We start from the raw sequence: 144,179 nt of genomic DNA on the forward strand, positions 1-144,179 counted from the left end.
TCAAGTAAAAAAAAAAACAGTGACTAGTGCTCCTCTATGTCAATGGCTTACTTCAGTTCTTTGTAAAGCTTACGCAGCTATAGAGAGTGAAGTTCCTATCAGCATAAAGGATCACTCTACTAGGGCTGTGTCTACTGTAAGGGCAGCAGATGATACCTGGATGTTCGAGCTCATACAGGTTTATTCACTAAAGTGAGAAATCAAAGTGAAGTTTAAATTTAAGGGCAAATTAGCTAAACAGGACAGGAAGCACAGCTGAATTAGTTTTTTTTTTTTTTATCAGTTCAGCAATTTTCATTTGCAAGTTGAATCCACTTTGAATTGTCACTTTAGCAAATAACCCTGCAACTAATGGATACTTTGGCAGAAGAGCCTAGTCCATTTATAAGCATAAAATGTTTTGTAGACATGTATTCCTCCTTTTGTGCTGTGGTAGATCTCACATATAATGCTGCCATTGTTAATCCAGAAAATGTATTCCAGTTTGCTGCAATTTTTCTTTTAAATCACAGATTCCCTCCCTTCTGATTTGACAGTTTTTGGAGAATCTGTAATATTACATGTGTAATCTATTCGACTCCAGTCCTGATTGTTTAAGTCTGGGTTAATACCTCCATGTAATGCCCTCGTGGGAAAGACCATTGAAGACATTAGCAGACAGACTGTCAGTCTTTTTTAAAAATTCCACAGCTTTATTAGACATACAAATATGTGTGGATCCAAGATATCAGTGCCATATCAAAGTAGATAATCCTAGGACAGCATAAGCCGACATGTTTTGTATTAAAACCTCGTGTTATCGCGATATAGCCAGGAAAATATAATTATGCAAAGTTGGAATTAAAGGGACACTATAGTCACCAGAACAACTACAGCTTAATGTAGTTGTGAGTATAGTCTGTCCCAGCAGGCCCTTTAAGTCGACACCTCCTTTTCAGAAAAAGGCATTGTTTACATGGCTGCCTAGCGACACCTCCCGTGGCAGTCACTCAGACTGTGCAGCACGGATGTTCAGCGTCTCCACCCTCTGCATGGAGACGCTGTACTTTCCCTATAGAGTTGCAGTGATTCAATGCATCTCTATGGGGAGATTCTGATTGCCGTATCGCATGTGCGATTGCTTTCCTGACCCTTTTAGTGTTAGTTTAATTTCATGTAACAGGCATAATATTTGTCAGTTATTTTTTTTTTCCTGCTACAATAAAACATGGATTTTAGGGCAAGGTTGAGAGAAGAACAGAAAGGAGAAGAAAACCACTGAGCTCTTTTGCAGTGTGGCTGACTGCATGCCACGCTTAGGCATTGAGAATAGAGCTGGATATTGAATCTAGTCAGTAACTAGATAATCTACCGATGATAAAACTCTAAAAGCAACTCCTGCCTGTGTAAAATGCAAACCTCTGGCAACAATAAAAGTAAAATTATGAAGGACACATTTATTCTTTTTATTCTTTTTTTTTTTTTTTTTAATAATTTTCCCTAGAAACACATAATGAAGTCACTTCTAAACTGTTTATGTATCTATACAAAATATTTATGTCAAAACGTTAAATCTTACGAAATTGAGGACAGTTTTTCAAATTTACACAAACATTTCTTCAATCTAAAAGCACAGAGAAAGCTAGAATAAAGTTTTTAACAAAGTGCAAAACAGACAACTGCATTACTCCTATCACACCGCAATTTACCAGGTTTTTTTAATTCAGGTGTACAGTTTGCATCCTCATCTTCTGTGTATATAATGTAATGTATGCGTGTGAATAAAAGATAAATATATATATATCCATCTAAACAGATATATACATAGCTCTTTTATTTATTTATTTTAATAATAATAAAGCAATGTTTTTGCTGCAAATATTTCCAAAAGTAGTGCCCACTTGAATTTTTATAAGAGTGAGTTGAAATAGCACCTGGGTGTTTAGATTGTTGTCAGTAATACGTACATGCTGACTAAGGCATTTATCTAGAATCTCACCTCTTTAGGCGACACACTCCATTAATGAGAACTGTCACTTCTCTGGAAATTATACCATAGAATTAATGAAAATAAACCACCTATAAATTGTAATAACCTTTATTTCATGTAATGCTACGCTTACTTTTAAATCTATAGTAAAGATTCTGCAAAGTAAATGAACACTATAGAGTCAGGAATACAAACATGTGGCTCTTTAGGCGACCATCCCTGCTCCGATCGGCATGAAAAAAGTGATTGTATTTATTTTTTCCCCATACCACGCCGGTCTCACTTCGGTTGGACCCGCCCCCATTCTTGATAATCTCAGCCAATTCAATGCTTTCTCTGTTGAATGTCTGGACTAGGAAGCACCTTTAGTGGCCATCTGAGTGACTGCCACTAGAGGTGTTACTAGGGAGCAATGTAAATACTGCCTTTGAAAGTATCCCCTTAAATCACTATCCAGTTCAGACAAGGCAAAGCCAAGGCACGCATTGCAAATAAGGAGGAGAATAGAAACGATGTTTAACTTCTCCAATTCTCTATTAGGTACAAAGAACAGAGCTTGCAACAGTGATTGACATGGAGCTACGGTGGAGGTGCCCATTTGCAGAATAAAGTTGAGTGGATTTCTAAATTTTATTTTATTTTTAAGTATTAGGAACACATATATAGAATATTAGGAATCCTGGGAAATGACAGTTCCCCTTAGTTTGTTAACAGCTAAAATTGGAGTAATGGGCATAAATTGGCTCTTTGTCTCGCAAAGAAGGGCATTGTAAAGCAGTACATTACTGTAAGATCATGAAACATTTGTAGAACGGTGAACACAGCAAACATTGGTTTGAGAAGGCACTAGATTTGAAAGAGTCCAGCAAATGATTCTATTCCTGGATACACACTGGAGCAGCAGATCGATTATTGAAAAATTTAAAACATTGCACATTGTAAACAATTACAGCACTGTAAAACTGGTACAAACAAGTGACTAGAAGACTGAATGACACTATGCCTAAACCAACACATTGGAACATGGAACAAGGTTAACCTCTCATCGTTGTGCTATTATGAGTAATTATTGTTAGCTTGTGAAAGGAACAAACTGTGGTATACATATTATAGAGAAATATAGATACATATGTTTTACATTATACATAATTTCTGGTTGCATAACATGAAACTTTATCTACGACGAGCAAACTGGATTACAAGCTAATTACCCTTAGAGTTCATTGATCTAATAACACCTAGTTTATAGTATGTAGCCATGCTGAACATGCTAGATCACTGTACATAACACTAGATCAGTGGTTCCCAATTAAATACTTAAGTAATTAAGCACACCAACAGAACAGATTCTGCCTGTATACCCATGGATACAGAGGTGCCAAAATCCTAGACTGTTCATAGGCCTTAAGGTCAGAGTTGAGAACCACTGCTCTAGAACAGAACAGTAGGGATACTGAATAAAAAGGGTAATACGACATCTCAGATGTATTGATTAAGAAGTATAAATGGACAGAGTACACCGCACAGACTGCAGAAAAGATAACTAGGGGGGAAACAAATTACTTCCCTTTAAAGTTGTCAGATTCACTGCACTTACAGCCTATACAAAAAACGTGTTTTATTGCAGTTCGATTGACGAAATGTTTAATTCGTCAGCTAAATTATTAATGAAAAAAATCACTCCAATAATTACAAGGTAGAATGAGGTGATCCTATGAATATGTAAAAAAAATATTTAGAAATAAACACATTGTCAGACTGCACTCCTAAGGACGGAGTTTTTATTATGAGAATCCAGTAGACACTGCTTTGGACTTGAGAAAACAGATTTGTGATTAATGGAGTGTCAACAAAAATGCATAAAACCATTACATATATAACAAAATTGAAGTCATGTTTTTGTTTTTAAATAATTTGTTCTAAAAATACATTTTACTATAGAAATTTTCAGACTAGTTATTCAAAATGAAAAGTCAATATTGCTTTGTTTGTGTGAGAAATAGTATAATAAGAATGCGTGGAATTCCTCCACATGATAGGATTTTACATGAGAAGGCTAACTGGTAAAGGCAATGAGTGAACAGGGAATATGCTGCTATTTTGGACACAAAGATGGTAAAGTATTGGAAGTATTATAATTGACACTTTATACAATGAGAGAACTTCATTTACAATTGACCGGTGCTTCTCAGGACTTTGATAATTAACTGGTGCAGTGCAATTAGCAGTTTAAAATGAAAGAATGAAATGGTCCTCTTCGTAATCCATTATTGTATCCAAGTACAGTGATCATGCACACGTCTGAAGCTAGTTAACAACTAAAATTAAAGGACTCCCCACCTCAATTGATAGATGTTCTAAGTAACAAGGAAAGGTTCATAGTCCAGTTCTGCACAGGCTAACTGTAAACGAGGAGGCAGAATAGGACAGTATTAACCCGATAACTCTCCTATATCAGACTTAAACATTGATCTGATACAATTTTGGAAAAAGGCAATATTGGTGAATTAATATATACATTGACTGATAACCAATGCTGGACGGGAAACACAAAATAAATACCATTGTACCATCTATAATTTATAGAGCAAAAATCTACTACATATTTTTCTAATAATGCCATATGGAAAAGCCATGCATGTGGATTTAAAATATATTGCTTTCTAGATAAGGGACTAAACCTCCAGACCAGTAAGGTCCATCAATGGTCAAGCATACACATAGGGCATATCATGCAAAGTAAACAAATTACAAAATATCTGGTGCAAAATCAGCTTTGTTTAAAGGCTAAATCATGCCATTCCAATTATTGGTCACATAATTGTTTAGAAAGAATAATGTAATTTGACTGTGATATTTAGCAAAATTTTAACCAAGAAACAAAATAGAAATAATTATAAAAAAATGAACTTGCTCCTGGTGCCTTTCTCATTTTCTATAAAGATGATGTCTAACTGTATCTGGCGGATGGAGGACACCTAAACATTTTATTGAAAAGAGTGAAATGTTCTTTTTGCTTAAATCTCGCAATGGACACCAACCTGTTTAGAGAATAATGGCCAGATTCACTAAGGGTACATTTACTAAACCGTGAGCCGACGACTCAATCGCCAATATTAGGCAATGGATATGGGATAAAAACAGAGCAAAAATATCCAGTTCTTCTGAGCTTTAAATATTATTCCACTATGACTAACTGGCAAACTGGTTGTCAGATCGCCACAAATTAATGTTTAATTAGTAAACACCTAGGTCAGGGGGAGGCAAGCTTAAGCACTCCAGATGTTCAGCACTCCCATAATGCCCTTACAACCATAATCCTGTTAAAGTATCAGGAGTGATGTAATCCACAACAGAGTGCCTAAGGGTGCCTTCACCTGATCTAGGTAGTTAAATGTTAGCGAGTTAGGTTTTGTGGTTCACGCTTAACCAACTTATTATTCAAGAGAGCCAAAAATGACTACTTGCATCAAGATCATTTGAAGAGGTTACCAATGAAAATCAGTTGGCAGCAAAGCAAACATGAAAAGTACCAGGAACAAGGTCACATATTGAAATAATGGATTTATCTTAATCTTTTAACAAAAAAGCAAATTAAACAAATGCAAATAGTTTGTCACTCAGTTATTTAGACATATTACCCCAAAATGATGTAGTGGCTTGTAAGCAACAGTAATTTGAAGTTTGTGAATCTAAGAATAAAGAATGATTTATGTAGTGTATGTTAGTGGTGTGTTATGGTTAAGACAAGGAGCTCACAAGGCCCCCTTACATTATGTATGCCTGTGTAGGGCAGCAGTAGGTATATGCACAATTAAGTGTTTCAAAGACTTCAACCGTGCTGTGCGGCACTGGGAGTATAGAAATGGCCCAATGCTTGAAGTGAACTGCTGTTCATTTATAATGCAGGCAGTAATTATTTTAGATGGGCAATGCTATTCTTCTAAGATGAAGCAGAGCAGAGTTAAAATGTTTTATATATATATATATATATATATATATATATAATATCAAATTAATTGGTGCATTTTGTTGGATTGTATGTGTACAAGCAGCTTGTGGGACTGAAAATACACCTCTATGTGTTAATAAGAAATTATTTAAAATGCAGAACTTCATTAGCAAGGGACTGGAAGTGTCTTTGAATGTCTCACAGGGACCAGCAATAATAGCCCTCTGAGCTTATGTTAGGCTGCATGCCGTATGATTCTGCAGATAGCATGAACATCAATAGAGAGCCAACACAACAACTTCTACAGGACACACAGACAGCTACCTTCCAGATTCCAAAAATGCATGTTAGAGTAGGCTTTATGAGTCACTTGACATAACTAACGTAAAGATTCTGTTTAAAGAACACAATTTAAAGTAGACCTCTCAAAAGTCAGATTTTCTATTGCTTCCATCTGCAGCTGAGTAAAATAATCTGACATAAAAACAATCAGGAGCGCTTATGTGAATCCATTTTTTTACATCGCAACTTTAGAAAACATCGGAAGTGGTTATAGGACGCAAATGACAATAAGGCTTACAGAGACATAGTCCAAATGCTTAGTTGCAAATCACGGAACTGTCCTTTAAATTTGGTAACAAAGACCAGTCATTTGCTTTAAGTGCAAAAGCTTTAACATGTGCCGCATCCACAGCCGAGTCTTGGATATAATGGGTTACTGCAAAGAAGATTGTCAGACAAAATTATTGAGAGTCTTAAGGCTAAAAGAGTGCCTTTCGCACATCATTCCCAAGCGGGTCTATTAGGCAGCAGAGCTGCTTCCAGCAATTTTTCAGAAAAAAAGGGATGAGTATATTTTACAGCATAGTATTTAAATCTGTCATACAACAGATAGTCAAAGTGCTGCGGAGAAGGGCAGCAGAAAGCTTTCACCCGCAGCCGTTGGCAGTGTAAAAGTTTATCAGAATCAGGTTTACAGGTTTCTATTACCCATTGATGTATTCATTTTATTTTCATTTAGTATACAAATTCTAAGGCCACAAAATATACTGCTGATTCCCCAAAGGCACTTGAAGAAGATGGGTCTTGACATAACATACCACATACATTCTCGAATTTGCCCTGAAAGGAAATGTGCTCCTCACGGGTAGTGGGTATGAAATGCTGTTTCAGACAAATGGGGCTGCATCTCCAATCCTTCTCGAGGTATGAAACTCCTCTTGGTTTGAGCAATGATTCAAGCAGAGTTATTTAACATTTTTTGTTTTTGAGATGTTTTGAGTTTAAGGTAAAAAAAAAAAAAGTGACATATCTCCAAGGTATAAAGTTCTGTTCTGTGTGTGAGCGTGTTCACTTTTAAATAAGAGGTGCTCCAAATAAACTCCTACAGCACTCCACACTCTTGCTTGGAGGCACATCAACTTTCTGCATTTTGCAAAGTATTTCAGTTGGAAACTTTTCATACGCAACTCTGTATTCATTGTCGAAAGCCTCTATATAACGGAATGAGAGATTATGCAGTCAGTTAAATCTGTAATTCTAACACGAGTCATTGAAAAATTCATGGAAATGTTGGTGTCATGCAGATGTCCGTTTAAAACCTGAATATCAGTAACTATTTTATTCACACACACATTTCACCAGTTTGTAGTACACAAAAAAGAAAAGACAAAATTCTAAAAAATTAGACTGCTCCAATCTTAGAACTTTACCCAGCATCACTCTTTACATAAAGCCGCATACAGCTTAGAGTTGAGATAATAAAGTGGGACTATAATCTGCAATAATGAAGTGCAAAAATAAAATATTGATTAAAGTACAAAAAAAGTGCTGTTTTTGACTTGTCTTTTGCCCAAAAGATTTGCATAAACCGAGAAAAACCTGCTAGTAGATGATGCTTAATAGATGGGTTTTACACATTAGAAAGTTGAAAGAAAATACAAAATTTCAAAAGGCTGCAATTTATTTTTTGCACATTGGACAAAGGCAGCAAAAACAATTAAAATATTTAGTGCTGTAAAGAGTTGTAAAAAAATGTGTACTTTATCAACATTCGGACTAAACTGTTAAAGGAGCACTATAGGGTCAGGAACACAAACATGTAGTTGTTCTGGTGACTAAAGTGTCCCTTTAACTTAAGGACACATGACATGTGTGACATGTCATGATTCCCTTTTATTCCAGAAGTTTAGTCCTTAAGGGGTTAACTAATAATTAAGCCCAACCTACTTTCCTAAGCTTACCGATATCAATATTTTCTCTTCCGAGAGCAACCAATGAAAGGTATAAGATTTCTCTGTACAGACTCCTAAAGAAAGGAAAACAAAAAACACGCAATAATCAATAACAAATTACAAATTGAACAGTATAACTGAAAACCTAAGTATAGATAGAATATGTTTCTGTCCCTCACCGCTGCCGTTTGCTGGCCGTACTGTATTTCTGCAAGAGAAGGCTGATGGGCCTTACGACATCATTTTTCTGGATACGGAGAGAGATACTCTCCAACAAGGCATCGGTGGCCTGCAGGTCCGGAGGAACAGGGGAAGCCGCCTTTTTCATACTTTCTACACAGGAAATATCCAGAACAAAGGTAATTCGCTACTAGCCTTTTCGATTTGTTAACAAAAATAAAATAAAAAAGTACGATAAACACAAAATCAATTAAATACAGCTAGTCAATATAAAACAGAGTTACTCTAGGTAAGTGTATTCAACACCCTGAGTTTTTATTAGGAAAATACAATCAGGGTTATTCACTGAAGAGATAATTCAAATTGAATTCAAAGTGAATTTCAAATTTTAAGAGGACACTGTGGTCAACAGAACCACTACAGCAAGCATGTCAAATTCAAAGGCTAATACGGGCCAAGTAGACAAGGTTTAACTTTATGTGGGTCGCAAAAAAACAAAAACTTGAGTTTTCATAGAAACTTAGGTTTATTTAGAAAAGCACAATATAAAAATGTTGCCTGCCACTGGACGTCCTCACGCTCGTAGGGCTTCAAAGAAAACAAAAGAGCAAATTTATTTTAAAAGACATGCATGTGCATAGAACCAATGTTTCAGTTCAACTACCTTGACATATTAAGAAAAAAAAAAAAAGGTTTGGTAATGGGACTGAAATGGTGAATGTATGCTGTTGCACAGCTGTAAAAAAAAAAAAAAAAAATGACGTTATCTTGTTGATTCTGAAGTCCTATTAGTGTGTTCTTCACTTTGGCTGAGATCATCAAACTAGATGATCTCAGCCAATCCAATGGTTTCCCATAGGAAAGCATAGGGAGACTATTGTGCATGTGTGGCAAAAAGCTCCTCCCCCAAATCAAAATACTACCCCCTCTCCCCAATTTAATACAGTGCCCCTTCCCTAAAATTAATACAGTGCCCCTTCCTTACAATTAATACACTGCCCACTCCCTACCATGGGCGTCCACTTGCCGCCGCTGCCCCCCCAACCCCCAGATTTTTCAGCTTGTTCTGCTATTTTTTGTGTGAGATTGAAAATACAGTGCAATACCGGCACCGGCCAGTAGGTGTATGGAGAGAGATGGGAATGGGAAGCTACATCTTATCCCAGCTTCTCTCTCCTGACTGAATCCGCAGGGGAGCAGCACATGCAGCTAGACACAGCCTACTGATCAGGTAAGTGAGGCATTGGGGGGGGGGGGGAGAAGAGATAGAGCCTATAGATCAGGGAAGTGAGGCATGGGGGGGCAGTCTATTAATCAGGGAAGTGAGGCATGGGGAGGCAGCCTATAGATCAGGGAAGTGAGGCATGGGGAGGCAGCCTATAGATCAGGGAAGTGAGGCATGGGGGGGCAGCCTATAGATCAGGGAAGTGAGGCATGGGGGGGCAGCCTATAGATCAGGGAAGTGAGGCATGGGGGGGCAGCCTATAGATCAGGGAAGTGAGGCATGGGGGCAGCCTATAGATCAGGGAAGTGAGGCATGGGGGCAGCCTATAGATCAGGGAAGTGAGGCATGGGGGGCAGCCTGTAGATCACGAAAGTGAAAGATTGGGGGGATCCACCTACAGATCAGGGAAGTGGGGGGATGGGGGGAAGGCAGCCTACAGGAAGGGTCAGCAAGAAGCAGGAAGATAAAGTAAGAAAAGGAGCAGAAAGCAGAAAGGGACATCAATGAGCAGAAAGGGACATCAATGAGCAGAAAGGGACATCAATGAGCAGAAAGGGACATCAAGGAGCACAAAAGGTAAAGTAGGAGAAGGAACAGAAATGTGCAGGAAGGGTCTGAAAGGATCAGCAAAGAGAAGGAAGGGTCAGCAAAGAGAAGGAAGGGTCAGCAAAGAGAAGGAAGGGTCAGCAAAGAGAAGGAAGGGTCAGCAAAGAGAAGGAAGGGTCAGCAAAGAGAAAGAAGGGTCAGCAAAGATAAAGAAGGGTCAGCAAAGATAAAGAAGGGTCAGCAAGTAGCAGAAAGGATCAACAAGGAGCAGAAAGGGTCAACAAGGAGCTGGAAAGGGCAGCAAGGAGCAGGAAGGGACAGAAGGAGCACAAAGGTAAAGTAGGAGAAGGAACAGAAATGAGCAGGAAGGGTCTACAATGAGCAGGAAGGGTCTACAATGAGCAGGAAGGGTCTACAATGAGCAGGAAGGGTCTACAATGAGCAGGAAGGGTCTACAATGAGCAGGAAGGGTCTACAATGAGCAGGAAGGGTCTACAATGAGCAGGAAGGGTCTACAATGAGCAGGAAGGGTCTACAATGAGCAGGAAGGGTCTACAAAGAGCAGGAAGGGTCTACAAAGAGCAGGAAGGGTCTACAAAGAGCAGGAAGGGTCTACAAAGAGCAGGAAGGGTCTACAAAGAGCAGGAAGGGTCTACAAAGAGCAGGAAGGGTCTACAAAGAGCAGGAAGGGTCTACAAAGAGCAGGAAGGGTCTACAAAGAGCAGGATGGGTCTACAAAGAGCAGGAAGGGTCTACAAAGAGCAGGAAGGAACAGAAGGAGCACAGAGGTAAAGTAGGAGAAGTAGCAAAAAAGGGTAGCAAGGAGCAGAAAGGGTCTGCAAGGAGCAGAAAGGGATCAGATAGAGAAAGGAGCAGAAGGGGAGCAAAATAAGCAGAAAGTAGCAGAAAGGTAAAGGAGCAGAAGGAGCCAATGAGGAAATAAGACCGTGTCAGAAGAAAAAGAAGACTGTGTCAAATGAAGGAGAAGAAAAAGAGATTGGAGCAGGAAGGACAAGTGAAGTGAACCCTCCACTTTATTCTGGACACCACATCATAAGGCTTTGGTATCTGGGCCTGGCAGGGAAACTTTGGACCTTCTCATCTCCCCAGGTAAAAAAAAATAAAAAATAGTGTTAATGTTTTCACTTTTATTTACTGAGTGTCAGGAAGCATAGAGTGCCATTGGGTACGGGTGTCGCTGATTGGGTACGGGTGTCGCTGATTGGGTAGAGCGGTCAGCTGGCACTCTAAGCCAATCAGTAGCTCCCCATTCAAAAAAAAGTAAAACATTTTTATGAACCGGGAACTAGCGATTGGCTTAGAGCGTCAATTGACCACTCTAGCCAATCTGCAGCACTCATGCCGGACATCAATCTACACTTCCTGACACTACGTTTCAGAAGCTGAATACCACTGAGCGACCTGGAGATCTGGAGCTGGAGGAAGCCTTTGGGGTTAAACCATTTGAGAGCGGTTTAACCTCTTAAAGGAAAGAGAGCACCCAGGGGCTTCCTGGCATCATAGCATTATCATTTAGATGAAGTTGTTATGCTGACCATAATGTTGCTTTAATTTGCTTAAAGGAACACTATAGTGTCAGGAATACAAACGTGTATTCCTGACACCATAGTTGTGAAAACGCTATTCACCCAGGCTTTATGTGATAATGACTATGCCCCTTCCCTTTCAGGACACGGTCAAAAAGGGATCAAGCATGGATGTCATTACAATTATGCCCCCCCCCCCCCCCCCCGGGAAAAATTCCTGCGGACGCCCATGCTCCCTATCCCAATTCAATACACCACCCCCTCCCTCAAATCAATACACCGCCCCCTCTACCCAATTTAATACATTGGCCCCCTCCCTCCTACAAATGAATACACTGCCCCCTCCTTCAAATCAATACACTACCCCCTCCTTCAAATCAATACACTACCCCCTCTCCCCAATTTAATACATTGGCCCCATCCATACTACAATTTAATACCGTGCCCCTTCCCTAAATGTAATACACTGCCCCCTCCCTACCCCAAATCAATACACCGCCCCCTCCCTACCCCAAATCAATACACCGCCCCCTCCCTACCCCAAATCAATACACCGCCCCCTCCCTACCCCACTGTGGGCAGCAAATTTGACATGCTTGCACTACAGCTTAATGTAGTAGTTCTAGTGCCCCTGCAGACTTTGTACTGTAAACACTACTTTTCCATAGAAAATGCAGTGTTACATTGCTGGCCATTTACATCTCTAGTGAGCCATTTAGGGTGCTTCGTAGTCCAGTGCTGCACAGTGTGCAAAAGCTAGTTTCAGCGTCTCAACGCTCTGCATGGACAAGCTGAACGTAACAGGGACCTAATGTTTACTTCCAGCACTATAGTGTCAGGAATACATGTTTGCATATCTGACACAACTGGAAGCACAGCTAAGCTATATAATTTTTTTCAGTTTGGATATTTTGACCTTACATATTCACTTTGAATTCTCACTTTAGTGAATAGCTCTAAATGTTTTGCATTCAGTTTAAGCTGATAAAATGATTCCAGTCGATTTTACCTATATTTCCTTACCTAAATTCCTCCACATGATATAAAGTGCTTCTCCTGGATCTTGGTGCAGGTTGACATTATCCCACAACAACTGAACATAAACAAGCTTGCTGTCTTGCGACAGAGATGTCTGGGGAAGCTGTAGAGGTGAGAGATTGTTTTAGATTACATGGTAGTTAAAGCGGTAGAATTATTGAGCCATTCTAGAAAAAGGAGGGTTTCTAGAGAAAAAGAAACAGGATTTACTTCTAGCTGAAAAAGATCAATTTTAGCAGTGAGCCACATGGAATCTGGCCAGGGGTAACGCAGCTCCATCAGTAGATGTCAAAAACCTGCACCCCTTTTCTACTTTAATGGTCACTCCAAACCTTTGGAGGGGGATTTTTTTTTGGTGTAATATGCCCCACTGGGCACTATGAAAAAGGTCCCCCACTCCGTTTGTAGTCAAAGCTGGGGAAAAAAAAATATTTTACTTATCTGACTTCCAGTGCTTAGTTACACAGCCCCTCCGGACGTCACAGATGGCCTTGCGAGATCCATTCACAGGCTTCTCATAGAGAAGCCTGAAATTGGACTGGTTTGCTGACTCAGATAGTGCGCGAGGGGAGGGGAGAGGAAGAGGTGGAGGAAGAAGAGGAAGGAGAAAATTACTAATAATAAAAAAAGCCAATACAATTAGCAGAGGGAGCACCCACAGAGAGGGATGAGAAAGCAATCTTTCCTGTGTAGGTGCTCTGCACAGGGAAGATCAGCGCACTGATGACAGATGCAAACTATGCACAAAACTGATATTAGCTGGGCTGCCAATGTCACATGTGCTGGGGGTGCAACTACCCCCGGCACACAATAAAAAAATAAATTAAAAAAAGCTCAGTATGTGTAGTGTTTATGCACTTTATTACATCCGATGCCTGATGGTAAAGGTTAATAATGTATAATTAAAAAAAAAAATGTTTTCCTCTTTTACACAGCAGTAAGTCCTTACATTTATAATAGTTTTCCAAAGAATGATTCCACAAATCTGGTAGAAGAACAGCATATACCTGCACTCCACCATTGCAGTGCTCTGATGTGAGGATGAGACCCGGTAAATTGCTGGGCAAGTCCAAGCGCCTGAAGTACCACACCAAATTCCAGAAGATGATAGGATGCTGGTTGATAAACGTGGAAGTGTGAATGACCTGGTCACCTTCATTTTCAAGCAGAGACTCCAACTCCTTGCGAAGTACAAGGGGGCTAAGGTATGGGACGGAGACAGGAAGAGGGTTGTGCCTCTTTTCTAAAGAATCCTTAAGAAGAAAAAAAAAGAAAAAAAACTAGGTTAGGACTAGAAGCTCTACATGCATATATATTTATATCATGCAGTCTGGTGGAAATCTTAGTTCTTTAACAAGTAATGGCACAGAGTAATTGTTCTTACATAGCTATTTGTGTCACCGTACAATGGATTGCAGAAAATGCAGATAATAACACTAATGTAATCAGACAAAAGCCAAATTCAGATGCCATTTTAGAACTGCCTTTAATTGCTTGACCTATGTGTGTGCATTGCTGTGGCACTCTATGTCAGTAATGTCTGTGCCACGTTCTTCCTCACTTTTCATTGTTTATCCCCCTATTAAAACAACTAAGACTATAAGATTCTGATGTTCTTTTTGTTAAAATAGAAGAAGAGACAATAAAAAAAAAAGCAAAAAAATGTTAACATGTACGATGTCTAACTAATAGGACTATCGATACGTGGTCAGACTGTGTCTTTGGATACTTACAACTTCCTGTAGACTGTTAGGAAGGCTGACAGTAGAGACTCCATGAGAAGGCCTCTGTGACAGGTCAATATTTTGGAGAGGTCCTCCTACACTGTGACTCCTGGTCAATGAAGCAGTTCTCTTTTTGGCACTAACAGTTTCAGGCACCTTTACAGTGGCTGGAAATTCCACACCTTCCTTAACAGACATTAAACTAAAACAAACAAAAAAAAAAAACACAAATGTACAATAAATAACATATACTTGCTGAGCAACAATAGCTTTTGTTCAATGACAGCTTAACATTTAAAATAAAGCAAAAATATCTGCATGTTGAATCTTCGTTGGAGGTTAATCAGGTATGCATGGAAGCAACCCTCATCAGTATTATTGTTAAATGCAAATGGTATTTGGCTTGAACCCTATGTATCACTGCTTTGGTAAGAAATGTACCACAACCTGTCAATGTAGTAAATCAAAACATATATTCTTTACCATGCTACTGAGCATTATAAAACTGGGCATATACATTACAAGAATTATGTGGTAAGGCATTTTATGTTTAGTTATATTTGAGCAATTTTGTTCTATATGTCTTCCTAGAGTAGTGGAAACAAGTACCGATTGTTAATTTGTAACCTTTTATTCTCTTCCTATATACGGTATGTTTTTTATAAACCTATAACATGGCTTTGATTGCAAGCTAGCTAAGTAACAGAAGAGAAAACAGACTTAAAAATTCAGGCAAAAAGAAATCACCAAGATGTGTTAAGAGGTTTTTTTTTTTTTTTTGTTTGTTTGTTTTTTTACACTAAATCAGCAGTAACCTAAATTTAATAATTTGATTTTCAACTTACTACAGGTTGGTGTTTTAGGAATAAACATTGTTTACATTTAACATTGTAAGATGACCCAAAAGGGTAATCTCTTTGTTTATTTAATGGTATTTACATGAGTAATATTGGTCAGCAGGTTTATCACCTGTTATTTGCATGTTTTTAAAATAAACTCTTTGGTTCTAATGGACCGTTTATTACCAGTAAAGTTCTTTCTGCAAAGTACAGTCAACAGTAGCAATAATTAATTCTATGAAAGCTTTTGGAGCTGCAGGGAAAAAATGGACCATGATTAGTCACACTGCTACATACTTCTGTTCCGATGCAGCACTGGTTCTATCTGCTGTATGCTGAGTGGAGGCAGTAGGATTTTCAGAACTCATCAGATCATTGGCTGCAGAACCTGACATCTTTTTTTGTTCTGTACTTTGAAGACTGTCTCCAGAATTACTTGGCTTCAAGTAGAAACTGTAACAGTGAAATGCAGTTATCACTTTAGATTAAAAAAAGATAATTTTACACCAACACTAACCCCTTAACTTTACATGTTATGAGAATGAAGAGCCTTTAAGCTTCAGTGACTTCACATTTATTTTAAGATTAATTCACATGAGGTCAATAATTAATTCACAGTAAGGTCAATAATGAGGCCAGTGAGGTCTTTATTTCACTTTGCGGTCTGTTTCCACAGGTGAAGTTAGAAGACTGTAGGCTAAATTAAAGGAACACTAAAGGGTCAGGAACACAAACATGTGTTCCTGGCCCTATAGTGTTAAAACCACCATTGGCACCCCTAAATATAGTAAACTTATTATTCTATACAAGTCTACAGCTGCAGCCTCTGCCCCTAATCTTCTTGCTTGGCTGACATCATTAGAAGTGATTCTCTGAGCCAATCACAATGCTTTACCATAGGATTGGCTGAGACTGCCAAGGAGGCAGATCAGGGGCAGAGCCAGCACAAGTCAAACACAGCCCTGGCAAATCAGCATCTCCTCACAGAGATATTGAATCAATGCATCTCTATGAAGAAAGTTCAGTGTCTGCATGCAGAGGAAGGGAAAACTGAATGGCAGTGCTGCACAGTATACAGCACTGCAACAGGAAGCACCACTAGCAGCCTTCTAAGGAGTGGCCAGTGGAGGTATCCCTAGGCTGTATTATAAACACTGTTTTCTCTGAAAAGACAATATTTACCACAAAAAGCCTGCAGGGAATGATTCTACTAACCAGAACAAATACAATAAGATGTAGTAATTCTGGTGTCTATAGTGTCCCTTTAAGAATAATGCACTTTAAGCCCTATACTAGGAGTATTTCTTTTCTAAAATAGTAAACATATTGGATAAACTTTTACAACCTTCCATACTAGTTTCCTTGTGTGACATTGCAATATAGATGGATTTGACTTTCCCGCTTGTCCTGATCTATTACAGTTGAGCAGTTCATATTATTTCATCTCACATTTTGATTCAACCAGAAAACAGGTTTGTATCAAATCTTACTTCCACAAAGCAATCGATTGATTTTATGTTTAATGAGCCAAATAATTAAGATGTGACTGGAACATCTACAGCCTTTCTCAACTCTCCTATTATTTCTGCATCAATATGAACAGAACTGAAAAGGAAATGCTAACCAACCTTGCAGAGCCACGAAAATCTTTAAATTCAATGTTAAGAAGAGGCAAGAAGGTGGTTTTACAGAAAGGGCAAGTGGTGTTCAGATTGGAGTCATCAGCAGTCCATCCTGCCATGATTTCTTCATCGTATACCAGGGCATTGCAAGCTCGGCACTGAGAGCAACTGGACATCAGGACCTAGAAAAAAAAAATTATAAATCCAGCACAGGGCCAAACAAGCAATTAATAGACATACATTTAACAAACATTTCATGCAGATTCCATTTGGCTAATTAGGTAGTTTGTAAATAACTACTTCCCCTTTTAAATGATTATGTTATCATCTCTGGAACTTTGGTGAGTCAGTGGCTTGGACATTTACACCTTTCTCTTGCTATGGTACATGCATATGGAAATATACACCCCCCCAAAATGTTTTACTTTAAATTAAAAATATATAAATACAAATCACAACTGCAGCTGCAAAAGCATCATTATGCTTCTTGCCAATAAGCAGTAAATGTCAGCTATAAGAGAATTATCACAACAAACATATTTATGTGAGGATTCAAATCAACAGGAGTCAATTGATGGTGTATTTATAAACATATGAGTGATTCAAAACCACTATATCTAATTTGCAAATAATGTAGGTCTAAATTCAGTTAAAGGGAAACTCCAGTGCCAGAAAAACGATCCGTTTTTCTGGCACTGGAGGGTCCCTCTCCCTCCCACCCACCAATCCCCGGTTACTGAAGGGGTGAAAACCCCTTCAGTCACTTACCAGGGGCAGCGACAGGTCCCACGTCGCTGCTTCCTCCTCCCCCGCCGCTCCTCCTTCTGGTTACGTCGGCCGGTGGGCGAGACTGATCTCGCCCGCCGGCCGAGGAGACCTAATGCGCATGCGCGGCAATGCCGCGCATGCGCATTAGCGCACCCCATAGGAAAGCATTGAAAATGAATTTCAATGCTTCCCTATGGGGAATAGAGCGACGCTGGAGGTCCTCACACAGCGTGAGGACGTCCAGCGACGCTCTAGCACAGAAAACCTGTGCTATGAAGCAGGAAGTGTCCTCTAGTGGCTGTCTAATAGACAGCCACTAGGGGAGGACTTAACCCTGCAAGGTAAATATTGCAGTTTTAAAAAAACTGCAATAATTACACTTGCAGGGTTAAGGGTAGTGGGAGTTGGCACCCAGACCACTCCAATGAGCTGAAGTGGTCTGGGTGCCTGGAGTGTCCCTTTAAGCTCGGCTGTTAGTAAAAACAATGGATACAACCTCTTTGAAGAAATTATCTGGTGCACTTTTTTTTTTGCACAACTAGCAGCTGCAAAGTGTCTCAGTTTAGAACTCTGACACAGTGTAAACCATTTTGTATAAAGAATGTCTAGCACTTCAACGATTCCTTCATTCAGTTTTGATAGAAATGCAGTTCTTCCATCTTTAACCTTTAAAAAATGACCTCTTAGGAAAATATGCATATATCCCAAATAATTAAGATTCCTGAATAAGTTAGCTTACCTCCATGGCAATGTTCTGAAATATACTGGACAAGCTGGTATTGTGAGATCCGTGCTCAGATTTTTCAGATTCCAAACCCCTTAAACCTTTCCCAGCACCAGCTTCACCTAAAGACAGGACCAGGAGTTATACGAATCCTTTATATCATTATGGATTAACAAAATGATGTATTTAGCATGTAAATGAATACAATTCTTCTGGGAGAGGATCAAAGCAAAGGAAAATAAACCAGACAGGGATAGTCAGTTATGGGGGCTGTTCAAACAGCAAGATCTCTGTGTGAATGTCAGATAGTATAAATATCAATTATTTGCCAAGTCCAAGGTTTGGTTTGAACTATTTTCACATTGCCAAGAAGTATTTTTTGCAACTCTTCTGAGCCCTATCAGTGAAAATTCCATTATATAATATTGCATTTATTTAATTTTTAAGTACTGTAGTAATTGAAATAATAATGAAATAAAAATACTGTAATAGCCAGTTTCTTTATTTAACAGAGGGGTATTAACATTTTTAATAAACCTGCCATTTTGGGGTCAAGAAGAAATTATGTCCTAGCTCGTTGCAAAATTGGAAAGCGCTCAACTATTTTTTTTTTTTGTCTTGCTTTTGGATCAACAGCAGATGTGAGAAAGGCTAAACTTGACGGATGCATGTCTCTTTTCAGCTGTGTAACTATATTCAATAATATAAACAATTTTTTTGCTCCACCACAATAAATTTCTTACTATTTATTTTAGAATAATTCAGAAAAAAAATCATTATCCTCGCCCATTTAAAATATTTTATGGAATAACTACCTGGGAAAAAAAAATAGAATGTTATATACTTACTATTTGCATAGCTTTGTTTGCTGGCATCCCCACTGCTACTGTGACTGCTTCCAAGGCTGGTATCACTTTGTGTAAGTTCACTTGCAGGTCCATGGAGACCCATCTTACTGCTAAAATGATCCCCCAGGAGGTGATCATCAACATTGGATGGAAAATGTGACCTGGATTCCACTTCATCCTAAAATTCAACAATTTGAATCTACAATTACCTGTTTGTTATAATGTATTCTCAACATTAGAAAGAACCAATGACATGAATGTTGATAAAAGTGGAAATAAATATCTAACACAGAAAAGGAGAGGGTGTGGAAGCATTTGATAAAGAACAATAGGAAGAAATATAGAGAAAATAAATAATCGAGAAAGTATGGACATAGCAGGAATAATATAATAAATTGCAGAAATATATCTTTACTGTGGCCAGCATGGTATAACAGGAGCATACACTTTCATGTACACTATGTGCCAACTGCTAGCAAATGTATAGATTTACTTTTATCCCTAATTAATTTGAAGCCATTGGCTTAAATTGGCATATTTAATGTAATGTATGTACACATTTTCAAGTATGAGAACTCACAATGTCTAGCAATAAGACATTTCTACTTGGCTTGAAATATAATACAGGATCTACTTTTTCTTTAATATTACAGACTACAGAAGATATGTACATTTAGATTAATTACGGTAATACTAAAAGAAAATCTAGAACCTGATGGATTTTGTAAAATCATACCAAAGATAAAAAGATTAAAAAAAATGACAATTACAAATTAAAATAGTGAAATAAAAATAAAATAAATACGGCAACTTGGGCAAAGAATCTGAAACTTAAATGACATAAGGCTCACATAGTGGAAATCAGAGTAAGAAACACACTAACACATGTAAAGCAAAGATCATATTGTTTAGCACCTTGAGATGTTCAGGGAAATGCCACCCAACAATTGGCAGGCAACAACAACTGCTGGGCAATCACTGGTATGATTGCCCAGCAGTGTAGAAAAATTGGTAAAATAGTTCTCTAACTAGGACACCTGTCCAGAACCATGGAGTTCTAACCACACAAGTGGCATGCCTGTAAGCAATCAACTCTATATGTCTCAAACATGTTAAATTTGCAATAAAATAGTCCACCACATCTCACTAGCGAATTAAGGCACTCGCATTTATTGACATCCCAGACAAGCAAGCTGAAATAATGCTTGAATGTCTGGACCATTTATTGTGAGTTAGCCTCAATTGCTGGAAAGTATGACCAGGATAACTTCACAACGCAGTGCGTAGATTATACTAGGGAGATGGCCGCTTACTAGTTTGCATTGACATACATGTTGTTGGATTAAAACACAAGCCAATTTCCATCCAGGCCAGTATTCTAATAATACAGGTATCTGGTAACCAACTGCTGCTTAAACAAATGTCCTTAAATTGCATGCAAACACTTTGAACTCTGCCTGCTGCACCATGTATACCATTATTTTATTGTATAGATAATGGGTCTAAACCATCATCCATTGATTTATCTCTTAATCTCTCTATATAGGATAGACAAAGAGACCGGTTTACTTGCCTCATCATCAGAGTAACTGTAGGCTGAAGAAACTGCCCCCCACATTTTGCTTGCAACATTGGCTGCTTGTTTCATACTAGACTTCATGCCAGATTTTAAAACATCCATTTTGGGTCCTGTCAAGAGTGCATCCAGCTTGAGACCAGGAAAAGAGTTCACTAATGAGCCCAAGGAGTTATGTGGGGAGGAGCGTACAAGGGCTGTCAAGGACAATGACCGTTCCTTTTGGCTGCTCAGTTGGTGCTTTGGGCCTGAAGTAAATGTTTTTGACCTTGAGACCGAATTCTTTGGGTTTTCACTCTGCACATCAGTCGGAGGTGTAGTGTCTGCAGGGAGGCTGGACCTTCTTTCAGAGCTACCAGTGTTATCACTTGGCAGTGCTTGCCCCTGGCTTCTCAGTTCCATGCTGGAGGACTTGCTGCCAAGGGGACTTTTCAAGTTCATGTAACTTTCAATTTCGTCAGCTAGATTACGTGCCACAACAGGTGAGATACTCTTTTCCTCGGGAGATGAAGGTTTTTCCTCTACGGTCTCTGATGCCAGCAGGGACAATGGGTCAAGACCCTTTTCAACCCCTTCCCTCTCTACTGCTTTGGAGAGGCCATACAAGCTATTCCTCTTGTTTGGTTCCACTGTGGATTTAGCACTAGAGTTTACAGGTATCTGGTCTTCCTCTGCAGCATATACAGTTTCTACTCCATCTGTTGTGCTTTCTTCTTTAACAACATCTAAATGATCAATCGTTAAAGACAATCTTTTTGCGGATACTTGATCATGGGCTGGTTCTCCTGCATCCTCCTGTGGATGAGCACTGCCCATAGTGGTCTGATTGTCAAGACTGTTTATGCCATCAAAACTAAATTCTTTGTTTTCTTGTGTTGGTGTTTTGGAAAGAGCTGCAGTAAGGATCTTGGCATCAGCTCCCATTTTAAGGGCAATCTCATTGCTAGTGATATCGAGGCTACCTTTCTTCAGAAGCATACCAGCTCGACTCTCAGCACTGAAACTGCAGCTTCGCTCAGAGAAGACTTTTTGCTTCTTTTGCGACCCAGACTTTTTTAACTGAACCTCATTGGAAAACACTGTGTCTTCTCCGATGTCCATAACTGACGGCAATAATCCTGGACCACTACCTACAAGCATAAAGTAAGTGCATTGTTATTTTGTGCAATTTAAAATACATGTTGGAACATTAATGTTTTTGGTCACAGCGTATATTTCTGACATGTAGTAGTAAGTGCTTAGCTTAACAGTAAAATAGGAAGCCCCCAGCAATTAGGAAATAAAGTGAAAAAAAGAAATAGGTTTATAAAAACAGAGCTGAAAATAGGAATGGAATAATTACTACAGAAATCAATGGAATGTTTCAGTATATTGTGTGAAATGTAATACCTGCAATAACTAGCTTCCCTTTCTAAAAATGAATCTGTAATTTTAAGAACATTTCTAAAGTGCTTTTGCAGCACACATGTAAAGATATTTCTGATGTCTCTGTAGACTACTGGTAGTCATTCATCAAGTGAACATTTATTTTACAAATACAAATAAACCCAATGTGGGGGGTGTATAAAGATGGAACTACATGTACTAAAATTCAGTTGTAATAACTTTTATCAAGTGGGCTGTGGCTTTAATGGGATAGCAACTCACCACTACTGTTCTTCCTCCCAGTGTTGTCAAAGATGCCTGAAGGAACTTTCACAATGCTGCCACCAAACGATGGGGATTCTGGAGGGTTTGGACCTTCACAGAGTGGCATGAGTTTTTCACACTGGCCCTCGGTGCTGGATTCTGTACCAAACAACCCAAAAATATAGGAGTAAAATCAAAGCACTTCTTCAATTCAACACATACAGTCGAGAGGATGCTAAATCAATCAGTTCTAGCTTGCTGACAAACTAAAGGTTTCTATGCAGATGACAAACAATTTATTTTATTTTTTTTTAAATGATATTGCTACTTTATTGCATCTCTCTCCGATGTATTACCAGGAATAACCATATTTGCAATTGAACAATCCAATTGAAATTTTCTTCAGGACCAAAAAACACCCACTACTGCGATAACTGATATGTTTACCTGTTCCATCTGTAGGTGACGATTTATCTTCACTAGGTCCCTGAAATTGGCTGGGATTTAATGTTCTCTCTGATTCGACATTAGGCTGCTGGATATCTTGGTAGAAAGCAAGATCTTTGGGATCCTTGGAATCAGAATTCTGATTAGGCTGAGCTCCTACAGTAAAAATACATTGTAAAATCATCTTTAGTTGCTTGTACATTAAAATATAGACACACATTTGTTAGCAATAGGTTATCTTCCTCACTATAGCAACAATTTAATGGCTGACACAGAGGAGGGGCAGACAGAATGACTACAACTGGATACTAAAAGTTTAATGCTCATACCTGCACATATAACAATAATTATGTTAATCTAAGTCAGCATGTTATCCTAACATTTTATTTTAGCAGTCTAAGATATATATTGGCACATTCATGGCTGCATTACTTATTTCTTTTGTTGAGGGGGCAACATTTTCCAGCAAACAGCTGTCTCCATCTTTGGGATTGGATGTTCCTTTCTAGGACTTTGTAACTGCACAGTTTTCACCGTTAACAGGGTATACAGACAACTTTATCACTCCACTGATTCACGATATAAGCACCAGCATTTATTTGAAGTGGTATTAGCTCACATAACTATAAAGCTTGTTGTGTGAAATGCAATCCAAATTAAACATTGCAAAAAAAAAACAAGTCTACAGCAGTAAAATAGTATTCAAATATTTCTACTACTGGATTATGAAAATGTAGAATTGTTTTTAAGTGAGTTTTTTTTTTTTTTTTTTTAACAATAAATGCCAATATGGTTAATTAGGATGTGTGAAGGTTGTAAGGAATTTGAAGTTTAGGCAGCTAATAATTACATTTAAAAAAAACAGGCTAATCTCTAACTTACAAATCTGAATTGAGTCATATTAGAAATGCTAAAGTTTATAGATGTATTCTGTAACAGAGAAAATAAATGTCATATATTATTAAGTAATACATTCATTTAAATGCATACTGTAGGACACGTAGAGATGTAGGTCTACCTTTAAGGTTGGTCATGTGCTGAGTAAAAATTTTAACAAACATATTTTCTCCTAGCCTGCCAACCCACTGGATCTTAACGGTCTTTGCTGACCAGAGGGAGTAACAAATAAATAAAATTAATTTGTTGCATTTGTATTAGGGGGGAATAAAAAAAAAAAAAAAACTCAAAAGAAAAAAATAAAATAGGATACTCTTTGCTGATGAGGATTTTTTTTTTTTTAACTTGTTGACAATTTCAATTTCTGCTTTTTAAATAAAACTGGTTCAATTATTTCCTGTAAATATGATGCATAGTCAAGGGAGTTGCTGTGGCTAAAATTTGATAAATTTGTAATGGAATCTTCTTTTGGATTAATGACAATATTCACAAACAGAGGTTATTAAAAATATTTAAAAGATATTAAAAGACTTTAAAAAAATTAAAAAAAAAAAAAAAAAATTCGAACACCAAACAAAAAAATACCTTCAAGATATAGATTAAAAAGAATGACAGGGATATGAATTTATTATTTATTTTGACAACCTTTTTTTTTTTTTTTTTATTCACATGGTTTTGAAAATAATACTAAGAGCATAGTAGCCACTATAACAAAACCGCAGCGAGCCTGGAGTAAGCCATATCCATAAACCCATAGTGAATATGGTAGATAGATAAAGTATATCCAACTATGAGTGTAAAAGTGTTAGACTTGAACTGTGATGGCGATAAGAAATTAGCAAGTCAGTGCTAGGAGATTGATAAACTTGTGAACTAAGACTCAAATCACAAAAAAATCCCAACAATCCTGCCAGCTACCACCACCCGAGAGCCACTCGGGTGTCACTCTAAAAGCTAAAAATCAAACCATCACTAGTCCCAGCATTCCATAAAGGTCAGGCAGCTACCATTTAAAATGGAGGGTCTGGAACACTGTCGATCGACTCAATACACTAGCCTTAACAAAATCTACTCCATCGGCATCCAGCGACACATTTCACTCCAAGAAGAGGAGTAACAGGTCCAGGAAGAGGAAAGGATAGCAAGGAGTAGCAGCAGGACCGAAAAAGAAGAAAGACGAGAGAAAGAGTAGGAAAAAAAAGGGGGGGGGGGAATTTAATGCAGCAGACAGCCCAAACAAACATATATGCCACTTCTAGTTTCACGGATTCCCTCCAAACAATGTGTGCATGCATGCCAACACTCATTTTGCAAAACAAAAATAAATATAAAAAATACAGTTAAAATTACCTTCCTCTGCTTGAACACTACTTGTTAAGAACAGAGAAACACTTTATTTTTCTTGCAAGGGTTCCATTTTATCACCCTGCATGGGGATCGTCTGATAGGTAAGCAGTTAGTTACTGTAGGGTTCTGTTGCAAATAATTTGTGTACACCACCATTGTACCTGATTAAACAGACTGAGGTGTAAATGAGGGTTAAATGTTAGTAGTGCATTGTTAATACCTGTGCTAGAGCTGTTATCAGTAGTATCAAGCCTGATTAGATCGCTCACGAAGAGTATGTGCTCCCCTGAGTTAGACTCGTTAGAACTATCCACGCTAGGATGTCTCACCATGTTCCCATCATTCCAAAGTGCAGCACTCTGAGAAGCTGAAGTATAAATACCGGTTATCACACGCATGCCAACATGAAGATGCAAGAAGTTTAGTAGACCCCTTATAAAAATTATATATTAATTATAATTAAGTATATGATAAATCTGGGAGATTTCATGATTTGATAATTTACCCGTTATTAAAGATGGCATAACATCGAATGGAATAAGTATAGAAAAAACTAAAAATATGAGCAAAATATCAAAATTTGGTCTAATTCTGAATGCCCCCCCAAGAATTTTGGTATTGGACCATGAATACAATGAACAATCTAATTCATGCAATGCTGACCGTCACAGAAGGAAATACACTAAAAAGAAGAGAGACAGAAAACTGCAGGCCGTAAACAAACACAGAATTCATTTTAGCAGAAGAGATGGGGAATATACCAAATTATTAATTATTTTTCAAGCAGAAAATGGACTCTAATGTGTAGGAAAGTGTTAATAAATTACATTATGTCATTACTGTGCGCAGAAATTACCCATAGCACAAATCTTTGTAAAAAAACAAAAAAAAAAACATGTTAACATTAAGAGAAAGAATCAATAAATGCAGAGCATCTAATAATTATTCAAATTACTTGGATCTGACAAGGTCCTAGAGGTGTTCTGGATTTTCTTCACCGGCCTTCGGAATTGTGATAAACCACGTACCACGTTCCGGACTTTGGTCCATAAAAAGGTTCCACTACGATTACTACTGGGCCACTGGCCAAGTAACACGACCTAAACAACAAAACATTACTCCAGACATTTATTTGGTGCATACAGACACACGTTTATATGATCATTCTGGTGACTAAAATACTCTACCTTGTTATAATAGCCATAGGTAATTGCGTTGGGCTGTATCCCAGCATTTTTCATTTCAAACAAGACTCTCACTGCTAGAGCAGGGATCTCGTGAATCCCACACAACTGCATAACAACTCTGTAACACACCTAAACAGAAAGAATTAGAAATACAGTTAGAAGATTGCACAACAGATGTTCAGAGCAGACCTTAACTAGAAAACACAATGCATTCTTTGTCAATACTTTCAGAGAAGGAATGCAAAAGTTACATTTAAATATGTGTTAAGAGGCAAAGTCTCTGCTCCAGAACCACAGATCTTGGATGAAAAAATGGAATGTGTTAAGCGGAAACAGGGTGTGGCACTGAGAAAGAATCTTTAGAAAATGTCCATTGACACAAATAATTTCTCTATTTTACAAATACTGACCTCATCCAATGGATCCACTTTGTCTTTTCTCATTTTTACAAGCACCTCATACGCTTTCTGAAGAGCACGAGATCTTGAACAAGAAACCTTGACATGAACTGGTAAACAAATGAACCACAAGCTGTAACACTGGCTGAAGAGACACTTGGCCCAGTCTGGAGCATTTGTATAATATTTCTTGGCCACTTTATGAGCAGTTTTAATTTCCTACAAAATTAATAAAAAAACAAATTTAAATTCCAAAACACTGCAACAATACCTTTAGTAGTACATTTATTCTTGATCATTTGGGTACAGGGCCGCCACCAGAAATTTTGGGGCCCCTGACAAAGCACAAGGTCTGGGCCCCCACACCCCCCCCCCAATGAATGCAGTGTGTGTCAGTGTAATGAATGCAGAGTGTGTGTCAGTGTAGCGAATGCAGAGTGTGTGTCAGTGTAGCGAATGCAGTGTGTGTGTCAGTGTAGCGGATGCAGTCTGTGTGTCAGTGTAGCGAATGCAGTGTGTGAGTCAGTGTAGCGAATGCAGTGTGTGAGTCAGTGTAGCGAATGCAGTGTGTGAGTCAGTGTAGCGAATGCAGTGTGTGAGTCAGTGTAGCGAATGCAGTGTGTGAGTCAGTGTAGCGAATGCAGTGTGTGAGTCAGTGTAGCGAATGCAGTGTGTGAGTCAGTGTAGCAAATGCAGTGTGTGAGTCAGTGTAGCGAATGCAGTGTGCGAGTCAGTGTAGCGAATGCAGTGTGTGAGTCAGTGTAGCGAATGCAGTGTGTGAGTCAGTGTAGCGAATGCAGTGTGTGAGTCAGTGTAGCGGATGCAATGTGTGAGTCAGTGTAGCGGATGCAGTGTGTGTGTCAGTGTAGCGGATGCAGTGTGTGTCAGTGTAGCGGATGCAGTGTGTGTGTCAGTGTAGCGGATGCAGTGTGTGTGTCAGTGTAGCGGATGCAGTGTGTGTGTCAGTGTAGCGGATGCAGTGTGTGTGTCAGTGTAGCGGATGCAGTGTGTGTGTGTCAGTGTAGCGGATGCAGTGTGTGTGTCAGTGTAGCGGATGCAGTGTGTGTGTGTCAGTGTAGCGGATGCAGTGTGTGTGTCAGTGTAGCGGATGCAGTGTGTGTGTCAGTGTAGCGGATGCAGTGTGTGTGTCATTGTAGTGAATGCAGTGTGTGTGTCAGTGTAGCGGATGCAGTGTGTTATCTAGGTTCCTTTTTCCAAAGTGTTTAGTAAGGCTCTGCAAGTCACATGCAGGGAAGTCCATAAACAAAGTGATTTAACCCCTAAGTGGCAGAGAATTGAGCAATGAGACTGCAGGGACATGCTGTATACACAAAAACTGCTTCTTTAAGTTAAAGTTGTTTTGATGTAGTTTACCTTTACATATGCAACCCATTGCTCTATACTGAAGTGAATTTCTGTAAGTGCTCTCCCCAAACAGCTGCTGTTTATCATTGTTCACTATTTCATGTACTTTTATTTTCTGTACACGATTTATTGAAACATTTTATAAATACATAATGTTTAAGAAAAAAAAAGTTTAGTGGCTGATAATATTAAGACATATGTAGTTAGTTACTATGTTAGTTTGCTATGGACTGCATAGGGTAAGACAGACTGTGAGGTTACATTTTAATGGAATTGAAAATCCAAGGTACAATTATATTTTTTTCCATCTAGCCCACAACTCCTCCTTGTTTTTCAAATTTAAATAAACTAAAACAATTTTAAAGGAATGCTAAATCTTAAATAGAGTTTGAACAACAGGCTATACAATTAAATTTGCAGCACACATAAATGTAGATTAAATAATGGCCATATATCTTTGAGTAAACATAACTCCCAGCCTTTATAATACATGTTGTACACATGACAAAAGTTTAACAAACTGTAATAAAACCCAACAGACCATCTGTTTCCAAACCAGTCTCTCATGCACACTCAACTGGCAAAGTTTCGGAAACTCTCGAACAAAAACGAGAAATCCCTAAATCCTGAACCTTTTGGGTGCATGAATACCGATTTGAAACCACTGATCAAGACAGCAGGCAACTTTATAGAAGTAAACTAACTTGTTTTGTCCTTTTTGCAATGAAAGTAGGGCTGCTTGCAGACCGTGTGCTTTTGGTATGGCCATTGAATGAGAGGTACTGATCCCGAGTCCATTCAAAAAGAGAGTAGTCAAGTCGTGGAAAGTTCTTGTAACTATTGGATAAGACATTCATGCATAAGTTGTTGTTGCACAACTCTTGTACAACACAAGCAATACAGAATAATTTAATCAGTAGATTTATGGCCCTGTATTTATATTCCACATCCATCATAAGACACCATGTACCTATGAGATTCCAGGTTTATAGGCGATACTGCTTAGTTCTCCCCTACACCTCACAGATCGATCAATTTCTCCTATTTTACTTTTAAATGCAAATAAGTAAAGTTTTCATTCTGCAGTAGGCAAGGAAACCAAGTACAGCTTAGCTTGGAAGTGAGTGAATAAGATTAATGGGTATGGAAAGAATGTAAGTGTAGGATTTGGATTCAGCTGAATTTGAGTTGCTCTTCTGTATCTCTAAAGCGCCATACAGATGCATAATTAAGCAAACGACGGCCAAGTATGTTCGTTTGATTTGGTATCCAGTGTTGCCAAAAAATAAAAAGGCAATCTTTTTATCTCTATTGCCCTCTATTGGTTACTCTCTCACTTGATCTGTCAACCATATGGCATGAAAATGCAGCAGTGTACTGCAAAATATATCACTATAAATAAAATGTATATGTACATTTTTAAATCTTTTTTGGTTTGTCAAAATGTTTTCCTGAATATTTTTCCATTCACAATATTACCCTAAACCAAAAGGAATAGATATTTGCTGCCATGCACAAGTCTACTGGCCACTACAAAAACCATCATCCGCAAAGGCCATGGAGAAAGGAGCTTTATTTCGCAGTCTCTCATGCATACACAGTACTAATAAGCAATTTCTATAGACAATAAGAAGGCATGTACAGGAGCCAGATGCAGCGGAATTCATGGAAAAGTTCTAATAAAGTTATTTATAACTTATTTTATTTATGTTTAAATCAATGGACCTATTCCATGCATTTAGCTCCATTATGCTTTTTGCTAACCCAGCCGTATCCATGATGCATTGAAAAGCAGTTTCAAGAAGGGAGTTTCACTTTAATTAGACTCATGCAGTTCTATAACAGCTGTTGATACAGATATTGTATCACTCATTTTAAGTGGAGCAATTCATACTTGTAGATTAGATGTATTTACATATTTGAAGCTAACAGTGTTACCCACAAGCAATAGTTATGTTAGTGAAGAAGGGTATTTTGTTTTATAAGCTTCTGGAAGCAAATAGTAATGATGTGGATAATATACTGTGCTATAAATGACGAATGCAACACAATATAAAACAAAACCAATTTAAAATAGGAGGCCAGGCCATGAAATCTTCAATCATTGAAACAAACAAATAAAAGCATCTTTGTTTAGAATCCTGGAAACAGCTGTGTGCAAATTATCGCAGAGCCAGCAAAACCATTTAAGTGACCAATGGAATAGAAATAAAGGAGACTTTTTTTTTTTTTTTTTAAAGAGCAATGGATGTTTTTTTTAGGCACCTGTATTTTGGGAGGGGATCAGGGCCGTCCTCTGGCATCGGTTCTGGTGGCATTATGAACACTGTGTGTTCACTCTTTTGGGACTCATCCAGCTCTATCAGCCGAGTGTCTTCCGCGACTTCCAGATCAACCTGCAATGAGGACACCAGTGCACAGAATAAATGACAGCGGAGTATAAAAAGAGAGAAAGATAAGTAAGCACGGCAGTGACATTAACAGATGAACAGCATGAGAATAAGAAGAGGCGCAAGGCAGATGCCATGAATAGATTTTTTTGTTGCTTGAAGTAAGCAGAGTATATTTAAAAATAATAAGCAGGGCATACCTTATCCCCCTTTTCCGCGCCTTTATCAGGAAACAACTAAAACAAAAACATTTGCATAATTTGCGTATAAGTATATTATTAGTAGAACTATTTATTAAACAATAAATATGATAGATATGATGACCATGGAAAGGTTTCAAATTTAACAACATACTCTATCGGGGTATAACAAGTGACAGTATATTAATCTCCCTTGTTATGATATAGTGGGGGATTTAATGAATGGAAGATGCTGGATGAGTGATAAGTGCAGTTCAAGAGCTAAGTTTATGCAATCACGATGGAAACCATGAAATATGACGACTGCTCCAGTTTCCGAACTGGTCTCTTATCTATACCTATAATAATGAAGTGAACAATCTTGTACACATCAAACGTTTTCAAATCTTAAATGGTTTTATTTTTAGTAGTTTTATTTTAAATGCTCTCACTAGCAATATTTCTACCAACCCCTCTAATGATTCCCTTAGTACCTTTTCAATGCAGTCATCAAAGAAAGCCAAGCTGGTATCTTTATCACTGACGAAACTGCATTCTTCAATGAAGCGGATGAAAATCTGTGTTTTTGTCAACAAAGAGTAGAATTTCGTGTGGGCTCTATCCCTGCTTTTCAGAAAGCCTGGAATAGCAGACGTGCAGTCAATGTTACTAATCAATGTATTTGAGTAAGATCAGAAAACAATTGACTTAAAAGGGCACTATGAACCAAAATATTTATAGCATGCTGTAGTAGTTATGGTGCCAATAGCACGTGTGGCAATCAGTGCACTATGCCATCATCATGCTATGTGTTATGATGCAGAAAGTGAAAAATATAGGTCCCAAGCACAGAGTGCTTTAAGTGGCTAACCACAGTTTTCTTAAAAATGTATATGAAAGGTTTCGATAACTGCATCAGTTCACTCAGGGCAAAGCTATGGAAACCATTTAAATGAAGAGGAGAAATAGAAACAATGTATAATTTTTCATCTTTTCTTTAACCCCTTATGGACCAAACTTCTGGAATAAAAGGGAATCATGACATGTCACGTGTCCTTAAGGGGTTAAGCTGACTGCCATTTACAAAGGACAATGACTGACAGAGAGCTAAAATGGAGGTACCAAGATGTGTGGATTTCTACATGTAAAGGGTTACTCCGAGCACCATAACGACTTCAGTGTTTTGAAGTGGTCATGGTGTTTGAAGTATGTCTATGTGCAGCATTTCAGTATAAAAGCTGCACACACAGATATATCCAGTTAAGGTGCCATAAGTCCAGCTCCAGCAGCATCTTTAGCCAACCTGAAACAAAATAATTCCGGACTGATGAATGACAATGGCTGTAAATATTTATTTACACTCGGCTAATGCTCTCATCCAATGAATGAGCTGCTGGATGTGAATTTGCTTTTTACAAGCTCTGCAGTAGCTGGATGCGTTAAAGTCGCCATTGTGGCACCCTTAGCACCAAATAGGAAAAAGGTAAAAGGGCAAACTTTTGCAAAACATTGTGTCTCATTACTAGTGGGTACGGCGCCATGGTATTCTAGGCATCATAACCACTTTAGCCTTTTACTTTTATTTTTCCCCACAAACAAATTACATTTTTGTTAAATAAACACAAAAGATGATTGTACATTATTATTTTTAGGACTGTGAGTGGTGAAAAAGAAATATGATTGCTCCCATCATGTGGGAGACAAAAATCATGCAACAGAAGTTCTGCGAAAAGAAGAACAGGAACACCGAATGAACAAAACACTGATTGGAAACTGACTGCATTTATTTATTTTTTATTACCTTGATGGTCAAACAGAGAATTTGCTGCTGTGGCTTTGTTGGATGGTGCCCCTGTAATGGGCTTCAAGTATGACCTGTATCCTTTCAATATGGAAGCCATGAAACGTAGGAATGCTTCCTGGACTTCCATTTCTAATTCCTTCATTTTTCTTTGCCAAGTGAAGTCTGCTTCAATCGGTGTCACCTCTAGTGCGGACTCTTCCTCGCTCTTTCGATGGGATTCTAAATATAATAAATGTCAGCATTGCTAAATACGTATAGTTATACAAAATAACTTACATTGTTGGCACTAGCCTACCTGAAAGGAGCTGTTTGTGAAGCTTTCTTAGGACTGTGAGGAGGTTTTTTGCTGGTTTCTTTGGAAGCTGCTTCCAGTTAACACTTCTCTTATCCTCTGACCTGCGCCAAAAAGCAAACGTCAAGTGGTATAGTTTTGTGTAAACACGAAAGTAATTAAATTTAAGGTAGCCACTACCATTTTGATCATGGAAAACCAAGGATACAGTTAGAAAAATACAAGAGCATACAGTAAGTAAAGCAGATAAACACAGCACTGCTTTTCTGATCTATATTCTGATCTACATTAAAAGCAAAAAACAAAAATAAAAAAAACCTCAACTACTAGTATTTCACACAAAGTCAAATAAGCTTGATACATTCCAGAAACCTGTCAAATGTTAGTGGACATGGCTTACAAACATGGTAAACCTTTTTTATTTTTAAAGGAGGAAAAAAACTTAAAGGATTACTATAGGCACCCAGACCAATTCATCTAATTGAAGTGATCAGGGTATCCCTGTCCCCCTTAACCCTGCAATGTAAAACATTGCAGTTTCAGAGGAACTGCACTGTTTTATTGCAGGGTTAAGACTGCCTCTGGTGTTGTGCCTCAGACAGCCACTAGAGGTCCTCCATGCATTTACACAAAGTTTAACACCATGAAACAATGCTGGACATCCTCACACTTTGCATGAGGAAGTGCAGTCTTCAAATCCCCATAGGAAAGCATTAATTCAATGCTCACAACACATGCGCATTCGTTTCTCCCAATTGGTTAGAAGAAGCAGAGACGGAACCAGCGCCAAGAGACCTTTTTTTTAACCCTGTCCTCAACCGGGAGGAGTGCCTTATGGCTTACCGACACTTTTGTATGCCTAACGTTATAGTGTTCTTTTATTACTAAATTATAAGCGAAAAGGAAAAGATTGTTTTTACATTTTTTTATTTAGTCTTTTTTGAGATGGAAGACTGATTCCACAATAAGAGTAAGCCATAGTGATTCAATGAAAAGTGAATTCTATAACTTAAATCTAAACATATGTTTTCACTACAACATTGCTAACAAATCCCCCCCAAAAATTAAAAAAAATGATATATATATATATATATATATATATATATCCCTATTAGAATATTCTTCAATGCATATCTTGTGTTGCATAAAGTTATAACTCTTAGCACAAAGTTGAGACTTCATGAATACCATTTTCTAAGGATCTGGAAGGCACAGCAAGCCTTTTCATTCAATACATGGCTGAATGGGAAAACTTAAAAGAGATTAAGGCAATATTCATAAAATGGAAAGGCTGGGGTGCGAAAAAATAAAGTCTTATGATCATACAAGTATAAAAACAATAAGTGTGTGTGTGTGTATATATGTGTGTATATATATATATATATATATATATATATATATATATAAATAAAAGTAGAATATACCTTGCACACCGGCTTCAAACTTGCCAAACCGGGTGCAATACCAGGGCTTGAATATCCAAATGGTAAAATAGATCAACGTTTCAGTCCATCTTGTGGACTTTCATCAGGATCATGGTGAAAGTCCACAAGATGGACTAAAACGCTGATCTATTTTAAGAAACTGGAATAAAAGTTTAATTTTATTGGAAATCCGTGAGTGCAGCCATACTACTTTACCATTATGTATGTATGTGTGTGTGTGTGTATATATATATATATATATATATATATATATATGTATATATATATATATATATATATATAAAACAAAGTTCTACTTTAATAATGTAGTTATGAATTTAGTTACATATCAAGCCAAACAAGGATGTTTGACATTGTTTAAGAAGAGAACATTGCCCTTACTGTGCTACGCAAGCAACTCTCATTGTGACTAATTATAGTAACTATGCAGTATAGGCCAAGACAATGAATTAACACAAATCTGTCATATTGTAACACACTCACGTGTAAACCATGCTCGTATCCAGGTCGATACACACAACATCCTGGGGCGGGTCACATATATCAAAGTATCGAGAGTCCACCCCAACAATAAAGGGTATTGGAGCATTCAGCAATTCGGCCAGAGACAGTGGGCAGAGAGGGATATATGGACACTGCCACTGGAAAGGAAAGATCATCTGGAGGACAAGAGATCGTCTAGATGTTTAAATTGGTAGGTTTCAAAGTAACAAGTGTAATTTCATTGAAATGTTTTATATATTAAACTTTGTAAAACAATTTATTTTGTACAGACACTTTTTAAACAATAATAATTCTTTCAACAAGGACAACACGTAAGGACATATTGTTCCAGAAAATTTCTACAATGAATGGTATAATGTATGTATAAACATTACACAGCAGTGTTGGTGGTTAAATGGCACATAGGAGATAAGCAAAAGGAAGGATGTTAATCTTCAAGGAAATCATCTGCTACAAGAGCTAATTAACTGTAAGAAGCATGTGTAAAAAAAAAACAAAAAAAAAAACTAAGAAAACTTTTGTGGCGTACTTGAGAAAAAAAACTGCAAACCTTAAACCGAAATAATGCACCTGGAGCAATTTTGGGCTACAATTTTCAATAATCCTATGGCAATTATCCAGAATTCACATTTTAGAGCATGAAGGTCCACACATACCTAATGCTGAAGAGTGGTAATTCTTGCCACCTTAATATTGCCTTTGAAGGGTTACTGCAAGCAACCATGACCACTTTAGTGATTTGAAGCGGTTATGGTATGTGGAGTCTGTATGGGCAGTGCTTCACAATGAAACGGTGCACATACTGAGATGAACTTATTTGCTGTCAGTGGTGTAACTCCGCCTCAGTCAGCATCATTGGGGTGTCATCAGCCCAGGACTAGAGTTCAGTCAATTCTGTGCATATGCTTATGCAGAGACTTATAATTATTGGCTGACATGTGCCAGCTGACACGGTCTGCCAATGAATGGCCTGCACGATCGTCATCCAGCTCTGCTGATTCTAAATATACACCACAGCCAGTCATAGAGGAGACTGGCGCCCCGCAGGATCAGGATATTTCTAGCATCATAACCACTACAAATTGCTCTTCAGTTATGGCAACAGAGACAGCCTAATGGCTCCAGAGATCAATAAAACAGACTGTGTAATCAACATATTTGAAAATGTCATTATCTGTACATTTATGGCTGAAATACTTAAATATATATTTATAGCTTGGTCCCCAACTGTTCTTGATTTATACAGCCTCCCTTGGTAAACTCATCAGCTCCTTTGGTTTCCAATATCACTTCTACGCAGATGACACGCAAATCTATCTGTCCTCCCCTGATCTCTCCCAGCCCCTCTTAACTAGTGTCTCTGACTGCCTCTCTGCTACCCACTTCCTTAAACTCAACTTGTCCAAAACAGAACTTCTGGTCTCCCCTCTCCCCCTTTAAGTGTTGCTACTCCCGTCTCTGTCTCCCTCCACGTTAATGGTGCTACCATCAGCTCCACCATGCAGGCTCGCTGCCTAGGTGTTCTCTTTGACTCAGACCTCTCCTTCACCCCTCTTGTCCAGTCGATCACCAAATCTTGCCGCTTCCATCTTAAAAACATTGCATGCATCCGCCCCTACTTAACGCCAGATGCGGCTAAGGTGCTGGTCCATGCCACTGTCCTCTCTTGCTTTGACTACTACAATCCGCTTCTCTGTGGTCTTACGTGATCCCAACTTGCCGCATTGCAGTCTATAATGAATGCGGCGGTGAGGCTTATCTTCTTGTCCGCCCTCACCCAGCTGTTAGTCCCTGCATTGGATTCCCATAAGATATAGGGCTCAATATAAAATTCAGTTTTTTGCTTTCAAATCTCTACATAATGCTGCTCCCACCTATCTATCCTTCCTAATACACAAGTATGTCGCGTCTATCCTCTGTTCGTACTCCCACCTCTGATGCTCGCCTTCAAGATTTCTCTAGGGCTGCACCACTCCTGTGGAACTCCCTTACCTTCTCCGTCAGATGCTCACCCAGTCTCCACTCCTTCAAAAAAATCATTAAAATCTCACTTTTTCACAAAAGCGTTTCAATTAAACTGCTAATGGCTCCAATAAAAACACACACTATGTCTTCATTGAGTACTATTCTACTTCCCTAATGCTTCCCTTACCTTTTGTGTCATTTTACCCCACTCCCTCTAGCATGTAAGCTCATTGAGCAGGGACCTGAACCCGTCTGTTCCTGTGTGTTCAACTTGTCTGATTACAATTACATGTTTATTAGTCCACCCATTGTAAAGCGCTATGGAATTTGTTGGTGCTATATAAAGATAATAATAATAGCATCAAATGTGCAGTGACCTGGACCATTGTTGGGATGGCGTTTAGAATTCTTACATGATTGCTTGGTAGTCATTACCAAACCTCTATTAAATATTTTATTGAATATACAGTTAAATATGAACTGTTACCTCTAGGAATTCTAATATTTTATTTATGCAATATTCAACATATATGTATAAAATCAAATGTTGAAATCCACAACTCTTCATCTGCTAATGTGCACCTCTATCTTGGCTACCCATGAATTAATGCTATAAGTGCTGCCCCTTGCACTTGGCAGTCAGAACAAAGAAACCAATAAAAGGATTAAATGAAACAATGTTTATATTTATTCTATTCATTTGCAATGTTTGCCCTGACTTTGCATTGTCTGAACTGGATCATTATGTAATTATTTAAATCTCTAATATAATATACAAAATAAACCAAGCAGCTCATGAAAAACATTAAATGTTATAGGTAAATTTCAATGTTTTATTTTTTTTACATTAGAGCCTTCCTTAAATGCATGAAGGGCCTTGGGCAATAAATGATTAAAGAGATGATGTAATTTGCCAAATCTTTAAAACAATAAAAAGTTAATAGAAAATGGAGCATCAATGGAGTAATTTTCAGAATAGTGACCATTCCCCTTTAATTATGCATATTTATATCACACCAAGTATTTTTAGACAAGTAGCACAGCATATTTAAAGTCAAGGTTTTCCTGGGACATGTTTAGCTAACCTGTGAAATGCAAATGTGCATCATAAAAGGATTAATAGTGCTATCTTACAACTTAACAAAAGCGCAGGCACTTTACATGTTTACAAGCTCTGCCGCAGGGTGTAATCAAAGCACAAAGAACAAAGGAATGCGTAAGTATGAATTGTGCCAAGGCCTTACAATTGCATGCAAAAAATGTGAGTATATACAAGCAGCTAAGGAAGATATACGTTTTATCCTTACAGCAACAACGGCTTCTGCTACTCCAGTCAGCACAGCAGGTCTCAGTGAATGCAGCAGAATCTTGCTCTCAATGAGGACAAACAGCAACAAAGTTGCACAGTTTTCAGGTCCCAGACTCAAAAGCAATGTGCTAAAAGCTGCACCACTAAAAAGGGGGAAAACAGAGCCAAACAAAATTAATTCTGTATTAATAACCAGGAACAATGCAGACATACAATGGCAACTTTATTAACACCATCTATTGTAAATCGTTTAAAACAGCAAACAGACCAGGCCAACATCCAGAAATCTGTCACCCATTACAGTCAATACTAACCATGGTATAACTTTACTACATACATTGAAAAGAAAAAAAAAACATGCAAAATTAAGCCTTGTTTTCAAACTCCCACTGCTCCTGGGCAGAAACAATAACTATCAGCCACAATAAAAACTTAAAGTTTTTAGTATCACTCAAATTGCCATTCAGGTGTAAGCTCACCTGGCACGTCAAGGCAAACCTCTTAGGTAATTCCTACATTAATAGTTCCCCTTGCTGTTCTCTAATGAGAGAGAGGGGTATTATTCTAAACCCTTACATACTGGCACCCACCCTTTGACATGTCAAGTGAGCTTACACTTAAGGGACACTGTAGGCACCCAGACCACTTCAGCTCATTTAAGTGGTCTGGGTGCATTGTCTCTTTTGCACTTAGTGCTTCAATGTAAAACATTGCTGCTCTAAGTCTGCCCTCTGAGGCTGTCTACCAAACAGCCACTGAAGGGCTTCCAGAATCCAAACGGACTTTTGGTCCGTTAACGGACGCTGGATGTCCTTACAGACCTCCAGCATCAGATTTTCCTCATAGGAAAGCATTGAATAATGCTCTCCTATGGGGAAGTATAATGCACGGCGGGGGAGGAGCGTGGGTGGAACCTGACCCAGTGCCGAGGGACATCGGTGCTGTATTCAGGTAAGTGGCTGAAGGAGTTTTTACCCCTTCAGCCCCGCAGGAGATGGGGCGCGAGGGAAGGGGACCTGTAAACCCTATAGTGCCAGGAAAATGTCATTGTTTTCCTGGCACCATAGGATCCCTTTAAATGGGCATTAAAGTGATACTAAAAACTGTCCAGTTATTTAAATGTGCATAGAGATTTCTGATAGTGCACAAGTAACTTTTTGTACTTTTCTTTTATTGTATGCATTGAAAAAGAATAGTTATTTTTTTTTACTCCAATCAGGATAGTTTTAACTACTAGTTAATACCAATGTTGAGTTAAGTCAGGTACCTTGTGACTTGATATTTTAGTAGTCACAATTTTAAATGCTGACTACCACATCAACTGCTACAGACCACCATTTATGCCCAAATTACTATTTGAGTGAACACTTATTAACAGTTGCTGGAGAAATTATATTCATCACAGAGACAAGACACACATGGTAACAACACTAAAAAAAATGTGTTTTTTTAATGTATGGTCATACATATGGGAGCCACAAGTTCAAAAATATAGGTAAACCCTCTTAGGATGAAAGGAGTTTTCCTGGCTCACTTATAGAACTTCAGTCCATAATTGAATCATACAGCTACGAGGAATAGTATTACTGAAATATTTAAAGTCAATAATGTTATTAATACAAATGACAAGTTTAAATTAACATTTTGCTACAGCAATAAAAAAAATAAAAATAAAAAGGATGGTAAACATAAAAGAATGAAGAACTACCTCAAAGGCAAAGGGGTTGCCACGGGTTGTGAAACCATCAAGGTGTCATGTGCAGACAGCTGCAGAGAGAGATGAAAAGAGCAAAGGATTAAATAACAAGCTGCACACAGAAAGACCCATATGACAAGGAAGCGATTAATCCTCTGCCAATCCCCACATGTACACTCACTACACAATGTCTGCAGATTCCTGTAAATGCATACACAAAGGAAGGTTACAGTCATAAAAATACTGCACTCACAGGACTAAAAAAATAAATAAAACATTATCAAAAAATCTGTCATTCATCATCTCTAGCACCTAGAGTAGAGTATGCCTCATGGCATCCCCACAAATGCAAGTTATTTATTACAAAAAAACAGATAAAGGTCCAGATAATGGTAAAACTAACCAAAATGTTTTCTCTTGGGATATAAGTTTTACCAGGTGTAGCGGATTTTAACTCACTGTTGTTACAATGCTCTTTAAGTTTCTGTGCTATGTTTACATAATCATTCACTCTTACCTGTGCTCCCTTCTTTGTTATTCCTGAAAATATGATGATTCACAAAAATATGAAAAAGTTGACTTCATAACTTAAAGGAACACTCTAAGCATCATAACCACTACAACGCACGGTAGTGGTTATGATGACAGGAATATCCCTTGGGCCCCTTTGCTGTAATTTGTGAAAACTGTTTACAAAGCTTTGACTTCTTACCTGGGGCCCCTGATTCCTGCTTCCACTACTTATGAAGCATTGTGATTGGATCAGGCTACCACTTCTGATGATGTCAGCAGACTGCTTGTTTTTCTGAGGCAAACAGCATGCAGAGCTACAGCTTCAGGTTAGAATACAAGTAAGATTTTGCTATATTTATGGAGGCATGAGGGATCCAGGGGGGCTAGATGGTGGTTTTAACACTATAGGGTCAGGAATACATGTTTGTGTTCCTGACCCTAGTGTTCCTTTAAGTTTGAAATTTGAATTCCAGAAAATTCTTAACTAACTCTGTAGCTGGATACATTTGTAGAAGCAGCATTTTTTCCTCTGTACAGTTTTTGAAATGACCAATCATCGGTCAGTTAAATATTTAAAGGGTTATTACGAGTGTGTTTCTATTAGGGAAAAAAACAAAAAACTTGAAGTAAGAATGAACAGCAGATTAGGGACAGCTGTACAATAACATTATTCTGGTCTATTTATGTATATGATGCCAACACTTTCTACACTGCGGTGACAATAAGAAAAGTGTGTCCTACTGACACACTTCTAATTTGAATGGCTTCAGAGGACACAAGCTACATATTGTACTACACAGAAGAAAATAAAGGTTATTTACCTGAACCTGGATTCTTGGCCTCTGGGGAGATGGGAAAGGCACATTATGCATGAAGTGTGATATGTATCTGCAAAGATAAATAAATTAAAAAGGAAATTAACTATGTGTATTTCCATAATATGAATGTAATGAATCAACATACAAATAATTGTTTTACAAAAAAAAAAAATGCTGTTTCTCCTTTAAGAAAACATCCTCTCTATAAAATGCCCTACGTTTGACGTTTCTGTATTTACTACTAATGCCAAGTAACTCATGAGACGACATATATGGTACAAGCTAATAAAAGCAGCTGGATTAAGGTGAGGACTTGTACTGTCTGCATCCAAACTGGTAAACTTATTGCAGTATAACCTATGTAAGGAACATGTAATGATGAGTCTAGCGCCCCTTTAACAGGTCATCAACATAACCACTACAGTCCAACCTGAGAAACACAGATTGGCTGGAAATCTGGGCTAACCTTCCCTCAGCATTCTTAGACATCCTGTCTTCCAGGATGGACGAAATTGTCATTAATAACGCAGAAGTGTATCGTAGGGCCAAGATGAGGCAGTCCACATGTGCGGTGCAGAACCCTAGTTTAGTTCAAATTATTTGTAAACTGTTTGATATTCGACTAGAGGACATAGTGAGATCACTCTAGGCAACCTTTCCACTGCAGCGAGTTGTAGTGGTTATACTGCTTAGAGGTTTGCCAGTGTTCTAGAATACTAAAATATGTATTCCACATATAAAACAGTATGTTCAACCAATTGGAACCTAAATGTGGCAATCACCCCTCCTACACATCTTGTGACAGAGTATACAGACTCTGTCAGATAAGTATATGCAGAAAAGGTAAGCATAGATTTCTATTACGATATTTGATCTCTGACTATTCCACATATAAACAAATCATAAAATAACGTAAAACCAGACATTCCTGGGAATTTAGTTCAGATTCCACAGTGAAAGTGCACAAACCCTCTGTCTGACACTCAGTAATGCCAAGTAAAGGCTATCATTAAAACCAAGAAACCATATGTGATAGAAATGTGAAAAGTCATTAGTGGCGTTTGAAGGAGTGAAAATTCCAAAAATGTTATAAAAGCTGAACTTTAACCATAAACTGTTTATAGTAAGAGAGAAGGTTTCAAACAACAGATTATTAAAGGGATAATATCAGTGCCAGGAATACAAAGCTCTAGTCCTGGCACTATAGCTCCCTTTGCCTCTCCCCTCTCTCGTCAACGTTAATCAAGGGTTAAAAACCTTTTATTTACTGATCTTATCCCAGTGCCGATGTCTCTCGGAGCTGGGTTGCAACTCTGCTTCCTCTGACAAGTGGGCGCTAATGCGCATGCATTAGACCTCGCCATGGGAAAGAATTGAATCAATGCTTTATCTTATTAACCCCTCCCCTTTGCAAATGTCAAGTCTACACATGCATGTTTTATGGCAATTATTCCACCTATAGGCCCCACCCTTTTTTGTAATCAGACACTCTCCCTGACAGTCGCACACTGACAGACATACACTCACTGAAAGACACACAATCTCACTGGCAGAAATACTCTCACTGGCATAAACACTGACACACTCAATGTCACACAATCTTACTGATTTGAAACACACACCGATAGAAACACTCACAGATTAATTTTATTTCTTGTTTCATTTAAAAACAGTGGCTCTTCAGTTACTCACTGCACCCTCACGCACTGTTTAGTGATGCTGCGATCGGAGTGACGTCATATCTCTGCTCCCAGCATCACCACAGAGGGAGTGCAAGGGACCAATGATTAACTGCAAGATCAGCGCTCCCTCAACGCCACCTGGCTCCTAGATCCCCAGTATATTTCAGCAGAGCAGGCCCCTGCTGTCGAAATGAGCAGGTGACTAATCTGCCTTTCTTAACAAGTCGGCAACCTCCTGGGATCCCTGTGGAAGACCATTAGCTTGCCCTCTCGTGGTGCCCACCACCTTCTGGCACCTGCCCCTAATCGGCCCTGGGTGAGCCAACATAACATGGTTTTATATTGTCATTTAATTTCAATATTTTTCATTTTATAAAATGAGAGTCTTAAAATTATATATAACAAATAATACAGCTGTTTGCTCATGCACTTATGAGCAGCACTCGAATTAGACTGCGTTCTAGTTAATAAATTCTAAATGTATGCCGTCAGACAGCCACTAGTGGCTTCACAATAAAATAAATTAAACTACTGAATCTATTTGACCACCAGCATAAGCATGCAGACTATTGGTATATGTTCAGTGCTTCTCTAGAATATCGTAGATTGCTGTGATTGCCACACTTATGTGTTATGCTACCTTTGTCCAGCGCCAAGCTTGCTCAACCCCACTGACCTCTCCACCTCCCTGATAGAAAAGTATTGGGAAACTAATGTGCATGCATTCAAGCTTCCCCACAGGAAAGCATTCAAATAATGCTTTTCTCTGAGAGCTTCTGCATCACGTGACCTCGTAAAACTGGGTCAGTGCAGTGGAATCCCCACTAGAGGTGGACTTAACATTGCAATGTAAATATTGCGTTTAAAAAAAAAAAAAAAAAAAACCTGCAATGTTTTACATTGCAGGGTTCAAAGGACAGGGACGATGCACCCATCTGATCTGGGTGAATCTACTGTATCAACATGTCTACAATATTTGAAACACCCACTTCGAACTTTAAATAATATTAATATATTATTTTTGTTTTGGCCTGTCTTTTACGAAAATGTAATTACTGGTAGAAAAATTATTATATAACATACAAGGAACTGTCATAGCTATCCAAAGGATCACACCAGACTTAAAAATTTAAAGTAGAAACATTTCACATATAGTACAAATTAGTTTTTAAACAGTAACAGTGAGAGGACTCAAAGTTATTTTAGCCAAATCAGATACTATGGCACTGCCTGCTACAGAATCCAAGGTCAGTCAAAAAATAGTTTTGTTTCATTAATTATCTCAAGTTTGAAAAATGCAATGTATTTTGTGGGTGGAAAAAAAAGTTTTACAACTGCTATAAAAAGAAAAATTATCAAGATGCAGATAACTGCTGGCCTAATGTTGACCTTAACATTGTTAGTGTTTCTTTAAATAATGTTTATGCTATTATAGGATTGCAACCTTGGATGAATCATAAGCATTTTTTTCACAGAACATGACAACGAATGTCGAGTCTGGCCCTAAAGCGGTCAAGTAATCCTCTATATAACATCTACTTGTTAAAAGACATTTACTTAGCAAAATCCTGAAAAAAATATTATATATATATTTATCCTAAAGTACTGAAAAGCTATATAGGGACTGTCATCACGAGCAGATCATCAGCTTACTTATAATTACACACAAGAACAAATGCAACATGTATTAAATGGTGTAAGCAAACAATATTAGAAACACTGTTCTTCCTACTTACTTCTCAATGGGAAGTGTATTTGGACCGGACACGGACAGCTTGTAGATGAACACAAGGAATTTGCGGAAGGTCTCAAAGAAAGGCCAGTGTGAGAGCAGGCAGATGCATTTGTTGGTATTGATGGCCTTGGAGGTCAGTACTTTTTTCTCTACAGCAGATATCAGCCCCAATTGCATCATTTGTTTTTCAGACAACATTTCACGAGGGTACGGCTCATAGAATTGAATAGCAGCACCGTAAACCTTTAATAAGAAATAACATTTATTGCGAGCTGCGAAAACTTCTATAGAGCGTTAAGTGAGGTAGGATACATCTGGAAAATGTATATTTAGCCATCTGTCTGACACAGCTGCTCCCTCCCAATATAGTTTCTCTAAGTGCTAGGTTAATATCAAGGTATAATCTCGTGAGACCCCTAGTGAGACTTCATGGGATCTTTTCTTAATTTTATTGGAAGCTTAATTTTTTTTGGAATAGTATTCTGGAGTAGCTTCTCTTTTGCAACTGAGCATAATAATTCTGTCATAGGGGCATTCATTTGCATAGCACATGATCATTAAAGTACCAAGGTGGTCATTCATTTGCATGTCATGCGCAGAAATGCACTAGCCAGAGGAAAGTGAAGAATTTCCAGTGTGCAATACAGTGGAATTACCAAATCTATTTTTAAAAATAAAATAATACAGAATTGTCATTTGAATCTTTGCCATTCAGCGAAAAGGGACAGTTTAACCCCTTAAGGACACATGACATGTGCGACATGTCATGATTCCCTTTTATTCCAGAAGTTTGGTCCTTAAGGGGTTAAGCACTATTACCATTACACATAGGGGGTGCAGTCTTCCCGACTATCTGGGAAACCAGATAACTGCCAAAACACTCCAACATTATTTGACTCCTTACAGTGAATGGGTGCATTGGGGCTCCTGGCACCATAACCACTACAGGTAGTTATGGTGCTTTGTGTCCCTTTGGAGTTCATTAAAGAAAAACAAACATTTTATAAATTAATTCTGCTTTCCAGGAAATCCTTTTAACATTTTAGCGTTCACTGTGTTTTTGACATTCATTTAAACTTACAAAAGCTCAGAAAATGAAACAATTTAAAAAATATATAAATTTCTTCACAAAAAAAGATTCTAAGATAAATATGAACTATTTAAAGATCAGAATTCAAGCTAAATATACAATACTACTCCATACATATCAAGTCTGCTTCAATGCTGCAACGTGTTTGAATATTGAAAGTAGCTCAAATTCATTTTCTGCTTGAACATGTACATAGCATCTTATATTGCAAAGTACAAAAAATAAAAAACAACATACATTAACAGTTCCATGTATCATGCAACGCTCATTTAGTCCCAAAACTGCAGTAGTTTAAAATTAGGACACAGGATTTTCTGTACTAGTACAAAAACAATTAACTCAACCTAAAATGGTAACTGCATCGCCTAGAAACGTACAGCTACAGAATTTTGATAATGATTAGCAGAATTACAAAACAGTTTAAAGCAACTTCCTGTGAGGCAGTTTTGGTTTAAAAAAATAAAAAAAATACAAATAAAAAAAATATATATATATATATATATCTTTTTTTATTGTTTGCATAAACTACAATAACTTTTAAAATAATTAAACATTGAGCACTAATTGTATTGTGTAGAAATTTCGTTTTATGACTCATTTCAAATACATGCCGTTCCAAACACCACAGAATGTCTAAGAAGAAAGATGTTTACTTCTGAACACTGATTTTGAGAACAGATTTAAAAGATGCACAAAAACTTTTCATTTGAAACCAGTTGCTCAATCTTGGTTTTCCATTGTTGAAAACAGCTTCTCCAGGAGCCAATACTCATCCCCTATATTTAACAAACCTATTTGTAAGGTTTTAAAATTAAAGGGACACTCCAGGCACCCAGACCACTTCTGCCCATTGGAGTGGTCTGGGTGCCAACTCCCACTACTCCTAACCCTGCTAGTGTAATTATTGCAGTTTTCTATAAACTGCAATAATTACCTTGCAGGGTTAAGTCCTCCCCTAGTGGCTGTCTACTAGACAGCCACTAGAGGGATCTTCCTGGATTATAGCACAGATTATCTGTACTAGAGCATCGCTGGACGTGCTCACGCTGTGTGAGGACCTCCAGCGTCGCTCTTTTTCCCATAGGAAAGCATTGAAAATCATTTTCAATGGTTTCCTATGGAGAACGCTAATGCGCATGCGCATTAGGTCTCCCCAGCCGGTAGGCGGGATCAGTCTCGCCCACCGGCCGACTGAGTCAGTAGGAGGAGCGGCGCGGAGGCGGAGACAGCGACGAGGGACATCGTCGCTGCCTCAGGTAAGTGACTGAAGGGGTTTTCACCCCTTCAGTAACCGGGGATTGGGGGGTGGGAGGGAGAGGGAACCTGCAGTGCCAGGAAAACGGATTGTTTTCCTGGCATTGGAGATTCCCTTTAATTGTTGAACTCAACATCTATTTATCATGCATGGGGATGTCTCCATCTTGATTCCCGGTCAATCATTCTAAGATACGTCTTTTGTACCTGGCAGTCAGCATAAAGAAAGTGTAGAGAGAGAAAAATATTTCTATTTCTCCTTTTCTTTTCTTTACAGTGCATGCCCTGGTCATACCTGGACTGTAATGTAATTTGCTAAAGCTCAAAATATATTTATAAAGACAACAGGCAGAAATCAGTGCTCTACCCAAAGGGAGAACATTACTATAGATATACATCAATATTGGTTACTATAGTATTCGCATCAGTCTTCTTTTAATACAAAGTAATTTAATACAAGTACATTTTCTTTGGATTGCATAAACCTCAATATTACAATATTATGTGCAGGCAGCTTACCTTCTCAGCTGTGGAGGCTGTAAGGACGAAAGTGGAGAAAACTGGAAGAGGTTGTTTGTTTTGGGGATCCCAACATTCTATAGTAGCCCCCATTGGCAAGCAAAAGAGAGGCACAGATTCAGAGAGTGGGAATGACTTATAATCTTCCTCAGGGTATCTAAAGATCAAACCTAGAAGAGGAAGTCCAAATATAAATGGCTATATCATTTAACATGATAATATCCTAAAATCTCTGGTCAAAAACATAGAAAGTCCCTCTAAATAGACTGTACTCATTGGAATTGACATGGTAATGAAATAACTAGGGCTTCGCACAGAAGTTGGATTCAAATAGCATAAATCACTTTCTGCACATTTATTTCTTATGGAGCTCTGACACACAGCTACTTATAAAAGACACAGTAAAGGATGCCAAGACCGGTGCTAAATCACAATATTTAGCCAGATGGATAACATTGTAGCAAATATTGTTTGAGATTTTAACTAAACAATTATGTCCAAGAATCAAGTTTCGTACATTATTTAGATCCTATTTACCAAGACAGGAGATAACTAGTGGCCCATTTTCTACATTCATGCATTTATTTAATTAATCTACACTTACCGTATACTATCAATATTTATTTTTGTCTTACCATGTATTACTCTCTACGAATGTCCCTAACCACTCCAAATCTTTATTGTTGGGGATAGAAATTTAACAAAGCGGTATTTTTTCACAATATAGTCACCTAAATTACTTTAGCTAAATAAAGCAGTTTTAGTGTATAGATCATTCCCCTGCAATTTCACTGCTCAATTCACGGTCATTTAGGAGTTAAATCACTTTGTTTCTGTTTATGCAGCCCTAGCCACACCTCCCCTGGCTATGATTGACAGAGCCTGCATGAAAACAAAACTGGTTTCACTTTCAAACAGATGTAATTTACCTTAAATAATTGTATCTCAATCTCTAAATTGAACTTTAATCACATACAGGAGGCTCTTGCAGGGTCTAGCAAGCTATTAACATAGCAGGGGATAAGAAAATCTTAATTAAACAGAACTTGCAATAAAGAAAGTCTAAATAGGGCTCTCTTTACAGGAAGTGTTTATGGAAGGCTGTGCAAGTCACATGCAGGGAGGTGTGACTAGGGTTCATAAACAAAGGGCTTTAACTCCTAAATGGCAAAGGATTGAGCAGTGAGGCTGCATGTTCGATACACCAAAACTGCTTCATTAAGCTAAAGTTGTTCAGGTGACTATAGAGTCCCTTTAACTTCAAATTCCAGTCACTTCTATTTGTCTCAGCTTGCCTGATAAAGTTCCCCTAAGGTTAAGTCAATCAAACTGAAAACTCCATTAAGAGAAAGAGGTCTCTACCATTTTTTCAACAGACCTCATTGTGGCAGTGAGATTGGACTAAGGTTTAGGATTAATGACCATCCATAAATTTGCGCTATCCAGGATAACGGTTTATACAGTTACAATTTAACTTGCTCATTTAGTCAAAATTGCATTACACCTTTTAGCTAGCAAAGGATTAGTGACATTTAAACAGATGAGCAATATATGTAAAAAAACTAATTTCACAGAGTAGATGGACTGTACTTAAGCAATTAAAAGGCAGCACTGTCTTGTTTTCAAATATTTCTTTAAAATAATAATATAGATCGATTAAGAGACCCTTTATTCACATTTCATGATGACATTTTATATACTATTATACAGGCACTTTTTTTTAAAACAAATATATAATTACATACCGCGCCTCACTTCCCAACACTAGTGCCATAAAATTAAAGTTGGTGTAAAGCTGGTGTAGTAAGATTTAACTTAAGGTCAATTCAGCTTAATGTCTACCATGCCTACATGCTCCCCTGTGTTTTCATACTTTTTTTAGGCTCATGATGATCACAACCCTCTGTTAAGTGGATTTACAGCTCCTTTCTGTGATTGTGCAATGATTGTTAATAAAGTTTCTGGGTGGGTAGGGGGTGGGTGGGTACAGGGCCGGCCCATGGCATTGTGCTGCCTGGATCAAAAAATGAAATGCTTACACCAAGCAAAAAGTGCCCACATCCATTATGTTATGTAGTGTGTGTAGTGAATGCAGTGTCTGTGTAGTAGATGCAGAGTGTGTAGGGAATGCATTGTGTGTGTGTATAGTGGATGCAGAGTGTGTGTGTGTGTGTGTATAGTGGATGCAGTGTGTGTGTATATAGTGGATGCAGTGTGTGTGTGTATATAGTGGATGCGGTGTGTGTATATAGTGGATGCAGTGTGTGTGTGTGTGTGTATGTATATGTATATAGTGGATGCACAGTGAGTGTGTGTGTGTGTATAGTGGATGCACAGTGAGTGTGTGTGTGTGTATAGTGGATGCACAGTGTGTGTGTGTATATATATAGTGGATGCACAGTGTGTGTGTGTGTATATATATATATATATATATATATATATATATAGTGGATGCACAGTGTGTGTGTGTGTGTAGTGGATGCACAGTGTGTGTGTGTGTATAGTGGATGCACAGTGTGTGTGTGTGTGTGTAGGAGTGTGTGTGTAGGCATGTGTGTGTAGGCGTGTGTGTGTGTGTGTAGGAGGGAGGGGGTGACAGGTGGCAGAGTGATTGAGGGAGGGAGGGGGTGACCGTAAGGGAGGGGGTGACAGGTGGCAAAGTGACTGAGGGAGGGGGTGACACACTGAGGGAGTGGTTGACAGGTGGCAGAGTGACTGAGGGGGTGACAGAGTGGGTGACAGAGTGGCTGAGGGAGGGGGTGACAGGTGACAGAGTGGGTGACAGGTGGCAGAGGGAGGGGGTGGCAGAGTGAGGGAGGAGGTGACAGGTGGTAAAGTGACTGAGGGAGGGAGGGGGTGACACAGTAAGGGAGGGGTGGCAGAGTGACTGAGGGAGGTAGGTGGTGACAGGTGGTAGAGTGACTGAGGGAGGAAGGAAGTGACACAGTAAGGGAAGGGGTGGCAGAGTGACTGAGGGAGGGAGGGGGTGACACAGTCGGGGGGGGGGGGGGAAATAGTGAGGGAGGGAGGGGATTGTAATTTAAAAAATAGCTTCTTTTTTTTCCCAGGTGGTCCAGTATCTTTGACCCCTGGTGGTCCGGTGGGCTGTCTCCCCAATCTGCCCTGAGAAGCAGAGAGCCAGCACAGTCTGCAGCTCTGCCAGGTGTAAGCTGCAGACTGTGCTGTGTCTCGCGATATCCAGAAGTCTGAACATTGCCATGGTAACCCGTGGCAACGCTCTGATGGGTCAGAGATCGCGAGACGCTGCACAGTCTGCAGCTCACGCACTGTAAGCAAACTGTGCTGGCTCACTGCCTCTCAGGGCAGACTGGAGGGGCCTCACACCCGGCAGCATACCGGCAAGACGCCGGGCCCCCTCCTGGTGTTGGGTCCTCGGTGAGGGACCGAGGACCCGACACAGTCTGCCTGCCCTATGGCAAGTTAGGCGGCCGCGATGCCTTAGTTAAACAGCCGCCTAACTCACCTAATTAGAAAGCTGCCAGCCCGCCCCTGACGGAGTGTAGCCTGAAGCCGTGTCTCCACCGCTGGCTATGGACGGGCCAGCCCTGAGTGGCTACATGATGATGAAAACAAAACAAACAACTAACCTGGTTTATAAGCAATGGAATTAGAAGCTGGAACAGTCTTCTTGTAACACAAGTAGACATTGGATCCCCACTATAAAAATAAGACAGAGAAGCATGAGGAAAGAAAAGATTAAACACAACTTTATTTCTAAAAAGGACGCACAATAAGTGAAACTGTATTCGCGAAATTCAGAACCAGTAATATGTGCCTGGATGGGAGAGAACTCAAGATAGTAAAAGCCCTTTTTGGTAGCTGGCAGGGTCAGAGCAAAAAAGAAGCAATTTGAAGCACAAAAGGAAGTTAAATGGAAAAGATTGCTCATTTGTTAACAAGTGTACATTTATACAGATGGGACATGTGGTTGCTTCAAAAACTAATTTTGCAAAATAACATGCAATGTTTGCAGAAAGCTGCAGAGTCAACACTACGGATAGTGAAAGTTATGGTGGTGAGTATATCAGGCCTTGGTCTTCCTGAATAAGCAAATCTCCCTTACTTTGAGAATGTTAAACCCATGTTTTGGGTTATCTGGTCAGGAATTTTATGAACTAAATAGTAAGATTAAAAAATAATAATAATTATATTAGTAATTAGACAGAAAGAAAGGTTATTTAAAAGTTCATTTTATGGACATATTTCTGCCCCTTTAAAGCTTGCTCACCAGGCCACAGTTGAGGTTCCTGTCCACCTTACAGAAGGTGTGGGGTGGAGTCTCCCCTTTATTAGTAATGATTACACAGATATCAGTCACAGCTAAAGAATTTTGTGTACGTTTCTTAATCGCTCGTCGGTAGGTGATGAATATTCGTGAGGAAGTGGTAGAGCTATTGTTGACATTTGCACATCGTCCATATGGGGTGGCCTTAATGATCTCGCAACCCGCCATGAGACGGTCCTTGCCTTCATATAACACACTGCAAGAGGACAGAAGAATAACAAATAAAAAAAAACACATAATTACATAGTGGCAAAAATGGTCCACCTATGTCCTATGAAATATTTCTTTGTCAAATTATGTACCGGTATTTGCATTTTCTACAAATAATTTTCCACAATTGTCAACAAACAATAGCTACAGAAGCAAACATTACAAACTTTAGTGACTTGACAGATTGTGTCAAGATATGGAAACGTCTCTTTATACTGCAAAATGTTACAATGTGCTCTCTCATATAGTGGATTATCTTGCATTGTCATTCTGTTTAAATACAGAAGTTCCAATTGGCATTTATTCTCATTATTTCGGTTTCCTTTAAAGCAGATGTTAATGTATTTGTATAATAAAGTACTTTAGCAAATTATGCATACATATTAGCTTTAGACAAAGTGATACTTTAGTTGCTAAACTAATTTACCCACAATTCACAGTCAAAGGAATCCCACAGAATGGCACACTTCAGATTGCACCCCAGATATTTAGATTCCGCGCAAGGAAGGAAAGATAATACATATAAATAAAAGCAAGAGGCAGTATAATCATTAAAAGAACACTATAGTGTTAGGAATACAAATATGTATTCCTAACAATCTTATTTATTATTATTGGTATTTATTTAGCACCAACGCATTTCACAGAGCTTTACAATGTTATAAAGGGGGATATTTCACAATGAATGAGAGAATTACAAAATGTTACAGGAATAATAGGTTGATGAGGATGCTGCTCAAATGAGCTTACAATCCTGTGCCCTAATTACCATATAGGCGAAGGAGCCAGTGCTACCAGGGTTAAATTTTTTCAATTTTATTTTTTATGAATTACCCTTTTCCCCCCTCGGAGCGCAGGTCTACTCAGTGAAGCTCTGCCTCTCTGGCTGAGATCATGGAGATTGATTATCTCAACCAATCCAATGCTTTCCCATAGGAAGTCATTGGGAGACTAGGGCACATGAGCGGGAAAATGCTCTCAAAAAATCGTTCAAACCATTTGCCAGAAATAGAGTTTTTACTCTGTAGTTTCATGGAAGCGTCTCTAGTGGCTGTCAGTATGACTGCCATTAGAGGCAGATCAAACCTGCAGAGAAAGCATTGCCATACCTGCAGAAGGGCAATGTTTTCAGCTGCAGGGTTAAAATTGGAGGGACATGGCTCCCACACCACTTCATTGAGATTAAGTGATGTTGTGTCTCTAGTGTCAAGAGGCATAAAGAACTGAAAGAAATAATAAAACATTGCAGTGCTACTTTAACCATATTGCTTTAAAACAAAACAACAACAAAAATGTAGTTAAATAAAAACGAAAATCATGGAACATCAGCTTTGACAGTGCAGTGCCCGTTCCCAGAAAGGCCAATAGGGTAAAACAGTTTACAGCAAACATTTGCCCTGTTAAGCAGATTTGTGACAGCAATCATATTAATTTCCACAGTATTTGCTGAGCTTTAGCTCCATTTCTACATAGCATGTTTACTTGGCAAGCACACGCTATGGTAATCATGTTTTCCAATGGCTACATAAACATACTTTCCCTGCTCTCCATTCACTGATCAACACACGGAAAAAAAACACTGTCTACTTAAAAAAGGGCCATTTATCACTTCATCCATTAGCTCCCATGTTAGAAGTTTTTAGTGTTAATCATTCACACTAGTTTTCCTTAAAGGAACACAAATATGTATTCCTAACTTAGGTGTCTTCCCCCAACCCCTTGCAGGGGATTAACCCCTTCAGGACGGAGTCAATAGTACACGTTCTGATCAAAACAAAACGTAAACAAAAACTGGAATTTGCGCTATATGTCTGTTTACCCGTAGTTCCCCTCTTTCATATTAAATGCACCCACACTTATTATATATAATTTTGTTCAGGAGAAACAGGGCTTTCATTTCATATAAAATATTTGTATTTGAAACAATTTATTATGAATAAAATAAAAAAAAACTGTGAGAAATTTGAATTTTTTTTTTAAATTTGTAGTTCCGCCTCACATTTTAGCTGTAAATGTCATAATACTGTTAGGTTTTACGGCAACAAAATGCACATATTTGTAATCAGCGATGTCTCACGAGTACAACAGTACCCCCCATTAACAGGTTTTATGGTGTTTTGGAAAGTTACAGGGTCAAATATAGAACGTTCCATTTTCAAATTGAAATTTGCCAGATTAGTAATGTTACCTTTGAGACGGTGTGGTAGCCCAGGAATGAGAATTACCCCCATAATGGCATACCATTTGAAAAAGTAGACAACCCAAGGTATTGAACGTGGGGTATGTTTAGTTTTTTTTAGTAGCCACTTAGTCACAAACACTGGCCAAAGTTAGCGTTCATATTTGTTTTTGTGTGAAAAAAGCAAAAAACTAATATTTGGCCAGTGTTTGTGACTAAGTGGCTACTAAAAATGACTGGACATACCCCATTTGCAATACCTTGGGTTGTCTACTTTTGCAAATGGTATGCCATCATGGGGGTAATTCTTATTCCTGGGCTACCATACGGTCTCAAAGGCAACATAACTAATCTGGCAAATTTCAATGTCAAAAAAATGAAATGGAAGCCTTATATGTGACTCTCTAACTTTCCAAAACACCATAAAACCTGTACATGTGGGGTACTGTTATTCTCGGGAGATTTCACTAAACACAAATATTAGTGTTTTAAAACAGTAAAACATATTACAACAATAATATAGTCCATAAAAGTGCCGTTTGTTTGTAAAAATTGCAAAAAACGTCACTTTTACTTAAAATATCATCGTTGTAATACAATTTACCAGTTTTAAACACTAATATTTGAGTTCAGCGAAGTCTCCCGAGTAAAACAGTACCCCCTATGTACAGGTTTTATGGTGTCTTGGAGAGTTACAGGGTCTAATATAGTGCATGCGAATTAAATTCTCTGCACTTTCTCCCTGTGTTGTCAGGCATGTCAATCAAATTTTAATTAATCAAATGACATAATTATGTTAAAAAATTACTTAAATATACACGTAGAATTTTAATATATATGCATTTATAGGTATATAAATTCTACGTGTATACTAATGTAATCTTTTATGTAATTATATGTATTTATCTCTCTATATATATTTGCGGTTATTTGTATTTTATATATAGATAGATATATATAGAATGTCATTCTAAGTGTATTCTGTTTCCAATATATATATATTAATAACAAAATACAGTTAGAATGAAATTACATGAATATATAATTTATTTTATATTTTGTTTCAATATTTTATTTATTTATTTAATTATTTTATTTATTTATTATTGTAATTATGCGTATATATATATAATATATATATGTAGATCTATTATATATATAATATATATACATATTATATATATGTAACGTCATTCTAAGTGTATTTTAATATTAATATATATACTAATATTAATATTAAAATACATTACGTATGACGTTACATATATATAATATGTATATATATTATATATATAATATATATACATATTATATATATATAAAAAGGCATTTAATTTATTTTATAACATTTTAATATTTATTTTTTTACACTACCTACCAGCAGGGGGACTGTCTAATATTTTAAACAGTCCCCCTGCTGGCAGATCCATAGCCAGCTATAGGGGGCCATGTGATCGCTCTTTGAGAGCGATCACATGGCCCCCGGGGGCCTCATTTGCCGGAGGGGGGCTGCCTGGGCTCTCAGACAGCCCCCCAGAAGAGGATCGCGGCAGAGGTGAGTACACCTCTGCTCCTGGGGCTGCAAGCCGTTACGGCGTTCTATGCCGCCGCAACGGCTTTAAAGCCCTTTAAAGCCGCGACGGCATAGAACGCCGTAACGGCGTTAAGGGGTTAAAGGGTAAGATTTATTTACCTTGCAATCCGCGGAGGACTGGTCTCCGTGCTACAGCCTTGCCTCCCCCTGGCTGAGGTCATAACTCTCAATGATCTCAGCCAATCCAATGCATTGGGAGGCAAGTGCACATGCAAGGCTGCACCAATTAAATGCTTCCTAGGAAAGTAATTTGAGCTATGACAGGGTTCAATTTTTACTTTAGTGCCACTAGAGACATGTTAAACCTACAAGGAAAACATTGCCTTTCAGTTGCAGGGCATACCGCCCAGTCCATTTCATGTACTTCGCAAAATAAAAAAAAATAAAAAAAAAAATACTTTAAAACCAATATATTATTTACTATTTAAAATACTAAACTTTCGGTTTACAAGATATCACTCTCTCATGGTGCTCCTCCTACCTCTCCCAGCGCTCTTTCAGTGTTTCTTTCTCTGGCTCTGCTTCTTCTCCCCAACTCCTCTCTGTTGTTGTCCCCCAAGGTTCAGTCCTTTGTCCCCTACTGTTCTCCATCTATACTGCCTCCCTTGGTAAACTCATTAGCTCCTTTGGCTTCCAATGTCATTTCTATGCAGATGACACGCAAATCTACCTGTCCTCTCCTGGTCTCTCCCTGTCCCTCTTGATTAGTGTCTCTGACTGCCTTTCTGCTATTTCTAACTGGATGGCTGCCCACTTCCTTAAACTCAACTTGACCAAAACTGAAATTCTGGTCTTTCCTCCCTCAAGTGTTGCTACTCCATGTCTGTCTGTTTCCAAGTCAACGGTGCTAACATCAGCTCCACCATGCAGGATCGCTGCCTAGGTGTTCTCTTTGACTCCGACCACTCATTCACGTCTCATGTTCAGTCTATTGCCAAATCCTGCCGCATCCATCTTAAAAACATTGTGCGCATCCGACCCTACTTAACGCCAGATGCGACTAAGGTGCTGGTCCATTTCACTGTCCTTTCTCGTCTTGACTACTGTAATCCGCTTCTCAGTTGTCTTTTGTGCTCCCAACTTGCCCAGTTACAGTCCATAATGAAGGTGACGACGAGGCTCATCTTCCTGTCTGCCCGCACCGCCCACGCCTTCTGTCAGTCCCTACATTGGCTTACCGTAAGATATAGGGCTCAATTTAAAATTCTGGTTCTTGCTTTCAAATCTCTACATAATGCTGCTCCCACCTATCTATCCTCCCTAATACACAAGTATTACCCGTCTAGGCCCTAACGCTCTGCTTAAGACTTATGTCTATCTTCTGTCCGTATTCCCACCTCTGATGATCAATTGCTAAAATACCATTACACAGCAGCAAACAGATATTTGAAGCTGCTGGTGCCTCTGGAGTCCCACGGACATCAAGGTGTAGATTCCTCCAGAGTCTTGCAACTGTGCATAAACCTTCTATTCGATTAAAGGGACTCTCCAGGGAGGTGATTTTACTCACCTCATTCCAGCGCCGGGAGCCTCGTGAAGCCGCGCCCCCTATTTCGTCAAAATGACAAAATAGGCGGGCGCGAGCAGGGAGCAATCAGACGCTTCCATTTGGAAGCGTCATTGCTCCCTTGTGCACATGCGCGGCTTTGCCGCACATGCGCACATACTTCAGAGGACGGCATTCATGCCGCCCTCTGAAGTGCTGAGCGCACTACCGCGCATGCACGCGGTGTGCGCGGCTGCGAGCTGAGCTGAGTGACAGCTCAGCTCGCGGTCTTTGCCCGACCCCTCCTCCGCTGACAGGCTGGAGAGAGAAGGCGCGCACACAGTGCCTTCTCTCTCCTGAACACATCAGACGTATTTTAATACATCTGACGTGTAGAGGTCCTTTTTAGGGCCCTGCGTGATAGGAAGTCCCTCTGGTGGCCGTCTGAGTGACGGCCACTGGAGGTATTCCCATCAATCAATGTAAACACTGTATTTTCTCTGAAAATACAGTGTTTACATGAGAAAGGCTGCAGGGAGCTATAGATCTCACCTGAACAACTACATTAAGCTGTAGTTGTTCAGGTGACTATAGTGTCCCTTTAAGTAGTGGATGGTTGGTGGACGGCCACCCTGTTCCAACAAGGCTGCAACGTCAGCAAAGCGGTGGTGGAGTCTTGTTTTGGGCCGGAATCATGGGAAGAGAGCTGGTCGGCCCCTTTAGGGTCCCTGAAGGTGTAAAGATGACCTCTGCAAAGTATGTGGAGTTTCTGACTGACCACTTTCTTCCCTGATACAGAAGGAAGAACTATGCTTTCCGTAATAAAATCATCTTCATGCATGACAATGCACCATCTCATGCTGCAAAGAATACATCTGCATCAATGGCTGCTATGGGGATAAAAGGAGAGAAAGTCATGGTGTGGCCTCCATCCTCCCCTGACCTCAATCCTATTGAGAACCTTTGGAGCATCCTCAAGCAAAAGATCTATGAGGGTGGGAGGCAGTTTACATCCAAACAGCAGCTCTAGGAGGCTATTCTGACATCTTGCAAACCAATTCAAGCAGAAACTGTCCAAAAACTCACAAGTTCAATGGATGCAAGACTTGTGAAGCTGCTATCAAATAAGGGGTACTATGTTAAAATGTTACGTGACCTATTAAAATGTTTAAAAAGTTAAAATGTTGTTATAAGTTTGATTAAAATAGCTTTTGATTTCAGTAAATATGCTGCAAACACAACAAATGACCATTTTCAGTTCTTTACAACCTATAAAGTGTTTTGAAACTTACTGTGCGTAATAATTTGAAACAGTGCATTGTAAGTTTTTTATGTTTAAAAAAAAAATGCTGTTATCATTAGGAGGCTCCACCCTCGATGGGACACGTGACTCGTATCGTCACGTGACGCATGCCGTGTAGGAAACGGCAAGTGGGGCGTTGCTAAGCAGCGTAATGCGGACTTTACACCGGTAGTGTATTAAACATATATTCAAGCTGGCTACTGTATATTATATTGAATCATTTTAAAGACATCTAATATCTCAAAAAATGTATCTAATTGTCACAAGATAGCACAAATTAATCTAGAAAGTTCATAAATAAGAATAATAACGCATACATCTATAAAAATATGTATACATATAATGCAATAAAAAATATCACAATTGTCGGGGGCGGGGCCGGACCGCCATGCTGAGTGGAAGCATGGAGACAGAGCTCCTGAAAAAAGCTAGAGTTTATGGCCCTATCGATCGGCAAAACGCTTATTAACAGCCAGAAACTTGTACCCCAGTTCGTGAGGCAACCCTGGTCCCGAGGTGAGGCTTGCCACGCGGTTCTAGTCCCTCTGGGGGCGATCCCAGCTGACCGTGATGGAGACCGCCCGGGCGGTGAGTGGGGTGGACGGCCGCCGCCCAGCTATCCTGCCCACCAGCGGTATAGCTGAAACGCAAGGCTATGGACCGGCGGGGGTGATCCCAGTCCCCACCCTGTGACCCAGACAAGTGCCGCAAAACCAGCGAGAGACCGCTCCCAAAATGGCGGAGACCACGCGGCGCCCACGAAGTGAGGGCCGCCGGACGCACCCTCCTCTCTTGCTCCCACACAGGCGGAACAATGACCGCACCAACAAGGGCACCAACGAAGAAACACTTACCTCGCACAAGCTGAGGAGGAGCAGCGTGGCAGCTTGAGACACCAGCGCAACTTTGAACCCGAAGGAGGAACACAACACAAGGCCTCAGACCAACCTGACACACAGCCCAGTTCCCAGTGGGGAGCTTGAAACGGAGGATTGAGCTTGTGTATACCCACCTATGTAATTCTAATGCCTATCCAAGCATGTATGTACATCCTAACTACACGTGTTTGTACCTTTCATGTCATTATCAAAAAAAATGTGCAGTTTACACTGCCACATATCTGTAACACTATGAAAATGCCTGCAGTTGCTGTCGTGGCTCTGCATGAACACTGTTATCTGATGCACAAACCAAAATAAAGAATTAAAAAAATATATATATATCACAATTGTGAATTGTGATGTCAGTTGCTAAATCTTTACTATGTTAAAGGATTCGACTTCTCCAGTTAGAACTTTTTTAACTTTACAAACATTTTACAGTGAACATATTTTTCTCTAGGGAAAAACAAAACACTAAATGCCTATAGGGGCAATTGCAGTTAAAGTGAACCTATCATGATAGGTTTCCTTTAAGGTTACTACCTCTGCACAGCTCTGATAAATATACATTATGTAGGTTTTATTTTTAACATAATCCTTACACTGGCTGCAAAATTAACGTAGGAAAGGAAAACAAATGGAAAATGGACAGAATATATGTAATGGGCGCGTCCACTAGTGGTGATTCATTTCAGGTTTTTTTTGGTGCTAATGTATAGCGAACTGACAAAAATCACATTCCTTCCACTGCTTGCTTTTCCGTTTCTCCTGTCAAATGCTCTGGAGGTTAAAAAAGAATATCTGCACGATCATAAAATTAGCATGGAAATGCTGAGGTGCAAATTAGCTGGCCAGCAAAAGCGGTGCCAAATGAACAGTACATGTGGATTTCCAACTGATAACAAATGTACACTTACACCATTAAAAACTACAGACTATAATATGTAACACAGATCATAAGCAAAACACATGGGGAAAATACTATTAGAAAGACAAATACATAGACTGAAACGAATTCTGAAAGGGAAAGCCAAACTATAAATTAAATTACACAAGACTGCTAAAATGTTCCATTTTGCGTGACAGCTGTTATGCATAAGAAAGTTTCAGATTTTCATTAAGTCAAAGATCAATTGAGGTTATTTTTAAAGGGCAAAAATAGTGGAGGCAAGTGTGGAGTGAAATCACTATGGAGAAATCAATTTTTTTTAATTTCCACTTTTAGAACAGACTAGAAGTATAAATCAATGGTATATTACAGAGTACTGCTAATATACAGGCTTGCAAAAGTGGTGTTCCAAATTTTTCTTCCTGACCCCGTTTAGTCCATAACATACATTTTTGTGTCAACTTTAAACAGCTGTTTTGTTGTTTCTTTACCGAATTGGTTTAGTTTTTTTGAAATGAATAAAAACAGGTATCCAGTAGTTAAATGAAATGGTACTCACAAGAATGGAGCAGGCAGACTGCTCCTTGATGATAGGTGTATGTGGAATAATCCCCACCAAGGATTGCTTGGAGTCCAGAGGTAGAAGATGCCAAGTAAAAGTAGAGTGTATATAAAGATTATTGGCACAAGCGAAAAAATGACCAAAAGAATCTTTAATATATAAAATACACAATATAAATGTCCATAAACGCGTTTCGCCTATAATGGCTTTATCAATATTCCATATTTTTCGCTTGTGCCAATAATCTTTATATACACTCTTTTACCTGGCATCTTCTACCTCTGGACTCCAAGCAATCCTTGGTGGGGATTATTCCACCTACGCTATCATCAAGGAGCAGTCAGCCTGCTCCATTCTTGTGAGTACCATTTAGTTTATTTATTTTATTTCCTCATAATTTTTATACAGAGAACACTATTGGTTGTGTCTTTTTATTCTCTTTGAGTGCCATTTTACCCCTGAAGAAAAGAAAGCTGCATTATATCCTACAAGCGGGGATCTAAACCGCTGTACGCTCTCCACACTAGAGCTAGTTATAGCTCTATTAAATGTGGGTGCTATACTATTTTTTCTTTATCTGTTACACTCTAGTGAACATATTACACTATTTTGGTTATTTGTTTTATCTTTTCATATCATTGGATTTACCTGAGGAAGGACAACGAGGACACTGTTCCCAACTCATCATTGTATAGACCAGGGGTAGGCAACCTTTTAGCAGCACTGTGCCGATATAGGATTGTGATGTCCCGCAGCGTGCCGGTCCTATTTTTTTTTTTTAATCGAGGTGTGTATGCTGCCGTATTCTGCTTGTGTTATTTTTTCTGTAATTGCTTTGTGTCGTTGTATTTGTGCATATATGCAGGGCCGTCTTTAATAGTGACTGGACCCTGGGCAAAGCATTTGCTTGGGGCCCCCTGGACCCTGTCCCCCCTCCCCAGGCATGCAATCACGTCCTCCACCTCAACGCAGTGGCGGACCTAAAGTAGAGAGGTGCAAGAGTTTTTGGGGGTCTCCCTGTTGCACGGGTGATTAAAAGGTAGATCCCCATCTGTCGTGCAACTCCAGAATGCATTGACAGCTGGGGCTCTACCATTTACCCATGTTTGCAGGTCTGTATTTAGCACTAAGCAGTTTTTGTGTGTTTGAATGTAAACAGGTTTTTGTATTGGATATGTTTGTTTGTGGTGTTGGCGTGATTGCAAGCATGTATTTGTGTAGTGTTGTTTTTTTAATGCAGGGGTGTATTTACATATAATTTTGGTGTGTAACACAGACATGTGTTTGTACATAGTGTTGAAATTTGAATGCAGGGGTGTATTTGTGTGTAGTGTTAGTGTGTGAATGTTGAGATGTATGCACATATACACACACACACAGATATATACACACTGAAATGCGCGCACACACACACAGATACACACACAGACATACTGACGCGCACACACACAGATATACTGACACACATACAGACATGCTGACATACAAACATACTGACACACACACAGATATACTGATACACACAGACATACTGATACACATACTGACACACACAAAGACATATTGACACATACTGACACACAGACACACACACACAGATATACTGACACACAAACATGACACTCACACACACTGACAGATATACTGACACAGACATACACTTTAAAACCAACCCTCCAGTTTCCTACCTTTCCTACTGGTGGCTGAAAGGTGTTGGGAGTTGGGGTCTAGCGCTCGCGGCCAGCCCCCCTCCAATCTGCCTACTCTTCTTTCCCGCGCGCTCCTCTCTTTGTGGGAGGAAGTGGTGCGTGGCCGTCACTTCCTCCCAGCCGCTGCCGAAAAGCAAGGGGCCCACTCCCGCTGTTAAAGCGCCTTAGCGTGCGACCGGGCCCCTGCTGACAGAAGCCCACCAGGTGGTCCTTTGTGCATGGGCCACCCGGTGGGCCTCCTTAGTGTGCGGACTACCGGCCAGAGGGTTAGAAATTGTTGAGGCCAGCAGGGCTCACGGTGCAGCTGGCCAGTTTGCCCTGCATTAAAGACGGCCCTGCGTATATGAGCTATTATTTTGTATATGTTCATGAGTAGTTTATGGTATTGTGTATGATACATATGAATGTGGGCTGTGTATGGGGGCTGCTTGTGGAATTGTGTGTGTGTGTGTGTGTGTGTGTGTGTGTGTGTGTGGATGGATATGTCACAGTGTGTGTGTTTGGTAGTGTGTGGGGGCTGTTTGAGGTATTGCATGTGGGGTTGTGTGTATGCATGTGGATTGTTAGTGGTGTTTCATTTGTGCGGATTGTGTGTATGTTTGTGTCTGGGCTGTCCGTATTATTTGTATCATGGGAGGGTTATTCTGCATTTCTGTGTATATCTAGCAGTGTGGGTGCCTTCCAGTGGGGACTAGGCCGGCCAGGTACATGTCAAGGACAGGAGCTGCAACAGCAACTGCGAGCTGCTCTATTACAGTGTGGATTCCTATTCACAGGTGCTGGGAGGAAGTGATCTGAGATCACTACCTCTACGTGCTGCATTGCATAAATTGAGGATTGTCCTTCACCACCTTTTCGGATTAGCAGATATCTGAAGTTTTACTGGGACTCCTGATAGGCCAGATCCTGTTTGGCTCTAGCAGCCTTGAGTGCCGTGCAAAGACACCTTGAGTGCCGTGCATGGCACTAGTGCCGTAGGTTGCCTACCCCTGGTATAGACTATCTAAAGAAGATCCATTCAGCTAAGACTTTATTTATTTTCATTTGGACTTTCTCTTTTATTTGGACTATTTTTATTTTATTTACGGACTCATTTTTTATTGGTTTTATTTGGCGCAGCTTTTATATTTTATTTTATTTCATTGTGTTCTAAGGGATTCCCTTTTAAAGTTGCTGCCTTGTTCTGTTTTAAAGCGCTAACCCTTTTTTCTCCCTTTTTTATCCAGTAGTTAGATTTAAATATAGATACCTAGCCAGACAGAGATACGTCCCCTACTGAAATGAGATGTACTTTCCAATGCATCAACAGTGAACTGCAGAAACTCTGTGCACAGGTGCAGTATTGCTGCTATCAGCTTATTTTCTATTATCTAATAATTAGATATAATGAATGCAACTATTGTGGGAGGCTGAATGTCTAATCCCAAAGGCCTCTGCCGGACAGGTGTTCACAGGTAAAATTAAACTCTATTGATCACAATGAAAGTCTCCTGATTGGTGGAGCCTCTTTTTGGTTAGTGAGGGGCTTTCCTCTCAATTAGGTGGTGTGGGTGCAGTGGCCATGCAGTTTAAACCCTTCAAAGTAAAATTTAGTAGTTTTGCAGAAACCACAATGTTTACCTTTAAGGGTTAAACACCCTTCTAGTGGCTGTCATACTGACAGCCGCTAGAAGTGCTTCTGCTGGACCGACTGGTCAAAACTGCAGCTCAAAGGAAAGCATAAGCATTTAATACTGACCTATGAGAAGCAGAGCTCACAGCACGTGTGCATTTGGTCCCCAAGGCTCCCCTATGAGGACATTGGATTGAACGAGGAAGCAATGCCTCCTTGTTGACAGCACTTGCTGGAGGTGGAGGTCAGCAGTACCGAAAGTCTCAGGGCTGGAAAAAGGTGAGTAAAATCCTTTTGGATGTACATAATATTGAAAGAAGAATACATTGGTAACCAATTAATATACCGATTGCTAGGTTTATATTTGACAAAACTAATTGAGTGCTTCAGAAGACAGGATAGATCTTGGATTGTGTTTTATAAACTGGAAACATTTTGTCACTATCATCAGCAAGCATTGCCTCGCAGCCTTGTGAGAGAGGAAGCCATGATCTGAAAATCAGAGTAAAACATTCCTATGCAAACATCAATGTGTACAAAAGGGCAACCCATTTTAATTTTCCCACAGGAAGTAAGGCTTTATTTTTCTCTGCTCTGTTTATTACAACAGAAAATAGAATGACTCACGTACATCCTTATCTTTCACATTTAAAAACCTCAGGTCATAGATCACACTGATACAACTGAAACATCCAAGTCCAAGTTTGTGAGTGACATGCCAACAAGTGCAACCTGTTTTCGCTGACCGCCAAAACAGTACTGGAAGGTCACATGTAGTGAATACTTTAGCAAGTGTCTTACAAGTACAACTTATAAAGGGAACAGTAAAGCTAAAAGCAAAATCGGTTTACCAATACACTTTCTATCTGTGTAAGAAAGCTTTTTTTGTGTGTGTTTTAACAGGTGATCTAAAGCGTACTTTCTCTTGCTCTCGGGTATGACCAAAAATGTTTAAACAATACAATCCTAGTACAATGCTAAATCATGAATACATTTAGCTCTGTCATTTAAAAAAGCCCAAGCCTTCCATAAATATAGATGATAATAAGCCCAGGCCTCCCATTTATAAATCCTGCCCATGCTAACATAAAAACCAAAGCAAAAAAAAAAAAAACATGAATTTTATTTGAGTGTGGATTTAGTGTCCTGCTTGAGGTTATGCCACGAGGCTTTAGATACCGACATTGTATTGAAAAAAACAGTGCTTCACCTGCATAGTAGTTGGCAAATCAATCTAGCTTGTGTAGAAGGTTAAAATATAGATTATTTAGATTTTCATAAATCATATAAAATGGGAAGACAAAAAGGGAAGAAAGTAAATCAAGAAGCCACAAAGATAACATCTAATAGCAGAACAAAGTATCCAAGGCAAAATAACAATACATTACGGATCTCATAGGAGCCACGTATAAGGAAAAACTCCAGAGCAGTAAAGCACTTAAACCTCCTGTAGTACTTTATATGTGACATGGGTGTACTTTTTTTTTTTTTAATGCAGATTTCAATAGATATTGGCACTTTCATTAATTTGTCTTGTTACACCGCTGACTGTCAGACAACCAATCCTGTTACTTCCTGGTTGTATAGTTCTATGGAGTCAATTGCACCTGTCTTGCAAATATATATGTCTCATTAAACTGCTTTGGGAAGTCTGTGATTGGAAAGCCACAGAAAGTCTGGGCGAGGTTATAAGGGGAAGGCTTTTAAAGGATTCAAACAAGAGACTTGAAAGTGTGTGTGTGGGTTTTTGGGTTTTTTTTTGCAATGAAAAAAAAATATAATTAAATACATGCATAATTTTAATTGGATGTAGATCTACAAAACAGAGATGTTCCGTTGAAAACCATGTGTTGGAAAATAATTAAATATGAGAACCAAGTAATTTTGACTGAGGTCTAAGGAAAAAAAGACAAAACTGTGGAAAATATGAGAAGGGAGGGAGGGTTAGCAAGGTCACTGCAACCTTAGGGGTGATTAAAATAGGAGAGAAAGAAGATGCCCAAAAATTATGCTGCCAGATCTCGATGAAACGAGGAGGTAATAAAAGGGGGGGGGGGGGGGGGGACTGTATGTTGTGAAGAAGTGAAGCTTAGGATGTGCAACGTTTGAAAAATAGATAAAGAGAGAGTATTATGAAAGCAGTATGCACGTAGTCAGCCAGTGGTCCCAAATCTTGTCGGTTTATCCATGTCTGGAGCTTCCTTGTCAGAACTCTACTGTATGCCCATGTAGATAATAAACATGTATAGGTATGATAGACAGATAGATAGACAGATAGACAGATAGACAGATAGATAGATAGATAGACAGGAATTTTAACATTTAAAAATAAATTAAAAAATGAGTAGCGGATGTTCAGGAAATCTAGTGCTTATAGAAAGGAAACCACTCTTCCTCAATTTATTGTTAGCATGGACAATTATTATAACACAGTTTTATGTTAATCTCCCAATTAAACACATAGGACTACTTACTACACTTTCTTATCAACAGAATACAACAAAAACATACTACAAAAGTTTCAGACTTTCAGAAAGTTTGTAACAGCATTAATTTGCAGAATATGCCACTCAGTCTCATACACATGAAAGAGATACAATGCTGCTTTTTGTAGCTACTAGGTTCAATAGCTGCCATAACAACATAGAGCAGCATGACGCAACACTACATAAACTTCCACTGTCTCAGAATGAATGAAAAACACTTTTCAATGAATGTCAACACATACACACACCATGTTTTGTGTACCTTAAATTTTGTGTTACTTTTTTTCTGTCAATCAGTTTTCATTGAGTGGTATACAGAGGTCCCACAGCCACTTTTGCAAAGTCAGTATTATAAAGGTAAACATTCATCATAATATACTTGTTGCCACAATATGTACAAAAGACAATTCCTCATTTTAAGATAAGGAAAACGCAATTGACATAAAGCACAATAGTAGAAAGAAAACTAGGTCAGGTAAAATGCTAGTACGGAAGCACAAGGCATGTGAAAAGAAAAAGGCAAATTATTAGGCCAACAAACGTAAGTGGATTGTCATCCTATTTCCATCCTGGGTAAGATGTTAGGGCAAGTCCACTCAATACGACATGGCAACAGCAACATAGCCCAGGAATCTCGTCATACCAGCCCTGGGTCTGAAAAGGCACCATCACCAGATGGTAGGTATTGAACAATGTCAGAGACGCTCACTGGTGCAGCAGAGCCCACAATGACAGACTTGGTCATATATTTATAGGATGTCTGTAAATACAGACAGGGATTTGCATCATGTTGCCACTTGGCCATCTTGTGAGATGCACACACACTCCTCTGGGAGAAGGTACAGTCCATCATGAATCTTGTGTTACTTTATGTTGAGTCCAAAAAAGCATGCAGGAATTGCCTTAAAAATCAGAAGATATTGTAGTAAGCTCTTCAAAATAATATACAGTTGTGCACTAACGTTTGCATACCCTGGCAGAAATTGTATTATTTTGGCATTGATTTTGAAAATATGACTGATTATGCAAATTAATATGTATTTTATTGAAGGACAGTGATCATATGAAGCCATTTATTATCACATTGTTGTTTGGCTCCTTTTTAAATCATAATGATAACAGAAATCACCTAAATGGCCCTGATTAAAAGTTTACATACCCTTGAATGTTTGGCCTTATTACAGACACACAGGGTGACACACAGGTTAAATGTCAATAAAAGGTTAATTTCCCACACCAGTGGCTTTTTAAATTGCAATAAGTGTCTGTGTATAAATAGTCAATGAGTGTGGTGGCTCTCACGTGGATGCACTGAGCAGGCTAGATTTCTAGGCATGGGGAGCAGAAGACTTTGTAAAGATGGGAAAGGGCAGGGGCGGACTGACCACTCGGGCAATTCGGTCACTGACTGAGGGCCCGTGGCAGTCAGGGGCCCGGATGCATAGACAGGTGCTTGGATCTCCCATCTGGCCCAGCATTAGTTTTTGTGCTTTATTCCAGCAATAGTTGCAGGCCCCTGCCTGTGGGGAGTCTGCAACTATCGCAAAATATCAGCTCCTAACTACCTCCGCAGTGTGACACCTGGCGTGCAGCACGCGTGTTCCCCCTCTCAGGGCTCCTCACTCTCCCAGCGCTGTGCAGGCACTCTGTGTTGAGCGAGAGGAGGGGAAAGCATGTGACATCACATCCTCTGCTCTCATTCCACACATGCAGAGCAGCCTCAACACAGCTACAAGAGGAGCAGCACCTGGGAGACAGAGAGAGGGAGAGCTGAATGCATGCAGCCAGCCAAGAGGATACAGACACAAAAGGTGGGTTGGGGTGAAATAGGACATAGATATGTGGGTCTGTAGGTGTAAATATGGTGGGGTGGGACATAGATATGTGGGTCTGTGGGTGTAAGTATGGTGGCATATGACAGATATGTGGGTCTGTGGGTGTGAATAGGGTGAGGTGGGAGAGATAAATGTGGGTGTAAATAGGGTGAGGTAGGAGAGATAAATGTGGGTCTGTGGGTGTAAATAGGGTGAGGTGGGAGAGATAAATATGGGTGTAAATAGGGTGAGGTAGGAGAGATACATGTGGGTCTGTGGGTGTAAATAGGGTGAGGTGGGACATAGATATGTGGGTCTGTGGGTGTAAATAGGGTGAGGTGGGAGAGATAAATGTGGGTGTAAATAGGGTGAGGTAGGAGAAATAAATGTGGGTCTGTGGGTGTAAATAGGGTGAGGTGGGACATAGATATGTGGGTCTGTGGGTGTAAATAGGGTGAGGTGGGAGAGATAAATGTGGGTGTAAATAGGGTGAGGTAGGAGAGATAAATGTGGGTCTGTGGGTGTAAATATGGTGAGGTGGGAGAGATAAATGTGGGTCTGTGGGTGTAAATAGGGTGAGGTGGGAGAGATAAATGTGGGTCTGTGGGTGTAAATAGGGTGAGGTAGTTGAGATAAATGTGGGTCTGTGGGTGTAAATAGGGTGAGGTGGGACATAGATATGTGGGTCTGTGGGTGTAAATAGGGTGGCATAGGACATAGATATGTGGGTCTGTGGGTGAAAATAGGGTGAGGTGGGAGAGAGAAAGGTGGGTGTAAATAGGGTGAGGTGGGAGAGAAATATGGGTCTGTGGGTGTACAATTGGGATGAGTGTAAGGTGTCAGAAAAAAAAGAGGAGAGACAGATCACACATTAGGGAAGATAGAGAGTCAGAGACACATAATGAAAATAAAATCGTATTCAAAAGAAAGAAATTGCATGCAAACACACCACTGAAGTCATGCACATGGTGACACACTGCTTATTTGTTTTTACAGACTGATAATCTACAGGCATATAGTTTTGCATTCACACACATACTGACACTCCTCACAAATAGAGTACTACAGTCACACACTGATACTGACTGCTCAAATAAATACAAGAACATTCTGAACATTAATACACTCAAACATTCACACACCAACAATCCACTTAATCTACACACACAGCTTCTTCCACACAAATACATTTGAGATCCCTACATATACATAGACACAAACACTACACACAAGTACACTCACTCCTAGGCACACTGACACTTCATACAAATATACTCCTGCATTCACACAACTAATTTGAATACCAATATACCCCTGCATCCACGTGCCATAATTCCCTATGAATCATGGCTGTCAAACTTGGGGAGCCGCATGCGGCCCACAACTAATATGTTTGCAGCCCACGGTGAGGTTGTGCTGAGTGTAAGCTCTCCCTGCTCAGCTTCCCGCAGTGATGCCGGGAGCCGGAATGTGACGTCACATTCCAGCTCCCGGCATCACTCTGCGGCGCGCGAGGGAGCTGAGCAGGGAGAGCTCAATATCAATGCTCCCTTGCTGCCTGTTTGCCGCCCTGCTTGCCTGAATGTACACCTGCCCAGAAGTCCCACTAGACACCAGGTGAGAAATCCACCCAGCTCTCCCAAAGTTAGGGAGGCTGGATGGATTGAAATTAAAATAATAATAAAAAGTGTTGGGGGGAAATGTGTGTATGGGTGTATGGCTGCCTGTTTGTGTGTGGCGGTGTGTATTCCTGTCTGTGCGTGTGCATGGCTGTCTGTGTGTATGTGTATATGGCTGTCTGTCTGTGTGTGTGTATTGCTGTATATATGGCTGTCTGTGTGTGTATATATGGATGTGTGTGTGTCTCTGTCAGTGAGCCTGTGTGTCTGAGTGATTGTGTGTGTCTGTGAGTGTGGGTGTCTCTGAGGGAGCCTGTTTGTCAGTTAGTGTGTGTCTGTCAGTGAATGTGTGTGTCTGTGAGTGCATTTGTGTGTTTGAGTGATTCTGTGTGTCTGTGTATGTCTGTTAGTGAGTGTGTCTCAGTGAGATTGAGTGAGAACAGGGGCAGGGGTAGACAGAGGGACTAGGATTTAGTAGACAAAGGGGGACTGGGATTTAGTAGACGAGGGGGTACTGGGATTTAGTAGACGAGGGGGTACTAAGATTTAGTAGACGAGGGGGTACTAAGATTTAGTAGACGAGGGGGTACTAAGATTTAGTAGACGAGGGGGTACTAAGATTTAGTAGACGAGGGGGTACTAAGATTTAGTAGACGAGGGGGTACTAAGATTTAGTAGACGAGGGGGTACTAAGATTTAGTAGACGAGGGGGTACTAAGATTTAGTAGACGAGGGGGTACTAAGATTTAGTAGACGAGGGGGGGGGCTGGGATTTAGTAGAGGGGATCGCCGTTTGTTTTTTTAATAGTGTAATTTTCAAAATAAACCTACGTTTCTATGAAAATGTACATTTTTGTTTTTTAGCGGCCCACTTAAACTTAAACCTTGTTTATTTGGCCCTTGCTAGCCTTTTAGTTTGACATGCTTGCTATAAATAAACCCTTGAATTCACAGATATGTTTTACATTCTAATAAACTTCCTGTTTTCATACACAAACAGCTCCTGCATTTTATACTTTCTGGGTTTCACATATATCAGCATTACACAAATACATACTTTGACTCATACAATTGTACTTTGATACTACATAAATATTCTTGCAGTAGACATAATTCATCCCTCCATTTACACACAGGTTTTAACTAAACTCAAATATATCCTTGAATTCACACCTATTGATATTCTACAAACACACATGCATTCATAATGGCACAATAAACAGAAACGACCATTCACAATGATTTTAAATGCTCAATGCAAACATGCATTGATAATCATATGCATCAAAAGTAATACACAACATTATATGAAAGTTATATTTAAAATTAATTAAATACATATATATTGGCTTTCAAAGGGCCCGACCTAATTTTGCCCGGGGGCCCAGATGGCTGTCAGTCCGTCCCTGGGAAAGGGTATAAAAATGCATCCAAAGCCTTGAAAATGCCAGTCAGTACTGTTCAATCACGTATTAACCCCTTCAGGACGGAGTCAATAGTACACGTTCTGATCAAAACAAAACGTAAACAAAAACTGGAATTTGCGCTAGATGCCTGTCCAACCGTAATTCACCTCTTTCATATTAAATGCACCCACACTTATTATATATCATTTTGTTCAGGAGAAACAGGGCTTTCATTTCATATAAAATATTTGTATATGAAACAATTTATTATGAATTAAAAAATTCATATTTGTTTTTGTGTGAAAAAAGCAAAAAACTAATATTTGGCCAGTGTTTGTGACTAAGTGGCTACTAAAAATTACTGGACATACCCCATTTGCAATACCTTGGGTTGTCTACTTTTGCAAATGGTATGCCATCATGGGGGTAATTCTTATTCCTGGGCTACCATACGGTCTCAAAGGCAACATAACTAATCTGGCAAATTTCAATGTCAAAAAAATGAAATGCAAGCCTTATATGTGACTCTCTAACTTTCCAAAACACCATAAAACCTGTACATGGGGGGTACTGTTATTCTCGGGAGATTTCACTAAACACAAATATTAGTGTTTTAAAACAGTAAAACATATTACAACAATAATATAGTCCATAAAAGTGCCGTTTGTTTGTAAAAATTGCAAAAAACTTCACTTTTACTTAAAATATCATCGTTGTAATACAATTTACCAGTTTTAAACACTAATATTTGAGTTCAGCGAAGTCTCCCGAGTAAAACAGTACCCCCTATGTACAGGTTTTATGGTGTCTTGGAGAGTTACAGAGTCTAATATAGTGCTTGCAAATTAAATTCTCTGCACTTTCTCCCTGTGTTGTCAGGCATGTCAATCAAATTTTAATTAATCAAATGACATAATTATGTTAAAAAATTACTTAAATATACACGTAGAATTTTAATATATATGCATTTATAGGTATATAAATTCTACGTGTATACTAATGTAATCTTTTATGTAATTATATGTATTTATCTCTATATATATATTTGCGGTTATTTGTATTTTATATATAGATAGATATATATAGAATGTCATTCTAAGTGTATTCTGTTTCCAATATATATATATATATATATTAATAACAAAATACAGTTAGAATGAAATTACATATGAATATATAATTTATTTTATATTTTGTTTCAATATTTTATTTATTTATTTAATTATTTTATTTATTTATTATTGTAATTATGCGTATATATATATATATATAATATATATATGTAGATCTATTATATATATAATATATATACATATTATATATATGTAACGTCATTCTAAGTGTATTTTAATATAAATATATATACTAATATTAAAATACATTACGTATGACGTTACATATATATAATATGTATATATATTATATATATAATATATATACATATTATATATATATAAAAAGTCATTTAATTTATTTTAGAACATTTTAATATTTTTTTTTTACACTACCTACCAGCAGGGGGACTGTCTAATATTTTAGACAGTCCCCCTGCTGGCAGATCCATAGCCAGCTAAAGGGGGCCATGTGATCGCTCTTTGAGAGCGATCACATGGCCCCCGGGGGCCTCATTTGCCAGAGGGGGGCTGCCTGGGCTCTCAGACAGCCCCCCAGAAGAGGATCGCGGCGGAGGTGAGTACACCTCTGCTCCTGGGGCTGCAAGCCGTTACGGCGTTCTATGCCGCCGCAAAGGCTTTAAAGCCCTTTAAAGCCGCAACGGCATAGAACGCCGTAACGGCGTTAAGGGGTTAAGAAGTGGAAAATTTGATCTCTTGATACCAAGCCAAGGTCCGGTAGAAAGATTTCAGCCATAACTGCCAGAAGAATTGTACGGGATTAAAAAAAAAAAACCAAAAAAACAACACAGGTAACCTCAGGAGAAATACAAACTGCTTTGGAAAAGATGGTGTGGTTGTTTCAAGGAGCACAATACTTGAACAAAAATTAGCTGCATGGTCGAGCTGCTAGAAAGAAGCCTTTACTGTGCCAATGTCACAAAAAAGCCTGGTTACAATATGCCCAATACCATCTTGACATGCCTCACAGCTTCTGGCACACTGTAATGTGGAGTGACAAAACCAAAATAGAGCTTTATGGTCACAACCATAAGTGCTATGTTTGGAGCCGGATCAACAAGGCTTATAGTGATAAGAATACCATCCCCGCTGTAAAGCACTGTGGTGGCTCACTGATGTTTGGGGGGGGGGGGGGGGGGGGGAGAATGTGAGCTCTAAAGGCACGGGAAATCTTGTGAAAATTGATGGCAAGATGAATGCAGCATGGAAGGCTGCGCATGGGACGCTTCTGGACTTTCCAGCATGACAATGACTCAAAGCACAAGGCCAAGTTGACTATCCAGTGGTTACAGCAGGAAAATGTGAAGGTTCTGGAGTGGCCATCAAAGTCTCCTGACCTTAATTTCATCTAGCCACTCTGGGGAGAACTCAAACATGGGGTTCTCATGCAAGACAACCAAAAGCTTTGCATGACCTGGAGGCATTTTGCCATGCCGAATGGTCAGCTCTAGCATGAATTAGGGGCCTCATATACCACTATTACAAAATACTGAATGCTGTCATTGATGCTAAGGGGACAATACACAGTATTAAGAACTAATGGTATGCAGACTTTTGAACTGGGTTTATTTCGGTTTTTTCTTTGTTGCCATGCTTTGTTTTATGATTGTGCTATTGTTATAACCTACAGTGCAATATGAATCCCAAAAGAAATAAAAGAAATGTGTTTTGCCTGCTCACTCATGTTTTCTTTTAAAATGGTACATATATTACCAATTCTCCAAGGGTATGCAAACTTTTGAGCACAACTGTACATATAAACTATGACCTTTTCATTCAAACTGATATGTGAACAGTGCTGGCTAGGACAATGACATGTATTGTACCATTCATGTATGACCAAGAGATGTTTCTGTGAACGTGTCTTAAAAAAAAATATTCTGATGTCCATTGTGTGACAATATTGCTTGGCTCCATAATAGCTTGATTATAGATCATCAACAGACTTATTTTTGGAAAGCCCATCAATTAGATCACAGCTCAGTTCATATTTCTGACTTATTTCTCAAAATGTTAATGGATATTATGTTTAAGTATTGGTTCTGCATGTTTTGATGCCTGGAAATAATGATAACAATTATAATGAATAAAAGCTCACAGTAAATCAAAAAATTGCTAAAGGAACACTATAACGCTATATAAATATTTTTTTTTACGTTAAGTGTTCTTCAATATGGTTAGCGTAGGCTAGTCTGTTTTAAAATAAACAAAAAAAATATCACAATAAAACTTATTTGTAATTTAGTGATTTCAGAAAAAAAAATATATATATATTTATTTTTTACGGTATTACCCTCTAAACAATTTTTTTCTCTTTCTCCCCTGATTTTTTGTATTTGCATATTTACCGACAATTGAAAAAAGACATCAACTGCTATCTGCCACTGCTTTTAGAAGGATTATCACAGATACTTCTAAGTGGATAATTGTGGACTATACCCTCGTAGGGCGCATTTAATATTGATTCCATAGGGAACGGGGTCTACATTTATTTATTTTCTTTATACGAATGGGTTTTTATAGATTACAGGTTTTTTCCTTCCGAGACTTCAGCCCCTAGTGGTGAATAATTTGTTATTCAATTTATCCTTGTGTATTAAGTTTTAGGAGACACTTCTGGCACTAGTGGAATAATTTGTTAGAGGGTTTATTCATATCCCTTTCTTCTATTCCTTTTATATGGTTTCGGACTGTGCCAAACAGAGTTTTTGTTTTGGATATTAAGACATAAAGCCTAGTTTTACAAGAATTTTTTGATTTCCCACTTATTGACACATCCATTTCCCAGTTTCTTTATTTTTATTTCCCCCTCTCTCTTAACCAGCGCACCTTTCATTCATACAAGTTTTGTAACACCTGACGATAAAAATATATAACTGTAGGCTTATGTTGTTTCTCTTGCCTGAATGTATAGTTCCCCCCATGTTTCACTGTAATTGCAAAGAGTTTAGTTTGGAGAAATCAAGACAAATCGCACCGTATTACATCTGCCTGGAGGAATGCAATTCTTCCAAGCACCACTTAAGCCTTCAAGACTGAACAAATCAAAGCCTGCAATCCAAAGATCGAGCTATCAGCTGCTCATTACAGAGACCTCTTTGTATCTCCCAACACTCAACAGATATTAGACAATGGAGAGCTAGTTCTCTAGAATTCCTCTTCAATTGTTCTTAATACAGTATATTTATTTCTCATAGCCTTGCCTGTAGCAGGTAATAACAGTTAATCTGTTTAATGCTTCATGTGCTTAAAAATAAGGGAGAACAATAACACTCCTAGTAGAGAGGAGACATGGATATCATGGACACATGTCCCCATCAGTTGGGATGCTCAGCCCTTCCACCTTGACAGGTTTTACTCTGAAACATCTATTCCCAGTAGAGCGCATACGGACACTGCTAGAAATGAACTGGAAGGGAAGAGTACAATGCAGCTTAACAAGCAGGTTAAGTAAACAAAAATAATAGATTTGACCAAGATGGCCATTTCCAAAAGAAGTGTTGGGTCAGAACAATGCAGTAAACGCCATAATAAAAATAATGCGCTGACCTCCAGTTGTGTGTAGTGTTGAACCCAAGTCCCCAGTGTGTGACCGAGTGCAGGAAATAAGCTTGGCTGAATAGGCTGCAACAAAAGCAGCCAGAGAAGGACAGGGAATGAAGGCTAGCAAGCAATATGAAGTTATTAAAGGACCACTATAGGCACCCAGACCACTTCAGCTTAATGAAGTGGTCTGGGTGCCTGGTCCAGCTAGGGTTAACCCTTTTTTTTTTTTTTTATAAACATAGCAGTTTCAGAGAAACTGCTATGTTTACACTGAGGGTTAATCCAGCCTCTAGAGGCTGCCTCACAGACAGCCGCTAGAGGCGCTTGCGTGCTTCTCACTGTGAAAATCACAGTGAGAAGACGCCAGCGTCCATAGGAAAGCAATGCGCATTCAGCCGATGACGTCGCTAGGAAGGAGGAGAGGAGGAGGAAAGCTCCCCACCCGGCGCTGGAGAAAGGTAAGATTTTAACCCCTTCCTCTCTCCAGAGCCCGGTGGGAGGGGGACTCTGAGGGTGGGGGCACCCTCAGGGCACTATAGTGCCAGGAAAACGAGTATGTTTTCCTGGCACTATAGTGGTCCTTTAACATTTAATAACATTAAAAAGAAGCCTTTGGTGTGTTCTCAGGCAATAGAATTAAAAATATAAAATGCTGCATTCTTGTGTTTAAATGGCACTGAATGTCTGCATTTTCAGTTCTGTTTTTGAAACTATTTAACAAACATTTTTCTCGCTGACACTCATCCAATCAGCTAATGGAAGTACCTGCTTGGAGTATTCCTTTAACCCCTTAAGGACCAAACTTCTGGAATAAAAGGGAATCATGACATGTCACACATGTCATGTGTCCTTAAGGGGTTAAACATTTGAGTGTCAATCACATGCACATTACATGGTCAGTGGAGTGGACCTCAAAGGCTAATCAAATTTTTACCGTGCCCTGCTTTGCTTCTAATTGCTCTTTACTTCAGACATCCTAAGTTTCTCATTAGTTCAGGTAGACGCCCGCATATTTAATGCGGCTCCATGACACCCGCATACCATGTGCAATATCCCGTAAATCACACACACACACAATCTAACATACAATGTATGTCAGATTGTGTGTGTTTGAGTTCCAGGATATTACACATGTTAAAATGCCCTCAATTACTGCCCCTGCACCCCACCTACTGATTACTCACCCAATGGGTGTTATTTCTGAACAGGTCAGGTGCCCTGGCCCTTTAAGAGCCTGACTGGGCCCCTGCAGATTCTGCACATGGATAGGAAGGTAATTTTCTCCCAGCTAAAAAGACAGCCATGCGGGAGGGAGGAGGAGAAGACAGCACTACCACAGGCAGCATGGAGAGGCTGGAGTGAGCCTCAGACCAGATCCCAAAATGTAAGCTAAGAGGGGGCTGCAATGTATGTCAGATTGTGTGTATCTGTGTGTGAGTGTGTATGTGCCAGTGTGTAACTGTGTGTATGTGCGCCAGTTTGGGCATCGTGTGTTTGTGTCACACTGAATATGTGCCATTTTGTATCTGTGTGTCAGTTTGTATCTGTGTGTTATGTGCCAGGGTGTGTAATTGTGTGTATGAGTCAGTGTGGGCATCTGCGTTTCAGAGTGTATCTGTGTGTATGTGCAAAGGTGTGTATGTGCCAGTGTGTACCTTAGTCAGTGTATTTGTGTGTTTGTGCTAGTGTGGGCATCTGTGTTTGCCAGTGGGTGTAAGTGCAAGTGCACGTATCTGTGTGTCAAGATGTGTATATGCCAATGTGTGTGTATCTTTGTGACAACATGTGTGCCAGTGTTAGTGTGTTAATAGTTGAAATATGTTGTGTGTGACTGTGTGTGGGGTCCCGAGTGGGGTCTGCGTTTGGGGAGGGAGGGCGGCATGTGGGGAGGGCGTGGGGGTTTGCAGCCACCTCCCTGAAATTAGTTTTTGCTTGTTGTTTACTTTTTATGTTTGTTATTTTATAAATTGCCCTGTACGTGGTGACAAGGGGGCGGGAGAACAACAGAAAAAAATTGGTCAGGGCGCAATTAAGAAGACAGGAATGAAGAGCAAAGTTCAATGAAGGTAGGAGAGAATGCACAGTGTGTTTCATAGAATGTGTGTCAATATGTTTCAGTCAGTATGTTTGTGTATGTCAGTCTGCTTGGGTCTGTGTGTATGGATGGGACTGTGTGTGTGTATGTATGTATGTATGTATGGGTGTGTGTGTATGTATGGATGTATGTATGTATGGGTGTGTGTGTATGTATGGATGTATGTATGTATGGGTGTGTGTGTATGTATGGATGTATGTATGGGTGTGTGTGTGTATGTATGGATGTATGTATTGGTGTGTGTGTGTGTGTGGGTCAGCATGTGTCTGCATGGGTCAGTGTGTGTGTGTATGGGTCAGTGTGCGTGTGGAGGGGGGTCAGTGTGAGCATACGTGTATGGGTCAGTGTATGCAAGTCTGCATGAGTGGGTGGAATGAATGGGGCAGCAAACATCCTTGCACCGGCCCTGTATGTATTATATATATATATATATATATATATATATATATATATAGATTGATTTTTAGGGAGATAGAGGAGTCTCTCTACTTGCTGCATACAGCTGCTGTATACAGTCACTGTTTGTAGGCAATGGACGGATGACTATGTCAGCTTTCCAGTAGGCTGATATACTTACAGACTGTAAGAAAGTACAGATAAAAGGCTCTATCTGCTGGATGCTGACAGATGCCACCAGACTATCAGTTATGGTCAGCGATAACCACTGCCACATGCTGTAGCTTCCTGATATCGGACAGAAATGCAACAGGAAGTGAGCAGTCGGTTTGCATGAGCAGCAGGGAGCTGCTGTGAGGGGTTAACTTTGGGATTGGGCACATGCACACCAATCTGTATATTTTAAACATCAGAAGGGGACTTTCTGGGCCTGTAGACTTCAAATCAGATCTAAAGCATGACCCTCTGACCACACTGCGTGGAGACTGACACTTATCTAATGCAATAAATAACTGAAATTGACATAGCAATACACCTTTTCATCCGTAGAGCCACAAAAACCTGAAATTATACATAAATTAGCTGCTAGTTGAATAACATATTGTTGGCCTTGCCAGTCTGATCAAACCATCAAAATAAAGTGCATGAGACTCACCCAACGTCTATTAAGGGCACCTTCTCTCTCTCACGTTTATAACAGATATACAGCTCCGGACTCTTAAGGCTTCCGTGGTTGAGATTCGCTTGGAGGCCACTTTGTGTGAGCTCAATACATGTATAGCCCTCTGGTACAGTCTCCCCTAATGTCCTATTGATGATGGCAATGTCAGTAATAGGAGCCTTGGGGCCGACGATCTTGTTTTCCATTCGAGTCATGTCATGGTCCAAGAGTTTAGATGTGTCAGTGAGTCCAGCCACCACAAAATAGTCAGCAACTCTATGTCCTTTGTCTTCCATCATTTTTGCAAAAGGCCGCCTAAAAGACAAACAATACAAATGTGAATTTACCAACAATTCCATAAATTAGTGCGAACTATGACAACACTGCATTTGTTACATTCAACATAGCAAAAAATTATATAACTGGTAAATATCAAAGGGACACTATAGTCACCAGAACAACTACAGCTTATTGAATTTGTTATGGTGAGTAGAATCATTACCTTCAGGCTTTTTGCTGTAAACACTGTCTTTTCAGAGAAAACGCAGTATTTACATTACAGCCTAGTGATAACTTCACTGGCCACTCCTCAGACGGCTGTTAGAGATCCTTTCTGGGTCATGGCTGCCTAAAATACATCCAAACATTCAGTGTCTCCACCCTCTGCATGCAGACACTGAACTTTCCTCATAGAGATGCATTGATTCAATTAATCTCTATGAGGAGATGCTGATTGTCCAAGGCGGTGTTTGAATTGTGCTGGCTCTGCCTCCTTGTCAGTCTCAGCCAATCCTATGGGGAAGCCACCACTTCTGATGATGTCAGCAGGCAGGTCGAAGGAAACCGGGACAAAGCAACCAACTCCAGACTTGAATACAAGTAAGATGTTACTATATTTAGGGAGGCATGATTGAGTCAGGGGGGCTAGATTGTGGTTTTAACCCTATAGTGTCAGGAATACATGTTTGTGTTCCTGACCCTATAGTGCTCCTTTAAGAGTATATCATATATACAATATTTTCTCCCAATATCTTTGTCTGTTACTAAATGTATGCATACAATAAAAAATTTCAAATATATACCACATCACTTAAAGCTAGTAACCATTCTCACAAATGTGTACGAACGCAGTTTAAACAATTGTATTCTTTACAATAAAACACTGTAGCTTTTAAGCAGGGGATCAATGATATACAGTGATTTAAAAGAAATATGTAAAAGTTCAGTCTGTGCCTTGGAGCATCAGGAATGATTAGTTTCTATATGGAGACAGTATGAAATAAATCTAACAGGCTTTAATGTGGTGACAACTGTCTGCATATTTTCCCATTTCTATAAGCTTGGCAGTGCAGTCCCTTCTCCAGTAGATGAATAGCAGAGGTTACTGCAGGACAAAAAGCTGCATTATTCAGGCTGTTGAAGAATGGATCTCTAAGACATTGCAGAGCTAAGCTGGAGCAACAGGGCAGGTACGTGAAGAGATTGGGGGCCGGAAACTGCACAAAAAGCTACATAATTAGTGCCTTCAACATGCAGCATTACAACAAACATTAAAGATGAATTGTGGAAATTCCCATACTAAGAAATTATATGCCCGATCACAAGTGAAAACAGTTATTAAAAAGAATCTTCAGAGTAATGTGTTCTTTTTTTTATATATATTTTTTTCCATTTAAATATAATTCTTAACTAGCTGATAGCTACAACAATGAACTTCCATGATACTCGGTAATGACATAGCATAATTAGTTTATACACAATAAATTAAAATATGAATTAACTATTGCCTTTATTAGCCAGGAAATGTTACCATGGAGAGGGTTAAGACCTTGTTGTTAACGTCAGTCCAAGCCGACAAATATCAGAAAAGCACATTTTAAAACAAGTCTGCGTTTTAGCCAAACTAATAATAATAGGGCATGGCCTGCCACTACCCTGGTTACACCGATATTAAAAGTGGCCTGGCACATTCAAGAGTATTCATTGTACTATATAACATGTCCTTGATTGACTGAACCAGAGTTTTAACTAGCATTAGTTAAACTTTGGACAGACAGGGATGTGTTACTTGGGTCTTCAGACTAAATTAAGATAGTAAAATATTTCATTAAAGGAACATTCCACTGGCAAAAATACACACATATATATATATATATATATATATATATATATATATTTTTTTTTTTTTTTAATCACTTTTTAGTAGACATATCCCCAGTGAAAACATGCATGCATTTTTTCTGCATCTTCTCTTCGCTACAGCCTTTGCAAGTTCTCCTTTTTTCCTCAGAACAGACTTCTAGTCTGTGCCAGGGAAATGACCAGAGACTTGTCATTTAGAATCCTCTTAGACTGAGCCACGAGCTTGACCGCTCGTGCGGCTTTCTAATTTATAGACTTTTCATTGAGTCGCAGTACAGGGATAAAATAAGGTCTATGGATGTGCATGCACGCTCATAGGGACATTGTGCCTGGGTGGAGAAGCACATCTGACACTTCCATTAGCCAGGTAGGCTTTTTGGCAGTTATTTATAAAAGTGCCAAATTTTAAATAGTTATATTAATAGAAATTGTTGCTTTTATAAACTGCAATTAAAATGAGAATATACTGACACATAAAGCACACATGCCAGACACAGAAAGCTGAAGTGCTTTATGAATTTGAAGTGTTCCTTTAAAAGGGTACTCTAAGCACCAAAACAACTACTTAAAGGGAAACTCCAGTGCCAGAAAAACGATCCGTTTTTCTGGCACTGGAGGGTCCCCCTCCCTCCCACCCCCCAATCCCCGGTTACTGAAGGGGTGAAAACCCCTTCAGTGACTTACCTGGGGCAGCGGCGATGTCCCTCGCCGCTGTCTCCGCCTCCGCGACGCTCCTCCTTGTGTTTACGTCTGCCGGTGGGCGAGACTAACCTCGCCCACCGGCCGAGGAGACCTAATGCGCATGCGCGGAAATGCTGCGCATGCGCATTACGTCTCCCCATAGGAAAGCATTGAAAAATCATTTCAATGCTTTCCTATGGGGTTTTGAGCGACGCTGGAGGTCCTCACACAGCGTGAGGACGTCCAGCGACGCTCTAGCACAGGAAACCTGTGCTAGAAACTAGGAAGTGACCTCTAGTGGCTGTCTAGTAGACAGCCACTAGAGGTGGAGTTAACCCTGCAATGTAATTATGGCAGTTTATGAAAAACTGCAATAATTACAGTTGCAGGGTTAAGGGTAGTGGGAGTTGGTACCCAGACCACTCCAATGAGCAGAAGTGGTCTGGGTGCCTGGAGTGTCCCTTTAATTGAGTAGTTTTGACATATAGATCATGCCCCTGCAGTCTCACTGCTCAATTATCTACCATTTAGGCGTTAAATCACTTTGTTTATGCAGTGATTTCCACACCTCCTCTGGCTATGGCTCTCACAGCCTCAATGAGAAAAGGATTTAAATTTCAACACAGTGTGTTTATTTTAGAAGTTATTTCCTGCTGTTAATTACCTTTAATCACACACAAATGAAGCTAGAGGCCCTATCAGGCAATTAACAGTGCATGAGATAAGAAATTCTAAATTGAGCAAAATGTGCAATAAAGGACATTAAGAAATTCAGGTTTTTTTCAATAAGTATGTATAAGGCTGTGTGAATAACAACCAGGCGAGGTATGACATTTATCGAACCCCTAAATGGCAGATAATTGAGCAGTTAGACTGCAGAGGTATGATTTATAAACAAAAAACACTTGGTGCTTAGTGTCACTTTAAAAAGGCATTCTTATCACCATAACCACTACATTCTGCTGTAGTAGATTTAGTGCTCATAAACTATTAGGCAGAGTCTCCCAGATCTGGATCAAATAGTTTTCAAGTTTTCATATTAGCAATATCAGTTTTATCTATATTTGGGAAGGATTGATGAGCTACTTTATTTAAAGGAGGCTCCAAAACTCAAGAGGAAATTCATATCTCATATCTTTCTGTCAAACTGTTTTTGGCTCTCCTTATCACATAAGCCCAGCCCCTAAGACATGGAAGTGTAGCTTCGGCATTCTAAGTTTCAAACCGTCCTCCAATTGCAATGACAGGATGTGCATGCTGAAAGTGGGTTAATCCACTTGGCAAAAAAAACTGGAACTGCACACATTGTCTCTTTAAGAGTACACATACAACATCTAGACTAGAGATTGATTTTTCTAGGTGGTTCCTTTTTTTTTTTTTTTATTTGGACACATCACAAAACAGAACTAGCCGAACCCCACAAGCACTATCGAATATCACCAGGCAAAAAGGCAAAGTTCTCCAAGATAAAGAAGAAAACTGAAAGTAAATGTCAATGACCCACTCGCGTGGCTTGGGTAGGTCTACCTAGGTTATTCGAAATATACTCTGAATTTTTTCTACTCTCACTTATCACAGAAGTTATATGATAATTATCTAAATGGCATGCTATTCCAGCATTCTATTATTTGAGGCCTAAAGTACTCTGTCCCTCTTTTCTAGTGTAACTGAGTGTATCACAGAGCTGCATAGAAATAAAATTCACAGTACCGTGCCATTAAACTGCAATAAATGTGTTTAGACATCAGATTTTATAAATAAGAGGGGGCGTGGCTAGGACTCCGACGAGACTGGCAGCAGAGTAGAGGAGATCCGTTCTGAATAGGGGTAAACAAGCATCCCCCGGTCAAATCCAGCGGCAATGGCGACCAAGAAGCTCCGTAATACCACCGGGAATACCCCGGCAGCAGACAATCCGCCCGTGAAGTCCTCTCTGCGGAGGTTCTTCACGGAACAAGCGGAGCCGCACCAGTCAAACAAAATGGCGCCCGCGATCACTACATGCGGCAGCCAGCCTTCCAGCCCGGCGCCATCAGAGGGCTCTGTGGATGACAGTGACATCAGGGCACTGCTTAACCAACTGCCCTCGAAGAAAGACCTCATGGAAATGTTCCAGAGGCTTGAGACCACTTTCGGCAAGAAACTGCAGGCCGTACATGCAGACATCCAGCACCTGGGCACCAGGGTGCAAGCCCTGGAGGTATCTGAAGAAACCTCTGATCTGACTGCCACACCACACAATTTCTGCACACAGAGGCCATAATCTATCTTCAAAGAAAATTAGATGACCTGGACAACAGAGGGAGACGGAACAACCTGAGGGTAGGGGGGATCCCGGAGTGCACCACAGAAAACCCTATTAAAGGTACTAACTACCCTTTTTAATGAGATCCTTGCTAGGCCTACTGACACAGCGATCCAGTTTGACAGGGCCCACAGGGCGGCACGGCCCAAACAATTGCCGAAAGATAAGCCACGCAACCTTATATGCCGCATTCATAATTTCCCTCTGAAAGAGGAAATTTTCCATAAGGCCCACCAGCACGAAGCCCTACAGTTTGAAGGGGCCGCGGTGACCATCTTCCAGGACATCTCACCCTCTCTACCCTACAAGCAAGATGGGCGCTCAAGCCGATTACCACGGCCCTGCTCGAGAGGCAGATCAAATTTAGGTAGAACTTTCCGTTCGCCCTGTCAGTAATGACCCAAAATGGGACTCATACCATAACCACTCCAACAGACGTCCCGACTTCCAGCAGGCACTGGGCCTACCCCACGTCTCCATAGAAGATTGGACTGGCCTATCTAATTCCTTGGCGGCACCGTTGCAGCAAAAACCCAAATGGCAGAGAACACCAAGAAAACGAAGGCGCCAACCTCTAGCTGGGTCTGAGATCCCCAGCGCAACTAGAGACAGAGAAGCCTGAGACCAACGATTGAAATGCTAACATATCCTTTTCAGAACATCACGATTACTAGAATCGTATCAGGTTTATGAGATATAAATGTTTATGTTTTATTTAGCCGCAATTATCGAGGTCAGTATTGCTGCCGATTACCTATAATATCTATGCTAACCGGGCCACTAAGGCTCCGTATCTTCACAGTAAGAATTCATGTTACGCTAAAGGGGCCCTAGAGGTGCCCGGACCCGGGTGCACTTAAAGGGACCAAGAATAGACCCCCTAGGGGATCATATGCCATATTCCATGTACGTCCCAAATATCTCCTCTATCCCCCCCTTTCGGGCTCTGTTACAACAGACTGAGCTCCACCCTCCCCCACAGAGAGGCGCTTAGGTATCTACTTAGGGACACTACTGAGTCTCCCTAAAGTGTAGCGCCAACTCCTTGTAAATACGATGTCGGAACACAGTCTATATGTATATAGTTTCCAGTTACCCCTTCCCTCCTTAACCCCCACAACTGTTGCCTACCTAGCTACTCCTCCATATAAGGCAGTGCTGCCGACTACTCTACTATGATGGCACAAATTAAACTAATGTCCCTTAATGTGAGAGGACTCAATACCCCTGAAAAACGCAGTATGCTTGCGCAGGAAATCGACAGACAGAGAGCTGACATTATATTTATTCAGGAAACGCATTATAGGGGTGACATACAGCCTAGGATTCAGTCTAAACATATTCAACAATCCTTTTATAGCAACTACGGGAAAAGCAAATCCAGAGGGGTAGCTATATTGGTAAACGCAAGGGCAGACCTCACTGAAACCACTGTGAAAGTTGATCCTGGGGTGAGATTTTTATTTGTCAAGGGGAAATATCAAAGCACGCTGATGACGCTGGCTAATATATACGCGCCAAACACTGATCAGGGCTCCTTTGCTAGGTCATGCTTGAACAAACTGGAGGGTTTTGCAGAAGGAGTGGTGATTGTGGGGGGCGACTGGAACATGGTCCTAGACCACTCGATAGATAGCTCCACCAACACCACAGACAAACGGCGACACCAACGCACCCTTCTGGCCAATGCGCTTTATGCACACCAGCTAATGGACTGCTGGCGCCTAACACACCCGCAGGACAGAGACTACTCACACACCGCCCTGAGCTATTCTAGAATTGATATGTTCCACATAAGCCACATCCCCATATTAAAGGATGCAAGTATAGGCAACATCACCTGGTCAAACCACGCCCCGATCTTCCTGACCCTGTCACTGCAAAGCGACACCTCCCGTAGCTCACAGTGGCGACTCAATGAGACCCTCCTGGACGACCCAAGAGTGATCGAGGATTTAAAAGCAACCTTACGCAATTACTTCCTTGACAACTCAACACCTGATGTAACGGACGCATGGGTCTGGGAAGCACACAAAGGGGTGATTAGGGGACTCCTGATTAAATGGGGATCCAGAATCAAAAAGTAACAGGCACACAAACTGACTGCTCTGACAAGCGCCATACATGAGCAGGAAACACTACACAAACAGAATCCCACGCAATAAATTTTTCATGAGGGCGGAGCTTGACAGCCAAACCAAGCGGCCACGAAACTCCGGAGCTCCGAGGCACAAGCATGAAAAACTGAAAAAATACCCTCACAAACTACACCTAAACCACGGCAGAGACCCCCAGCTCCCCCCTAACACTATGGGACGCAAAACGAAAAAGCCAAACCTGGAAAAAAACAACCCGGGACTCACCATAGGAGATATGTGAAGACAGGCCCGAGGAGCAAGCGGACACAACATGGCGGCGCTCCACGGAGGATGTTCTGATTTCTCCGACGACCTCTCAGGAGAGGATTACTTACCGGCTCCCAGGGCAGGAAGGCCCTCACAACCGACCAACGTCGATCCAGACTCCACACCAGTGACAGTGTCGGTCCTCAAGCAAATACTCGCGGACCACCATAACGACATCCATAAAGACATCACTGCACTGAGAGGTGATCTAAAAGGGGTGACAACCCGCCTAATTACAATGGAGGGCCGAATGGAAACAAATACCCGGGACATAGGGGAACTTAAATGTACCGTGCAAGAGCTACAGCTACAACAACGCTCACACGAACACCGCATGGCCGAGCATGAAGACGCCAGACGGCGTGACAACCTAAAAGTCAGGGGACTCCCGGAGGATATCTCCGAAGCAGAGCTACCGAAGGTCGTTAAACATCTGCTCGCAATGATCCTGCCACCAGCACGAGCAGACCACATACACCCCGACTACCTCTTCAGGGTCCCCAAATCACCGAAGGCACCTACCGGGGCCACCCGGGACGTCATAGTTGCATTCCGAAACAGAATGGACAAAACAGCAGTACTGGATGCCCTGCAGGGCAGGACACCCCTACAATTCGAAAACTGGGCGCTGAGCTTCTATGCCGACCTCTCCAGCGGCACCCTGGCGTGGAGACGTTCCCTTCAACCACTAACCACACTTCTCCGCCAACAAGGCCTTAGATACTGCTGGAGACCGTCCCACACTCTCACCATCCAGCAGGGATCGGTCTCACACCAGATACGGGACATACGCGATGCAGCACCGCTCCTGCACTCACTGGGCCTACCTATGGACTCCCTCAATCAAACAGGCCAGAAGAGCCCGGCATCCCCGCAGCACGGCTGGGACCCGACCAGAACTGTCCCGTTCGTACCACAAGGACTCACACCCGACCCATACGTTGCTGTTACCACTTGAACTGGGCCGGGTGCCAGATCGTCAAGATGGCTGTGCACCTGCGGGTATTGTCATAGCCCCGGATGTTTTCTACACTTTAACCCCAACGATGGTGGCTTATACTACCACAGTTTACCAACCACTTTTCTTGTCCCTTAACGCAACAGTAACATACCTAATCACGTCACAGAGTACCTCCCAGGGCCATCACACTCGGGCAGAACCCCCATGGACTCACACCACCCCTTATCGCCTAGTCGTAGCCTCACTTAATTTACTAGACATCACACATGTATATGTTTACTGTCGGAGTTACATTCACTTAAATTAATGGCACCCGTACGGGGCCAACCCCCGAACTGGGTGCTACTCAGACATAGCCACACAATGATAGAGAATAGCGTTAAAATATATACAGATATATATATATATATATATATATATATTTCTATTTATTTTTAATTTTTTTCTTATTATTATCAGTCTCTTTCTCATCGTACTAGACACGCACAGTACACACACTTTTGTCATACTCTTAAATCCTTATTTTTGCATGTGCCAACTTGATATGGGCTCACACATTGCACGCCACCCCCATCGGAACCGCGGAGCTGTCAACACTACAGGACAGGCACCAGGTCGCTGGGATCTCTATTGGCCCACCAGCAATATACACAGCGCATATAACCCACATTCTACTGTTTAGATATTGCTCCTATTTACCAAGCACCAGGTTATCTTTGCCTCCGCCAACCCACTATGGGCACATACCTATCAATATGACCGCCAAGCTGACTATATTATCCAACGTACACGGTGTTAGTCTTGCCTTATAACGTGTTACCTTGCTATATTTGCTCCTTAACACCTATCCCTACACCTACCCCCCTACCGTAGTTCTCACCTTCCCCCTCCATACCTCAACGTACCTTTCACATACGACAACCGTCCAACAGGGTTCTGCAGCCGATATTGCTTGATTTAATGACTATGTATAACTTTGTGGAACCCCACTATTTTCAACCAACTTACGTTCCCTTATCTCTTCTTTACCCCTTGTTTTGATGACTCAACTTGAAAAATCAATAAAAATGAAATTAAACAAAAAATTTTTTTCATAAATAAGATACATTGTTCTTGTTACAAATTACATTTACAGTTTGTGATCGGACAGCCACAGAAAGTCTGGGAAAGAAGGGGAGGGCTTGCAGTCTATAGATCTCATATATTAACAGTATACGTTGCGGAAAAAGCATCTGAAAACCTAGGTTAAAAACTTCAACAAAAGCTAATTAGAATATGAAATACCTAAACCCGGTGTTTAATTAATGAAACAAGATCGGAAGTGGGGGTTACAGCTACATTGACTTACTAGAGACACTAGACACTATTTACAAAAAGCATCTGTTGATGTAAACCATACCTTGCAAAAAAAAAAGAGCTCTCAGACACCTGCGATCAAGAATTGTGATGTTGCATGAAGCTGGAAACTGTTACAAAGTGATCTCAAAGAGCTTAGATGTACATCTATCCACTGTTAGACAAATGGTCTATAAATGCACATGATTTAGTACTGTGGCTAATCTACCTAGAAGTGGCAAAGGGCACATCGCACAAATGTCAGTTGGGTAAAAAGGAAGCCTAGAGTGACTCGAAGACTCGACTCAAAGAAATCCTTGGAACTGGTTAACACCACTGTTTAGTATATTATATGGAAAGCATTGAACAGGCAGGACACAATTAATTACGTCACTGCTTTCCAAAGAATTTAAAAATAAAACACTTTGCTTTGTGACTGAACTTTGCCAAAGACCACCTTGACACTCCACATTGGTGGGAAAAGGATTTCTGGTCTGATGAAACAAATGTTCAGTTTTTTGGGAAGAACACGCAGCACTATGTATGGCATAAAGAGGACACCGCATACGAACATGAAACATCATCCTAGCAGTTAAGTACGGTGGAGGAAGCATCAGGATTAGGGGCTGCTTTAGGGCTTGGACCACTTGTCACTATTGAGGGAAAAACGAATTCCCAAGTGTATCAACATATGCTTTAAGATAATATCAGGGAGCTGTACACCAGCTGAAGCGCTGTAGAAGTTTGGTGATGCAGTGATCCTAAACCTTGAAGTAAATCCACTTCAGAATGGCGTCACACAAAGGAAAAATCTGCCTTTAGGAGTGACCCTGTCAGAGCCCAGACCTTAACCACATGGAGATTATGTTTAATGACCTTAAGAGAGCCGTTCACACCAGACAAATTAAGAACATGGCTAAGCAGTTCTGCAAGGAAGAGCGGTCCAAAACTTCTCCTGAATGTTGCACAGGCAGTGGCATACATACCGGGGTCGCAGCTGTGACTGGGCCTGTCACTCCAGGGGGCCCGGCCGCCCTGCGGACCCCTGGGACCAGGTGCCCGTCGCCATGTGTTGCGGCCCCGGCCGCGCAATATAAATGCTGGGGCCGCATGTGAAGGGGTCCATCGGGTAGCCCAGGCTGTTAGGGCCACCCGATGGAAATGAATATCATCAGAGTGGGCCCGGTAACAGCGCAACCAGGCCCCCTCTGATGATGTCAGATGCTGAGAGGAAGTGACTGCCCCGGTCACTTCTCCCAACAACCACCAGGAGTTGCGCGGGAGGAAGGAGAGTCAGAGTTCCCATTCTGACTTCCATCATACTGAGCCACTGGACCCCAGGGAAGTCACCCTCCTGCACCTAAAAGGTAGGTAATAGGAGGGTGACTAAAATATTTTGCATGTGTTTTGTTAGTGTCTGCCTGCCTGCGTCTATGTATGTCTGTATCTATCTGTCTGTATGTATGTATGTGTCTGTGTGTATGTGCCTGTCTGTATGCATGTATGTGCGTGTTTGTCTGTGTCACTGTATGCATGTGTGTATCTCTGTGTGTGTCTGTATGGGGTCCCGGTGGGCCATGAAGCAGTTTTGCACAGGGTCCCCATGGACTGTGTGTACGCCACTGTGCACAGGTCAAATCTGCAGCTACTAAAATGCTTGGTTGAGGTTATTTATGCCGTAGGAGTATAAACTAGATATTAAATCCAAGTATTCTTCACTTTTTTTTTTTTTTTGGCACTATCAATGTTTACTGGGATGTGTCTAATACACACATGAAAAATTCTATTTGTTTGTGTGTTGTTAACTGAAGCATGTTGTGTTTGTCTATACTGTACTAGCGAAAACAAGGGGCTGGCTGCACTCACCTAAACATGCTTAAATAGGGTGCTGCTGGGGGCCAATAAATACAGTAAAAATAGAAATCCAGCGCACTCACTTATCAACTAAACAGCTACTTTGATGCTGACAGATTGGACTAGTTTTATTAAAAACACCTAATCTAGGCAAAAAATAATGGGGATTTAGTTACATTATATGATCATACATTGCATAAGCCTGCCACAAACGTCAATGTACCCCATCTTTGGCAGGTTCTACTCTCACTGCCAACTAAATGAGCTACTCACTTGGGGAAATCCTAGTTTAATAAAACTAGTCAAATCTGTCAGCATCAAAGTAGCTGTTTAGTTGATAAGTGAGTGCGCTGGATTTCTATTTTTACTGTACTTGCGACTTTGATGGAGATGAGCTGATTTTGTATGACCAATTCATACAGAAAACAAACTAATTCCAAACTAAGGGTACACATTCTTTTTATTCCCACTGTATACTAACAGACAGTGGTTTTAACAGCTGGTAGTGCTAATGGAGATCAAAACATAAAACAAGGCCCAAGACACTATTCATATTCAAACTCCGTGGAATTAGCCCTGCACTTATTCATTCTTTACAATAGAAGATATTAATAGCACAGTAATGTAGAAAACGATAATAACAGATGTAGATTTGAAGAAAATAAAAGTTATCATGTTTCTCTGTGAGTCACAGGGCTGCAAAATCCCAGGAGTGCTTCAGTTACCAGTCTATACTCAAAATAAGGGGGGGAAACCTTTACCATAAAGGTGCCAAAATATAGCCCAATGGGCACATATATCTGATATGAAGGCGCTATTTAGCTTTTTATTTCAAATCCCCCTTAACAATTTAAAGCCCTGAAAAATAGAATACCGTTATGCAGTCTTTGGCCTCACAATTCCCTGTCTGTCCCTTCTGGCGGCGCAAAAATAATGCAGTAATAATTCCATGCCACAGACCTCCACTGAGAAATCAAGATGCAATACAAAGCATCTTCAAACTGTTGTAATTAGGAGGATGGTTTATTGCAATATTGTTACTATGACTATAAAATTAAAATTTTACACTATTTTCAAAGCTGGTCAATTTGTACACTAACTGCGTGTTGAAAATTCAAACATAATTTTAAAATTCAAAATGAGAGCAAATCAGAGCTTGCCTTCAACACATAAACCAACCCACGCAAAGACCTATTTCAGTTTCATATTTTAACTAATTGCTATATAATAAAGTTCAGTAGAAGTTGGTTTGGCACTGTTTGCAGTACATTTGCACACTTGTTAATCTTGCCATGCAATACACCCAACTCAAACAAATGTAATTGGTTTTACTCTAACCCTCTCAGTTGGTCAAAGGTTTAAAGTATGGTATTGCTACCTGCTTTATTGGTGCCTATGATATTAAACAGTGACAATATATTGTGGGTACAGCCAGGTCAGAACCTCCAAAGGACACCTGCCAGCCACTTGCTGTGTTTTTTTCTGGCTAACATTATTGGGAGTAATAGTTTGATAATCAATGAAGGTCCAGCATTGGAATTGCTAGGATATATGTACCTTTGATACTCACATCCAATGTATACAGGGATATTCACTAAAGTGGGAACTGTCAGAAATGTAAAGTGAATTTCAGATTTAGGACCAATATAGCCAAACTGGAAACATAGCTGACTAAGAATTTTCCAGCTCAGCTATTTTGGCATTACATTTAAATTTCACTATGAATTGCAGAAAAATCTAACTTTTCTGAATAATCCTGACAGTACCATGCATTTTTATTTTGTTTAAAATAGAAAGCACAGAACCTGTTGAACGTGTTATAAGTAGGCCTGTATGTAATCTATAAATGAATCTCCTTTTAAGAGACTGAATAGTCATTATCTACATTATCCCTAAAGATTTCCGTCAAACATGTAAACTAGTATCAGGTGTCACAGTGATTCAAACAGAGGGGCTTTGTTCTTTTCCCTTAATTATAGATGTAAAAAACAGATACAATTCCTTTCTTGTAATACCTTTTTTATTGGACCAACAGAATTTTTTAATGGCAAGCTTTCGGGAGAACTTCCCTTTCTCAAGTCTAAAGCATTTCTGAGCAAGACGACACATTGAATTCGAAGTTGAGTTGTAATTAAGAAATTCTTAGTCCAATAAAAAAAGGTATTACAAAAAACATATTTTATCTGTTTTTTTACATCTACATCACTGAACAAATACAGCTACAATCCCTACTTAAACACCGCATTAATAGAAAGTTAGACTCTCAGATTCCAAGTACAGTTCATTGTCTCTGATGCTTAAAAAAACACATTTTACATTGCATGGTTCAGACCACACAGGTGGCACAATTAGATGCTAACCAACCACAAATGTCAAGATAGCAAACTTGCACTTATACTAGATATTCACATATCAGCCCTTTAAGAGGAAAATAGAGTTAACAAAATAGTCACAACGATCTAGTCCTAAATAAAAAAAATCTCTAAGAAAATGGAAGGGAATACCTAACTTATTTAGATACAGCAAACTCTCTTTCGAAATGAGGATGACATGAAATGCAATTGGTCCATAGGAAGTTTAAAGGCCAAGTGAATTTAGCAATCTGCTTATATTTATTATAAATTCTAAAACTGTATTTCACCTAGACATTTTAACCTCTATTTAACGGTGAATTGGTATTAGTTTATCTGAGTAGAGGTGAGTGCCAAATATGGCCCATGCTTTGGTCCTTCTTTCATTATTTTTATTTATTATATGGCTTGAAAATTTGCTCCTGAAATAGTAGCCAGTTCAAATATATATATATATATACACAAAATGGTGATACAAGCAGTAATGCCGTACCCAGCAAATAAGGATGCTAGGATTTACTGATAGATATTGGAGCTGCAGATGTGCAAGGTCAATTTAACTTGTCCACTGAGATATCACTTTTGCAAACATTTAAGAATGAATGGAGGGGGAAACCTATGAAAATTATATTTTTCAAATAAATCAATAAGATCTGCAGAATAACAGACATTTTCAACCCTTTATTAACTCTAGCTATATAGCTAAACCTATCAGCACTTCATATTTTATAAAATCAGCGGTTCTGGTTCGGTTAAGAGATACCTAGTAGGGGCGGGGCCTGACAGCCAAGATGGCCGGACGTGTCCTCTGAGGGCTCCTGCACCAGAGGGCACACAAACATCCAAACTGCCTAATCTACCAAAGCCAACTACACAAGCTATCTGGATATCGATCCGGGACCCCAAGCGGAGCAGAATGGTACCACTCCGGTACCGAACCGCCACGGGAAAGCCTGAACCGGCCATGCGGCCTAACACAGAGCGGGGACTAAAGCATGGGGGAGGCGGCCGATCCCCCGGCTCGGGGCCCGCGCACAAGCGAGAGATAAGCAATGCCCTGCTACCCCCCCCCTTCGGACCGGCGGGGGTTATCCCGGTCCAATCTGGGGACAACATCCCCTGAGAAACGGCAAACCCAAGCGACGACCAAACAGGACCTAAAAGGCCCAAACAAGATGGCGACGACAAAGCGCACACTACACAAGCCCCCAGGAAATATTACAGTGTTCTGCGGCAGACTCATGGCTTACCTTTGCACGCAGTTTCACACCCGGGGACAGGCCTTTAGGCAGGCGAGGAGTGAGGCAGCAGCTTGGATCCGCCCAACGACCAGACGACGCATGAGCTGGTTCCCTCCTCGGGCCTCCAGAGGAGCGCCGGGGGGGAAACGCCAGCACCTCATGAAGCAGGAACCGGAGTCAAGTCCCTTGGACACCGGCACTCGCTCCCACCTAAGCCAGGGAGAGGGCCGCAAACAAAGCCAGCCAGAAGACCACCGGGCGGCGCCGGACTCCGCGAGACAGACCACCCACAGAAGCAAAAGCAAAGCCACCGGGACTCAGACGAGCGCAATCCCACAAGATAACAGACCTGCGCTCGGAAGCACCACGAGGCACCCAGGAGCTATACCACCTCACATCCCTGCCAACGGTACATATCAGCTGAACACCAACTTAACGCAGGGCGACCAACGACCACATGACAGGCTGGGCATCGGCTAAATAGGCTAAAGACCCTGGACTGTCTCCCGGCATGAGTACAGATGGCTCTGCAGGACTGCAATACTCTGGGGACTCCCCATGTGGACGTGGCATACTGTTCTCTAGACCTAACTTTTGGGACTCATTTCTCACAGCCCCAAGTGGCAATCTCGTAATAATCATAGAATCTTAAACCTGTTTATCTAAAACAATGTGCAATGCCTAATCTTACACTGTTTTACTATATCTAAACTTGTACCATACCTCTTATGATAAGCTAAATCGCCTAGAAAAGCGTGGTTAAACTACACTTGTTGAGCATTGGTTTTACTCAATTGTATACTCACTAGTACTCTGAAGCATAATTATCTAAGTAAGCTTGTTGAACCTATAAATATGCTTGAATTTCCTGTAATTACCTATCTTGAGCGAGCTAACAATATCTTATGTTGAGACATACATGTCGCACAACATACCTTTATTATTATTTTAATCTTATTTTCTTAACCAAGCTTGTATTCACGTAACCATTTTAACACAATCTGCTTGATATACGCTTATGGTAAAAGACCTATAAAAATAAAAAATGAGGCACGTTTTATTTCGGAAATGTAAATATCACTGTTACAGCTGTAATAACCCTTCTCTTGTGCGGAATACCCTTGCATTTCCCTTTTTCTCTTCTGTACCCTTCATATATGCCTCAATAAAATAAAGATTGACAAAAAAAAAAGAGATACCTAGTAAATGTAATGTCAACATATGAGTGCTCCGAGATCTATATATTCATATAAGTGACATCTCATACCTTACCTGCTTATATATCAGTAATCTAAAAGTGAAGTATGGGGTGAAAAATAAAGAAGCAGCCCTACATCTTTATTTTGCACCAGATTGCACATCATCTTCACTGTAACTAGAGGTACCCCCTTGATCAGTATTCAAACATATAGAAAAGGAAAACAAGCAGCAGGAAAAGATGAAAGCAGAAATAGACGAAAATAGCTATGAAGTAAAAAAAAAAGAAAAGCGTTATAATGGGGGTTGTCAGAGAGCCAAGATGTGATATCAGAAGGAAACGAAACAGGAGGATTTGTAAGAGAAGGAAATGAATCCAGCAGTCATGTTTATCATTGAAATATAATAGGTGCAAAAAATAAAAAGAAAAAAAACTAGATTACAGTAAATATTTTTGATCGCAAACTTTTAGATTGAAAAATAACACCCGATCAGCGTGCCTTCCATATTGGGTGTATTTCTGGGTCACTCATTGTCCCTAGAGAGGAAGGAATGATGTCAGCTCTAAAAGGAAACAATCTGTTAAATGTATCCATGAAAATTATTTCAATAAAAGGAGGTTCAGAACAAACAGCAATTTCCTCCTTGTTGAACTGTGATGTTGATCATACTGCTTTAGCAAATTCTGATTTCGTGGATGGTGGGCAAGCTTGGCAAACACCCCCAAGTGGTTTTACACTAAACATAACTCTTACAGCACTCAAAGCCAGTCCTTCGGAAGACACCAAGTTAATGTGTATTTTTACTTTCCCATTAAAAGAACCAACTCTGTCCAAATGTGGACAGAGACAAATGGTTGCAATTGCAGGGCTAAGTTGACACAACCAGCATTAGAGAAAGTAAAAATTCAGTTTTTATCACACATCATTAATTTTACGATTTTGTTTGATAATTTGAAAATATATATATATATATATTTTTAATCTGTTAGCTGGCAACTATTTAATAGCATATTTTTATGAACATGTGAAAAGAAACAGAATTGTTTTTATTCTTTTACTAAGAGGTACAAACATGCATCAAGTAGCAGTTCATCCACACAAACCTGCTTATACTTGGAAACATGCAGAGAAACACACAGGTGTTGGTAGACAGACAAATAAACAGAGATGCACTCAAGTAATTTAATCAAATACACGTTCTGCTACCATTTATTTTCACTATGTGTGTTTCCTCTTTTTTTTTGTGACACATTACTCTCCAACATGGTCAAGCCAATTACTTAATCATTATTCTCAGCAGGCGCTATCATAATGCTGCACAGGCTGTCTGGTATGCACCTCTGCCTGGAAACCCTAAGGAACCTTAGAGTGCCAGCAGAACACTCTAGCCAATCAGAAGCTCCAAATTCATTTAAATTTTTTTTTTTTTTTTTTTTTTTATGAATGGGGAGCTACAGATTAGCAGGTTAGAGGTTAAGCTGACCACTTAGCCAATCAGTGGCGGCACTGGGGAAACTGGAGAGCCGGTGCGGGGGGACAACCTTTGGGGTTAAATGACTGGAAAACATTTTAACCTCTTCAGGTAGGAATGCGCCCAGGGACCTCCATGCACCATAACCTTCATGAAGTTGTTATGGTGACCGGAATGCTCCTTTTCAGACCACTGGACCACCAAAACTGTATCATTAATCCCCATTGGACCACCAGGAAAGATAGGCCCCTCATTGTAAAAAAGGTAAGCAAGAAAATTGGAAAACATTTATTTTGTTAATATAGCTAAATGAAAATAAATACCCACACATATCACATACAGCCTGACCTCTGTTTTTGTGGTTAACTGCAATGTTAGCACTTTGAGATAAATAATGTGGTTTTCAGTTGCAGTTTGAGTACTTTTGCTTAAAAAGGTTCACCATCACTGCTATTGAGTGTCATACTAAGGATTGCTCTGCTTCACACCTGCTCCAACTAATCAAAAAGAGATCAAAGAATGTTTATGAATGATTTAGCACTCCTCCATGTGAAACTTTGCCTTCTTTGTACTGCGTTCACCATATCTATGGGAGGTGACAGAGAGATTACAGAACTGGCTTTACTCCTTTTACTTATGTTTACAATGCAGGTGTGAGGGCTGCCAGCCATAAATAGCACTGTGCAGTGGGTATAACTAGTTAAAGTACAATTACAGTTATTCCACAAATGTGGCTCACAGCACCAGGGCTGGATTAAGAGCCCTTTGGGCCTTGTGCTGACATTAATGATGGGCCTAATTACGGAATCATATCGACAGACAACACTAATAAAGCCATACCTCCCAAGTATGTATATCCTGGAGGTGGTGCTGGAGGAAACTCACAGGATGTGTTTATAAGGATAAAACATAGCCTATGCTAATCTCTTGCTTTCATTTCTTAACCAAACCCATATCCCCAAACATTATGTCACTGGCACCACTAACCCAGAAAGGGGGCGGGTCTGCCCCCTCCCCCCCCCATTATGTCACTGGCACCGCTAACCCAGAAAGGGGGCGGGTCTGCCTCCCCCATTATGTCACTGGCACCGCTAACCCAGAAAGGGGGTGGGTCTGCCCTCCCCCTCCCCCCCGTTAGCTCCCTACAAAAGTTTAAAACTCACCTTATTTCCAGCGCCGCATGGGTCAGCCAGTGCTGGCTACGCCCCCTATGTGATATCATCAAAATGCTTGCTCTGAAAAGGCAGTGTTTACATGAAAATGCCTGAAGGTAATGATTATACTCACCAGAACAACTACATTAAGCTGTAGTTGTTCTGGTGACTATAGTGTCCCTTTAAGATCATTAGGTAATTTTCTCTCTATTTTTGTATTCTATGCAAGGTAACCATAATTCGCTTTGCAAAATAAATTTCCCAGACATTGAAACAAAATTACTATCCATTGGATATTGATAGTCAATTTGAGTAATTATTTCTTGCCAAGATGGCAGTTGAGTCTTTTTCCAGTTATGAGCTATCGTTATCTTGAAGGCATACAATATTTAGTAGAAATATTTCTGATGATGTGTCCCACTGCAGAAAAAAAAAATCTCACTTTAAAGGGACACTCCAGGCACCCAGACCACTGCTGCCCATTGGAGTGGCCTGGGTGCCAACTCCCAACTCCCACCACCCTTAACCCTACAAATGTAACTATTGCAGTTTTTATAAATTACCTTGCAGGGTTAAGTCCTCCTCTAGTGGCTGTCTAGCAGGCAGCCACTAGAGGGACTTCCGTGTTCTTAAAACACGAAAAGTGTATGAAATGACGCTGGACGTGCTCACGCTACGCATGAGGACGTCGCCTCCAGCGTTGCCGGAATCCCCATAGGAGAGCATTCAGGTAAGTCACTGAAGGGGTTTTAACCCCTTCAGCAACATAGAATGGGAGGTGGGAGGGATAGGGGAACTATGTTTCCCTGGCACTGGAGAGTCCCTTTAACAGTGCTCTCACTACTGCAAGGGATTCTGGGTAGGCATATACATATGAGCTCAATTATTTGCCTCATAATTCCATTTTATACATGGATTCCTTGGAGTATGTGTTTACTGCAACAGCTTTGAAACACAACTCAGGAAGAGGTGCAATGCCAGTGAGCCACTCATGGACAGCGGTTTCGTTGTTGTTTCAACTCATCAGCATGAGATAGGTTACTGGCTTGCTATGGAGGCTTGCCATACTTGTTAAGTACATACCAAATAAGTTGTGGTGAGGGAAAAAAAAATGTGGATGAAAACCCCTTGCACCTGAAGTAAGTGGATAGTTAATGCAATGTTAAACACAAATACCACAGAAATCTCACTTTCACAGTGCTCTCACTACTGCAAAGGATTCTTGGTAGGCGTATGCAAATTAGCTCTACAAAGAACCACATTTTTGATATATCTCAATGTGAAAATTAACTCTGCACTCCTGCTAAACTACACTTCATATGCCGGGTGCTAGATACTGGCCTTAAATACAACCTTACATAAATGTATCTGCACTCACGGTCTTTTTGTATAATGTTCTTCATGCCTTCACATGGAAGTAATTGCAATGCTGTACAAAATTGTCAGCGTTTTTTGTTCCCATTCAGGACTTTCCTCAGGACAGGTAAGAAAACGTACTTACCCCGAGGAAAGCTCAGAAGTTGTCTGCATCTCTAACTATCAATTAATATTAAGGTTCGCATGGTAGTTTACAAAATAAATTACACTGTCAATAAACTGCACAAGGGATACTGCCAAAGCTTAATTAGCAGAGCAATTCATTGTGGCGAAAGCTCTTCACTAGCTTGATTTTAATGACGTCAGCATTTACTATTCCTTAAAGGAACACTATAAGCACCATAACCACCACAACTTGCTGTACAGTTTATGGTGCTACGAGTGCCCTCACCCACTAGCCATCATAAGATCTTACTTCTTAAATAGTGTTAGCTAGTCGCAGTCACCCCCAGCTCCTGAGAGCTGGGCGTTCCTCAGCGGGAACTTCCATTCGCTATCATGATCTAACCCCAGCATTAAAAATATTTGGACTCCTTACGAAAGGGCACCGGCTCTTTGTCTTTAGAAATAGAGAGTGGTGCCTAGCAGAGTACTTATAAGGGGGGAATGGGATGCCAGGACACATGGTGCTTGGATTGTTTCTTTTAAGTCAGGCTCCATCTCCATGGAGTGGAGAGTGTATAATTGCAAAAAGAATATAATTTGAAGAAACGGATGAATGGATGGATGGAAAGACAGACATTTAAGTTCATTATGAGTCAATTAATATACCAAGCTCGGTATGTTTTATACCAGAGTATTCATGGCCACAGCAACTGGTCTCTTCCTTTCTTAGTCCTTTGTTATATTTCTTGAATAAAATAAGAAATTAACACAAAATCTGTTGTTTCATATTTAGTATTTTATCAAGCTTTCTTATTGTGAATTATTCCATCCTGCTCTATCCTAGAAAGTATGAAATGAAAACATATTTCCATAATCCAACTTTATGTGTAAAAGCCCATGTTTTATAACCAGGCCTCATACACTAAATGAACTGCCAATCCTAATGTCCAGGTCATGTGTTTGTAGTAGAGAGAGACCAAGCAACCAACTATACAAACCTTCTCACGTACCGCTCCTTTGGGCAATGAATAATGGAATGTTATCCTTAAACCACGTATGTCTTTACAGTACATTTTTAGGAACATGCCAAGCAACATATCCACTACGGCCCGCTGTAGTAGTTATGCCGTCTAAAGCAGTGGACCAAGGCACACTTCAATGAGAGAACAAATTCCAAGGCACAAGCCAATCACAATGCTTCCCCATAGGATTGGCTGAGACTGACAAAGAGGCAGAGACAGAACAAGCCAATCAGCATCTCCTTAGAGATAGATTGAACCAATGCATCTCTATAAGGAAAGTTCAATATCTCCATACAGAGGGCGGAGACACTGAATGGCAGTGCTGTACACGGGGCAACACTGCCCCAGGAAGCACCTCTAGCAGCCAATTGACTAGTGGCCAACGGAGTTATCACTAGGCTTTACAGTAAACAATGCATTTTCTCTGAAAAGACAGTGTTTACAGCAAAAAGCCTGCAGGGAATGATTCTACTCATCAGAACAAATACAATAAGCTGCAGTTGTTCTGGTGACTATAGTGTCCCTTTAATTTTAAAGGCTTATAAATTTACAGCTTAAATCAGAGAAGTATGCATACTTACTAATACTGTTTGTCAAACTGGATGGCAGTTTTAATGTTGACAGCTATATATATATATATATATATATATATATATATATATATATATATATAAAGAAAATTAAAGGGACACTATAGTCACCAAAACAACAGTATCCCTTTAAAAACATAAACCACAGAACTTAACCCCTTAAGGACACATGACATGTGTGACATGTCAGGATTCCCTTTTATTCCAGAAGTTTGGTCCTTAAGGGGTTAAAGGGACACCATAAATTTTGTACTATCATGGACTCAGACTTCCCATTCCAGCAGCTATCCATGCTCCAACACCATACGAACGCTCCCTTGGCGACATATCACTGACTAGGCACCTATTAAATTCTGACAAAACCCTGATTCCTATCCTGTGAAAGCAATCGGGTGCACCAACCTCCCAGCAATGGCTTGGTAGGGTGGTGTTAATTTACAATGTGGAAACAATGACTGTAGCCCTTAAGGGCAACTCTGACAAATCTGCTCTGACCTGCACCGCATGGTTGAAATATGTATCGAGGGGTGACACGTTGACATGACTGACCCAGTCTTCTCAGCCACATACAGGTTTACAAGTGACTCATACGAAAGGATTTGTGGACATATTTTACATGACCAAACCACTGGATCCCTCTTACTTCTCTCCCCTTCCACTTTTTTTTCCCCTTTCATTCCCCACCTCTCAAATTTTCTCATAAGATTTGGTGAAGGTGTTAGCACAACACACTAACGCAAGCCCTCCAAGGCCAATGAATGCCGGGACTGCATAATATTGTGGGATTAGTCATTTCTCTTTGTCTGTCTGCTTTAGTTTAAAAATGTTACACATCGAAGATTCTATGCAAAAAAATCATCCGAACCAATATGTTAAACATCTACTGTACAATGTGTTTGTTACTTGACCCAAATATACAACAGCTGATGTGAATCATGACACCATGATAACTTTGCATATCTTGCGATATCCATGCATTTCATGCATTTCTTGTACTTCTTTACTTGTGTTTTCTTGTGAAAATTCTAAATAAAGCTTGTAAAAATATAAATAAATTGGACATTATAGGCACCAAAACAACAGTAGCTTAAGGAAGCAGTTTTGGTGTATAGATCACGCCTTTGCTGTCTCACTGTTCACTTCTCTGCCACTTAGGAGTTAAATCACGGTGTTTATGCAGCCCTAGTAACACCTAACTGCAGGTGACTTGCACAGCCTTCCTAAACACTTTCTGTAAAGAGACATCTAATATTTAAACTTCTTTTATTGCACAGTCTGTTTACCATTTCTTATCTCCTTCTCTGTTAATAGCCTTCTAGAACCTGTAGGAGCCTCCTGAGATTGAAGTTTAATAATATATTGGAAAAAAAAAAAAAAGGTTAACATCAGATTGACAATTAAACCTTTTTTTTGGTGTAGGCCGAGTCATAAGCAGGGGACACTTCATTAAGATGTTTTGAAACCTTTAGTCCCTTTCATTTAGCATATTACACCCTAGAAGCCAATGTGATTGTGGCACAGGTAAAAGTGGCTTAACCCCTTAAGGACCAAACTTCTGGAATAAAAGGGAATCATGACATGTCACACATGTCATGTGTCCTTAAGGGGTTAAGGCAGGGCCTGACCTCGAAGCAGAGAGGACGCTAATCTTAGTAGCTCCTGCTGAATACAGCAAATCTAGCTGATTTTCAGGGCCCATCAGGCTGATATTCGAGAAAAAAAAGGCTACCCAAAAGTGCGGTGAAATCGGGGTGGACACCAGACAAGCGACGACCCACAACCCATCCACCCGACACGGAGGAGAGGCCTACAAGCATGGCAGGAGCGGGAGGGACGGCCGCTCTCCTGCTGCCACGGCCAGCCAAGCATCGGGCCCTCGTTCCCCCCCTCTGGACCGGTGGGGGTCATCCCTGTCTACCCCCAAAAGATGCCCCTGCAAAACAGTGGAAAAGCAACCACGAAACAGAGACCCGAACCTACCATCACAGAGGTCCCCAAAATGGCGGATAATGTCCATACAGCCAACTCGCAAAATGTATGGCTGTAACCAGAGCTCTGGCTAAACATCATCTTTACCTCCTTCTGGAAGAGATTGGAAGCTCGCACGTGGCCTCTGATACCCAAACTGCTGAACGCAGACTGGCCACGCACTTCTCCATGAGGTACCCAACCAAGGGTAACAGAAGCTGCCCCTAATCCTTCGAAAGTCCAGCTCCAGCAAGGGGTCATCTCGGGACCACACCTAAGCACCAGGGCGGGCGGCAGCAAACCGGGGCCTAGGGTCCTTAAGATAACCAGGAGAGGACCCCCACGGCATCCTCATCGACGGCAAGCACCGAGAATCAAGCCTCAGAGGGGCAAGACCAGCCCGACAAGGCAAGTGAAGCGGAGGGGCGCAAGACTCAGGGAGGTGACCGCATCAGGAAGGCACATACGGAGTTGTCCCAGCCCAAGACAGGCAAACCCAACCCGGCACACTCATCGTCCAATGCACCTCTGCATAGCCCACGGGACCAAAGCTTCCTCACCCCGGGGAGATCGCACCAGCTGCACCGACTACCGCAGGGGGCACACACCCAGCCCCAACAAGGCATCGGCTGACCCTAAAGGGACTAAGACTCAATACCAGGTATAGTGCCCACTGTCATACAGCTTTCTATGCCCCAATTGAACTCCCACGAATGTCTGCTGGCATCTATTTTTTCTTTTCTGTTTTTTTTTGGTCTGCTCGCACAGGGGATCACGGGGTGGGGGGGGGGGGGGGGTAATACTCGTAGTCCATTGATTGTTTAATAGGAGTACCCATGCTCAGATTATCTCAGATTTAAGCAAGTATTATACTTTTAGTTTGTTTAGTTTTGTGCAATCTCATCAATCTGCTGCTTAGCAGTTAGGTTCCAAGCGATATATTTACTCCTGTACCCACAAATACTGCTGGAGCATCATAAGATCAGCTATGTTCATGCCATGCACTATCCTTCATCTAACGTCTGATCCTGCTTGATATTCGCTTACAAAATTGCGCATGTATTATAGTATACCCCATTGTTATACATGTTATATTTATGCCTGAGGATTGCCGTCGGGGTACCTCACGCGCGTCTGTTATATGGATATGCACTGCAAAAAAGAAAAGTGGCTCAAGGCAAGTGTGTCACAGTAAACTGGTTACAAACCATTGATCTACAAAAGTGATTTTTAACTTGTGTGGCACAAGTCACCTGAAGTATTGCTTTAAAAAAAAACACTGATATCAGAGTTGCAACTGGTTGACTGCAGTCCTTCTATTATTCAGCACTAAAATAGTAATTTCAATCAGTCAGTTAATTGAAACTTGTATATCACATTAGCTAGTTGTACGTGTCATACATGTTACATACCTCTCTAGTAAGACTTTAAGTAATATGTATTTCTAGGAAGACAATTTAATTCCAATTCATCCATCAGTAGGTTAAAGTGTTACACCAACCAAAAAAAAAAAAACAGGTTTTTCAAGAAAACACTGTTTTGGGTCAGACTAACCCATCTTATCCTAGCTACTCAAAAAAAAAAAAAAAAAAAGGAAAGGAAAACAAAGAAAATGTCTAAAACATACCTTTATACCAGCGCCAATGCCAAGTTCTCCTTGCAGAGTGATATTTCTGATCTGACATTATTCCCCCTAGCTAAAGGAGGGCAGATGTCACAGAGGATGGACTGAGGGAGGACATGCTCAGCACAGAGAGGGACCATGCCACCATTGTTTGTCTGGCACCAGCATGTTTATGCCAAATTAGCACAGAATGTATATTAGCCAGCCTGGCTAAAGACTCCCTAATAACACAGTTGTGGCACAACTCTGGCACAAGAGGAGTCAAACTCTTTATGCGTGTTTTACAGTAAAATGTTGCACACACAGATCCTAGCAATCTAAGGGATTATTAGTGTTTTGAATGTATTTGATAAAAATTTCACATTTGTTCACAATTGTGCAAGAATCTGGTTGGGCCTGTTTTTTTTTGTTTTTTGTTTTTTTTTGGGGGGGGGGGGGATATTTACACTTACCCTAGATAAATATATACATAAAAACTAATTTTCTCTCAAATAACACTAAAGTATATGTACAAAACAACTGTCAAACAGATTGGATCTCCAACATCCTTTATTTTTCCAGCTTTACCATATATATATATATATATATATAGACCTGCACGTATGAAGTATTACTTTAATAAAAAAACAGTTCTTTGAAGAAAAAAAAAAAAGGAAAATGATTTTAGTCACTAGCCTGTCTGATGCCAATTTGCACATAATTCCTACTAGCCATCAGGAATTTTTGTTCCTCTGGCTAATTACATCTGGAGTTAGCTAGAGGGATTAATCTATATACGTGTACCGTTTACAGGGAAACGCTGCACATTCAGCCTCTGTGAACAATAACCACTTCAACTCACTGATGTGGTCATGGTGTTTGAAGTAACTCAGTAAACTGAGAATAACACTTTACATATAATGGGATGTACAAATCTTTGCATTACTTGACTTTGTTTAAACCTTCCCAGCGTCCATTCAACAATGTTATGCTTGTCTTCCCATCACACACAGCCAGCCATTCTCGTTCTGCAATGTGTCAAAACACCTTCCAATTAAAACTGTCACTGCATGTGACTCCAGGGTGCACTCCCCTTACGACTTGCAGCAGCACCGAGCCCAGCAAGACAGGTAATCTGATCACCTGAGCACAGACACACAGTGGGACCGCACTGCCAGCGTTCCAAAAGGATTACATTGTATTCTTATACACGGAACGCTGTGCAGCGAGAACCACCATACACACAAACTATAAACACACTTGGGTGTACATATGTGTGTGTGCGTCTCTGTGTACTTGTAAATACGTGTTTGGACTCTCTGACATGGCCAAACACTTTGCAGACTGCAGTATATTTACAAAGTGCACTTGTTGATCTAACACTCCCTGCTTTGAGTACAGAGAGTGCCCACCACGTTGTGTGTTTGTGAGTGCAAGGCACCGTGCAGTGAGTGGGGCCCCCGCTCCTAAGAGCCAGCCCGCACCTTGCTGTGTCCCCTTACCTGGGAGGCGGACAGGGAGTCTCTCAGCACACAGTCCACCGGGCGGGATCTCCTCACAAAGTCCCCGGGAAGCGGCTAAACACTCACACAGCTTGTAAATCCTGACACAGTGTCCACGGTCCGCACCGCCGGCGCCATGATCTGTACTGGGGACCGGAGAATACTTCCGGGCTTAGCTCCGGTATCTTCCTCCCTGCTGCCCCCTATCGGCCGCACACCGGCGGACACACCGAGCCTGCAGGGCAGGGGCTGGCAGTGACGTCACCGGGACACTAGAGTTCCAGCAGCGTAGAGCCGTAACGTTGCTCACCTTCCACACACTGCGCTGGGCACTGGTAGACAAGTGGCAGCAGTTTAATCTGGAATATACTGCTCCTTTAAGACAAAGCAATGAATACTTTCATTATTTAATACAGGATGTGCAAGATCTTGCTTTTTATTTTTAGCTCACTCCTATGAGTAATCAGGCAGTCCTCATGTAAATAGTGGATATTGGGGATGTCTGCTGCCAAAAATTACTGTCCCTGCAGTCTGACAATTGTAAACGCTGTGTTTTCTGAGAAAATGCCCTCTTTACATTAGTCCCATGTCCCTTGTGGTTGTCACTCACTAAGGCAGCCACCAGATGAGTTTCCTGTTGTGGTTTCTGCAGACTTCAGCATCTTCACACTTTTCATGAAGATGCAAACACTCCCGATAGCAATGCATTGAGCTAATACATCTCTTTGAGGAGATGCTGATTTTCACAAAGATTGCTTGCACATGCATAATAGCCCCTCCAATTCCCAGATTTTACTATTAACATGACGTAAAGTCATGATTTTATTAAAGACACAGAGGCGAGTATTATGCATATCTCTTTCTTTATTACTCTCAGAAGCAAACAAAAATAGATAAATAAATAACTGAAATGAACAAAAAAATACAGTGCTCAAGCAACCAATCACATAATCACATAACACAGGAAGTGACTATATTATGCTTTATTATGCTTGAAGCACCCACAATCCCCCTCTTTCTTGCGGATAACGAAGACCAAAACTTAGAAAATCCAACTTCAGCTACCGTAGCCAACAGCATCTCCAACATGGAAATCACGAGAAATTCAGGCTAAGGGAGACATAGAAAAAATATGGTAATATCTGGGCTCCAAACTGTATGTGCATACCGACAATCAATTAAATCACTAAGTTAACCCCTTAAGGGGACACGTCATGATTCCCTTTTATTCCAGAAGTTTGGTCCTTAAGGGGTTAAGCCCAACTCCCCACACCTAAAATATGTTAATATATCAAGCAGCAGGGCGGGGCCGGGCAGCCGTGCCGAAAGGCTGCAAATCGCTCCCGAGGAAAAAACAAAAACTAAGGTATATACCCACCCTACCCGACGTGTACCAACCCGGGGGTCCATGTCACGAAGCTCTGGAGTGTCCCGGTGCAGCTGGAGCGCTCGACAATGGGTGGCTCTGGGTCCTGGTGAGAGACTCTGGGGCTCGGGGATGGAGGCCTACCCGGGCGGGGACTGGGGCGGACGGCCGCTGCCTCGCTCTCCATCCCGACCATAGCGGTCTACTACTATCCGACAGGCGTTTTCCTGGTCCCGTTCCCCCCCCCCCTGTGGGGGGGTCATCCCGGTCCCCATCAGGCGGGCTACTGCCTTGCACATCTTACCTGGGCGGCCCGAAGAGAAAAGGCTCCCACGCGGTCTCAACAAAATGGCCGGCGCCCGCGCTGCAACACCGCCAGCCGAGACAGCAATCCCTCTGAGACAGGCCGATATGGCAATGCGGCACTACACAGCCCGAGCTACCACCACGGGAAGTCCGCGGGGAACATGCCCGATGACAGGCGGAAACCACTACAGCCTACATCTACTTCACCTGCCCATGTCAAAGCGATAACCTCCGACAAGGCACGCTGGGACACCCCTGACCGCGCACGCCTCACCACTGATCGGTGCTGGAAGAACAAACGGGGACAACATCCTCATCCACCGACCACACAGGGCTACAACCCACATCTGAAAACCAAGACAGGGGACATATCTTTGATTTACACAATGGAAATATCGATGTCAGCGAACCTTCGGAATATCAGATACAGAAATTAAAGTCCCACACTGAAGAGGTCCAACATAGCGAATCGATGGAAGACTTTTGGGATTCTGAGAAATATTCATTTCAAGAGAGACGTGATCTCAACGAGCTGCTGACCACTGCATGCTGCAAAACCGGCTGCAAAAAAAAAAGGATTTAAGCTCACTGTGTTAAATAAGAATTTTTCAGTTCTTCGGGTGTCATAGGAATAGACAAATCATCCCTCTGGCACCCTATATGTGTGTAAAAATAAATTCCTGGTGGGGGAGGTACATCCAGATCAATAAATCCACTACTTCTGTTTTCAAAAAAAATAAATAAAAAATATATCAAGCGGTAGAATAAACGGATTTCTCCAATACATATAATGTCAGATATTGAAACATTAGAACAAAAACTTCCAATAGAGAAACTTACCATACCTACCCACCATACCAGCCCATTTCCAACCACAACCGGGTGGGTGGGAATAATACTCGCCTCCGTGTCTTTAATAAAATCATGACTTTACGTCATGTTAATAGTAAAATCTGGGAATTTTATTAAAGACACGGAGGCTCCTATTATGCAAGTTCAAAGCTTAGAAACCACTTGAGATGCAAAATGGTCAATCGGCCTGAAGTAGAAATCACGAAAAGTCGATTCCTGTGACCAATCCGCTGCACGTAGAATATCTTCCAAGCGGCAGCCCATAGCAGAAGCCTTGGAGGCCATAGCTCCACGGACTGAATGAGGGGTGAATCTGGACGTATCAATCCCGGCCAGAGTCAACAACTCCCGTACCCATCTTGCCAACGTAGGGGTAGACACCGGAAGGTGTGGGGCTCGAAACTAAATGAACAAGGGGCATAAATCTGGGGATCGCAACGGTCGAGTAACCTCTAGATAGGCCTTAAGGCATTCAACTGGACAGAGAGCAGGATTATCCTGGAATCTAGGGTAGACGAACACTTTTGAAGCCGACTTCGTCCTTCTGGATATGTTAAAGGAGATGCCTTCTGGGGTAAACACAATGGCATTCCAGTCATGTGCTCGAACATCCGAAACCCTCTAACAAGAAATCAAACATAACAGCAGGGCTCGAGTCCTGCAGGAACGCGTGGGAATGGCGTTCCTGCACTTTTTCCACAGCAGGAACGCCGTTCCCATTACTAGTCCTGCAGGACCCAGGGCTGGCACAAGCGGCTGCAAGAGCAGGGCGAGCAAAAATCCGAATCCCCTGCCTCTGACTGGGGACTCGGATTTTTAAACTCACCTCTCTCCTTGCAGTCAGTGGAGTTGGCCGGCCTCTTCTGATGATGTCAGTAGGAGGGGGCGTTACTTTCTCTGCTCTTCTCACAGGACCGCTGGGGAGCAGAGGAAGCCATGCCCCCTCCTCCTGACATCATCAGAAGAGGCCGGCCAACTCCACTGACTGCAGGCTGCAGGTTCCAGATCCTGTCCCACCCCTCCTGGCCCAAGGTAAGCCTCAGGGAGGGGGGAAGGCACTTTAGTTTTTTGTTTGTTTGTTTTTTATCCCTTTCCTGAGTCCCTGTCCCACTCCTCAGTCCCTGTCCCCCTATTTAAGGCCCTGTCCCCCTCCTCAGTTCCTGTCCCCTCCTCAGTCCCTGTCTCCCTCCTTAGTCCCTTTCCCCAGTCCCTGTCCCCCTCCTCAAGCCCTACCCCCTTACTCAGTCCCTGCCCCCCTCCTCAGGCCCTGTCCCCCTTCCTCAGTCCCTGTCCCTTTCCTGAGTCCCTGTCCCCCTCCTCAGTCCCTGTCCCCCTATTTAAGGCCCTCTCCCCCTTCCTCAGTTCCTGCCCCCCTCCTCAGTTCCTGCCCCCCTCCTCAGGCCCTGTCCCCCTTCCTCAGTCCCGGTTCCTTTCCTGAGTCCCTATCCCCCTCCTCAGTCCCTGTCCCCCTATTTAAGGCCCTCTCCCCCTTCCTCAGTCCCTGCCCCCCTCCTCAGGCCCTGTCCCCCTTCCTCAGTCCCTGTCCCTTTCCTGAGTCCCTGTCCCCCTCCTCAGTCCCTGTCCCCCTATTTAAGGCCCTCTCCCCCTTCCTCAGTTCCTGCCCCCCTCCTCAGTTCCTGCCCCCCTCCTCAGGCCCTGTCCCCCTTCCTCAGTCCCGGTTCCTTTCCTGAGTCCCTATCCCCCTCCTCAGTGCCTGTCCCCCTATTTAAGGCCCTGTCCCCCTATTTAAGGCCTCCCCCTTCCTCAGTCCCTGTCACCCTCCTCAGTTCCTGCCCCCCTCCTCAGTCCCAGTCCTCCTCCTCAGTCCCTGTCCCTTTCCTGAGTCCCTGTCCCTTTACCGAGTCCCTGTCCCCCTATTTAAGGCCCTGTCCCCCTCCTCAAGCCCTGTCCCATTACTCAGTCCTTGTCTCCCTCCTCAGTCCCTGTCTCCCTCCTAAGTCCCTGTCCTCCTCCTCAGTCCCTGTCCTCCTCCTCAGTCCCTGTCCTCCTCCTCAGTCCCTGTCCTCCTCCTCAGTCCCTGTCCTCCTCCTCAGTCCCTGTCCCTTTCCTCAGTCCCTGCCCCCCTCCTCAGTCCCTGTCTCCCTCTTCAGTCCCTGCCCCCCTCCTCAGTCCCTGCCCCCCTCCTCAGTCCCTGCCCCTTTCCTCAGTCTCTGTCCCTCTCCTCAAGCCCTGTCCCCTTACTCAGTCCCTGTCTTCTTACTCAGGCCCTGTCCCCCTCCTCAGTCCCTGTCTCCCTCCTCAGTCCCTGTCCCCCTCCTAAGTCCCTTTCCCGAGTCCCTGTCCTCCTCAGTCCCTGTCCTCCTCCTCAGTCCCTGTCCCTTTCCTCAGTCCCTGCCCCCCTCCTCAGTCCCTGTCTCCCTCCTCAGTCCCTGCCCCCCTCCTCAGTCCCTGCCCCCCTCCTCAGTCGCTGCCCCTTTCCTCAGTCTCTGTCCCTCTCCTCAAGCCCTGTCCCCTTACTCAGTCCCTGTCCCCTTACTCAGTCCCTGTCCCCTTACTCAGTCCCTGTCTTCTTACTCAGGCCCTGTCTCCCTCCTCAGTCCCTGTCTCCCTCCTCAGTCCCTGTCCCCCTCCTAAGTCCCTTTCCCGAGTCCCTGTCCCCCTATTTAAGGCCCTGTCCCGTTACTCAGTCCCTGTCTCCCTCCTCAGTCCCTGTCCCTTTCCTCAGTCCCTGCCCCCCTCCTCAAGTCCTGTCACCTTACTCAGTGCCTGTCTCCCTCCTCAGTCCCTGCCCCCCTCCTCAAGCCCTGTCCCCTTACTCAGTCCCTGTCTCCCTCCTCAGTCCTTGCCCCCCTCCTCAGTCCCGGTCCCTTTCCTCAGTCTCTGTCCCCCTCCTCAAGCCCTGTCCCCTTACTCAGTCCCTGTCTCCCTCCTCAGTCCCTGTCTTCTTACTCAGGCCCTGTCCCCCTCCTCAGCCCCTGCTCCCTTCATCAGCCCCTGCCCCCCTCCTCAGCCCGTGTCCCTTTCCTCAGCCCATGGCCCCTTCCTCAGCCCATGCCCCCCTCCTCCTAAGCTTCTGTCCCTCTTCCTCAGCCCTGCCACCTAACTCAGCCCATGGCCCCTTCCTCAACCCATGTCCCCCCCCTCCTAAGCTCCTGTCCCTTTTCCACAGCACTGTCACCTTACTTAGCCCCTGTCCCCCTTACTCAGCCCCTGCCCCTCTTCCTCAGCCCCTGTCCCTCTTCCTCAGCCCCTGCCCCTCTTCCTCAGCCCCTGTCCCTCTTCCTCAGCCCCTGTCCCCCTTCCTCAGCCCCTGTCCCCCTTCCTCAGCCCCTGTCCCCCTTTCTCAGCCCCTGTCCCACTTCCTCAGCCCCTGTCCCTCTCCTCAGCCCATGCCCCCTCCTCAGCCCCTGTCCCACTTCCTCAGCCCCTGTCCCTCTCCTCAGCCCATGCTCCCTTCGTCAGCCCCTGTCCCCCTCCTCAGCCCCTCAGTTCCTGTCCCTTTCCTCAGTTCCTGTCCCTTTCCTCAGCCCCTCAGTTCCTGTCCCTTTCCTCAGTTCCTGTCCCTTTCCTCAGCCCCTATACCTTACCTGAGCCCATGTCCCCTTCCTCAGCCCATACCCCCTCCTAAGCTCCTGTCCCCCTCCTCAGCCCCGTGCCCTTACTCAGCCCCTGCATACAAGCGTATCATTTTTTTGGGGTGGGGTGGGGCGGGGAGTGGATCTTGGGTGAGTTCCTGAACTTTTTTACCCAGGACTTGACCCCTGCATAACAGCATGACCACCTTAGCCGACAGCTGTTTCAGTGTCAGATCTTGATTTGGGTACCAAGATGACAAAAATCGTAGAACCACATTCACGTCCCAAAAAGCAGTGAATCTCGCACAGGGTGGTCTAGCAGCCGGCATACGAAGGGGTGACGCCCTACAGGCGAACCATCCAAACCTTGATGCCCAGCTGACATAGCAGATCGGCATAAATTAATGGTGCGATAAGCCTTCCCAGATTCAAACATCCCAGTAAGGAATTCCATGATCATATGCTAAGGGGCAGATATGGGATCCACTGACCGTCCCATGCACCAACTAGACCAGATTCGGCAGGCGGATCGGTATGCCACTCGAGTACCTGGTGCCCATGCATTGTCGAGGAGGTCGAGAGTTGATTGCGGAACTCCCGCGATAGTCCAGGGTCCCCTGAAAGGGGCCATGCAATTAGACGTAGACGGCCGCGATCCACTAACTCGTGCGAGTTGCCATCCGGATCCCTCAGGAGATTCGGGAAGGTTGGTATTAGTTGTGGGTAATCTGCGGTCAACTCCAGTAACCGAGGGAACCAAGGTCGAGACCGCCACAGTGGCGCGATCAACACCATCGAGCAGCCGTGTCGAGCCAGTTTCGACAGCGTGCGAGCTATCAGATTGAACGGGGGAAAGGCGTAAAGTCGAGCATTCGGCCATTCCTGAAGGAACGCATCCGTCGCCACTGCTGCCGGATCTGGTCTCCAACTGAAAAACTTGGACACTTGTGTGTTGAGACGGGACGCGAAAAGGTCCACTTCGAATGGGCCCCAAATTAGATCCAATCCCTGGAAGGCCGCAGCGTGTAAGTGGCAATCTCCAGAGTCTTTCAAGTAGCGTGAGTTCCAATCGGCCGTTGAGTTGTCTAGTCCCGGTATATGTTCCGCCTGCACGGAAATGTTGTTGCAAAGGCAGAACCACCAGAAGTCTTTTGCCATGAGAGCTAGCATGCACGATTTCGTGCCTCCCAGGTCGTTGATATAACGCACCGCCGACACGTTGTCCATCCTGAGCATCACGCAACAATTCGCACGTTCTGGTGTAAGGCTGCGAATAGCGAATGCCCCTGCCAATAGTTCCAGGCAATTGATGTGGAGCGTTTGCTCTTGATCTGACCATCTGCCTCCGGTAGACGCGGTACCACAACGTGCACCCCAGCCATGTAAGCTGGCATCGGACTCTATCACGACGTCCGGGATGGATCCGAATATGGCTCTCCCGTTCCAGGCGTCCATGTGGGCCAGCCACCAGGTCAGTTTGTCTCTGGACTCATCGTCCAGCCTCACTCTCATCTCGTAAGATTGGCCTGCGCGCAGGTGAGAGCCCTTGAATAGTTGAAGGGCCCGATAATGTAGAGGCCCAGGAAATATTGCCTGTATTGAAACGGCCAAGAGGCCGATCACCCTCGCCAGATGCCGGATAGAGAGGTCGTCTGCACGTAACGTACGTCTGATCTCCTTCTTGATGGCCTTCATCTTGGACTCCGGAAGGAATAGGAACTGCTGGATGGAATCCACTGTAAACCCCAGGAATTCTATCGATTGGGTGGGATCCAACACCGATTTTTCCCAATTGATGAGAAAACCTAGATTCTGGAGTAAGGACGTAGTCCATGAGACATGAACCCGTAATTGCTCTTTTGATTGAGCCATCAGTAAGATGTCGTCTAAATATATAATCAGACGCACTCCACGGCCCCGGAGGAAGGACACTACCGGCTTTATGACCTTAGTGAAGCACCAGGGGGCCGAGGAGAGTCCGAATGGCAGACAAGTAAACTTCCATCGTCTCCCTTTCCAGGTGAACTGGAGGAAATCTCTGTGGTCCGTGGTTATAGGAACCGTAAAATAAGCGTCCTTGAGGTCCAGTTTGGCCAGCCAGTCGGACTCCTGTAGGAGGTCTCGAAGACAATGGATGCCTTCCATCTGGAAATGTCGATATTGAAGAAAGGCGTTGAGGGGGCGGAGGTTGATGACTGGACGTACACCTCTTCCTTTCTTCGGGACCAAAAAGAGGTTGCTCGTAAACCCCGGTTGAGTAAACGGGACCTCTTGTATTGCAGCCTTGGTATGAAGTACCATGAACTCCGAGGAGATCAATTCTTCTTGATCTCGAGCGAGTGACAGTTCCCTGGGGACAGAGAGCTGAACAGGCATGGACACAAAGTCTATATGGTAACCCCGCACTGTTTGGAGAACCCAAGCATCTGTTGTCAAGGCAGCCCACGCCTCGTAAAACTGGGCCAATCTCCCCGCCACCCGATCTTGCGTATGAGGGAAAAAAGGGGTACTCACCAAAAAGGCGTCTGCCCGACGAGGCACCTCTCGGATATCGGGAGTTCCAGGGTCTCCCTCTAGAGGGGAAGAACGGAGCCGGTCTGGGGTCCTGGAAATTCCTTGAAGGGAAGAAGGAGCCTCTCTGGGCTCGAAACGAACCCCGGAATCCTCGGCCGGGTGGACGGCTCCTGTTGCACCTGGCCCCTCCAAAAACTCTAGGGGAAAACACCCTCTTCATGTTAGCCTGGGCCTTATCAATGGCCGTGAAAGTTTTCACGTAAGACCCCAAGTCTCTGCAAAAGTATCGCCAAACAACATCCCCTCAGCCGAGGGACCTGGTTCTGATATGGCCAATTTCGGTTAAATCGCTGTACCCAGCCAATCGCCACATCTAGATCAAGCTCCGCCTCACCTGCTTTGGCAGCTTCCAACACCTCATAGGCCTTAGACAATGGACCAAGAGTGTCCATTATCTTGTCCTGGCAGTTTCTCAGGGAAAAATCTAGGCCCTTCTTCTGTTTCCAGCCCAATTTAGTAAGAAATTGTGCAATCTGAGGATCGGCCTCGGGCGTCTTACACGCCGATCCTGGGACTGAAGGTCTAGGGCATTCCGCCCGCAGTTTACTGCGACCCTCCTTAGAGAGTGGCGTGCGCATCCTGTGCGCAATATAGCGGGCAATATGCTCGGGTGGTTCCCACTCAGCTGAGCGAGGATGACGCAGGTCGTCCTGATCAAACAGGGGGTTACCCTGCGGATCCAGAAGAACTGCGCCGCCGCTCGCCCCCTGGGCAGCAACACCCTTAGCAGGAATAGCGCCCCCAGTACGGGATGCTACGGCAGGGGGAGCTCCCTCCACCGAGCCGGCCTCATCATAAGAGGCATAAGCCATTTCCTCATAGTCATCCTCTTCACTCCGGTCGCTCTCCCACCTTTCCTCACGGGATCTAGCCCGTTTCCATAATCTGTCCGTTTTTGCCCAACCAGGGGCTCTTTTGCGCGGTGGTAGCGCGCCATCGGTGACTGCCTCAGGCGAGTCCGTCAGGGCAGGTATAACCTGCGTCATGGAGTGGGAGGAGAGTTGTTTGGCCTTCACCTTGGCCTTACGGGCAACAGGTGAGGCAGGGGTAGGGGCAGGGCCCGCTCCCAGTAGGTCCATTTTTTGCTGCCCCCCTATATGCTCTGCCCACCATGTGACATCACAATGCCCCACTCATATGATCTGCCATATGAGCCAACGCCAGTGCTGCACACAGTGTCTTTTCTCTGAAAAGGCAGTGTGTTTACATTAAAAAGCCTGCAGGTACAGGCTATTGACACCAGAACCACTACAATAAGCTGGTGTCCCTTTAATGTGAAGTTGATGTTGGGCTCATGCTGCAGTCTGGCTCCACTGGTCTGGTGTAGAACAGGCTCTATGGAGGCTGTTTGTAACAGTGCTCACAAAAATCAACTAACGGGAAGCAGCTCCATTTTTGGGGCCCCTTACACAGCTCAAGGTCTAGGCCCCCAGGGCCTACCCATAAGTCCACTTACATGGCCCACACATGAGTTTGCTCACAGGGAGTGGAGTGTATGTATGTAGGGGATATGTTATGTGTTATTGTAGAGGATGTAATGCGTGTGTGTTCTTATGGAATGTAGTGTATAGGAATACCAGTTAGTGTATGGGATGTAGTGTGTGTATAGGGGATGCAGTGTTTTTGTGTGTAAGGGATAGAAAGCAGTGTGTGCTTGTGTGTAAATAATGCATTGTGTGTTTCTGTGTGTGTGTGTGTGTGTGTGTGTGTGTTGTGAGCGAAAATGTTGAATGGTTGTACTCACCTGTAGCTAGCAGGCCTTTAAAAGAAGAGATCAGCCTGCTGCAGAGTGAGGGAGAGGGAGAGGGAGAGGGAGGGAGAGAGAAGGAGAGATAAAGAAAACACAAAAAAAAAAACCACAACTGTGTTTATAGCAAATCGATTTCGTTTTTTTGGAAAATTGGTAAGTGGGAAAGCCACCCAATTACAGATAGTGATTTCTGTCTAGTAAGAGCTCAAGTAAGAGCAAGGAATTTTGTTTTGTTTATTATTATTTAAAGCACCTGTTTTTCTTATCAAATGAAAAGGAAAACCGAACTGCATGTGTCCTGGACTTTGATTACCCTAGAAGGCTGTGGTTACTGTTAGATCTGTGACAAAATCCTACCTGAAAAAGAGGTGGTTTGTTACAGTGTATATGAAGGGAATGCAGTGTGTGAATCTGTGTTTGTATGTGTAAGGGGTGCAAGATGTGTTTATGTGTATTTAAGGGATGCAGAGTGTGTTTCTGTAAGGGGTGCAATGAGTGTGTGTAAGATGCAATGTGTTTCTGTGTGTGTGTGTGTGTGTGTGTAAGAGAAGCAGTGCGTGTTTCTGTGTGTGCGTAAGAGATGCATTGTGTGTTTTGTATATAAGGGCTGCACTGTGCGTGTGTGTGTCTGTAAGGGATGCATTGTGTGTGTGTAATGGATGCATTGTGTGTAAGGAAAGAATGGTGTGTTTCTGTGTGTGTGTAGGATTCACTGTATGTTTCGGTGTGTGAGTAGGGATGCATTGTATGTTTCTGTGCATGTGTGTCTGTATGTCTCCTATGACCCTCCTCTCTTTGTATGTCTCCTACATCTTCCCAACCCCTTTGCATGTCTTACTCCCCCTAGCCCCTTTGTGTCTTTTACTCTTTCCAGCTCCTTTGTGTGTCTCTTTTACAACCAGGCCCTTCTGTGTGTCTTTCCCCTCCTACCCCAGGTCCCTCTGTGTGTCTCCCTCATGAGTGACTCTGTGCATCTCCCTCCTGAGCCCCTCTGTGTGTCTCTGTCTACCCTACCATCCCCTCTGTGTTTCTCTTTCACTCCTTCCTCAGCCTCTCTGTGTGTCTTACACTCTTCCTGTCACTTAATGATCTCTTTCACTCCCCCCTCTGTCCCTTAGTGGTCTCATCTCCTTCCCCTGTCCTTTAGTGGTCTCCTCTTCTCCCCCTGTCCTTTAGTGGTCTCCCATCCTGTACCTGAGAACTCTCCCCTTCCCTCCTGTCCCTTTAGTGTTCTCCCCTCCTGTCCCTTACTGTTCTACTATCCCCTCCTGTCCCTTAGTGCTCTCCCATGCCCTCCTGTCCTTAGTGCTCTTCCATCCTCCTCCTGTCCCTTAATGATCTCCCATACCCTCCTGTCCCTTAGTGATTTCCCATCCCTTAGTGAACTCCCCTGCCTCATCCTTTAGTGCTCTCCCCTGCCTCCCTGCCCCTTAGTGCTCTCTCCTGCCCCACCCAGCCCCCCTGTCCCTTAGTGCTCTCCCCTGCCCCCCTGCCAAATTTAAAAAAAATTATAAACTGTGGCGGAGCCTGCAAATTCACAAGGATTACTGGTACAGGATTCCTAAGCACACACTCTACAACAAGAGCTAACTTACCCGTTGGAAAATGAGTTAAATATGTTTTTTTGCTGTTTTATTACTTGGCTGTCCTGTTGTCTGGGGACTCAATAAAATTAGCGTATTTTAATTAGTAGGGATGTGCATGGGGAAAATTTTCGGTTCGGTTCGGCATTCCGAAACTCGGACTTCAGTTCGTTTCGGAACTTCGGCCACTTCGGATTTTGGAATTTCGGGGCTTCGTCACTTCGGGACTTCTCTTGCAGCCGCTTAGTAGATAACTGTCAGGGTACCTGAGGCCTCTACCTCTAAGGGAGGTAGAGACTTGGTGGTGTATCCGTCCAGGCGAGCTGTCTCCTCCGTTCCTCGCGGTTCATCCAGTCACTTAAACACCGGCCGCGAGGAATCCACGTCCTTTTCTAGCAGGACGCTCAATACGTGACGTCATGACGCTAGCACGAGCAATCTGTCACTCAAGTGTCCGATATCCAATCGGTACTTTTCAGAGGCGTGATTTCCATCCAGAACCAGGGTATTTAAGCTTACTTCTTACTTCAGCTCATTGCCCTGTCGTGGTTCTAGCTTGTCTAGTCACTCAGTGCTCTGGTATTCTAGTTTGCTCTTTTGGTTTTGTCTCGGCTCGTTGTACTACCCTGTTTCTCTGTTATCCCTTGACCCGGCTTGTCTCTCGCTTATCTGTCTTCTCGTTCCCTCGACCTCGGCTTGCCTCTGACTATTCTTTACTCTCGGTACGTTAGTCCGGCCATTCTAAGGCCCGGTATACGTACCTTTCCACTCTTTGTACTCTGCGTGTTGGATCCCTGTCCCGATCCTGACATTACGACAGGGCCAATGGATCCTGCAGGTACAAACAGTCAGCTTGGTTCTTCGGATCCCAGGTTTGACGCCATGGAACATAGGATGGATCAGATGGCTTTGGCACTACAGACACTTTTGTCTCGTGCTAGTAATCCACCTGAGGAGACACGTACTCCTTCTATCTCTCCTGCAGTCTCAGGTCTAGAGGTAGCCACTGTAGGTGCTTCTTCCCGTATTACCCCACCAGTACGTTATGGCGGGTCACCGGAGAAGTGTCGTGGCTTTCTAAACCAGATTAGCATCCATTTCGAACTCCAACCCCGCTCTTATCCTACAGATAGAGCAAAGGTTGGATTTATTATTACTCTGCTCATTGAAAAAGCTTTGAGATGGGCCAATCCTTTATGGGAGAATGATAATCCAATCGTCTATAATTATAATGCCTTTGTAGCTGCGTTTAGAAGAACTTTTGACCCTCCTGGCAGAAAGGTCAATGCAGCTAGATTAATGTTGCGCCTTAAACAGGACAATCGAACACTTGTGGATTATGCACTAGAGTTCAGATCCTTGGCGGCAGAAGTTAAGTGGAACGAACAGGCTTATATAGATGTGTTTCTGAATGGGTTATCAGATGTAATTCTTGACGAGGTCGCTACTAGAGAACTCCCTGAAAATTTGGAGGATTTAATTTCTTTTATATCTCGTATTGATGAACGCTTAAGAGAGAGGCAGAACACTCGAGATAGGACCCGTAGACCCTCCTTTAAACTAGCGCCTACCTTTCAAATCTCTGAGTTCGAAGACTTACGTATTCCTGAACCTATGCAGATAGGCAGTACTCATCTCACTGAAAGGGAGAGACAGTACAGGAGAAGGGAGGGTTTATGTATGTATTGTGGAGTCAGGGGTCATTTACGCCTTAATTGTCCCAATCGTTCGGGAAACGCTCGCACCTAAGTTCCTCTAGAGGACAGGCCTTGGGTGTTTCTACTTTGTCCTCTATTCACAACTACAAGGAGCTCAGGCTTGTGTTACCCGTTTCTTTAAAGTGGGAGAAGGGAGTAGTTAAGACTATGGCACTAATCGATTCTGGAGCTGCTGAGAGCTTTATAGATCAGGGTTTTGCTGCCAAGCATGCTATTCCATCCCAGTTAAAAGAGACACCTCTGGCTGTTGAGGCCATCGATGGTAGACCGTTACTAGAGCCTGTTATTTTTCATGAGACCATACCGATTAACTTGACTGTTGGCATCCTGCATAAAGAGGATATATCCTTGATGCTCATTTCTTCTCCGTCTATTCCCATAGTTCTGGGGTACTCCTGGCTGAGGAGACACAACCCTATTATTAATTGGGAATCAGGGGAGATAGTTTCATGGGGAGAGAATTGTCAAGAAAAATGCTTGCGGAAGGTCTTACCTCTTGGATTAACTAATACATCGAATACCTCTGACAATCCTACAGAGACACAAATTCCGCCTCAGTATCTAGATTTAAAGGCAGTATTTGACAAAAAGAAAGCCGATACCTTACCCCCACACAGGTCCTTTGATTGCAAAATTAACCTACTCCCTGGTACCATGCCTCCCAGAGGTCATGTATACCCATTATCTATAAAGGAGAACTCAGTCCTAGAGGAATATATTCACGAGAATTTAGACAAGGGATTCATCAGGAGGTCCTCCTCCCCTGCCGGGGCTGGATTTTTTTTGTTAAAAAGAAAGATGGTTCTTTGAGACCTTGTATTGATTATCGAGGCCTGAATAAGATAACCATTAAAAATGCCTACCCGATTCCCTTGATCACCGAACTCTTCGATCGTTTGAAGGGCTCTACAATTTTCACCAAGTTAGACCTCAGAGGGGCATATAACTTGGTGAGAATCCAGCAGGGACATGAGTGGATGACGGCATTCAATACTCGATATGGCCACTATGAATATACCGTCATGCCTTTTGGGTTATGCAATGCACCAGCAGTATTCCAAGATCTGATTAATGAGGTTCTTAGGGAATTTCAGCAAGAGTGCGTCATTGTATACCTAGATGATATACTCATTCATTCTAGTGACATTGAGATTCATCACAAACAAGTCAGGAGGGTTTTGCACAAGCTTCTCCAGCATGGCTTGTACTGCAAGTTGGAGAAATGTAGCTTTGATCAAACCCAGGTAACCTTTCTCGGCTATGTGATCTCTGGGGAGGGATTTAAGATGGATCCGGATAAGCTCCAATCCATTCTAGAGTGGCCTTTACCCACAGGTCTTAAAGCCATACAGAGATTTATTGGTTTTTCCAATTATTATAGGCGCTTTATTAAGGGCTATTCTTCCATTATTGCACCTATCACTAACATGACCAAACAGGGGGCTGACACTAAGAATTGGACTACTGAAGCTCTCCTTGCGTTCAAGACTCTCAAGGAGCTTTTCGCTTCCGCTCCAATTTTAGTTCACCCTGACACTTCTCTGCCATTTTTGCTCGAGGTAGACGCATCAGAGACTGGTTTAGGTGCTGTTCTATCTCAAAGGTTGGGTGTTGATAAACCATTACATCCATGTGGATTTTTCTCTAAAAAATTGACCGGTACTGAAAGCAGGTATGACATTGGTGACAGAGAATTACTAGCGGTTATCAAGGCTTTGAAAGAATGGAGACATTTATTGGAAGGTACATTACATCCTGTTACCATCCTGACAGACCACAAAAACTTGTCTTATATCGGAGAGGCCAAGCGTCTGTCCTCCAGGCAGGCTCGTTGGTCGTTGTTTCTTACCCATTTCAATTACGTTCTGACTTACAGACCTGGGTCAAAGAATTCTAAAGCCGATGCGCTATCTCGCCAATATGAACCCTCTGCTTCAGTTGAACCACTTTTGTCTTCCATTGTACCCAAATGCAATATTATTGCTAATACCAGTCTCAAAATTCATTCCCCGCTACTTGACCAGATCTTGAAGTCACAACATCTAGCTCCCGGAAACACTCCTGAAGGAAGAAACTTTGTTCCTCCTGAACTTCAACTGGAGCTCTTACAATGTTTTCATGAAAGTAAAATAGCTGGTCATCCTGGTATTCGCAAGACGTACTCTCTGATATCCAAGGATTTCTGGTGGCCTTCACTTCGTAAGGATATTGAGGAGTTCGTCGCAGCTTGTGAGACTTGTGCCAAGACTAAACTATCTCATGCATCCCCATGTGGCCTGTTACACCCCTTGGACATTCCTGAGAAACCTTGGTCCTGTTTGTCCATTGACTTTATCGTTGATTTGCCTGCTTCCAAAAGACAGACTGTTATTCTCACGGTGGTGGATAGATTTACCAAGATGGCCCATTTCGTGCCATTACCTAAACTTCCGACTTCCCCTGAATTGGCGGAGATTTTTGCGAGAGAAGTTTTTCGCCTACATGGGATTCCTTCAGAGATTGTTTCTGATAGAGGTTCTCAATTTGTCTCACGTTTCTGGAGATCCTTTTGTTCTCAAATGGGCATCAAATTGAACTTTTCCTCTGCCTATCACCCTCAGTCTAACGGAGCTGCTGAACGTACTAATCAAAAGGTCGAACAGTATCTGCGTTGCTTTGTTTCCGAACACCAGGACGATTGGGTCGGTCTGATTCCTTGGGCGGAGTTCGCACACAATAACCTTGTTTGCGATTCAACTCGCTCTAGCCCTTTCTTCATGAACTATGGCTTTCATCCTTCGATTTTTCCTTCGGTTTCCTCTTCTCAGGGGATACCGTCGGTTGATGATCATGTCGCCAACCTGAAGAAATTATGGGATCAAACTCGACAAATTCTATTACATAGTTCCTCGCTGTTCAAGAAACACGCTGACAAACATAGAAGAGCGGCTCCTGTTTTTGTTCCTGGGGATAGGGTATGGTTGAGTACTAAGAATATTCGCCTAAAAGTTCCGTCCATGAAATTTGCTCCTCGTTACATAGGTCCTTACAGGGTTCTCACTCGTATCAATCCGGTTGCGTATCGCCTTGCTCTGCCACCTGCCTTACGCATTCCTAACTCTTTTCATGTCTCCTTGTTGAAACCCCTCATTTGCAACAAATTCTCCTCTAAGGTCTCCTCGCCTCGTCCTGTTCAGGTGGAGGGTCGGGAGGAGTACGAGGTCAGCTCCATCATTGACTCCAGAATTTCAAGGGGAAAATTGCAATATCTGGTCAACTGGAGGGGATATGGTCCTGAGGAGAGGAGTTGGGTACCTCAGGAGGACGTCCATGCTTCTCGCCTTCGCAGAGCATTTCACCTTCGCTTCCCATCTCGCCCCGGTTCATTCCGCCCGGTGGGCGTATCTGAGAGGGGGGGTACTGTCAGGGTACCTGAGGCCTCTACCTCTAAGGGAGGTAGAGACTTGGTGGTGTATCCGTCCAGGCGAGCTGTCTCCTCCGTTCCTCGCGGTTCATCCAGTCACTTAAACACCGGCCGCGAGGAATCCACGTCCTTTTCTAGCAGGACGCTCAATACGTGACGTCATGACGCTAGCACGAGCAATCTGTCACTCAAGTGTCCGATATCCAATCGGTACTTTTCAGAGGCGTGATTTCCATCCAGAACCAGGGTATTTAAGCTTACTTCTTACTTCAGCTCATTGCCCTGTCGTGGTTCTAGCTTGTCTAGTCACTCAGTGCTCTGGTATTCTAGTTTGCTCTTTTGGTTTTGTCTCGGCTCGTTGTACTACCCTGTTTCTCTGTTATCCCTTGACCCGGCTTGTCTCTCGCTTATCTGTCTTCTCGTTCCCTCGACCTCGGCTTGCCTCTGACTATTCTTTACTCTCGGTACGTTAGTCCGGCCATTCTAAGGCCCGGTATACGTACCTTTCCACTCTTTGTACTCTGCGTGTTGGATCCCTGTCCCGATCCTGACAATAACTCCCTAATTCCCATGGTATTAGGGAGTTATCTACCAAAAGGCTGAAAGACCTTCAGCCTGTGGCTGCTCACTGCTAAAAAAAAAGCAAAAAAACGTGTTCCCCCTCCCGAGCCTCCACCCGTGCCGTGCGAGTGGAAACTTTTAAACTGAAGGGGGGACCTATGGCCCCCCTGGCCCCCACCGCTGAGCGGCGGGTGGGGGCCCTAAAGTAAAATAAGGCCCTCCCCCCAAGTCCTCCCCCTGGCCCCCACCCCTGTGCGGTGGGTGTGGGCCCTAAATTACTTCAAGGGGGGGACCTATTGTTCCTCCCCTCCGACCCCCACCCCCGATCGGCGGGTGGGAGCCCTAAAGAAGAATTTGGGGGGGACCTATTGTCCTCCCCCCTGGACCCCAAACATGTGCAGTGGGTGGGGGCCCTAAATTAGAATAAGGAGGAAGGGGGGACCTATTGTCCTCCCCCTCCGGCCCCCACCCCTGAGCGACGGGTGGGGGCTCTAAAGTAAAATAATGGGGGGGAACCTATTGTCCTCCCCCCAGCCCCCACCCCTCAGCGGCGGGTGGGGGCCCTAAATAAAAATGGGAATTTTCCCACGTTGTGTAATTTGACTCATAACTCTCTGATTGGTTACTTTCATTTAACCAATCAGAGTGTTGTTATGAGTCAAAATACACAGCGTGGGAAAATTCTAAAGAACTTTCCCATGCTGTATAAAATAACACAGAGCACTCTGATTGGCTAGATTTCAGAATGCTGTGACAGGTAAATGTAGAGACTTACCTGTCAGTCTCTTCATTTACCTGTCAGAGCACTCTGATTGGATGGATTAAACCAACCAACCAGAGTGCTCTGAGTCTAATTGCAGGGCGGGGCAAGGCTTTATAAGCCTTCCCCCGCCCTGCAGAGCTCAGTCTGCGCAGAGCCCTCAGTCTGCGCAGAGCTCAGGTTTTTTGCTTTTTTCATAGTGTGACGGTTATTTTGGATAGATCTCCCCCCCTTATTCTAATTTAGGGCCCCCACCCGCCACTCAGGAGTGGGGGCTGGGGGGGAGGACAATAGGTCCCCCCCTTTATTTTACTTTAGGGCCCCCACCCGCCATTCAGGGGTGGGGGCCGGGGGGGGGGCAAAAGGTCCCCCCTTCAGGTCGGGGTGGGGGCTCGGGAGGGGGGGGGGGCGTGTTGCTCACTGTTTACTAAACATGCTCCTACTCGTGGTATAGCGAGTAGGGGCGTAATTTACTAATACTAAGTAATCTTTACTTAGTATTAGTATTAGTAAATTTGTCTGAAAGACCAATTTAGGTCTCTCAGCCTTTTAGTAGATAGCTCCCTAATACCATGGGAATTAGGGCGTTTTCTACTTATTCATTCCTGTCATTCCATTGACTGGCTAAGTAACTTACATTTTATATGAATGTATGGTACTTGATTGTTGTAAGTGTTTCAAATGCTTACAGCTGAATCCTGGCTATGTTTGTATACTTTTTATTTAAAACTGTATATAGTGTAACATTCTTCATTCTTCCACTGGGTAGGTATATTAGTACTTCAGCAATACTGTGCTTCGGAACTTCTGCAACTTCGGCAATTCGGAACTTTGACAATTCAGCTATTCAGACATTTGGAAGTATCCAAATGTCTGAATTGCCCGAAATTCGGCAAAATTGACATTCGGAACGAAACGATTTGCACATGTCTATTAATTAGTTTATCTCCCACATTCAGCGGCACCAGGGTGGTAACCCATTGTTATTGTGTGTGACCCCCTGCTGATGTTGTCCCTTTATAAACCTGATTCACCTCCACAAAATGTCTTCTAGTGGTTGGGAAGGTGGGCTATATTTATTACAGTGGCAATTCTTCCAACCTGAGAGGACTTTAGCGGAGATGCTCGCTCAGAGTATTGGAGCTCTGCTACATAAACTGTTGCAGCTGTCAAAAACAATGACCACAAAAAAAACATATTAATAGTACCATGGTACTAATCATCCTAAAAAGACTTATTACAAGGTTAATGCTGTGTTCAGGACTGAAATTGTTCAAAAATAGTTTGGAGAAGATAGATATAATCATCCAACCATGTGTATGGTTACTTACCAAATCCAAAAGTTTTTAAATTATTTAATATTTTGAAAAAAATATGAATATTTGAATATTTTGAAATGTGTTGACATATTAATATTCTTATATATGTTATATTTCTTAACCCCTTAAGGACACATGACATGTCTGACACGTCATAATTCCCTTTTATTCCAGAAGTTTGGTCCTTAAGGGGTTAAATTGATATGTGTTATATCTGATATATTGTTTATATTGATATCTTTTGAAAAAAATATTTTGAAAAGATTATCAAACAATATAAAATTAGTTGAAAAGCTTATCCAAAAATATTAAACCATGTTTGATTTATTTATTTCTGGGCTTTGGTGATTAACATGATTGACTTTTTTTTTTTTCAATTCTTTATTTTTGTTGTGCAGGGTTTAACAGTAGGCTTACTCAGCCACAATAGCAGTCGTAAGCAGTAACATGCATAACAGTCAAAAACATGGGTATTGCGTAGACAGCACAATTTTTTGGTAAGAAGAACGAATATACAGTATATAAGCAAAGCATGGTCGTTAATATTTAGGCTTGCCCATCGGCGGTAGCCACGTGAGATAATGGTCAGTGTATGTAATGTATGTCAAGCAAAACCTACGTTGAACACTTATAGGTTCTGAGCCGCTTGTGGGGAACGCTAGGCTGATGTAAAGTGTTTCCTCGGTATGTGAACGCTCTAATATTTAATTGAATGCTCGCATGGTAGCACAGCGCCATTGTATAAGGTGGGTGTCGGCGAGACTGAGAGCTACAGATGGTCTCGCCTTTCTTTGCGTTTACGTGGATTCCCTCTATCAGTTTTATGTGTGGAGAACCGGGTAGTAGCAAACTAAGAATAAGCAAATAAGTACCCTTGAGGGGTTCAACGCCATCCGGCTTCCTGCTTAACCCTCTCAGCACCGGTCGCCCCCCCTGTGCCTAGGTGTAATAGTAGGTGGTGGTAGGCGAGTTGAATGGTGTAAGCACCCATTGGTCTGCTTCCGATGCGGGACTGGCCTGTGTGCTTTGACCCTTGTTCTAGTGGATAGGGCTTAGTGTGCTATGAGTCGTGGTCTTCCTGTGGCCTTAGTGTGTGAGACTATGTCGAGGGTAGACCCATATAGTAGACTTGTAAGATTATGGGAAGCGGTAACAAGTGAAGTTACGCAGTTTGTCAGTGTTTCTCTGCAGTTTCTAAATTGTGAGATGGAGCAGTTTCTAATATAGTAAACAAATATGGTAAACTTGTAAGACTTTGGAAAGCATTAACAGATGAAGTTGCACAATTTTATCAGTGTTTCCCTGCAGTTACTACATTGTGAGCTGGATCAGTGTCTAATATAGCAAACAAATATAGTAAACTCGTAAGACTATGGAAAGCATTAACAATTGGAGTTACACAATTTTATCAGTGCTTCTCTGCAGTTTCTAAGCTGTGAGATGGAGCAGCTTCCAATATAGCAAACAAATATAGCAAGCCTGTAAGACTGTGGAGAGCATCAACAATTGAAGCCACACTGCTCCCTCAGCGCTTCTCTGCAGTTTCTAAACTGTAAAATGGAGCAGTCTCTAACATAGCAAACAGACATAGTAAACTTGTAAGACTATGGATGAACATTAAAGGACCACTCTAGTGCCAGGAAAGCATACTCGTTTTCCTGGCACTAGAGTGCCCTCAGGGACCCCCTCCCGCCCGGCTCTGGAAAGGGGAAAGGGGTAAAAACTTACCTTTTTCCAGCGCTGGGCGGAGAGCTCTCCTCCTCCGATCCTCCTCTTCTCCTCCCCGTCGGCTGAATGCGCACGCGCGGCAAGAGCTGCGCGCGCATTCAGCCGGTCACATAGGAAAGCATTCATAATGCTTTCCTATGGACGCTGGCGTGCTCTCACTGTGAAAATCACAGTGAGAAGCACGCAAGCGCCTCTAGCGGCTGTCAATGAGACAGCCACTAGAGGACATAGGGGGAAGGCTTAACCCATTCATAAACATAGCAGTTTCTCTGAAACTGCTATGTTTCTGAAAAAATGGGTTAACCCCAGAAGGACCTGGCACCCAGACCACTTCATTAAGCTGAAGTGGTCTGGGTGCCTAGAGTGGTCCTTTAACAATTGAAATGATACTATTTTATCATTATTGCTCTGCAGTTTCGAAATTGTGAGATGGAGCCATTTTTATACTATGTGCCTTTTCTTCTTCAAAGAGAGGAGACCACAAAAAACAAAAAAGTGGAGAGAATGTGAAAGAAACACAAAATAAAAGTATACGTAGTTGGTGCCAAATAGGGTTTGTCCCGTATTATAGTCCGTAGCCTTTACCGTTTGGTAGTTTGCCCCTTCAATCGACGGCATATGGACCATGCAGTCCTGGACTGTGTTCAGACAGACGTTGTTGGATCCGGGTTACAGCTGGGGTAAGTTCGGTAGGTAGGCAGCCTGTGGGGGCCCTCGCTCGGGGCGTTGGGTGTTGTGTCTAGTGTCACTACAGAAGTGTCCACAAGTGTCCCCTTGGTGATGGTAGTATGGAGTTTGCTGCTGGGCAGTGAAGTGGGGTCGGGGCAGTTCGGGTCCGCGTGACCGGCTTCTGTGATGCGGTGGTCTCGGCCTTTACTGTGTTCGGGCTGTGCTGGTGCCCGCTGTCGCTGAGCCCCTTCCCTGTGGGACAAACGGGGTGATTCTGGTCGGGTCCCAGTTGTGTGTCCCCGGGTTATTCGGCGCTGTCTGTATTACCATCTGCGGTAGCCCCAGTGTGGTCAGCAATGCCGTCGCGCCCTGGAGGTCTGTGACAAGGTGGACTGATTCCTTGTGTCGTACCTGTATCGAACGTTGTGGGCGCCAGCGGTATGGTATTTGGTGTGTCCGGAGCAGGCCGGTGAACTAACATGATTGACTTTGTGTTATGTCTTATTTGAACTAATAAAGATGACGTACTAGGGAAAATGTATTCATACTTACCGTCATTTTCTTTTCCTGGCTATTTTTCATGGCAGCATTTAACATATGGGTTAGCTCCTCCCTCCAGCCAATAGGACAGGAAAAACAATTAAAGAATTCAATTATCCCTGAGGTATAAGAAATCCCAGAAGACTAGGTTCCTCAGTCTAGTAGCAAGCTGATCCGACATAATACAAATGGGTGGGCAGCTACCCAAAGAAAAGGGAGGGCTGGCCCTCCCTGATTTCAAAGGGTATTACACATCCAACGGATCATGGAATGGACTAAGTCAGAGGTAGTTAAACTGTGGAAAGACGTTGAAACTGCACAGGTGGGCAGACCCATCGCAGTCCTCCCCTGGCTGGATGTACAACAAGGTAGGCAGTTAGCAGCCCCACACCCCCTCATCAAAGCGACCATGCAGGTGTGGCATAAACTAGCCACACGACTGTCACTCACCACCACACCCTCCCCATTGCTTCCGCTGACCCACAACGAGACCTTCCCGGCAGGTAAAGAGCCGAAAACGCTAGTCCGCCTCCTGAACCAAGGGGTCCCGAGGTTATGCCACGCAACCACCGATGGCCGCCTCAAGACACTGGAGGACATGACAGGGAACCCAAACCACCCATTCATGATACAATTTAGATACAGACAACTGAAACTGTTCACGCAACCGCTGCTTCAGATCCACAACACCACTAGAACACTGACACAATTTGAGGAACTCTATTTGGACCCAGTCCCCCTAGCTAAAGGCCTCTCCACACTCTATGGCATGCTCATGCGACTGGGAAGACAACCACCCCCAAGTTTTATGGGGAAATGGGAAACCGCACTAGGCACATCCTTCACACTACTTCAATGGGACAAGATATGTACCCTCACGCTCCACTGCGCGCTGTCTAGCGGGACGCAAGAAACGGCCTATAAAATTTTAGCTCTCTGGTACCGCACCCCACACCAGACACACATATACGACCCCACTACAGACGAAACCTGCTGGAGATGCACTAGACACACGAGCACCTACCTCCACATCTGGTGGGAATGCCCACTCATCCAACCCTACTGGGAATCCATATACCAAATCATTAAGAGATTCACTGACACCCCTCCACCGAAGGAACCTGCAACATTCCTCATACACCACACCACGACAAAGTCATCTATCTACAAAAAATCCCTCACAATTCGAATACTCAATGTGGCTAAAAGCCTCATCCCCATCTACTGGAAAAAACAAACTGCGCCACCCATAGACGCTTGGTACCGACGCATGGAGGAACTCAGAACACTAGAGGAGCTATCCCTGATGGCAGAAGTGAAATCGCAGACTTATCTGAAGATTTGGACACGCTGGCTCCTGACCACTGAACGTCCGGACTTCCAAGCCATACTCCATTGACCATGACGGACTGACCCAGACTATTCACGGACTCGACAGGATACGACCCCCCCCCCCCTTGCTAACCCTCCTTCTCCCCCCTCTCCCTCCCCCTCCCCCCCCCCTCGTGGACCGGAGGGCGAGGACGCGCGATAGCTGGGAGAGCAACACACGGCACTATAGTTAAGCTGATTCAAGCATAGCACGTAAGATGTATCACGTACAAGGTTGGAAAGAGGAGAATTAGGACAGGAAACTTCACCCAGGCTTCTAAGCCCGCCACAGACACACTTTAACAGTTTAAAGGTATTTAGTATTGCTGCATACACACACGCTATGGTCTGCAGCGTAGGGTAACCAAGGACAGGAACACAGAGCGGAGATCCCCAGCAACAGTGGGGCCAGTACACCCAATAGGAGTAAACTGATGCACACCCAGGGCACAGGGAACGGAATCCCCCCCCACGGGGAAAAACACACTCCAAACACGGCACCCGCCCTAGCCGATTCCCTGGACCCTGGGTGCCACTACCACAAATATGGCGGCAACTTCCCTATAAGAGATACACAAGCCACATTAGCCAGATATTGCTTAGGTGGAAGGGGGACTCCATCGAATGTTTTGGGCTATCACCTAAGGCACTCATAATACGGGACCTGCGAGTCCAACCTGTGAACGCCCAATACGTAATGAAGTGACCTGCGCGTCACCAATACTTGCATTTGAGACAGCTACTCTAACTGTTATGTTATTTTAGAGGACTTGATCAACTATTGGGACCTGCCCGTCCACACTGATGCTTTCTCTACACTGCCGCAATGTTGAAAATTACTCAATAAAAATATATTTACAAAAAAAAATGGGTGGGCAACCCAAATGCTGCCATGAAAAATAGCCAGGAAAAGAAAATTACGGTAAGTATGAATACATTTTCCCTATTCCTGGCTAATCATGGCAGCATTTAACATATGGGGAATACCCAAGCAGTAAATACCACAGGGAGGGAATAGATGCTCAGAAATATTTTTTTGCTTTGAGAAGCACAAGAGTTTAGGACCGAAAGGCCAAATTGCAGACTAGAATCTGAAGAAACATCCAGTTTGTAATGACTAATAAACATCCCAATAGAAGACCAATTAGCAGCTCTGCAAATGCTCTCTGGTTATACTCCTGACTCTGCAGCCCATGAAGTGGCAATCGACCTGGTAGAGTGTGCCCTTATATTCTTTGGAACGGGAACTCCTCGGACCTTATAAGCCCTTGAAATAATGGAGACAGTCCAGGAACGGAGAGTAGAAACAGAGGCCGCTTCGCCCTTACGGGAGCCCCCAGGAACAATGAAGAGTTGAGGAGACTTCCTCCATGCCTTAGTCAGTTGAATGTAAATCAAAAGACACCTCTTAAGGTCCAGCATGTGACACTTTACTTCCATCTCGTTCGACGGATTCTGAAAGTAGTGGAAGAATGATCTCTTGGTTCAGGTGGAAAGGAGAGACCACCTTAGGCAGAAATTCCGGTCTGGGACGGAGAACGACCTTGTCATAATAGAAAGTGGTATAAGGTTCTTCTACCGAAAGGCCTCTTATGTCCGCTATTCTTCTAGCTGAAACCAATGCCAATAGAAGCAGGGTCTTTTGAGTTGCGGCTTTGAGTTGCAAGGTGCGGTGTCTGGAGAGCGGCCGGCCCTCCAACGCCGGTCAGGCTGTTAGGCCGCAAGAGGCTGATGGCAGGCATTCTGTGTCGGGGCAGTACCCTATTTGGTACCCTTTGAATCCTTAGGGTCCCCTCTTCGTGGTCAAGCTGGTTTGCGGTAAAACAGGTGGGTTGGCATGCGATAAAGGGCTTAGAATGCAAGCTAAAGTCAGGAGCTCGCCCTGCATGCGTCCGCTTGGCCCGCCAGTCAGGCCCCGCCCCCTACCAGCCCATTTAAACTTAAAAAGACACAATATAAGCCTGCTGAAAACTGGCCCCCATTACTCTGCCTAATGGGAAATCCGTCCCTGTTCACATTAGAGTACACGGCTTGGTTGTACTCAGAGGTGGACAAGGGTAACAACCCTATGAAACACCTCTCTGCTACCAATTTTGACATTCCATGTATTATTTACTATCAGGACTTTCACAGGACTACTCGACACGAGGTAACCATACAAAATGACAATGTATTCAAGTTCATCTTACTTATTATTAAATATGTTTGCACTTTGTTTGTCTTCGACACCTCTCCAGCTTTCGCTTTTTTGGGACACCAGGGAACTAAATGGGGATGGCAGGACAGGTCCTAAAATCTGAAACTCAGGACTGTTCTGCAGGGTGCACTGGCCTGGGGGGCACCAGATTTGAGTGACCCGATAGGAGGGAAGCGCACTGCGCTCCCTCCTACCGGGTCACTCAGTGTAGCGTGGCCAGGCGGTGTGGACCATGGTACAGGAGTTCTGTTTCCTGTACTCGGCCGGATTGAAAGAAAGTGCTCTCTCTGAAGCTCCTGTACCGCGGTCCACGCCCCCCAGCCACACTACAAAGAGGTAGGAGGCACACCAGGAAAGGGAGGGGAGACAGAACAAGGGGGGAGGGAGAGACAGCACTAAGGGACACTGGTGGGGGGGACAGCACTAAGGGACACTGGGGAGGAGACAGCACTAAGGGATACTGGGGGGAGACCGCACTAAGGGACACGGGGGGAGACCGCACTAAGGGACACTGGGGGGAGAGACTGCACTAAGGGTCACTGGGAGGGAGAGACAGCACTAAGGGACACTGGGGGGGAGACAGCACTAAGGGACACTGGGGGGGAGAGATAGCACTAAGGGACACTGGTGAGGGGGAGACACCACTAAGGGAAAGATGGAGAGGGAGGAGAGACCAATAAGGGAAAGGTGGGGAAGGGGGGAGACTCTAAGGGACAAGCGGGAGGGAGAGCACTATGGGAACGGGGGATGTGCAGGGGAGAGCACTAAGGGTCAGGGGGAGAGGAGATCACTAAAGGGCAGAAAGGCGGTGGAGAGCACTAAGGTACAGGGGGGCAGAGTAGACCACTAAGGGAAAGGTGAGGAGGGGAGATCACTAAGGGACAGGTAGGGAGGGGAGATCACTAAGGGACAGGAGGGGAGGGGAGACCTCTAAGGGACAGGAGGGGAGACCTCAAATGGACAGGGGGAGAAGTGAAGATGAGACCACTAAGGGACAGGAGAAGTGGTAGAGATCATTAAGGGCCGGGGGGAGTGTAAAACACACAGAGAGGCTGAGGAAGGGGTGAAAGAGAAGCACAGAAGGGCTGGTAGGGGAGACAGAGACACACAGAGAGGCTCAGGAGAGAGACACACAGAGTCGCTTGTGAGGGAGACACACAGAGGGGCCTGGGGGGAAAGAGATACACCAAGGAGCTGGGAAGAGTAAGACACAAAGGGGCTTGGGGGAGTAAGACACACAAAGGGGTTGGGAGGATGTAGGAAACATACAAAGAGGGGGGATAAGAGACACACAAGGGGTTTGTAAGAGATACACTAAAGGGGAGTGTAAGACAGAAGACTTAAAGAAAAAATCTACAAAAAAATGATATTAACAAATTAAATATAATAAAAATAAAGATCTGCACCCCTCTCAGCCCCTATCCTACCCCACAAACCGTTTCTTTCACACTACACACATACACAATGCATCCTTACACATACAGAGAAACAAAATGCATGCCTACACACAAATGCACAGAAACATACAATGCATCCCTACTCACATACAGACACACCTAAACATACACTGCATCCTACACTCACACAGAAACACACCATGCTTCCCTTACACAAAGAGAAACACACAATGCATCCATTACACACACACACAATGCATACCTCACACACACACAATGCAGCCCTTGCACACATAAACAGAAGCACACAATGCATCCCTTACACACACACACACACACACACTGCTTATCTTAATGCATATCTTACACACACTCAATGCACCCATTACAGACAAACACTGCATTACACCTTGCATCCCTTACACATACAAACACAGATTCACACAATGCATCCCTTACACACACGCACTACATCCCTTACACAAACTGGTATCCCTATACACTACATTCCATAAGGACACACACATTACATCCGCTATAATAACACATCCCCTACACACATATACTCCACTCCCTGTAAGCAAACTCGTAGGCGGTCATTGTAGGCATACTCACGGTCAGGCCCTGGGGGCCCAGACTGTGATCTGTGTAAATGGAGCTGCTTCCTGTTAGTTGATTTTTGTGAGCTCTGCCTCCATAGAGCCTGTTTTAACACCAGACCAGTGGAGCCAGACTGCAGCCTGAGCCCATCATCACCCTCTTGTCCTCATCTGGTGGTAAGTAGGCTATCCAGTATATTATTAGTTGCACTAATCTCTAATTTACCTCACAATAAAGGGACACTATAGTCACCAGAACCACTATAGCTTAATGTGCTGGTTGTGGTGTCTATAGCCTGTCCCTGCAGGCTATTTAATGTAAACACACTGCCAGGGGCGGACTGAGAGCCTTTGGGGCCCCCGGGCAAAATTAGATCCCAGGCCCTTTGAATGCACAAATATATGTGCATTAAATAAATGTTAAAGGATCACTATAGTGTCAGGAAAACAAAGCGGGTTTCCTGACACTATAGTGCCCTAAGGGTGCCCCCACCCTCAGGGTCCCCCTCCCGTGGCTAGTCACATCCTCCCTCTCTCTGTCACTAGTCACCTTCTCCCTCACTCTGTCACAAGAGTGAGGGGGTGACTAGTGACAGAGTGAGGGAGGGGGTGACTAGTGACAGAGTAAGGGAGGGAGGGGGTGACACAGTGACAGAGGGAGGGATGGGGTGACTAGTGACAGAGGGAGGGATGGGGTGAATAGTGACAGAGGGAGGGAGGGGTGACTAATGACAGAGGGAGGGGGTAACACAATTACAGAGGGAGGGGGTGACACAATGACAGAGGGAGGGATGGGGTGACACAGGGAGGGGTGACTAGTGACACAGTGACAGAGGGAGGGTGGGGGTTACACAGGGAGTGATTAGTGACACAGTGACGGAGGGAGGGGTTGACTAGTGACAGAGGGAGGGGTGACTAGTGGCAGTGAGGGAGGGGGTGACACAGTGACAGGTGACTAGTGACAGAGGGAGGGGGTGACTAGTGACAGAGGGAGGGGTGACTAGTGACAGAGGGAGGGAGGGGTGACAGAGAGAAGGGGTGACTAGTTACAGAGCGAGGGGGTGACTTGTGACAGAGGGAGGGGGTGACACAGTGACAGAGAGAGGGAGGGGTGACTAGTGACAGAGGGAGGGGGGTGACTAGTGACAGAGGGAGGGGTGACAGTGACAGAGAGAGGGGGTGACTAGTGACAGAGGGAGGGAGGGCTGACTATCGACAGAGGGAGGGGGTGACTAGTGACAGAGGGAGGGTGGGGGTGACACAGTGACGGAGGGAGGGGGTGACACAGTGACAGAGGGAGGGAGGGGTGACTAGTGACAGAGGGAGGGGGTGACTAGTGACAGAGAAAGGGGGTGAGTAGTGACACAGTGGGGGGTGACTAGTGACAGAGGGAGGGGTGACAGTGACATAGAGAGGGGTTGACTAGTGACAGAGGGAGGGGTGACAGTGACAGAGGGAGGGTGACACAGTGACAGAGGGAGGGGGTGACACAGTGACAGAGGGAGGGGGTGACACAGTGACAGAGGGAGGGAGGGGTGACAGTGACAGATAGAGGGGTTGACTAGTGACAGAGGGAGGGGTGACAGTGACAGAGGGAGGGTGACACAGTGACAGAGGGAGGGGGTGACACAGTGACAGAGGGAGGGAGGGGTGACAGTGACAGATAGAGGGGTTGACTAGTGACAGAGGGAGGGGTGACAGTGACAGAGGGAGGGGGTGACACAGTGACAGAGGGAGGGAGGGGTGACTAGTGACAGAGGGAGGGGGTGACTAGTGACAGAGAAAGGGGGTGACTAGTGACACAGTGGGGGGTGACTAGTGACAGAGGGAGGGAGGGGTGACAGTGACAGAGAGAGGGGGTGACACAGTGACAGAGGGAGGGGGTGACTAGTGACAGAGAAAGGGGGTGAGTAGTGACACAGTGGGGGGGTGACTAGTGACGGAGGGAGGGGTGACAGTGACAGAGAGAGGGGGTGACACATTGACAGAGGGAGGGGGGTGACTAGTGGCAGAGGGAGGGTGTGACTAGTGACAGAGAAAGGGGGTGAGTAGTGACACAGTGGGGGGTGACTAGTGACAGAGGGAGGGAGGGGTGACAGAGAGAGGGGGTGACACAGTGACAGAGGGAGGGAGGGGTGACTAGTGACAGAGGGAGGGGGTGACTAGTGACAGAGAAAGGGGGTGAGTAGTGACACAGTGGGGGGGGGACTAGTGACAGAGGGAGGGAGGGGTGACAGTGACAGAGAGAGGGGGTGACACAGTGACAGAGGGAGGGAGGGGTGACTAGTGACAGAGGGAGGGGGTGACTAGTGACAGAGAAAGGGGGTGAGTAGTGACACAGTGGGGGGGTGACTAGTGACAGAGGGAGGGAGGGGTGACAGTGACAGAGAGAGGGGGTGACACATTGACAGAGGGAGGGGGGTGACTAGTGGCAGAGGGAGGGGGTGACTAGTGGCAGAGGGAGGGGGTGACTAGTGGCAGAGGGAGGGGGTGACAGACACATTGACAGAGGGAGGGTGTGACTAGTGACAGAGGGAGGGGGTGACAGACACATTGACAGAGGGAGGGGGTGACTAGTGACAGAGGGAGGGAGGGGTGACAGTGACAGAGAGAGGGTGGTGACAATGACAGAGGGAGGGGGTGACAGTGACAGAGAGAGGGATGACAGAGGGAGGGGGGTGACAGTGACAGAGGGAGGGAGGGGGGTGAGTAGTTCCTACCTGTCTCTCTGCTCCCTCTGGTCTCCCTGGCGGCTGCTCCTTCCCCTGCTGATGGACTCTGTGTGAGAGGAGAGTACAGGAAGTGAGGTCACTTCCTGGCCCCGCCTCTCCCCATCACACAGAGCCGCACAGGACAGGGAGAAGGAGACCTGGCAGAGAGCTGGGGAAGCTGGCAGGTCTCATGTGAGGGTAAGGGGGGGGGGGAGATTTAAAGAGCGGTAGGTTGCTGGGGCCTTGTGTTGCATCAGGGGCCCCAGCAACCTATTAAAGGAAATGATTTTTTATTTTATTTTTGCCATTCCAGCTGGAGCATGGCTGTGCTGCCCCGGGCCCCTGGCTGCCTCGGGCCCTCGGTCCGTGACCGATGTGCCCGAGTGGTCAGTCCGCCCCTGCACACTGCCTTTTCAGAGAAAAGACACTGTGTGCAACACTGGCGTTGGCTCATATGGCAGAGCATATGGGCGGGGCATTGTGATGTCACATGGTGAGCAGAGCCTATGGGGGGGGGGGGGGGCGTCAAATTTTTGTTTGCCTAGGGCGGCAAAAATCCTTGCACTGGCCCTGGCCATATCACTATGAAATGTCTCACTCATTTAACAATGGCATGGCTGTATAAATGGGTAAGATCAAAGTAAGCAGGATATTCCTTACGCATAATTTCTTCTGGGTAGGCCAGAAGGGACATAGACAGTGTGGAAATCTGTTTATGAAAGGACCCATAAACTTAGTGCAGTGGGAGTGCATCTAATAATGAGCTTGCCCTCCATGATTTGGGACAGCAAGATATTTTCACAGAACCCTGAATTTTGCATTTTCCCACCCAACTAAGACTTGAGAGGTATGACATTATATTGAGGGCATAAAATATTACTGGACCTATGTAAGTTAAAGTGCTCTTTCACTAGCATGTGATGGCTGCAGTAACATATTTTCTCCTCCGAGGACTCTATTTTACTTTAATAGAGTAGAAATACTCCATTGTTTATTTCATGTGTTTCCTCTGTAGAGACTCAGATGTACAGGCCTACCAGGGGTGAACTAATACTATGTAATGTGGGTTTCTGAGTCCTTGTCCTATCCTATATGAGAGTTCATTCTGTGTGATCAGCTAACCAGTGAATGAGTGTAGACAGCCTTTCTTGATGTTCTACACATTTTCCCCATTTATCCCTATTGTACTTGCTCACCATACCAGCAAAGACACAAGAAATTATATTTAATTTATGTAACAATGCTGCTTACCTGCTACTTACTTGCTTTGTGCCATCCACGTAGTTCCTTAGGTATAGTGCCACACTACTTTCCAGGTTCAATCCGGATGTACAAAATATTTATTTCAAGATAGTCAGTTCCATTCTATTTTCAGCCTATAATGTTATAGTTCATATCAAATTATTGTTTCTCATTCTGTTAATTTTCATAGTTCATACAGACAATGTAGAGACAATGAACCTTTTATAGAGGAACTGTCACTTCCCTGAAAGTTAAATTTCCTTCATCCGAATATTACTGCAGTCTGCAAAGCAGCATTGGTAAGTAAAAATACTTACTTAAATCTACTGCACTCCTGTATTGATGGCAATGTTGATGTCCCATTTTGTCTTGGGGGCACTCAGGCATCTAAAAGTGAATGTTGTATGAGTGCAAGCAAACTACCAAGCTCTGTGGTATGTCGCTACTGTGCCTGGTGTGCACGACAAGGCATATAAATAATAATTAAGAATAAATAAAACAGGTGCTTGTGAGACTTTTAAAAAAAATATTAGCACAATCAATAGCTAACTTTTTGTTAGCTATTCAGATGTGCAAAAATCCTACGAGTGACTTGTCCAAGATTCACTTTTGTTTGGAAAAGTGATTATTATAACTTTCAAATAATTACCGTACTGTGTATTTATCCTGGGTCTACTATGCTGTTAGTAACACACATTGGTCCATGTCACACAGAGTCATTAAACACTTTCTTTTTACAGATTGTTTTTCCCTTACCATTTAAAGATAAGTTGAGTACCGTCCATGGCCACCAGATGTTGCACTGTGCAAGCTACTTGAATCAGTGTCTTCTGTTCATTTCACTTAGATTCGCAGACTTGCATCCTGCCATATTCATTAGTGTATAAACCTACTATTTTATTAGCGGATACACATTTATTCCCAGGGAATATCTATCAGGTTTGGTATGTGTATGTGTAAGTTATTTAGAAATATGAATGTGTTCATTTACAGGGCCAACTCTTAATAAAAAATTTTAGCAGATTTGATGCCAGGGTTTGGGATCATTTCAAGTAGTGAGTAAAGTTGGTGGCAGAATTATACAGCAGAAAATATGTAAAATAATATATATGAAGGATTAGTTGTAGGGAAGATCCCTGTGCCCCTTGACATGTTACCTATAAGATCTCACCTAGAATGTTATCTCAGTAGCGTTTAATGATACGCTTGCACTTCACTTTCTGTGTATATGTATATTAAAAAATACCCAGGAGGGATTGAAATACTAATCTTGCCATGTTATTGTGAACCATGTTAAAATATAAATTTGTGAGGTTTTTTTTTTACTCTAAGACTTGTGAGTGCCCTTATTTTTTTGGTTTTACGTTAAGCATTGCACTGCAGCAAAATATTTATTTATATTCATCTAATTATATATAATGGTAGATTTCAGGTATTGAAAATTTAATGGTGTATTTTAGACTACAGTCAAACTAAAAGAGCCAGTCTAAAAATTCTAATATTTAAAATAACCAGCCTGACAATTTAGCAGGCGGGCGGGCGGCTGGCGAGGGAGCCCTTCCTCTGAGCTGTCTGCTCAGCTCCCTCGCGCGCCCCAGAGTGAGGCTGGTAGCCGGAATATGACGTCATATTCCGGCTCCCAGCCTTACTCTGTGGCGCGCGAGGGAGCTGAGCAGACAGCTCAGGGGGAGCTCTCCCTCGCCAGCCGCCAGCCCAGCCCAGCATGTCAGTTAGCCGCAAGGCTAACAAGGCATTTGCCCTGGGCATTTGGGGGCGGCGTTTTTTGCCGCCCCCTGGAAAATGCCGCCCAAGGCAAATGCCTTGTTTGCCTCGTGGCTAAAACGTCCCTGTATACAAGTATCATACAACAATATCTGTATAAAACATCACATAAGACCAGAAAACCAAATCATAATAACCAAGTAGTTTCCGATAACCCCCAATCCGCCCATGTATTGCCTAAACCCGGAATGTGTTCAGGCATCATCGATAAATTGTTGTGAAGACAGAACTGCCAGAAGTTCTTTTCTAGGTTCGCAAACAGTTTGGACATCGTGACTCACAGGTGATTGATATAACGTACCACCGACACATTTTCCATGCAGAGCAGGATACAACTATTTCCTATAGTCGGTGGGAGACTGCGAATGGCGAAAAGACCCCGCCAGCAATTCCAGAGAGTTGATGCGGAGCCTGGATTCGTCCGTGGACCATCTGCCACTTGAGGAAATGTTCCCGCAATGCTCTCCCCAGCCGTAGAAGCTGGCATCCGATTCGATAACATGTCCTGAGCGGCCCCGAATATCGCCCGACCATTCCACACTTCTATGTGGTTGAGCCACCACACCACTTCTTCCCGTGGTTCCACATCCAACATCAGTTGGGATTCATAAGAATAGCCTGTTCGTAAGTAGGAGCCTTTCAAACGTTGCAGAGCCAGGAGGGCAGAGCTACAACCTGTGTAAGTGGCAGAGGGGAGGTGTGCTTAGTTTTAGCCCACACTAGATCAGTGCGGGGCGGGAGCGCAGGCGGTGAACTCTGGGTATGTAAAAGTGCCTGCAAAAAGGGCTGGGAAATGGAGGAGGACATAGTCCCCATTGTAGAGGCCAAAGCCCTTTGAATGGAGTCCGCTATAGTGGAGTCCAGGAGGGCCTGAAATTCCTGGGAGTGCATTAAACCCATTTCCCCCGCCGTAGGAGGCAATAAGGGTTCAGGGTTGGGGTAATTCAGGCCTGTAGCCCCATCTCCATGTGATTGCATCCTGAAGCATGGCAAGGGCAAGACAGAGGAGATTAATAAACCCACAGGGACTGAAGCATCAGACTCTGCAGGCCTGCAGAACAGTGAAGGCTCACTATGCAGCCAAATCAAACAGGACAGTAGGCCCAAGCCTGAAACAAGAAACTGCCAGGGAGGTAGTAGAGTGGGCCACAGGTTTCAACCTCAGCTAAGGTGAAATAGTTAAGTTAGGGGATGACTAGAGGGAAGAAACAAACCACAGTGGTTGAGTAATCCCACACAAAATTACATACACAGAAGGTAGGAGGAAATAGGAGCCATGCCGCTGGGAGCCCTGTCAGCCACAATGTGGTAGGCCGACGGGATTTTTTTCCGTAGCAGTGAGCTCTCATGGCCAAACACATGTGCCATCAGGCAGAGGCGTAACTAGAAACCATGGGGCCTCGATGCAAAATTTGCTCTGCCCCCCCCCCCTGTACGTAAACCCCCCACCATCTATCGACCCCCTCCCCCCACACATGCAAATAGATACACATGTAGACACACACATAGACACATACATACAAACAAGCACACACATACATACAAACACACACATACAGGCACACACACATACACACATACAAGCACACACACACAAACACAGACAGACATACACACACACATACAGACATACATATATACAGACAGACACACACACATACACACAGACAGACACACATACATACAGACACAGAGACAGACATACACACAAATATAGACACATATACATACATACACACAGACAGACATACAAAGTTACACACATACATACAGACATACATATATACAGACAGACAGACATACATACACATGCAGACACACACACACACATACAGACACACAGACAGACAGACAGACATACAGACACACTCACATACAGACACACACACACACATACAGGCACACAGACAGACATACACACACTCACATACAGACAGACATACACACACATACATACACACACACACACAGACATAAACAGACATACACACACTCAGATACAGACACACAGACATACACACACAGACATACACATTCACATACAGACACACACAGGCATACACACAGCAAGACATACAGGCAGACATACACATATACAGACACACAGACAGACATACACTCACATACAGACACACATACATACAGACACAGAGACAGACATACACACAAATATAGACACATACATAGATACACACAGACAGACATACAAAGTTACACACACACATACACACAGACAGACATACATACATATGCAGACACACACACATACAGAAACAGACACACACACATACAGACACACAGACAGACATACACACACCTATAGACACACAGACTGACATACACACACACACACATACAGGCACACAGGCAGACATACACACACTCACATACAGACATACACACACATACATACAGACACACACACACACACAGACATAAACAGACATACACACACTCAGATACAGACACACAAACACACACACAGACATACACACACAGACATACACACACTCACATACAGACACACACAGGCATACACACACAGGTAGACATACACATATTCAGATACACAGACAGACATATACTCACATACAGACACACATACCTTTCCCTGAGGGTCCAGTGGTGGCTCACTCTGACTCCCTCTCCTTCCTCCCACGCTGGGAGGAAGTGACTGCGGCAGTCACTTCCTCCCAGCCTCTGACATCACCAGAGGGGGCCCAGTCGCACAGTTAAAGCGCTGACAGGGCGCCCTGGAATTACATAGCATTGGGTGGCCCTAATAGCATGGGCTACCCGATGGGCCCCTTCAATGTGGCCCCAGCAGTTACACCCCGTGGGCTGGGGCCGCATTACTCAGCTGGCAGGACCTACTGTCACAGTGGACTGCAGGGCGACCGGGCCCCTAAAGATACGGGCCAGTCACAGCTTCAAATCCCGCGACCGCGGTATATACGCCACTGCCGTCAGGTGAAACAGCACCCGTGCGGCAAAGTGAGAACCAGGCACACGCGGCTGACGTACAAAGATAGCTGCGGTGTCGGTTCGCAAGGGAAGAACGTAGGGGGGAAAAAACAACCAGTAGAGGCCTGAATCCCGAGTCTGTGCTCCTGTCATACCTTGTGTCCCGCGCGGTCCCACCGTCCATCCTCTCCTGTCGGACGGTGTGGATCGCTGGCGGGCGTTGCGCGCGCATACCTCCAGGGGCGCGCGCGCGTCTGGGAGAACGTGCGCGGACGTGCGCGCGCGCACAAGGTAACCGGCAGGGGTAGCATTTAAAGATATCTTAAAGAGATAGTAGCCAATTGCTACTACCTATTTTATACCTCCCTCAATTCTGTCCCTGCCTATCAGTATTCACCTTACCCTATATATACCTCCTTCTGACATCACTTCCTTGCCCTGTCGTGGTTTATTATAGCCCGAGAGTGCGTTCTGAATAGTTGTCTTTTCTTTGGTTCCTGACTTCGGCTTGTTTATCGGTTATTATCGTTTCTGGCTCCCTGACCTTGGCACTGTCTATTAGCTTTCCCGTATCTCTGTGTTCCTGACCTTGGCGTGTTTGACTATTCTTATCTCTCATTCCTACGTTAAGCCCGGCCACCTTAAGGTCCGGTAATACGTCTATCTGTGTTCGCCTTTATTGTTCTCTGGTTTGCGTGTTGGGGAGTATTAACCTTGACAGCTCCCCAGGGGTCCGCACAGGCAGGGAGAAAAACGGCCAAAGATATGCAAACACAAAGCAGTAGAAAACCCACTGATAACAAGCAGATAATCAGATAAATATACATAAATACATAAAGAT

At 42.5% G+C, this 144,179-nt stretch overlaps 1 protein-coding gene across 3 annotated transcripts; it reads right to left on the minus strand.

Moving 5' to 3' along the window:
- Positions 1-5,974: 5,974 nt before the first annotated feature.
- On the minus strand, positions 5,975-106,645 carry DENND4C (DENN domain containing 4C). Of its 3 annotated transcripts, XM_063455232.1 has the most exons (33): positions 106,411-106,645; positions 79,139-79,459; positions 51,507-51,759; positions 50,866-50,935; positions 47,258-47,427; positions 44,396-44,637; positions 40,981-41,047; positions 39,659-39,717; positions 37,949-38,093; positions 34,656-34,831; positions 32,731-32,831; positions 32,433-32,654; positions 31,126-31,271; positions 30,653-30,688; positions 30,328-30,458; positions 28,767-28,899; positions 26,710-26,916; positions 26,300-26,428; positions 26,068-26,212; positions 25,333-25,479; positions 22,869-23,024; positions 22,440-22,580; positions 20,790-21,922; positions 19,217-19,394; positions 18,384-18,490; positions 16,883-17,058; positions 15,552-15,707; positions 14,425-14,617; positions 13,699-13,944; positions 12,677-12,794; positions 8,335-8,488; positions 8,165-8,229; positions 5,975-7,414 (listed from the first exon to the last, which is right to left on the minus strand). In XM_063455232.1, exons 2-33 carry the CDS (start codon positions 79,441-79,443, stop codon positions 7,278-7,280), a joined length of 5,844 nt encoding a protein of 1,947 aa, XP_063311302.1. In that variant the 5' UTR covers positions 79,444-79,459; positions 106,411-106,645; the 3' UTR covers positions 5,975-7,277. The 3 variants fall into 3 exon arrangements, with proteins under 3 accessions (XP_063311302.1, XP_063311303.1, XP_063311304.1); XM_063455233.1 differs by lacking the exon at positions 30,653-30,688; XM_063455234.1 differs by lacking the exon at positions 25,333-25,479.
- Positions 106,646-144,179: the final 37,534 nt, after the last annotated feature.

The sequence above is a fragment of the Pelobates fuscus genome, chromosome 5 (genome assembly GCF_036172605.1).
Source record: "Pelobates fuscus isolate aPelFus1 chromosome 5, aPelFus1.pri, whole genome shotgun sequence".
Classification (NCBI taxonomy): domain Eukaryota; kingdom Metazoa; phylum Chordata; class Amphibia; order Anura; family Pelobatidae; genus Pelobates; species Pelobates fuscus.

Coding starts and splice junctions, on each gene's coding strand:
- DENND4C (XM_063455232.1), bottom strand. CDS start 79,443: ATGATGGAAGACAAAGGACATAGAGTTGCTGACTATTTTGTGGTGGCT. Junction 50,936..51,506: donor GGAACCTCAACTGTGGCCTG/GTGAGCAAGCTT, acceptor TTATTTTTATAG/TGGGGATCCAATGTCTACTT. Junction 39,718..40,980: donor GGCCAAGAATCCAGGTTCAG/GTAAATAACCTT, acceptor CTCTCTCTGCAG/CTGTCTGCACATGACACCTT.